General features: G+C 41.6%; 3 protein-coding genes across 7 annotated transcripts; all 3 read right to left on the reverse strand.

Moving 5' to 3' along the window:
• Nucleotides 1–3545: 3545 nt before the first annotated feature.
• Nucleotides 3546–23185, reverse strand: TVP23C (trans-golgi network vesicle protein 23 homolog C). Of its 4 annotated transcripts, none has more exons than XM_037070934.1 (7): nt 23078–23185; nt 19742–19824; nt 18439–18583; nt 13158–13247; nt 11885–12016; nt 5736–5864; nt 3546–4417 (listed from the first exon to the last, which is right to left on the reverse strand). In XM_037070934.1, exons 1-7 carry the CDS (start codon nt 23087–23089, stop codon nt 4391–4393), a joined length of 618 nt encoding a protein of 205 aa, XP_036926829.1. In that variant the 5' UTR covers nt 23090–23185; the 3' UTR covers nt 3546–4390. The 4 variants fall into 4 exon arrangements, with proteins under 4 accessions (XP_036926829.1, XP_036926830.1, XP_036926828.1 ...); XM_037070935.1 differs by lacking the exon at nt 23078–23185 and adding an exon at nt 22141–22349 and having other exon boundaries at nt 5736–5860; XM_037070933.1 differs by lacking the exon at nt 23078–23185 and adding an exon at nt 22141–22336.
• A 4016-nt stretch (nt 23186–27201) lies between these two features.
• Nucleotides 27202–66617, reverse strand: FBXW10B (F-box and WD repeat domain containing 10B). The gene is made up of 14 exons (XM_037070949.1): nt 65771–66617; nt 63793–63966; nt 62442–62642; nt 62224–62351; nt 61316–61438; nt 58305–58414; nt 56577–56777; nt 47512–47633; nt 40758–40906; nt 39649–39791; nt 33228–33386; nt 31292–31563; nt 30244–30399; nt 27202–28058 (listed from the first exon to the last, which is right to left on the reverse strand). The coding sequence occupies exons 1-14, from the start codon at nt 66273–66275 to the stop codon at nt 27238–27240; spliced, it is 3264 nt and encodes a 1087-aa protein (XP_036926844.1). The 5' UTR covers nt 66276–66617; the 3' UTR covers nt 27202–27237.
• An 8132-nt stretch (nt 66618–74749) lies between these two features.
• On the reverse strand, nt 74750–91897 carry TRIM16 (tripartite motif containing 16). 2 transcript variants are annotated; one of them, XM_037070938.1, is made up of 6 exons: nt 91291–91895; nt 85778–85873; nt 82234–82467; nt 80110–80275; nt 79537–79632; nt 74750–75705 (listed from the first exon to the last, which is right to left on the reverse strand). In XM_037070938.1, the coding sequence occupies exons 1-6, from the start codon at nt 91771–91773 to the stop codon at nt 75122–75124; spliced, it is 1659 nt and encodes a 552-aa protein (XP_036926833.1). In that variant the 5' UTR covers nt 91774–91895; the 3' UTR covers nt 74750–75121. The 2 variants fall into 2 exon arrangements, with proteins under 2 accessions (XP_036926833.1, XP_036926834.1); XM_037070939.1 differs by lacking the exon at nt 82234–82467 and having other exon boundaries at nt 91291–91897.
• Nucleotides 91898–144179: the final 52282 nt, after the last annotated feature.

A 144179-nucleotide genomic window follows, 5' to 3' on the forward strand; every position in this document is an offset into this window, starting at 1 on the left:
CTGTTGCCTTAACTAAAAGTGATTGCCCTAGATAAAGTGGGTGGGTCTAACACAATTTGTTAAAAGACCCAAGCAAAATAGATTGTTTCCTGCGGAAAAAGGTGGCCTGGAAATTGCAGGACACCCAAGTGCCTGCCCAAGAGTGCCAGCCTGCGGTTCTGCCCGACTAAACAGCACTTGCCAGCTCCCACAATTGTACAGGCCCATTCCTTGACATAAATCTCTTTGTGTTTGAGTACATGCTAGGTATATGTTTTTATAGAGATATATTTCAAGGAATATATCCTAATTATATATAGCTATGATATGTAAATACATCTCTCTCTCCTGCTGGTTCTTTTTCTCTCAAGAACCCCAAATGATACAAGGAGACTAACAGACATATGAGGAATTTCTAGATAGTGTGGGTGCTTGGCAATGTAAGCCCAAGTCAAAATCTTGGAGCTATCACATACTAGATACACCATGACCTCGGGTCAGTTCCCATACTCTCAAAGCCTCCGTTTCCCCAACTGTAAATGAAGATAAATGTCCCTCATAGGGCTATTGCAAAGGGTCAAAGGGATTAAGTATCTTGGCCAAGAACACACAGCCGGTGAGTAAGAAGCCATGATTTACACCTGGGTCTGCCTCCAGTGCAGGTACTCATCGCCCTCTGACCATCACCTTGCTCCTTGCACTTCAGCTGTTTGCTCTTTTAACAGGCACTTTTGCCACAGACAGCTCCACACATTGTTACTGTTTCAAATTTGCTCTACAGAAATGCCTGTCAAATATACACCTTTTCCCAATGCTAAAGTAGAATTCCAGGTTTCCATCCCACTCTGATACTTGGCTGTGACCATTGGCTTCAAACCCAACATATCTTAAATTCAAAGTCATCTTCTCCCTCCACCCACCCCCTCCCATTGATTGACAAGTCCTGGCTTCGCCTCTCTCTAGGGGTATGACCCTGGGAAAGCTACTGGCCTTTTAATCCTCAGCATTCTCATTTGCTCAAAGGGGTTGGTGTGTTTGGCGGTATGAGGAAGGCTGGCACATATATCAGATAGTTCCTGCATCTCTGTGTCTGTAGTACCTATCTCAGTGTCCCGTATATTGTGGGTACTAAAAATATTACTGTAGCTACTCATTCGGCATGTTTATTCATCAGCACTGATTTTAATTAACTGCACAACAGGAAACATGGATTTAGTCCTCACGCACTACTTGCAGGCTAACTTTCCAAGAAAACCATCATTCCCCATTAGATCAAGTAAATAAGGTGCAGCATTGTAGCTGTTTCATATAGTTTATGTTGATGTGCTGCCATCTAGTGGACGATGCACAAGTTACAAATATGAAGGTTCCATAGCACAGTTGAATTTCAACAATCTGAAACATGACAGTGTATCAAATATAAAATAAATTATAAATGAATGTTACAGCAAGTTACCACCTCATAATCTCAGGATCTAACTTATTCTAAGTGAAATAAAAAGGAATACACATTCTTTCCTGTAACTGTTTTGTTTTCTTTAAATTCTCCATGCCATAAATTGGAAGTGAATCTAAATTAAACAGAAGCCATCTAATGGCCCTACCTTTAATTAGCTAAGTAATTCTATTTTGCTTTCTGAATGAGTTACCACTACCAAGTGCTTGCCATGTGTTTGAGACTAAACTGAATATTTATGTGGCTTTGGTATCTCATTTAATCCTTAGGAACCTCTCTCTCCCCCCTCCCCCACACTAAAGGGTAGGTAATGTTACTTATGACACTCAGCTTACTACTGCCTCATCTGTAAAAGTGAAATGAGTATAGCTTGTTCAAAGTCAAAACCAGGATGCAGAACTGGATCCACAACCAGGGCTGGCGTGACTCAAACACAAGTTCTTCACGACCACATCTTCCTCCATGTAACACCTCCTGCTTTCTAAGAAGGTTGTGAGGTTAAAATGGGCCACATAATAAACTTTTGGAGAAAGCACAATGTTTGAATGCTTATAGGACAATGTTAACACCACAAAATAGGTATAAAATGCTTTATATTCTATTGGGACAACCATTCACTTCACAAAAGTATTCAGTTAGGATTGCTTTTTCTCAGTGGCGATGTCCCCTCTTTCATTGATTTTAGTCATTTTAGTCTTTTTTTCCTAGTCAGTTCCTTCCTTTTCTTTCCTATGGGTTTACTTTCTCTTCTTTTTTCTAGTTTCCTGAGGTGACAGATTAGACTATTGATCTGAAATCTCTTCTGATATTTTTTAAGACTACTTTTTAGACTACTTTTAGATTCACAACAAAATTGAGAAGGTGATACAAAGATTTCCCGTATACTCTCTACGCATCCACAGCTTTCCCTGTTAACAACATCCCTGACACTAGTTGCAATCAATGAACCTGCAGTGACACATCATAATCACACTAAGTCCATGCTGTACTTTAAGGTTCACACTTGGTATCGTACATTCTGTGAATTTGGACAAATGTATAATGACATAATCCCAGTATTATAACATCACACAGAATATCTTACTACCCCCCAAATCCTCTATGCTCCATTCTTCTCCCCACCCTAATTCTTAGCAACCAGTGATAATTTTACTGTCTCCATAGTTTTGCCTTTTCCTGAATGTCACACAGTTGAAATTGTACAACTGGCAGCCTTTTTAGATTGGCTTCTTTCACTTACTAATATACATTTAAGTTTCTTCCATATCTTTTCATGGCTTGATGGCTCATTTCTTTTTAGTGCTGAATAACATCCCACTGTCTGGACGGAATGAAGTTTCTTCATTCACCTACTGCAGGACATCTTGGTTGCTTCCAGTTTGGGGCAATTATGAAGAAAGCTGCTGTAAACATCCATGTACAGGTTTTTGTGTGGATATAAGTTTTATTTCATTGAAATAAATACCAAGGAGCCCTGACCAGTGTGGCTTAGTTGGCTGGGCATCATATAGCAAAGCAAATGACTAGTTCAATTCCTAGTCAGGGCACACACCCAGGTTTTGGGCCAGATTCCTGGTTGGGGTCCTGAGAGAGGCAACCAATCAATGTTTCTTTCACACATCTTAGGAAAGAATGAAAAGACATTAGAGACAAGTATTCCCTCTAAAAACAGTAATGTACCCTAATTAGTCTTCCTGTAACCCATGTGTCCTTGGGTAAGTCATCACTAACCTGAAGCTCCATTTCATCACCTGTACACAGGTCTCACACAAAACAGGTCTCTCATGAGGATCAGATGAGACTACACATGTCAAAGTGCTTTGTAAACAGTAGAGTTTTATACAAATATAAAGTTATGTACTTTCAAAGCTATCACTCCAATTAAATAAAACAGCTTTTACAAATTTTTAACAATGTATAAATACACTAACAAAATAATCTGTTGATTAAGACTCCAGCGAAGTTTAAGCATACCTACAAAAGAATTTACAGATTCTATAACAGTTTCTAGACTGTTACACATATTGTTTTTTAAGAAATATTAACACAAATCCATGATTTACAATATCCCCACTACAGCAAGGGAAAAAGATTAATAAAATAAAATGTCTTTTAGGCATTTATTATGCCAGGTATTTAAATGATTATTCTTACTATGACATAAGAATAATACCCTTTTGGCGGTAAAAGACAGATTTCATTAGGCCAAATACCACTGAAGCTCTTCCGGGAAGTTCCAAGTAAAGTCTGCCTACCCTTCCCCAAAAATAAACAGAACAGCCACAATCTCTAGGTATCCCTTACACATAAACTATGAAGATTCATTTATATGAATTGGGCCTATACTGAATGACTTGTTACAAATGAAAATAAATAAAATTTTACAAAGTAGTTCATAGCACTAACCCAAAATTGGTTTTAATCTGCCTATGAATGTCTACGATAAGAAATTTCATCATGAGTATACATTAAGTTGTAAAATTAATAATTATTTCTAACTTACACATAAGTCAAAGTGCTCATTCTTACCATGAAAACAAAACTTTCTTCTGAAGATAATCTACAGAAATAATATATAAATATATAAGAGTTTTGAAATGAGATTAAGAATATCCTTCTACATTCTACAGATCAAAATGCAAAGGTCTTCATTACATACGTACATGAAGATAAACACTTTCACCAAGTGCAATACATGGACATTACACGACTGTGTGCACAAACACACAATGAACCCAACTCTGACAATGCTCCTAGCAGCGTATTTCAAGCCCCAAATGCTAGAAATAAAAACCTAATATGAAAACCACGTTTTGTTTTTCTTAAAGTAAATTTTTAAATGAACAAACAAACCCAACACTCCTTTCTGCAACATGTACTGAGTTCTAAAATGTTCAGAGTCAAGAATCTCTTCAGTTTTCCCAATGTAACAGAATACATAGGCTTTCTCTTTCCTCAGGAGGGCTGATCATCTCCAGTATTCTGCAAAAGAGTAAGAACTCCTTAATAAAAAAAGCTATTTTACTTAACATACCAGACTTCAAAGCACTAGGAAAATATTCAGTACTTGTAAGCAGATCCAGCTATTATATTAACTTACATTCAATGGCCCAATTAGGTTAAAAATTACAAATATGTTAGAGAAGCAAATCAATGGATCCACCCAAATGTCCAGCAAGCCATTCTCATTTTAGCAAAGAATTACCAGGTGCCATGTAAGCCTACTAATCCTAGACATGTTGTGTCAGGCTCAACATCCAGTTTCACCTGTATGCAATGGGCACCCCACTTCAGAAACACTGGAAATCCCAAGGGAAAAAAACACTTAAGTACACACTTGACAACTAGCACAAGGTACACCACAGCAAAGGTATACTGGGGCCATGCAAAAACCCTCAGGAAGAGAATAATGTCCCTACAAGAATATTTTCCCCTACTCCTTTATAAAAGAAAAACTGTACAGTAGAATGAAAAGAACAATGGATTTCAAGAGAGGAAAGCCGAATCAAGCCCTAGTTTTATACTACTTATTAGCTGTATGTACTTGAGTAGGAACTTCATCTCTCAAGGCTTTAGTTCTCTAAACACAGTCCTTGGACCAGATGCATCAGCACCCACTGGGGGACATGCAAATTATAAGACCCACTCCCAGATTCACTGAATAAGGAAGCTGGGAGGTGTGACCCAACAGTCTGTGTTTTAGCCTCTAGATGATTCCGATGCACCCTCAGCTCTGAGTGTCACTGTCCAGCGCAACACTGCTTGCCCAACCTACCACACAAACCAAGATATCATCATTTTTCCCAAGAGATTTAACAAATACTGCTTATCCCACTGAAAACCCTGATTTAAATACTTGTATTAGGGAACGGTGATAAGACCTGTATGCTCTAAAAAAAAATCTGAGTACTTTAAAACAATCTTTAATCTTATGTTGTTTCTACTTGTTCTTACTATACAAACCCTAAAACCATACAATAGCATTCTTCAAAACTTTCAGAGCCACTACAATTAATGAAAAGCAACTGAACTTATGATACTTTAAAATAAAATAAGTTATTATCAATGACAGTTTATCTCTCTGGTTTTAAAATATTTTCAGGACACTGACAATACATTTCTGGAATGTTCTAAAGCCTCCCAAAAGTAATCGAAGTATCTTTATCATCATGATCTCATACTTAAATAGATGCATTAAAAACTTTAAGCATTTCATAAAAATGAAACTCTACACAAGTCAGAAATCACTGCATTAGTCACAACCACATTCAACTCACCCTCTCATCCAGAACACACTTACTTGTCTTAAGAACTGCTTTCCCAAATAGGATGTGGCCATGCTGGTCAGATTCTTCCTGCTGCCCACTTTGCACCTGATGTAGCCATACAGGTTGGCACCTTGTAAAACCACACCCATGGTAACCACTGCCTGGGGAAGAGAAAAATAATCAATCAATGGTTACTGGCCTAAATTTGATTAACCTTTCTCTATGCTATGAATGAGACAAGGCAGAGTGTTATAGGAAAAAGAAAAGGAAGCTCTACAATGGGGTTATTGCTCCAATAACACTGCTTCACTTGCCAGAACAGATTGACCCCAACATACGCTCTGCAAAAGGCATTACATCAGCCACCTAGCAGATACTTATTAAATACATATGCTGTATGAAGGCACCAGGCCAACTCCGGGAATGCAGTGGGGAGGACCATTCTGTCTCCATTGTTCAAGGGCCCACGTATAAAGATATAAAAGAGTAAGTGAGACTGAGAAGAGGCTCAAATGTCAATTACTTCTTAAAGAACTAATTACATAAGAATGGTCAAGAGATAGATCAAATTCAGTAAGCTAAGCACATGCACAGGTGAATCTCTGCTCTGTGCTAGCGTGTGTGTCTCAGCTGGCTCCCAAAAGAGCAAATCAGTGCCTCAGGGCGGCCATCAGCAGGTGTGTCTGTCTTCTGAGAGAGGGGCAGATAGGCTGGAGGGGCTGGAGCACTAGGAGGAAATGCACTTTGGCGCAGCATTGCTGCTTCCTGGTGGCTACATCAGGGATCCTACAGGTGACCCCATTAAGGTCATTCCAGACTGAGAATAAAAAACTCAAGCCTACTCTTAAATATTAAGAAAATAGAGTTAATTACGGCAATGTAAGATCACATGGTTAAATATTCTCCAATGGGCTGGCAAAGTTTTCATGTAAAGCAGGGGTGTCAAATTCATTTTCCCTGGGGGCCACATCAGCCTGGCAGTTGCCTTCAAAGGGCCCAATGTAATTTCATTTCCTTAACAGTTAAGGAGTAACTACATTTATCCAGTCCTAAAATTACATTAGGCCCTTTGGGCTGATGTGGCCCCACTAAAAATGAGTTTGACACCACTGTTGTAAAGGGCCAGACCATTAACATTTTGGGCTTTGTAGGTCATAAAGTCTCTGTTGCAACCACTCAGCTCTGCCATTCTAGCCCCAAGGCAGCCAGAGACAACATGAAAACAAACAGGCAAGGCTGTTCCAAAGTAAAGTTACAATAACCTGCATTGGGCTGAATCTGGCCTACAGGTCATAATTTGCCACTATGTTCTTGAAATCAACCAAGTCATCAATTTATCTGCTAGTGAAAGGATCACCTATGGAATGTTTATACCTTTAAAAAGTGAGATAGCTGAAGAGAATTTCTTTTTCCAATCCAGACTTACTGTCCTTAATAAGCTGTATAGGTGATTTTAAGCAGATGAGAGGGCTTAAATGTTTTAATTAAGGAATAGGTTCATATCTTTAGTAAAGAAAGTATGTAGAGTTGTCCTTTCTGTTTTAAATGTATGTTTCACAGAAAAAAGCACATTAGAATTATATAAGGTTGCTAGTTACCTAAATAAACTAAAACTATGTTTTTATCGAAATAAATTTCCTTCCACTTCCCATGGTTCCCAAATTGGGACACTCCTGGTAAGTGTCACCAACATGCTGGGACCCTTAAGTGCACAGACTAAAGCATGAGCACCACTGAGGCATCGATGTTATCCAATGACAATGGACCTGAAAATGCATTTATAAGTTAAAACAAGCAGACTTCTGGTTTATAATGGCGTAGTAAAGCCAGATACCAAGATCTCCCTGTCCCTAAGATATAAATAGCAAACAAACTTTTTTAAAGGCAAAAAAGCTGGTACCAATAAATATAAAAAAGGGCTGGCTGTCAGAGAAAAAGCCAGCTTCATGTCACTCTATATAGCTCCTAACTACTGTCCAAAGAAGCTTAAAGAAAAATTGTTACTAGTAATCACCACCCCTAACAACTTAGAGGCAAAAGGCCAGAAGATACAGATAACCCTACGAAGAAAATGCAGAAACAGATTATGAAAGCAGCAGTCCCTTCCAACCCGACTGAGGCAGGAAGATCCAAGCAGCTCGACATTTCATGCCCCCTTGTTTGGGGGGTAGGAGAGAGGAAGAGAAGGAGGAGAGGAAATACAGAAGGACCATCAATCATCAAGTAGAAGACCTAAGAGAACAGAAACTGGGAAAGACTCATGAAGAACCTGGGTGAGGCCACCTTCCCACCCCAAGGTCTTAACATGAGCCCAGACTCTTCTTTCCATCACCTTCGCTGACTTGGGTTTAGGGCAGTGGAACACTGCTAAAGAAGGACTAGGCTTTTTAGTCTGAGGTAGTCTCATCTTTTCATTTTTCCCTTTATTTTCATTGCCCTGGGAGACATATCGGCAAAAATAATGCTCCCACAAATGTCTGAGATTTTACTACCTATGTTTTCTTGTAGGATCTTTATAGCTTGGTAACTTACACTTAGGTCTCATATCCATTGAATTTATTTTTGTGTGTGTTATAAATTGGTGGTCTAGTTTCATTTTTCTGCATATTTTTGTCCAATTTTTCCAACACCATTTATTGAAGAGACACCAATTCGTAAAAATATACGCACTTTGTTCATAGCAGCATTATTTACGATAACTAAAATCAAAACAGCCCAAGTGCCCATCAGTAGATGAGTAAATAAAAAAGCCGTGGTGCATTTACACAACGGAATACTACACAGCCATAAAAAAGAAATCCTTATTTTTTGCCACAGCATGGATGGACTGGGAGAGTGTTATGCTGTGGAGTGTGTTCACTGGGAAGTGAAATAAGCCAGTCAGAGAAAGACAAAAAGCATATGATTTCACTTATATGTGGAATCTAATGAACAAAATTAAATGACAAACAAAACAGAAACATAGGTGTGATTACCCAGAACAGACTAACAGCTGTCAGAATCGAGGGGAGGGAGGGAGACTGGATAAAAGGAGGTGAAGGGATTAGAGAAAAAACATATATGAATGACACATAAGATGACGGTGTGGTGATGGCCAGAGGGAAAGGGGAGCTGGGGCTTGGAGAAGGAGGGCGAAGGGGAGGAAAACAGGGACATGAGCAAGAGAGTCAACAGTAAAAATAAAGGCGGAAAAAATGAAAGAAAGACTGGGTTGCCTCTCCCAGATGGATGCTAAGGCTCCAGGGCCTCATAAAGGGTCTGAAGCAGAAGAGACCCAGAACAGAACATGCACCCAACCAGGAAACAAGAGCTCCACTTCATAAATAGAGGCAAAACTCAAGCAAGCCAGCCAAGGCAGCCAGAGGCCTGGCTCTGTTCTCTTCCTCATTCCTGTGCCTCAGCCCCTGAAGTCTAGCTCACAGTGGAGCCCAGATATCTCAGATACAGGAGACAGCAGTCAAGGGAAGTCACCCACACTAAACCAGCATAAAGAGAAGGTCTGGGCAGAGCTGCCTGCAAGTAGCAGCAAAATAGAGAGGGACAAAGGGAAAGGCGTCTCTGCAATACTATAGCAATTAAGTGAAAATAAAAAACATAGTGTGCAAGAGATAGGTTAAGAATCTATTCTGAAAGAAATACAGTCCATCAAAATAAAAAGCATTCCTGGGAATACTTCGCCCTATGCAAGACCTGAAGGTAAGAACTCAGAGAGAACGAAGGTAAGATAACACAACAGGAGGAGAGGATAATGAAGCTGACAGAGCTAAGGACATACAGAAAGAAACCTTTGCGGACCAGAAGTAGCCCATTACTTTCTCCCTGGCACGCTCCACTCTTACCTTTTATCATTATCAAAGAGCCTCTGCTTCCTTACTCATTGTGTGTCCACAACACCCTCCCAGAAAACATAAGGCCTACCAGAGCAGTTACCTTGTTTATCCATCTGCTGACAGTATCTCCAGTGCCAAGAACAGGTCTGGCATATACAAGACTTGTAAAAATATTTGCTGAGTGAATGAAGAGAAGAAAACTGAGAGCTCAAAGCAATTAAAGATAGCATATGAGAACAGACAAAAATGACTGAATAGAGATAACCAGTAGCTCAGAATCAGAGAAACCAAAAAAGAGAACATAAATAAATGTAAAGACTTAACAGAAGACAATTTTCCTGATTCAAAGTAAAATCTGCACCTGCATATTAGAGGAGCACACAGTTTCCAGAAAAATCAATCTAGAAAGATAAACACAATGGCATTCTGGTTATGATATTTTAAAACTTTAAGAATAATAAAAAATTATTTGTCCAGGGAGAAAAATGATTTACTCACTTACACGGTGGTTAAGTAAGCCTGGCCTCAGATTTCCCTGCAAAATTTGATATAAGAAAATAATGAAATAGTATCTTCTAAATGATGCTGTGACCCAAGAATATTCACCTAGCCACATTGTCATTCAAAAATAAAGTCAATAGACTCATATTCTTAAACATGACAGAGCCAAAGGAAAATAACACTTATTGTAAGTTAAGTTTTTTGAAAAATATCACCCAGCAATGAAATGTAGCTAACCATCCAGGAGGTAAAAGGAAAAGCTCCAATAAAAAGATTTAATCAATGTATTTTAAAATATTATAATCAAAGACTGAACAAACAATCCAAAATACAGTTCAAAAGGCAATTGTTACAAATCTTGACAGCAAGAATAATACCGAAACAAACAAAACTCAGGCAATAGAAAGGGATGAAACAAAGAGAGAGCCTAAGAGTATTTCAGTTCCTTTCTAAACAGTCTGTTAAGTCAATAAGCAGGTTTAAGTGCACTGCTTAAAATAACTAAAATAAGACAACACAGTCAAGCTTTTGGGGAAGTCAAAAGTTTTATGCAGATTTTTGACTGCACGGGGGGTCAGTACCCCTAACTCCCATGTTGTTCGAGGGCCAACTGTATAATCAACAAAAATACAGAGGTGGACGCAGGGAGAAAAGGTGGGAGAAACCATGAGTGTTAACCTGACCATCTCCATACCACAGCCAGAAGTCAGATATGAAGCACACTTTCTAATTCGTGAAAGACTGTGTGATACAAACATGTAATTAAGATCAGTATTAGAAAAACTGAAAGTAGACAATAAACCTTCCAAATTGCAAAAATGATTTATGTATATGTACAAAGAAAAAGAGAACCTATATAGCAAAACAGAAACAAGAAAATAAGAAAAAAACATAAGTAAGACCAAAATATGTCTGCTATCAACAGTTAAGTGAGACAAACTTAACTATCAAAAGAACAAGACTCATAGTCTGGGGCAAGTAACAGATAACATTTCCCAAAGATGGCAGCAACAGTAACTCCTGGTCCACATGCTCTTCTAGAAGCTCTTTAACACCTACACTTCCCACCAATCAAGGTGCAAAGCCTAATTCCCATCCCCTTGAATATGATTAGGTGGCAAAGTGCTGCTGTGCCTACTTCTGAGGCTAGGTTGTTATTATGGGCTGAACCGTGTCTCCTAAAAGTGCATATGTTAAAGTACTAACTCTAGTATTCCCAAATGTGATTATATTTAAAGATGGGTCTTTAAAGAGGTAATTAAAATAAGATGAGGTCACCAGAGTGGGCCCTAATCCATATGCCTGATGTCCTTATAACTAGAGGAAAAGAAGACACAGACACACGTACAAAGGGAAGACCACGTGAGGATCCAGGGAGAAGATGACCATCCAGGCTCAAGAATCAGAGAAACTGTGAGAGACCATAAAATGACTGTTGATGTTTTAAGCCACTAAGTTTTGACAAGATGTACTATATAATAGCCAGAATAGGTTATCAAGCAATATTTTCAAAAAGACCACTCTGTTAGTTCCAAATTAAGCTAAACATGTTTGCTTGGAGTTTACCCAACATCTCATCTAACAAGATAATGTGATAAATACAGTCATCTCTCTACAAGGTGGGTTCAATTAAAATTATGCTAGCACCTGGAAAACTGGTGAAGTGAGGTCTTTTAACACAGCTCTGCTTAACAATACTTAAAAAGCAGACTGGGAAATCAAACTTGGGAAATACATGATCAAGTTGCTTATTCAACACAGGTCCCTAAAGTTGGCCTAGAGGGCTGCTTACTTTGATTAGCCCTTGGGCATCTTCATGGATTATTCCCTAGTTCTGCCCTGATACTCACCAACCACTTCACTCTGAAGGAGAAGAGAGCACTGAAGGCAAATATCACCCAAAGCACGGGGCAGGCAACAAGCCCTAACCAGAAGATTCTCGATTCAGCCTCTGAAACAGTTTTATTCTCTTGAGAGGATGCCTATAAAAGAACATGAATTTAATAACCAATGTTTTGTGGTATCGGTATAAAGTTTTACACTTTGATGAAAAACATCTTACCCTCAAACTCAAATTAACACAGACATCCCAGGTCCTAAATCAGGAACTCCCTTCTCCCCTCGAAAAAACAGCTAGTAGATCTACCACCACTAAAATTTTAGGAACTCATTGTAATATACTTTGTTTTAGATCAAGAATTTGTAGTTTCAGGGCAGAGCAGACAGTTTAAAGTGGTCTGATATGCTTCTATTCTATCCTTCTTGTGTTTATACTGCTCATTCATAGGGAAGCTTTAAATGATACATTCTGGGGGTAAAGTTAAGGAAATCAAGGCTACAGTCCTCCAAATAGGTCAAGTCAGGGTCCAGAAAAAAATGGAATTAAGCCATTCTGGACAATGACCAGAGTATCTTAGCAAAATCCAACATTTAAAAGAGTGGTGACTTGTTTATTAGGCAGATTTTACAGTACAAAGGACCATGGGTTCACTGAGCATATTGCTGCTTTGTGAGAAATGCCTGTCAAGGCACTTCCAAACAGAAGGCAAGCAATTTCCCTGTTATTACCTCCAAGAATTTTGTCCTCTGCCAACCACACTGATTTCCACAGGGAAACAAAGCTCAGTATCGACAAGCGGGCCAACCCAAAACAGACCAGAGCCCCCCTTGAGTCCCTGAAGGTCCAACTTAAAGAAGAGACTGCTCCAATCACTTCAGATTTTCTGTCCAGCTGCAGTCCTTCCATTTCTGTTTCCTGTCCACAATGGAAAAGGACCATGGAGCAAGGACAGAGCAAGCTATGAGAAGCAGTTATTCCAGGCCAGGTAACATAAAGCTGAGGGCATCAGAAAGAGACCCTTTATCAGAGAGCAGCCCCAAACAGGAAGCTCAGCATACAGTATAAGTCCACCCTTGGAGGATTCTTCCTATACACACACTGTTTCTGGTCTGACCTGGTCAAAAAAATATAATTAGATTTAGAGGGCCATCTGGTTTAGTGTGGACATGTCAAATGTTTGGGATAGTGCTTTTAATCTTAAATACTTCACCCATAAATATTCAAATGTAATCTACAACTAATTTACTGAATGGCACTCAAAGCAGGAGGTGGGAGGTGCCTACCTTCCTGGACTCGAACACCCAGTGACTTTTTCCATCTTCATCAATATGATTCCACCAACGCAGGCCAACCATTAGTCGACCTGTGACATTCTGGTAAAGATTAATATACACACGCTTTAAAAACATTATTTAAGGATCTACCATAAGGTCATACCTCAGTGTCACCTTTCATAAACAAAATAGCTCCTGCTTTACCTCCATAATATTCAGTTTTATACCATGACACACCAGGCCTGGACAAAAGATGAAACAAAATGGCAATGGCAGGAGAAGCGGGGTGGGGGTGAAGCTTCACAACCGGTGGGGGTTGAAGCTTCATCAACATGACCTTCCCCTTTCCCTTCTGAGCTCCTGCCCTTTCTCCCATTCTCTAATGTGTTCCTAAACCCCTTGCTCATTAGCCACTCTGACCTATTTTTCCTATATGTCCTGACCGTAGCTACAGGTATTTTGTAACTGTATATCTCTAAAAATGGTTGTTACAGGCTGAATGTTTATGTCCCCCCCCCCCAATTCTGTATGTTGAAACTCTACCTCCCAACATGTGGTATTAGGGGGTGATTAGGATTAGATGGGTTCATGAGGGTGGGGCCCTCATGAATAGGATTAGTGCCCTTATAGGAATCAAGAGAGAGTTTTGGACTGAGGAAGACAGTGGTTACAGGTACTGGCCTTCACTCAGCACCTCAAAGGTAACGAGTTCTTTTCCTTATTAACATAACAAATTACTCTGATAGTTTCCCTAATGCTTATTTACTCAACAAATATTTATTGAGCATGTAATAATATGGTGATAGCAGGTAAATCTCCTATCCTTGTGGAGATTAAGGACTGTGGGGAAGAGAGACAGTCAACCAATATGTGTATGTTCCATTACTGAACATGCTAAGTACTGTGCGGGAGAAGAGTGGGCTTCGCAAGTCTAACAGGGAAGAATGACCTAGACACTGTCTCTGAGGAATCAACACTGGGAATGAGATTTAAAGGATAAGTAGGAATCAATAATGCAAGAAATTTTTAATCAGTGGTGTCCACTAATAGAGTTCAGGGGTCCTGTGAACTTGGATGGAGAAAAACTGTATCTTTATTTTCACTAACTTCTGGCTAAAATATAGTTCATCTTTCAATTATAAATGTAGATAATTAACCATGATAGAATTAATAGTACCTGAGGTATTATCACAATAAAAACCATAGATATCTTTCAGATATTATACTACACTTGTTGCAGATATCACAAAATATTATTTATGTTCATCACTGCTTTCAAAGTAATTGGGCCTGATACCAGGTCTTACTATTTAGTACATAAAGTACATATCATTAAATTAGAAAATGTGCCTTTTTAATGTTTTCATTATATTTCAATATAAGTGACTTCCTTTGACTTCTGCAGTGATATTTAATCTTAATGTGTTTTCTTTTCTGTATTTAAAAACACCATTCATAGCTTCATAAGACTACCAAAGGAATCCATGGCACAGAAACAGATCAGGCATCACTGGGTTGAGGTAATGTGTGAATGAGAACAACCCACCAGGTAGACAAGCAGGCACGGAAGCCCTAAGGAAGAAAGTAAAATCTCCGGGTTCATGGGAATTGGTCATTACCTTGATATGGGGTATGAAAAGGTAATCTTTTGGTTTGCTCATGTTAAAAAAAAAAGGTGATTCAAGGCCCTGTGAAAGGGAACCCTAGTGGAAGAGCAGCATTTTGGGGGCTAGAAGATGAGAAGGATATTTCACACATGTTGAATTTGAAGTACCTCCAAGAAAGCCAAATAAATATGTCAAAAAGACAGATGGAGAGGTCTGGAACAGCAAAGACAAACCTGGGCTGGAGATATAGATCTGGGAGTCAACCTGACCTAGAGATAAGCATCTGAAATCAGAAGCATAGATGACAGTGCTTAGGAAAAAAATAGAGGAGAAAAGGAGGAGCCTCAAAGACTATAATTCATTTGGCAGAAGTGCTAACATTTACAGGCCAAGTAAAAGAGAAGAGCTGGCAAAGACCAAGACCAGCCAGAGGTCTATTTTATTGGCATTTTCAAATAACAGCTCTGGAATATTTCTTCCTCCACTTTCCCATTTTCCAACTCTTGACTTTCTACTTTTATCAATATTAATTTTCCTAATTTCTCTCAAGCTGATTGCTTTTGTTTTTAAAATTTCTGGACCTGCCCTGGCTGCTTGGCTTAGTTGGCTGGAGAGTCCACCCATACACAGAAAAGTTTCAGGTTCAATCTCTGGTCAGGGCACATGCCTAGGTTGTGGGTTCAATACTCCATCAGGGTTTGTATGGGAGGCAACCAATCAATGTCTCTCTCATTCCCCCTTCCTCTCTCTCTAAAATCAACAAATACATCCTCAAGTGAGAATTAAAAACAAAGTTTAATTAAAAAAATTCTGGACCTCTGTCTAATAATAAAAGCCTTTAATCTATTTTTTCCTTTGAATTCAGCTTCATACACATTCCCCAAGTTTATGTGTAGATGATCAATGTCATTAGGTAAAAATAATCTGTTATTTATAGTTTTAAAATGTCTTCAGGTATAATCTATTACTTATACTTTTTGTTTTCTTTTAAGGCCAAGATATTTAGCAAGTTGGCTCTTTTTAAAATTCTAGTTTTCGCCCTGGCTGGTGTAGCTCAGTGGATTGAGCACGGGCCTGCGAACCACATGATTGTGGTTCGATTCCCAGTCATGGCACATGCCTGGGTTGCAGGCCAGTTCCCGGCAGGGGACATACCAGAGGCAACCATACATTGATATTTCTCTCCCCCTCTCCTTCCCTTCCCCTCTAAAGATAAATAAATAAAAAATAAAAAAAATTCTAGTTTTCACGATCATTTTTAATGAATTTCTAGTTTTGTTGCACTGGGCTAGAAAATGTAGCTGCTTTGAGCAATATATTTCAATTTTCTTTATAGTAACACTTAATTAATTTGTATAAATGTTGCACGAGGACTGAACTCTTGCCATTAAATTATCCTTGTACATATAAAGTTTCAAATATTGCTATTAAATCAGCCTTGTTATTTCATTCAGATCCTTTAGACCTTATTTGTTTTTTGTTGCTTTGATCTATCAGAGACAGTGGCTTGTTAGACCCCTACCATAATGTTTCCTCCATCTTCTTCTAGGGTCCCTAAGTTTTTAAGTACACATAGTTTGACATAATGTGATTCTGGGAATGAGCCTCACTGTGATTCATAAAATAACCTTTTTTGTTCCACTGAATGCTGTCTTACTCCCATTTTTACTTTGTCTAATGGTAATACTCTAATGCCAAGTTTCTTTTTGTTTGAATTGGTCTGATGTTATCTTTGCCTTTTACACTTTTTATAATGTCATGAACTTTGTAGTTAGAACTTTTTGGTTGGACTTTGATTTTTGACCAAATCTTAAAATTCTTATCTTTAAGAAGAAAGTTTAATCAAATTACATCTACTGTTGTAACTAATTTGCTACCACTTCCATCAATCACCTTGTACTACACCTTATGATACTTAAGCTTCTTTGACACGTGCTTTCTTTCATTCTCTTGCTTTATAAAGTATCTTCTAGTTGCTCTTATCATCTCCAATAAAATACATAACTTAAAATTTAAATTTTATTAATAGCTATCATTAAAATTTTAAAACCATTATTTAACATTTTTTTACTCCATCAGAGTAAGGAATAGTAACATATGGGCATTAACATTTAAATTTAAAAATTTTTTAAGAATAATTTTATCTTTATATTTATCTATTTTATTTTTTAATGATTCTATTTCTTCTTTTGACAATTGTACTGAGATTTATAATAATTGTGACACATCTATGTTCTAACTAGGTTTGGAACCCTGCCTATCCCCTTCCCAAGTTCACTTTTAACAACTTCCCCACCTATGTGTTCCACATAGCATTGGTTTGGATACCTGTAAGTAATTTTGCCACAAATAAAAGGGTGACATTTTTTAAACCCTCATTAAAAAAAAACAGCTTATCAGAAAATATACTTTGGGCCACATCTTTTAAAACCCTAAACCCAGAAGTATTTAATTTTAAGAACTTGGAAATTACCAGGAAGAACTGAGTAAAGACCATGATCTATGTGGCTAAACAAAAATTACATGAATAACAAAAAAGAACATTCCTCAAAGACAAAATTGTGACCAGGATACAGTAAACACTTTAGAGCATAAAGCAACAGAAGAAATTCAAAGAAAAACAAGCCAAATCAGACTGTACAAAAGAAAAGCCTAAAAGAAACAAACTTCTGTAATTTTCTGGCCTATGGAAACCAGCTGCCAGCAAGCCAATCACTTCTGATATCTGTAAGAATCAAAATATCGGCTGGGTTGGTGGATGTGAACACACTTGTAACACCTTACTGGTCTTTGAATCAATATACATGTCTCTGAAATTAAAAAATCAGCTCTTGCTTTTTCTTTTCTTTGATTTTTCCCCTACCATTTTGCTATGAAAATTTCCAAACACATCGACAAGTCTAGTTTTACAGTGAAAACAGAGGGTCCACAGTTAATATTTTAAAAGTTACTACTCACATACCCACCCATCCATGTACCCATCCATCCCTTTACTTGTCACCTTTGAGTTTGAAACCACTTCTTACACTCCTCTCTATCCTCTACAACAAGGTTTCTTAACTTCAGCACTGCTGACACTGTGGGCTACAAAATGATTTGTTGTGGGGAGCTGTCCAATCTGTGCATCTTAAAATGTTTAGAAGCACCCCTGGCCTCTACCCACTAGATGTTTCAAATAGCATACTTCCCCCACCTCAGCTGTAATAACCAGAAATGTCTTCAGACATTGACATGTGTCCACGGTGCAAAACTGGCCCCAGTTAAAAAATAATGCCCTACAGCCTTCACAAATGATGGGTACTCCTGAAGTATTAGTGAACAAATCACCCTAGGGTCTTTCTAGAAATTATATATGGCACAGCTGGAAGTGATTGTGAAACAAAACCAGAGAACTGAATTAAACACTATATGTAGGGTCTGCGGCTGCAGTTCATATTTATTTGTTTAATTTTAAAGCTGATGTAGGCTGACATAAGGTGCACACAAGTGAGTAGAATAACCTACATGTGATCTGATATACCTGTGATCTGATATACCTGGCACTTTAACAAGAAGATAATTTAATGCAAATCCAAAATGCTAAGTTTTGGGGTTTGGGTTTTTTTTTTTTTTTTTTTTTACTCTTTACATGCCATTCAATCTCATCACATTAAATGGTTTCAAATAAAAATAGTCAAACCTACCTTGACTGCCCAAAAGTCACATGACAACAACAAGATAATTGTCACCATACAGGCAATAAAGCTGCTGCTCAACAATTCACAGAGAAGATAGACTACAATTGCACTGACTCGAAAGAATAAATGGAAAAATGATGCCACTGGATGTCTGAAAACCAAAACATAAAAAAAAAGAAATGCAATTACACTTAGGTACTGCGGATGTAGATGAAAAATGCTTCAGCCATAGCATAACCATGCAGTTTGGTCAAAATAAAAGAGATGCCTTAAGGAGGAAGCAAAGCACATACTTCTTTATTTTAGTCCCATTATTTGACCAACCCTTGCTGTCAGTCAATACACTATGTTAACATCTCATTGAATATAAACTTTCACAAAATATATAAGAAGAAACTTAACCAAACTTGGAGAAATATGGTAACCATACTCTCAGGATTGAATCCTGTTTTCCTATGTCCAAAAATCATGACAAAAGAATTTCTAGGTCCACAGAAACCACTTCAGGTCTTAAGATAAAGTAACCATCAGGAAGAGTTGTTTTTTTAACAGCTCTACTGAGATATAATGCATATACCATATAATTCACCTATTTAAGGTATATGATTCAATAGTGTTTTATATATTCACAGATTGTACAACCATCACCACAATTCACTTCAGAACTCTTTCATGACCCCAAAGGGAACCCGTACCTACTGGCAGTGCCTTCCCATATATCCCTACCCACCCTTCCTCCATCCCTAGGCAACCATAAATGTGCCTTTTGTCTCTATAGATTTGCCTATTCTGGACATTTCATATAAACGAAATTGTACAATATGTGGTCTTTTGTGACTGGCATCTCTCGTTTTCAAGGTTTAGGTAGAACTTGATTTCATTAAGTGAATTTCTTTAGAGAGAACTAAATTTGAAAGAGAAATGTTTGCCTTGATATTTTCATGTCAGTTTATACAAAAGATGCAATTTTAAAATCTGTACAATAAATCAAAATGTCATAATGCATCTATAGAAACCATCTAAAGAAATGGTGCATTCTTAGTGCACAATAGCTAGAATGAACACACTAGTGTTTACTTCATTGGATTTACAGATTTGAAAACTCGGTGTTGAGTAAAATTCTAAATGCCAGTCATTCCCAAAGAAAATCTGAAATGCCATTTTTGTCTCAGATCTAAGATCACACTAGTGATATACAACATTCACAAGTACAACACAACCACTCTTCCCTGAATCCCATCAGCTGGCACCAGTCTACAGGCATAACGGCACTGGACATAAACACCCGTCTTAGAAATTATCTTCATACCTGATTTCGGATTTTCTGGGTCTAGCAGCTGCTTCCTCTTCTGCATCAAACAGTGCAACATCTTCAGTGTCATCATTACTATCCTAATAAGAAAATGAAACAGCCATGAAGCAAAATGAATTCAGTATGCACATGCTGACTGCATGCAAGGCAGCACGCTAGTCAGAATGGAGAACAAGGTTAAGACATGGTCAAAGCCACCTGGAATTTACAACCTAGGAAAAGGGCATGCACAGTTCCTTAACCCCCATCCAAATCATCTGGCAAAACCCCCACGTGGTAATCCAAGTATCTGCTCTCTCCATCCCTCTACCCAAGCTGTTGAGCCCTATGAGAAAACCACCAGTGTGTAGAGGATGCTCCTCCAAAGTCAGAGACCACTGAGGCTCTAGGGGATAAACTCAGTATTTTTTGGCTCTTTCAGCGAATCAGCTGACTGCATTCTCCTTTCCCTGACCCATTCTCACAACTCTTTTCTGTTTTTCTCCAAAAGCAAAATCATCTATTTGTACTCAGAATCACTTCTTTTCCTGCATCCTTGGGGGCTTGTTCCATCAATTTCATTTACACTTTCCTATATCTTCAAAGGTTTCCACTGAATCTAATTAGCATATAAACTTCTTCAGGAGTCCTTGTAGCAGGGGTCCCCAACCACCAGACTTCAGACCAGTAACAGTCTGTTAGGAACAGGGCCTCAAGCAAAGCAAATCCTGCCCACCCCCTTCCCTGAAACCAGTCCCTGAAGGTTGGGGTCTGCTGCTTTATAGTATGAAAAAGACTTTAAGAAACCCTAACCTTGAATCTCTCCTTCAATCTTCTACTTTCTTTTTTTTTTAAAGATTTTATTTATTTGTTTTTAGACAGGGGGAGGAAGGGAGAGAGGGAGAGGAACATCAATGTGTGGTTGCCTCTAGAGTGCCCCCTACTGGGGACCTGGTCCACAACCCAGGCATGTGCCTTGACTGGGAATCCAAACAACAACCCTTTGGTTCACAGGCTGGCACTCAATCCACTGAGCCACACCAGCCAAGACTATCTTCTATTTTCCTTCCTATAGTATTCCTTCCTTTCACAACTTTAGGCTCCTAAGAATGGTTCACATTTCAACTCAATGCAATTGACTTTCAGTCTCAACCATGAGATATCTGCTGTTTATACTTTTACCGGTGCCAGCCAGCCACCAGCCTCCCTGCTTCTATTTCTAGTCACATGTTCAGCTCTACTCCAGCTTCTCATTATCCACTGGGTAAACCTCCTAACATGGAAATAATACGACATCACTCCCTGCCCCAATTCTTCTATGGTGTACCTACATGTACAGGATAAAACTTAACTCCTTCACACAGCACAGATCTCCTGATGTGATCCCCCTACTCAACTTCTGACACTCCCTCCTGCTGGAGAGTACAGCAATAGTTATTGCATGTTCTGAAAACTTGATGTTCACGCCTCCTCCTGTCTTTCATCTTTTCTCTACCCAGGAATCTCTTCCCTTCCCCACCCCCTACACAGATCACCTTTAGGCACACACCAAATAATCTTTTCAATTTCAACTCAAATACTGAATTACTAGAGAAAGTTCCCCTGAAATCCCCAGGCATACCATTTTCCATGCCCCACAGCACTTGAACAAATTGCCATTTGGACATCCTTCCTGCAAGCCTACTCCTACCTCCATCCAGACACTAAAGGAGTAGCCCTCACGTCTAGCAGAGCGCCAGGCCAGGCAGTGCAGTATTTGTTGAAGCATGAGGAACACAGAGGAGGTGATCCTCTGTAGTATGTGGCAGACTGGGAACAGTGCCAGGAGAAACATAAGTGCAAATGGGAGCACAGGAAAGAGGTTATGGAGAAGCTTCCTGCAGGACAGTTTATCAGCTGGGCCTCAAAAGAACAAGTCTCCTGCTCATTCTAGTCCCTTGACTAGGTACACTTTCAAAGGTACAGAAGTGAGAACACACACATATGTACAGGGAAAGACTAAGGAGCCCACAGAGTTAAGTGAACAGTGGAAAAAGTAAGGTAGAAACTAAAGCTAGAAAGGTAAAATGAATTCGGATCTATGAGATTAGTGGTTCTCAACCTCGGCTACAGGCTGTAATTACACAGGGTACATTAAAAATAAATAAGATTTTTTAAAAACTGATACCTGGGTCCCACCCCAAAGTTCAGATGGATGGTCTGGGCATCAGGATTTTTCAGAGCTCTCTAGATGATGATAATATGCAGCCAAGATCGAGATCTACTGTACACTACTCTTGCCTGAAAGAGTGCCATCTCCATCCTGCAGCCAAGGTGACCTTTTCAGAGTAAGCATGTCATTCCCATTTAAAACCCACAGCACTTTGGCTGAAAAACAGACTCCTGTCCATACATGTCCAGATCCGGCCCCTACCCACCTCTATGACCTTTCTCAGGCCACCCACTGCATTAGCTGTGGTAGGCCCAATCATGCATCTTCTCACTCCACCAAAGAAGCCCGAGTTCTAATCCCTGGATCTTGTGAATATATACATTGCTTGGCAGAACAAATTTCACAGAAGTGATTAAATTAAGGATATTGAGAGGGATCCAGGTGGCCCCAGTGATATAATTAGAATGGTCCTGATAACAGAAACATAGGAGGGTCAGAGTCAGGGAAGGTGGTGAACCATGAAAGCAGAGGCCACAAGAGGAAAACGGAAAAGTGGCTACTGTGTTTCTAACAGGGGACCTCAGTAACAGCAGTCTGGGCCATGGCAATCCGTCCACCAAGGGAAAAAACACCAATGATAATCTAAGTGAAAGTGCACTTTACAGTATTTCTTTAAATAGGAAGAGAGTATTTAATTATTCATACTAGTCTCTGGTTGTCAAGTTCTGGACTGTAATTAAATCCATTAACCGCCATCAATTCAAGATCAGTTTGGCAACGTAAACAAGAAAGCAAGGCTCGGGCGGAGCCTCCCATTACTACAGGATCGCAACGCACCCGGAATAATCAGGCTGCCACCCCACAGTTGCCCTTCCCCGGACAGTAACCTCCCGCGAGGGCGTCTCTGCGGGCGGGCACCAAAACGACCAGGGCTCCGCGCAGGTTGACCACGAGTTTTTCCACACCGGGATCTGGTATCCCTCAGCACAACCTGGGTCACGGTCCACCACAGGCTTCGGGGCGCCCAGCTAGGTCCCCGGAACAACGGCCCTCGGCTCTCCGCCCACACCGTTCCTCCTCCGACTCCCGCTGCAAGCCAGGACGCGGACACAACGTCCCTGGGACACTCCACTCGCACCCCATCATTTTCCAGGGCGAGCCCCCAGGCACCGCCACCCTCACGACGCGCCAAAGCCCCTCACCTGCGGCAACATCGCAGCCCTGCGCCAGTCCCACTTCCGGGCGCCACGTCAGGCCAAATGGAGCCAAAGTACACCCCAGCCCCACCCCACTTCCGCTTCTAGGAGCCTCGAGGGAAGAACGTACGTGGGGGCAGGGCGAGCGTGTGGGCGGGGCGGTTGGGGAAGTCCCTAAGTGTGGGCGGGGCGACTCTTGGATCCTGGGATCTCAGGGCGGGCGCTCCGTGAGGTTTGATCCCTGCGCAGTGGGTCTCGAAGTGCGGACTGAGACGCAGCGAGAAAGTGTGCGAGGCGACCAGAGATCTAGGCGAGCAGTGCAGTTCGGGGCGAGTGCTGATGGAAGACCGGGGGTAAATAAGTTGGGAAGGCTTGGCTTAAGAGTGAAAGCTTGGTGGTTGTCGCGTGTAGCTGTTGTTGCTTCCTAAGAGCTGTCATTCCTACCAGCAGTGAAGTCCCTGAAGGCGGGGTGGATAGCTTTATTATTCCATAGTTGCATTTTGTTTGAACGTATTACTGGACATGTTTTCCTGAACAGTGATCTATTTGTACCTTACATTTTAGAAGCAATTGAAAAATATTAATGTGCTCCTGAGAAGGGGGGGAAGTTATTAAGAGGTACAAAGCAGGAGGACTGAGTAAACAATGAAGGATTATATTACGGGAGGAAAATGGAGAACCCGGGGAACCCGGAAACAGTGAGAAACAAAGAGTTTGAGAACTAGCACTGGAGTTGAGCTTCTGGGTTTGAGCCCGCCCCACCCCCTTCTACATCCTCTCACCCCGACTTTCACCAATTATGTAACCTCCGTGTACATCTTTCCTCAGTTATAAAGTGGGTCTGATGATAGTATCCTACAAGGTAAGTACATAGTAAACTGAAGATGGTATTCTTACTGTTGTTTTAAGTTTAGCTGCTGATGGTGTGATCTTGTGAGAGGATAGAATAGTGAGAAACTAGGAAAATTCCTGGGCAAGTGGAACAGGGAAACAGACAAGAAAATGAAACAAGGCCAAACAGTTTGAGCAGCTTACAGTCACATGGTAAATTGCAAGACCTTATCTCCCCTAAGGACACTTGAGAGCTAATGGTTTATACCTCTCCTCCCTGACCAGAGAATACATAGTTTAAATCACAGTGGTCTGGGAAATTCCTCTGATACTTCTTGCAGTTGTAAGATACCACAGGTGTCCAGGGAAGAGAGGAATGTTAGGCAGGATAGATAGTAAACCAAGGCAGGAAGGGGAAAAAGAGACGTGTCTTACCCATTAATTCAGCAGTCCTGTTCTGAAAATCACAAGAGAAACACAAGATAAACAACTGTCCTTTATTGAGCTTACTCACAGGGCTTAAAGAAGGAGAAAAACAAGACCAGGGTGCACCTGAGCGGAGAAGATGACATTGGTCAGCACCCGGTAGCCATAGAATCTCACACCATTGCAAGAGCCTATGCTCTGACCCCAATAAAAAGCCTGAGCACTCACACACACAGGCAGGACTGTTTCTGATTCCCAGAGTTTCCTCGCTCTGCAGAGCTGAAATAAATCTTACTTTCATTATCAGTGTCCCTGAGTTAATTTTTTTTTATTTAGAGAGACAAGAAGCCAAACTGGTTCCGAGTTTGGTTCAGTAACAATCTTGCCCATATGAAGGACTTGAAATTCAGGGACTGTAAGTCATCTTTGACACTGATTGTAACAGCATCCTAACTGTATGGTTTACGGGTCAAAATGCTGTTGAAGTCTCCTAGAATAATATGTACTATCATAATTCCTTAAATGAGAGGATTATTTCTATTAATATCACCATTTTTACATTGCTGTTTGCTAATGCTACTTTCAACTTAATAATTTTTTTTTCAATTTGGCAAACAGTTGTATTCCCGCACTTGGAAATGAAAAGTGGAGGCTGTGAACAGGTTACCTGTACGTGTAGACTGCCCATTTCATGTTTGGAGGGGCCCATCTAAAGTATAGATTGTGGGGTTTTGTCAAGTTGGGATTTTTGTTGTTTTTGTTTTGCATTCTATTTGAGTTCATTACCATCTGTAAAGAAAAAAAAAGACAATTCTTCCCTATTGTGTTTCTCTCCTGTGTGTCTTTACTAAATTTCACTAAATTCTGACACTGCACCTGGAGATAGCATCAGATCACACAGTAAGTTAAGGGCTCAATCCTACAAGACTCAGTGTCACTGTCTCTCTCTCCCTCTCTCTCGCTCTTTCTCTCTCTCTCACACACACATTCAGATACTCATCATAAGCCCATGTTATCACCTCTGCTTCTGACCAACCAGCTGTGGTTCAGAGATTCCGAGGACCCCTCCCCAGATGAGATTAATTTGCAAGAGCAGCTCACAGAACTCAGGAACACATTTACTACATTTACCAGTTTGTTAAAGGCTATGATAAAGGACACAGGTGAACAGGTAGATGAAGAGGTACGCAGGGTGAGGTCTGAAAGAGTCCTGAGCTCAGGAGCTCCTGTGGAGTTGGGGTATGTCACTCTCCCAGGATGGGGATGTGTTCACCAACTTGGAAGCTCTCCAGACCCCTTACTGTTAGGATTTTATGGAGCTTCCACATGCAGACATGTTCAGTCATTAACTCCATTTCCAGCCACTCTTTCCTCTCTAAAGAATGGAAAGGTGGGCTGAAAATGCCAAGCTTCTAATCATCACTTGGTCTTCGTGGTGACCAGATCCCATCCAGGAACCTGCCCAGAGTCACCTAATTAGAACAAAAGTTACTCCTATTGCTCTTACCACTTAGGAATTTATAAGGAGTTTGGGAACTCTGGGCCAGGTGCCAGGGGCAGAGGCCAATATATATTTTCTATTACAGCATCCTGTGGCCATGCTGAGCCACTGAGTAGGAGCTATCCCCTTTGGTTGGGACTTGAGGTCCCCAATGGGCTATGCCCTTGTGGTGGAATGCCCTGTTCTAGATTACCTGCCTGAACCCTGACAAGTAGAAACCTCAACACATTTGATATTAGTGACCTCTCTTTGCAGAAAGGGTAAATCTGCTTAATTTTCTTTCTGCTAAGAGTTAGCCCTAATAAGGAAAACACATAATGTTCTCAGTTGGAATAGGTCAGTGCCATAGAGGGCTTCTATTGGATTCTTTTTAAAAAAGACTTCAATAAAAAGGAGCTATGAGTTTAATATGCCAGATGGAAATATTTGCAAGTTGATACACTTGTTGAAAATTCTGAAATCTGTGTGCAAATGTAGGCAGGGTTTTGTCACCTAAATTCTTTGTGTGTGTGTGTGTGTGTGTGTGTGTGTATAATTCTTTTTTTCCAAGAAAGTTTTTATTGTTGTTCGAGTGCAGTTGTCTTCATTTTCCCACCACCACTTTCCCCCAACCCATCCACCCCCACCTCCCACCCTCAATCCTACTCCCCTCAACATAATAAAGGCTATATACAAAAACCTACAGGCAACATCACACTCAACAGGCAAAAACTAAAAGCTTTCCCACTAGGTTCAGGAACAGGTAAGGGTGTCTGCTTGCACCTCTGCTATTAGATTCTTAACTGAACTCACTAAGCTTCATCAGGCTTCCATGGAAAAATACCAAGAAACTCCAGTGTGTTATTCTGATACAATCTCATCAGTTAATTTGCTATAAAAATGATAGTACACCTGGCTGGTGTAGCTCAGTGGATTGAGCATGGGCCTGTGAAGCAAAGGGTCGCTGGTTCGATTACCAGTCAGGGCACATGCCTGGGTTGCAGGCCAGGTCCCCAGTAGAGGACACATGGGAGGCAACCTCACATTGATGTTTCTCTCCCACTCTTTTTCCTTCCCTTCCCCTCTCTCTAAAAATAAATCAATAAAAAATGATAGTACAAAATTGATAGTGTTAAGTGGTATTTAATCTCCAACGATCACTTCCCCATCCCCCATCTATAAAATTGGGCTTCCAAAGCCTCAGTGAATGGTTTTCAGTGGGAATACAAGTGCCAATCTGTCCTAGCCTCCCTCTGTTTTCCTACTTTGATAATATCAATTCTTTGGTTTATAGGAAGATAATTAGGAGTCCCCATGTTAATTGCCAGGGAATAGTAAAAAAAACAACAACAACAAAACAAGAAGTCAAACACCAACATCCAGTCAGTTTCCTTTTTATTGCAAGACATTATAATTTCCCATTGGCTGTTCAGATAAATACATTTGGACCAAGTTCAGGGGCTGCTGTTTTTCCTTGCTTCATGTAGTTATCTATAGGCAGGCCTTTGATCTTCCTGATCCAAGCAGCTTTGCTGGCTTTTTCGGGATTGACCACTCCAGTGGGCTTTCTGGACTGATATTCTTTCATCTTCGCTTCCTCATACTTTTTCTCCTCCCTCACAGTCAACAGCATGAATTCAGTGTTCACTCTAAAGGGATTGAGGGTAGTGTAGAAATGAGGCCGTTCTTTCTTGACAGACTGGGTTGTTGTGCTTACTGGTGGAGGCAGCATGCGGTTTGGCTTAATGACCTGCAGGCTGGTTAAGGGGCCAACAGTATGCACTATCCTGTCAGTTGAACTGGTTGCTCGACTTTCACCCCTTAAGCTGCCAGCAAGCCTGGTGTGGATAAGCATGGGCTGGGGTATTGTAGACTGGGCTTGGGGACTGTGCAAAGACTTCTTCAGGTTAGGCTGCAGTTTCTGGATTTCAAGGGGAATACTGTTTTTTTTCACATCTATGGGAGGATGGTTGGCTCTCAACCTATCAACTTCATGTTGGACTGATTTTCCCTTGAAACTAAGGACCTTCCTTGGGTGTGAAATTGAAGGTACCCAGGTATCAATGACTTGGGTGTGAGGCCTACGGGGGTAGGCAAACTCCCCTGAATTATGGGCTTGCTGCAGGGCATTAATGGTCAGGAGGAACCTGTCTGGCAACATAGAGATTTGCCAGGACTTTTTCTTTAAGTGACTGGTCAGGTCTCCAGGAGTTTCCAGTAGTTCTTGTTTTGGTACTTTCTCTACATCATCTGGTTTAAAAAAAAAAAAAAGGAAAACAAATCAGTGTATCATCAAAACATTAAATACTATTCATGAAAATTAAATTAAGTCTAACTCCTAGACAAACTGAGATCTTTGTTGCCTGATGGATATGCCATCATGTTGGCAAAAATCCTCTATGATACCAGCAATTATGACATATTCAATACAAGTCTTCAAGAAATATGCTAGTGTGCAAATGTGTGTTAAGCTCTAGATGTGCATATTTTGGAGGGAACATATGTGATCCCAGTGCTGCACATTTTTGAAACTTCATACCTCTTTTATGATTCACACAAAACAGGCCTTATAAATGTACAGTAACTTCTGTTTTTTTAAAAAAAGTAAATCACAAAATTTTATTCCAAATGATCTTTGGACATTTTCCCAATTCAAAACTACCTTAGAAAATGTCATCCCTGGGAAATGCTAAATATGACAGCATGACCAGAGGCAATTCCTGAACATTTCCCAAATGTTTGAACAATATGAGCAGGTCCAAAAGCTGCTGACAAGAACCAGAGATTCATTTGTTCATACTACATCATGGTCAAGACCTCCAAAGTGCCTTAGACCTTGAGTTTACAAGGATGTCTTCCCAGGTGAATGAATCTATTATATCAAACCTATTATGTCTTATTTGGCCCTTTCAGTCCCTTACCATACTTTACAGATACATTGAAAGCATTATCCCTATTTTACAAAAGGAATAACTGAGTCACGAAGAGTAGAAGTCATTTGTCTAGTCAGACCTAGAAAGAAAAAGTCTGTGCCCCAAGCTATACCAATCTATAACTAGCAAATAAAATGCAACCATGCGTTAGGATATAATTTTCCCTGATCATATAGTTTTATCTCAAGATGTCTTTGTATGAACATACTAGGATGGGATAAGATTTCAAACTTCTCCCTGACTATTACTTTGTGAATTAAATAATTTTATTAAAATAAATAAAACTAAATAAAATTAAGATGTCAAATCTTCCTCCCACCCTTTTCAAATGCAGGAAAAACTGCTCCACACGTGTGTACATGTGTAACAAGACACACAGTTCTTTCTCCTTTTATGGAAAGGAATTGTAATGACTCATTGTTCATTAACTTGTCTTTTTTGTACAATGTATTGTGTATCTCTTTCCACAGTCAATACATGTAGGTCCACATGATAACAATTTTAGCTGTTGTATAATATGGCATTATATGGGTTTTTTCATTATTTACTTAGTCATTGCCACCAATGGACATTTAGCTTGTTAGTGATCATCCTTAAAGAAATGCAAATACTGTTTTTACTTAGCAAACAAACAGGTACAAAATAATGGATAGCATCCAGTGCTGGCGTGGATGCAATGGGGCTCTCATTTGTTCTTGGTGGAATGGTAAATTGATCTATCATTTTCAAAGGACAACCACGGCAATGTCTAGTTATTAAACAAAATCATCCTTTGGCTCAGCAATGCCACCCTAAGATTTTACACTACCAGTATGCCCACACAGGTACACAGACATAGGTACATACAAAGATGCTCACTGTTAGTAGAGCCCTCCTAAAATGTAATTGTTTCATCCTTACCTTGAAACTAGTCTCTGCAGGCAGTTTGATTCAAAGAAACACTATTATGCTAACCAAAACTATTTGAAAGGCATTTTAAATCTTTACCAAAGTTTCTCAAAAATAACAAAGGGGCATCCTATTTGTGATGTCCAGTAACTCTTCTTAAAAGCCCCTTCCCCATCTCTCTCTCTCATTTCTGTATCTCACATACATAGCACCTATCCCCAAATCTATCTCTTCCTCATGAAATCCCCTAAAATGCCCTCTGAAATCAGCTGCAACTGCCTCTTCTTCTATGTTCCCTTCTTCAGACCCATGACACACCATCCAAAAAGTGAGGAGCGTGCATGGCAGGGAAATGTGGCAGGCTGTGAGCCCCAAATTGGAAATTTGGCTCTTACAAAGGTGCTTGCTATGTGGCCTCAAGTCACTAAAGAGACAAGTAAAATCAATCACTCTTAGGAAAAACTGGGCATTTTATTCATTCAAAATTCTAAAAGATAAGCAAAGTATCAATCTGCTAAAAAAACTACACTGAACAAAGTGAGCAATAGAGTAGGAAGGGGGTGGAAGAGAGAGTGAGAGTTGGATCTTGATACTGTTTCAGACTAAAGCATCACCTTTCATCTTATCTCCTTCGAGGGATTTTGCTTCCAAACTCTCCTGTCCACCATCCAAGCCATTTGCTTCCTTAGAAACAGGACTCTCTCCCTTCTTGATGTCTCTTCGAGGTGATGTTGGCTTTCCTTGACCCTGAAGTGCTTCTGTGGACACTGCTAAATAAAGATTGAAGTGGAAACTATAGCAATTATACATAACCCAATTAGGTGTGAAGAGTGGGAACATAGCTGATTATTTGACTGGTTTTCACCCAAACCAACATTTATTGATTGTCATATGAAACTAGGTAGTCACCTGGAGCCTAAGGATTTGATCACCTGACTTCCCTCCTACCCACTTTTCCTCCTGAGCATTAAGCTGTACCCATTATCTAAAACTTTAAACTCTCTCCTAGCTGATCAGCCACTTATAGTGTAATATGCTGGGACATGATCTATTGACCCATGGGCCCATTTCACATGCCAAATACAGGGCAGGTAAAATAAAGGAGTCTGCCTACTTGAGCCCCCCACAATTTATTCTTTGGATGTCTTATAAATGGTGTGAGCCATGCCACTCCGCCCACACCTATACATGCCCCCCCACACACACACACAGGTACCTACTTTATAACTAATATTTTCCAGGTATGCGTATTATCAATCAGTGTTCTAGAGATAACACACTCTGCATTGAACACTTTTATGCAGTATAATATGTTGTCTGTCCTGAGAAATAATTATGTACTATATGTTTGGCTTGGGGGTGTGGGGAGAGGATGTTGTTTGTTTGTTTTTTGTTTTAATGGCAAGTATTAAGGGCTAATGTTAGCTACTGTACAAAGATTCCAATAAGTCTGAAAACTTAGGCCTTGAAAATCAGGGAGTTCCCTTGAGCTGGCTAACAGATTGGCAAATCAAAGAGAATTGCTCCCAATTTCTTAAAGGTACGGAATTTATACCATCAAGAAATCACTGGCCAAAATATCTCACAAAGAAACTAGGCCTGGAATCCTATCACCCGCCCCACTGGCTACCAGTGAGGGGACCCAGGAGTCAGTCCTCTTACCTGTTGGTAACTTGACTGTCCTCAGCTGAATTCGAGACCTGTGAGGTTTACTAAGCAGGGACTCCTGGGCCACCACCTGTTTACTGGATGTGGAGCCCCTCAGGCTGTACACCTGAGTGCTAGCCTTGGAGAGGACTTCTGTGAGGCTGTTTTCTTCCTTGTTCTCTTCTCTGTCCTTGTTCTTCTTTTGTTTGGTCCGTTCCTGGGAGTACTGCCACTTTATATTTTCAAACTGGAACATCAGAATGTTGCTCTCTGTGTTGACCAACATCCTGGAACCACAACAAGATTGTCCACAAAAGGAGCCTGGAGGTCACCACTGTCTGCCCCCCGCCCCACCCCCATCTGCATGTCAGCTACTCTCCTGTGCAGCCCTCAGGCCCAGGGAAAATGCCGTGGGAAATGACCATACCAATAGGGTATGCCGATTGTTGCAGGCCACGGAGCAGAGTGCTGTTTTGTTGTTGTTGTTAATTAAAGTGAGCAGGGCACATATGTTCTGATTACTTTGCTTTTGGAGTTAAAATATTTTTAAAAGGATTTCCAGCTTGGAGTGAGTGCCAAGTACCTAGGATGCCCAAGGCAGAGGTTTAGGTACTCAGCCCACAGATGTCTTTAAATTCACTCCTTTTTAAAGCAGAGCATCCAAATGTCATGTTTCTAGTGCTGTGATGGGGATGTGGAAAACTGTAATGGAGGGAGTTCCCTCTCTTCAGGACCCTCCAGCCCACTCCTGCACTTCTACACTCCAGAGGCTCTGTGCTTGCTCTAGATTTGGACAGAACATTTCTTCTTTATAAAGCAGAATGATTTCCATTTCCCTAATCCCCATTTCAATGACCTGGTAAGAAAGGAGTTCCAAGCCTAGGCCCCCCAAGAATTGCCTCACACCTCAGCATTGGTTTCTATTGTTCCCAGTGTCCATAGATCAAGTTGCTTTCCCAGCTCATGGCCTGTAGACTTCCTGCCACCAGAGACAAGAAATGGAAACACCTACACAGTCCTCTCAGCTCCAAGAGGCTGTGATTTCAAGATCTTAACTGTCTATATTAACTCTCTAAAACACTGACTCGATTTGGTGGAAAACACTGGACTAAAACTTGGGGAATCATTCTAATTAGAAGTCTCTTTCAGATTTATTTTAATTCGAGCCAAAAGGAAGTAGTTTCTCTTCAAATGTCCTGAATGAGAACAAGGCAGAGGTAATTTTTTTAAACATTATTACCTCGTGACTGAGAAGTGTTTATTTATTGGGACTTATTACTAGCCCTCTCCTTTTAAGATGAGAAATAGTATTCATAACATTTCATTAAAGAGAAGGTGATATGATTCATGGAGATTAACTGATGTCTGAAGTAAGCCTCCGGTAGAATTTAAAGTTAATTCTATTTTGAAATTTTCGTGTAATATTACACTGAATGTGTCATATAACAAACACAGTTCTACACAGAGTTAGTTTAGTCACAGTTCTGGTTTCCATAAACTCATCTGCTCAGCACTGTCCCACTGGACACTGGGCCTCCTGCCACCACCACTGTCCCCCCGCTGCCCCAGCCTCCGTACATGTCCACATCAGAAGTGAGGTGTCAAAAGGAGCTCTCCTGGAGCTCTCTGGCAGCAGAACACATGCTCAGGGAGCAGGAGGGTAGAGGTGGGTGCTTCAGTTGGCAGGCTGCAGGTCCCCCCACCACAGCCATATTGCACTCACTGGGTAATTTGCCCAGACATCCAGAACAAATTAAGAGTGATGTGAACCCTGATTGCTAATCTGGTGCAAAGCGCACTTAGTCTCCTATTATTCTCCTCCAGCAAAAATTGGAGGAGAGTCTAATTTTACCTACTCTCCCACTGCCAGAAAATACGAGGCTGGTGTCCCAGAGAAGAAAAAGATCAAACAGAATTATTCACCACTCCGACCTCCACACCTATTACCCACCTGTTGCCCTGAATAAAGAAGGACAGCACAGGGTCACCTCTGCCATTGGCTTTCATCACCTTCAGACAGTTCCCATTTAAGAAATTGTAGATGCGGATCTTGCCATCTGCACAGGCACTGATGACCCGGAGGAAGAGAAGGGCCACATGCAACACCTCCCTGGAAGGGAGCAGAGCCATAGGCAGTAAGCTGCTTTGGTTTTTTGTTGTGGGTTTTTTTGTTTTTGTTTTTTTTTTGCTTTTTGTAGTCCAGGGTACTTTGCATGTGGTTGGGAGGCAGTGGTTTTAAGCACTTTAGTCCCTGAAGTGATATCGGCCACCATTTTAGAATTCTGTATGTAAACTATTAACTCTCAAGATAGGGCTGTACTCCCTCCTCCCATACAGTTCTTCTTCCTGCAATTTGGTCACAGTTCCATAGGTGGCCAAGGCCAAGTACACTTGTACGAGGTCTGTTTAATAGATATCCTGCTTTTTTATTTGATTCCTAGCTATTAACTTCTACAAAAGTCATTCTGAAAATTATTTAATGTTTTGATTCCTTTTCAAATAGTATTATTAAATAAAGAAAGAAAAATAACAAGTAAAAATGATCATCTTTATCTGAAGCAAAACCTGGTATTTGAGCAGTTTCATCTGGGTCTTAAATTGGTGGCTTTCATTCTTTCCATTAAACATCCTGAAGGAAAACTATACCCAGGCAGGAGATACGTGAGTTCCTCTCTATGACAACCAGCAAGATAGAGAAAGAAGCAGAGGAAGACTTAGATAGATGCCTCCAACAAAATGCTCCTCACAGCAGCTGGGTCTCAGTCGAACTCCAGATATGTGGAGTGTTCAGTTCTGAGAGGTGCAGTTAACCCACTTCTACTGATGATGCTGAAAAGTTGAGTCGGATGCCACCAGTTTGTTTGACTGATTTTATACATAAAGCAAGTCCACCCACCCCTGCCATCTCTACTCATCTAAGTCCATCCATGGCCCATAGGACCATCTCTTATCTCCATCTCCCCCTCGCCACACACATGCACACACACACACAAACTTTAAGTACACTGATAGATTCCTTAGGGTACAACCTAGGTAATGTTCATCTTTGCATGCCCAGCACAGGGCCTAGCCCAAAGCAGACCCTCAATAAATCTTTTTTGAAAAGTAAGTGTCAGCTTATGTTTCAGAGTATGATCATTGCTACAATGTGTTGAAAAAAACAACATCCACTTCATATCACTTGGTGCAAGCCTTGATCAGATCTAAGGGTCAGACTAAGACTTTTCAAGGCCCCTGCCATTAGCAAAACAGAAGTAACAAAGAACTTTGAAAGACAGGAGCATGTTTAGCCTATTCAAAGAACAGCAAAGAGGCCAATGTGGCTTGAATCCCTCTTCATGTGATAGATGGGTGATAGATAGGATAAATTAAATATAAGAAAGTTCTAGGTTTTTCCAACATGGAAATACAGTAACTTTATTGGTGGCTTTATTGATTCCTGTAGGGGCATCAGCACTAGGAAAGATGCCTGGTGGTAAAAGAGTTTGCCTCTTTCTATACCTCCTTTGATCTTGCTGAGCTGTGCCTGCACTTCTCATGTCAGGTTCCTGTGATATTTAGTAGTGCAGCCTATGCCATTATAGCCTACTGATATAAAGCATAGGCTTTGGGATCAGAAACCCGGGATCAAAACCTCATTCTACCACTAACTGGTGGTATAACCCTGAGAAAGTAACTTGACTTCTCAGTCTTCAGTTTTCTCATCTGTGAAGGGTGGACAGTGATTTCTGCCTCAGAGAACTGCTGTTGGGATTAAACTAGTGAAAGTATTTCAAAAACAGCTCAGTACCCAACTTAATTGTGGTTACTACAATTCTAGCATAGACCAGTCTCCTTTCAGGTTTTATCTCTGTCCTAAAATAGGTTATTTGTCTTCTCCTTTGTTCTTTGTTTACCAAAAGACACTACAAAGAGTGATGTCAATGAAAATGGAGGAGGCAAGAACTCAAAAAAATCTGTCCTTCCATTAAAGCAATAAAAAAATGGGAAACCCCCTGTCTGAATCAACTATTTAGAAACTCTGGAAAATAATCAAAGGCTTACAACAAGCCAGGGAACATTTAGATAAGAAAGATGGCTTAGCCCCAAGTCCTGTTCCTAACTCCCCAGTCCAGGGGTAGCCATGAAAATTGCCCACATTCCTGGTATTGAAGGAAACAGAACTGACCTCATTCATTATGAATTATTTGACCTGTCTAATGGTTTCCTGAAAACTAACATAAAAGTTTTATTTATTTCTCCTTACTAAGAAGTCAACCAGTACTAAAGCTGCTGCCTGAGGGAATTTACTGAAAACATTTATAGGCTAATATTTTTTTATCACTGCTGCTTAAGGCAATACATATCTTTTGGGTCAAACAGTTGACTAACCAAAAAGCTTGGGAGAAAAATATGAGGAATAAGATGTCCATAGGGCTATAAAAAGCTAATACCTATTCTTGGGGCTGTGCACATACCTGGGAAAGACCTGAAAAAGCCCTAAGCTCTCACTATTGGCTGACTGTGATGTTCTACACAAATGGGAAGTGAGAACTAAGGCAGAGATTTAACCAGCCTGGCTGAGTGTTGAAGGCTTCCATCAATAACACAGAGCACCTTGGCAAAGAATTGGAGATATTTTATTTCCAAGTGTTTAAGTAAATTTCTTTCCAGTCACTAGTATACCACCAAGGCAATAAAACAGAGACTTCAGTGACCAAACAAGATGAAGAATATAGACACACTAAACAAACAAAAACTACAATAATCAACAACAAAAACAAACCCTGAGGGCAGGAAAGATTTGATTTCTAGAGTTTTCATATTAAAATAATCAAACTGGAAGAAGAGGGAATAGTCCCTAATTCATATTATGAGGCAAACATTACCCTAATACCAAAACCAGGTGAGGAGAACACAGGCCAATTTCTCTGATTAACATATTAGAAAATAACAATTTAAGACCAAAGAATGCCATGATAGAAGAATGGAGGAACAAAAAAATACATAAAACTATAGAAAACAAATAGCAAAATGGTAAAATAAGTTATTCTTTACAGTAAATGTTAGTGGATTAAACTCTTCAAATAAAAGGCAGAGGTTGAAAGAAAAGATTAAAAACAACATGACTCAACTATATGCTGTCTACAAAAGACCCACTTTAGAATCAAAATAAAAAAAAGTTAAAAGAATGAAAAAATACTCCATACCAAATAAGAGCTAGAGTGGCTATACTCATATCACACAAAATAGACCTGCAGACAAAATTGTCAATAGAGACTAAAAAGGACATTATACAGTGACAAGAACATATATAAAGGACATTAAATAAAGACAAGGACTTATATAATTGGTGAATTCATCAAAAAGATATAACAATTATAAATGCATACTTACCTCACTCCAGTACCCCAGAATACATGAGGCAAAACACCTAACTATAGGGAGAAAGAGACAACTCAACAATCATAGATGAAGATTTTAATGTCACGCTTTAAGTAATGGATAGATCAACTAGACAGAAGATAAGCAAGGAAACAGAAGATGTGACAATCATTAGTAACCAACCAGACCTAACAGACATATACAAAACATTCCACCACATACCAAGAGAATACAAATTACTCTCAAAAGCACATGGAACATTCTCCAGGATAGGCCTTATATTAGGCTATTCAAAAAGTCTCAATAAATTTTGAAAGATTAAAATCATACAAAGTTCTCTAACTACAATAAATTAACTTAAAAACAAATAACAGAAAAAATATGAAAAATTTGCTCATAGCAAAATTTATAGCAGAATATGCCTACATTTCTTCAAGCAATAACCTAAGGTTTTCCCCTAAAAAATTTGAAAAAGAAGGTTAAACTAAACTCAAACCAAGAAGAAGGAAGGAAGACAAAGCTTGGAACAGAAATCAATGAATTTGAGAATTGAAAAACAAAAGGGAAAAATCAATGTAACCAAAAGCTGGCTCTTTGAACAAGCCTTTAGCTAGATAATTGACAATTATTTACTTACATTGACCAAAAAAATAAGAGAGAAAATTGAAATTACTAAAATCAGAAGTGAAATAGAGCATTACTAATGAATGATGGAAACGTTCTCTAATTAGTGGTGATGGTTGTACAACATTAAGAGTATACTAAAAACCATTAATTGTGCACAATGAAATAGTGACTTCTATGTTATATAAATGATATCAATTTAAAAGTTTTATAAATAAATGTCTAAACAATTTCTTTTCAATTTAAAAATTGAAAGAAAAAATATTACTATAATATTAGCTGCAGAAAAAAACATTAAGGAATCAAGGAGGTTCTTTTAAAAGATGCAACAGACTACATAAACTTCTCTACAGATCATCATTGCTGTCAGCCCTACTTTGTATCCTCTGGTTGTATTTCTCACATCCACTCTCTCCCACACTGTATGCATAGTCTTCATTTTGGATGAAAAGTTAGATCAAGAAGATAGACAGCAACTGTATCTGTTTTGTCATCTATGTCATATTCAAAAGATGGGTATCAGCCCAATCACTGTAACAACTCTCCAGAAAGGCAATCTGTCAAATTAGTCCTCACAAATCAGTTAGAAACATTTACTGAGTATTTACACATGTACAGGACTAAAAATAATGAGTAGGAGGGGAGGCCATATAAACAAGAATATTGACCGTGTTCTCCAGATGTCTGTGGATTTGCAAGGTATCAAGACCAATGTGAGTGGTATGTTGGAGCTGTCATTCAGTGGAAGTGAGGATGATTTAAGAAGATCTTATAGCTAAAATGGAGTGGGAAGCTCATGGATCCGTGGAATAGTGATCAAATCATTGGGTTATCTGGGAACAAATTACTTTCCAATACTTAAACTAAAGCCTACTGAATTGTACTTGGAACATTTTAAAAGCATTTAATTATAATTTTCAGATGAAATCATAAGGTTTGACACCTTTCTTAGGGTCAAGGTTTGGTAATCCAGATGACACACTAAGAGAGTTACTGATAATCACCTAGGGGTTGGATAAATCACTGAACACAGGCCCTTCCTAACACCCACCCATCAAGAAAGCAGCTACATGCCACAGACAGAGAACATACACATGGATACCCAAATCCCCTTCCATCTCCCACAAAGCCAATGTATCTGTTGAAGAGGTTCTTTTGAGAGTATAAAGAAATTTAAGGATGTATTTTACTAAATAACTATCCCTGATAGATCACCCTGGAAGATGCATTTACTGTTTTAATCAATCAGGACAGCATTTTACCTCCTGGAATTGTTTATATTGCACTCAGAGGAAGAAGACTCATTCATGTAGCACAGGAATGGCACAGAGAAGCCTGGAAAACCTACGGCCACAGCAAAATTATTAACCGACCACAATACCCTTTCCAGATATGCCCAGGTGTGACCTCAGACTACTTCTCAAATGGCTGTAAGCTGCCACCATCACTAAATTGGGATAGGAATTATAAAATAAAATCCACTTGCTATCCTGGAATAGGATCTAGCCCACAGACTTTACGTAAGCTCCTTTAAGCCTTCAGGTTTTTTTATTCAATTACAGTTGACATTCAATGTTATTTTATATTAGTTTCAGGCATATAACATTGTGTTTAGACATTTATAAAACTTATAAAGTGATCCCCATGGTAAGTCTAGTGCCCACCTGGCCCCATACATAGTTATTACAATATTATTGACTATATTCCCTATGTGTACTTTATATCTTCATGACTATTCTGTAACTACCAATTTATACTTCTCACTCCCTTCCTCTTTTTTACCCAGCCCCTGAACCCCTCTCCCACCTGGTAATCAACAACTTGCTCTCTGGACCTATGAGTCTGGTTTTTGTTTATTTGTTTGTTTTATTTCATTTATATTGTTCTTTAGATTCCACATATAAATAAAATAGGTCAGAGAGAGAAAGCCCTCAGTCATTTTTAAACCTTTGTCACTTGGATCATTTTAAGCTTTTATAACACAAGCTTCCTGAGGAAAAGGCCAATTCCAAGAATTTTGGGTTTACTGGAATTGGCATTATTTGGAACAGTGCTACAAATATTCACACACTTAGTAGGTAATAGATATATCACCTGTGTCATAAGTATAATCTTCTAAACATTTCTCAAAATCCACATCTAGTATTATTATTTCTTAAGGAAAACAAGTGTGGGGGAGGGGTGAGAGGGACTGGTCAAACAGAGCGGGGTGCAGGGGACTGGTAACAGGCAAGGGAGAAGGAAAAACAAATGGGTGAGGAGCAAAGGGGACAACAGGTCAGTAGACAGCCGGAGGGACTGATCTACCAAGAATCAAGGCCTTGGCTATGATGGAGAAAGTAGACAGCACTACATTGTTCAGACAGGGCATTGCAGGCACGTACTTGGGGTGCTTATAGGCCATGAGGCATCGCTCGTACTTGCCCACCATGCTCCAGGCCATGACCAGTCCATCAGCACTTCCTGAGAGGAGGTGCCACTCGTCAAAGCACAGGCACTTCACTGCTCCCTCGTGGCCGCTGAGAGTCTGCAAGGAAAGCTGTCTCTGTTTTTAGCCCGTCTTCAACTAGACTGTGACTCCTCCAAGGGCCAAAACTGGAAGCTTCTTCAGATAAATTTCAAAGCCACAGTGCACTTATCCACAACTCCCACTCACTGGGTATTTAAGTAGCCAACTCTGCTTTGGCTCTAAGAAAGCTGTTGGAGTCCATGCCTCTGCCACTCCAGAGTTCTCTCCCCCACGAAAGAAGAATGTGATCAGGGAGAAACTTGGCTTCTGGTGGGTCTGCAGCTGAGGCAGGCTCCCTCTTCCTAGAGCACCAAAGAGGCCCAGGATTCACCATCCTCTGCTGCAACAGAGTGTTCCATCCCAGCTCCTTACAAGGGCCCAGAAGGCACCTGGGCATCCTTGTGCCTGCAAACTCTGACTAGACCACAGTGACAACAAGGTTGGTGGGAAAAAACCTACCCACTTTGCCAGTGGTTTCTCACTGTGATCTTGCATTCCTGGCATAAATGACACCTCACTAGCATCCACTAGAGCCAAGGGATTTCAAGACCAGTGAGAACATTTTGTGCATATGAATATTCAAACACTTGCAAAACAGCCAATATTCTTTTCATCAGTGTAAGGGGAAAAACAATTGTGACTTTGTTCATTTCTTTACCCATGCCAGAATCAGGGTAGAATATTGTGGAAAAAGAAAAGGTACTTTTTTTTGCTGTTAAAATATCCCGAGCCCATTCATAATGCCAAGTCAGAATGTAGCCTTCTACTACCACCCCAGCAATCATGTGGGCCCTGATATTCCACCAACACACAATGGCTCAGTATTGGAGGTGGCCTTTCCTTTCAACTCTTTTGGACCACCCTTGTGGTGACTGTAACTTGATTTTCCAGGGTGGCCTATGGAGCAACATGGTGTGAGACCATCAGTCTCCTCCAACCCATCACCACCAGTGCCCCATTCCCTCCTCAGCCCACTGTCCGCACCTTTACCAGCTGAGCCATGGCAATGTGCCACACTTTGACTATCCCTCGCTCACAACTGCTCACAATGTAGGTGTCATTGATCCTGGTGGCCAAGATAGGGTCTTTGTGTTTAAACGTCTTCAGGCACTTCCCTGTCTCTATATCCCACTCTGAAAGGGAGGAGAGAGAAAGGTGGTGGGTGGGGCGAGAGGATGAGAAGGGGATGAAGGCAGGTTACAGTGAAGTTCTACACCCCATCAGAGAAGCTAAGACTATTGGAGCCCATCAAGTCAGACCTCAGACAACCTTTGTCTGGGCTGGCACCCCCACAGGCTCTCCAACAGCTCCAGCCACATGCAACACAGAGCTTCCTGCTCATGGGAGAGCCAGCAATGTCTAAACCTTAGCTTTAAACAAAGGAGTTAGCCTTAGGGTCCAAGTGCTAGACAGCTCATTGCCTATGAGACTCCTCCTCAAGCCTGGAAAAAGCTTGCTAGGATGATGTCAGGAGAATCACGGCTCATTTTGCATGGTGCCATTCTTTCCAGATGATATGCTTCTGACTCACACTTCTACTCTAAAGAAAAGAAAACTATCTGTTTTCATTCACATTTTAAAATATTTTTGAATCTGACTTGGATTTTACTAATTGAGAGATTGTCACAGCTGGGAGCAGGTTTAATGCTGCTTCTACATAGATGGTGATAGGGCAACAGCCTAGGTCAGTGGCCCCCAACATTTCTGACACCCAGGACTGCTTTCATGGAAGATAGTTTTTCCGTGGACCAGGGTGATGGGGTGTGGGGAGACAGGAGGCAAAGGTCAGGCAGTAATTCGAGCAAAGCTTTGCTTGCTTGCCCTACATTCACTCAGTTCCTTTTGTGTGGACTGGTTCCTAACAAGATGTTTGGGACCTCTGGCCTAGGGCACTGCAAGTTGGATGAATATGAGAGTAAATGGGTGAGTGGGAGAACAGAGCTTCAAGGCAAATATTGAAAGTAGTCACCAAGAATTCAGGGATGAGAACATTAAAGTCAGTTTTATCAGCCCCCAAAATACCTCCCAGGAAACAGAATGTTTTAACTAAGACAAAATAATCACAGCTGATACTTGTATAGCACTAACAATGGGCCAGGCATCATTCAAAGTGCTGGACATGTATTAAGTCATCTTCACAAAACAAACACTATTATTCTTCCCCACTACACAGGTGAGGAAATTGAGGCATAGAAAAGTTCTACAACCTGCTCAAGATCACACAGGTGATTGGCAGATTAAAGTGGCATTTGAGCCCAGGAAATCTGGATGCAAGGCCATGCCCTTGACCTTGACATGCTAAAGTTAATCAGGTAGATTAACTACCTGAGAATGTTTTTTTTCTTTTATATATATATATATATATATATATGGGCCCTTTTATCAAATTAGGTATGTGAAAATTGAAAGAGGAATTAAAATACATGTTGACAAGGTGCCCTGGTTTAAAGAATTTAAGAAGTGAGGAATTACCTTTCAGATCTCCAGTGGTCACTTTTTCTTTCTATTTTGGTAACCCAGGAAGGTAGGAAAAGCCCAGGGGAAGCAGGTGGGCTGGTGGCCAGGGTCAGAGTTAAGGTAAGAGAGATCTTTTGATATTTTTTCATCATGTGCATTAGTTTTGACTTTTTAAATACTGCATTAAAATATGTACCTTGATTACTAAGAGGCTTTTTTTTGGTGCCCCCTGAAGTTTCACACCTGAGGCCAGGGCCTAACTTCCCTTGCCCCATTATGGCCCTGCCTGGGGTCCCACAAAACTCTCTCAAGCTTGAGTCCTTGCCTGCCCTTCCACCATCATACCCTCCCTCTTTCATCCTTTCTTCTTTCCTTCTCAAAGCAATGACAGCAATGAGACTTTCATTCAGGCTGAGGAGGGCAAAGAGGTAGGGAGTATCTTAAGCAGATGTGAGTATCTGCAAACATAACACCACCACATTCTCCCTTTCCCACATTTTTCCTCCGTCTACCCCTAACATGCTGTGGTTTCCTGGGTCCCTTGCTTTTTTTCCCCTTCAGTCTTTCCTCCTGATTTGCACAGAACATCTCACCCATAACTAAGGCTTCCATCTTCATTACAACTGAAAACCACCAAATCGACTGATCTAGAGCTCCAAACTGGTATAGCCACCCCTGCATCTCCCCACTGCAACTGTCACCTGGATATCCTCGGGAATCCCATACTCAATTTGTAGGTTTCTGTTGCCTCTGTAACAAATTCTCACAAGCTTAGATGCTGAAAACAACACAAATTTACTATTTTACAGAAATCTGACCTGACCACAAAAGTCTAAAATCAAGGTGTCGGCAGGGCCATGTTCAGGCTATGTTCATTTATGGAGACTCTGGGGCTTGATTTCCTTGCCTTTTCCACCCTTAGGGGTCACCCACATCCCTTGGCTCATGAACCTTTCTCTTCATCTTCAAACCAGCAGCGTTGCATCTCTCTGACCATTCTTCAATAGTCACATCTCCTTTTTTTCAAGATTTTATTTATTTTTTTTAGAGAGGGGAAAAGAGGGAGAAAGATAGGGAGAAAAATACAGATGTGTGAGAGAAGCATCGATCAATTGCCTCTCACATGCCCACAACCTGGCCTGCAACCAAGCATAAGCCCTGACTTGGATTTGAACCCGTGATCTTTCGGTTTACAGCACAATGCTCAACCCACTGGGCCACATCAGTCATAGCAGTCACATGTCCTTTTGATCACAGACAAGAAAGTTTGTTTTTAAGGATCCATGTGACTACCCATGGGTCCACACTGAAAACCCAGGATAATTTCTCCATTTAAAATTTCTTAACTTGAGACTTCTGGCCAAGATGGAGGCATAGGTAGACATACTGTGCCTTCTCACAGAACCAACAGAAGGACAACAACAAATTTAAAAACAAAAACTAACCAGAACTGCCAGAAAATTGAACTGTATAGAAGTCAGACAACCAAGGAGTTAAAGAAGAAACATTCATCCAGCCCAGGAGGAAAGATGGAGATGGGCAGCTGGGGTGAAGAGGCTTCAAGGCAAGGCAGCAGCTTGTAGACCGGTCGAGGCGGTAGCTGGCACCGTGGGTGGTCCCACATTAGTGTGTGAATAAACTGGGAGAAACAACTGGGGAGCAAGACAGACCACACAACCTAAGGTTCCAGTGTAGAGAAATAAAGCCTCAAAAACCTCTGACTGAAAAACCTGTGGGGGTTAAGGTGGCAGGAAAAACTCCCAGACTCATAGGAGAGTTCGTTGGACCCAGCCACAGGGTCCAACAATGTACACAAAACCACCCACCTGGGAATCAGCACCAGAAGGTCCCAATTTGCTTGTGGGTAGCAGAGGAAATGACTGAAAACCACTGAAAGCTGAGCAAGTGGCATTGTTCCCTCTCGGACCCTTCCCCCACATACAGTGCCACAACACAGCATCATTGGTTGTACCACCCAGTGTGGTGATACCTAAGACTCCACCCCCTTACTATGAAACAGGCTTGCCAAAACAAACAAACAAAAAAAGCCCAAATGAAACAACAGATCAAAGCTCTTGTAGGGTAAGTGGAGGCAATCTGGTTTCCTCACCGCAGTCTGGGTAACTAAGGGAAGCAGTGTTTCCACAGCCTTGAATGGACCTGATAAATAGTGTTCTAATAGTGCACAGAATTATGTTATGTTATGTTATGTTATGTTATGTTATGTTATGTTTGTTATGTTATGTTATTATGGTATGTTATGTTAGTTTTCCAGCTTTGTTCCCTACTAGTACTTGAACAGGTAGGGACTTCTTGCTGGGGATGATGATGAGAGACAAATAACAAGGCAGGTGCCACAATGGGTGCCATGATGGGGAGCAAGGGCCATGACATGTGCTATGCTGAGACATGCACATGGACATGCAGCTTTGAATGTGTGGCTTACTTACCCATGAAAAAAGGCATGCCAGATATCCCAATGGCTCCATGAATATTTTCCATCTGCACAAATACCATGAACCTGTCCAGCCTTGAAGGGTTGCAACACAGCTCCAGAAAAAATACAACTAAGTAATGAAGAGATAGCCAACTTATCAGATGCAGAGTTGAAAACACTGGTAATCAGAATTCTCACATAAATAACTGTGTATGATCACAAAATAGAAGAAAAAGTGAAGGCTATGAAAAGTGAAATAAAGGAAAATGCACAGGAAACCAACAGAGAAGGGAAGGAAACCAGGACTCAAATCAACAGTTTGGAGAAGGAAGAAATAAACATTTGACCAGAACAGAATGAAGAAACAAGAATTCACAAAAATGAGGAGATTCGTAGGAACCTTTGGGACAACTTTCAATGCTCCAACATCTGAACCATAGGGATACCAGAAGGAGAAGAGGAAGAGTAACAAATTGAAAACTTATTTGAAAAAGAAATGGAGAACTTCCCCAATCCGGCAAAGGAAATAGACTTCCAGGAAGTCCAGGAAGCTCAGAGAGTCCCAAAGAAGTTGGATCCAAGGAAGCACCATGAAGGCACATCATAATTACATTATCCAAGATTAAAGAGAAGTAGAGAATCTTAAAAGCAGCAAGAGAAAAGGAGACAGTTACCTACAAAGGAGTTCCCATAAGACTACTAGCTGATTTCTCAAAAGAAACCTTGCAGGCAAGAAGGGGCTGGAAAGAAGTATTCCAAGTCATGAAAGGCAAGGACCTACATCCAAAATGACTCTGTCCAGCAAAGCTATCATTTAGAATGGGAGGCAAGATAAAGTGTTTCCCAGATAAGGTCAAATTAAAGGAATTCATCATCCCCCAGTCCTTATTATATGAAATGTTAAAGGGACTTACCTAAGAAAAAGAAGATAAAAATTCAAACAGTAAAATGACAACAAACTCACAATTATCAACAACCCAACCAAGAAAAAAAAAACAAAAACCAACTAAGCAAGTTGAGAACAGAAACAGATTTACAGAAGTAGTGATCACATGGAGGGTTATCAATGGGGAGGTGGAAGGGGGAAAATGGGGGTAAGGTACAGAGAATAAGAAGCATAAATGGTAGCTACAAATAGACAGGGGGAGGTTACAAATAGTATGGGAAGTGGAGAAGCCAAAGAACTTACATGTATGACCCATAGACATGAACTAAAGTGGGGGAATGCTGGTGAGAGGGTGGGTACAGGGCTGAGGAAAATAAGAGGAGAAAAAATTGGACAACTGTAATAGCATAATCAATAAAATATATTAAAAATAAAATAGAATTCCTTAACTTAGTCACATCTGCAAAGTCCCTCTCACCATGCAAGGTAACATAGTCATAGGTTCCAGGGGTTAAGATGTGCAGATCTCTGGTGAGCCATTGTACTGCCTTCTACACTCATCATGTTCTAAACTGAAGCCATTACCTTCTCCTCCATTCCTCACCTTACCCTTCTAATCCACCCTTTTTCCTATTTCCAGATCCCCACTGGCCTGAGTTTGAAAGTCCAGCCTCATCATTTGTCTTCCATCTTTCTCACTTTTCATATCATATTGGTGGTGAAGTCCTGTCAATTCTCCCTCTAGAACTCTCTCTTCAGGGAGACTATGCCATCTGATATAAACATGCATCCATCTGCATTTTTTCTCACTTGCCTGGTCTCCAATAGCATCAATATAAAAAACATCACAGTTTTCTAGGCTGAGTAGTGTCTTAACTTGTCCTCAGACTCCACATAGTCACTGCTCTCCAAATCCTTCTTCCACACTATCATTCCAGTTATCTTTCTCAAACACACATTTGATTATGTCAACCCTCAGCTTAAAATGGATGTAAGAGCTTCCCATGTCCTATAAAATTCAATTTTCTACCATGATGCAGAAGGCCCTTAATAACCTGGCTACAGGCAACTTAATAGCCTGATCTTCAACACCACACTCACCATACCAAGCAAAGGGAACACACTGTTATATTCAATCATCTGTGAGTTTGTCTGTGCTGTTCCTTTGTCTTGGAATGTCTTCCACTCTTCCTCTGCCTGTAGATCTCCTTATCCTCAAGATCACACTCAAATAGCTTCCTGTCTGTGGTGGCTGTACCTCTTGCTCTTACTTCTGTGGTCCCTTAACTTCTGCATGTTCATTAGGAGCCAATTAAAATTTAGAGTCAGATAGCCCTGGGTTCAAATCCCCACTCTACCACTTAGCAGATTCAATTTAGGGCAAGTTATTTTTCTCTTTGAGTTTTGATCCCTCTTCTGTACTACCCCATAGTGTTCTTGTGAGGGTTAAATAAGACCAGGAACCGAACCTGCAACCCAGGCATGTACCCTGACTGGTCATTGAACCAGCTATCTTTCTTTTCATGTGGGACGATGCCCAACCAACTGAGCCACATCAGTCAGGGCATGAGGGTTAAATAAGATAATACACATGAAGCCCCTACCGCAGTCACAAAATTAGTACTCAATAAATGGCAGTTGTTATTATTCACATATTTATTATATCCCCCATTATATACATATATGTATTTTCATTATGAGATGATGAGCTTCTTGAGGAAATAAAAAGCCATATTGCAAGAGCAATATTATACTCATTTTTCCCTTAACACTTAGCACAGTGTCTAGCATATTGTAGGTAGTCAACCAATAGTTGTCAAAGGAATGGATCAATAGATAAATGGATGGACAGATGGATGAATAAGAGTAAATATATTTCATGTATTTTGTCAAAATGTATTTTGACAACCAATGGATTGGGGAAACTTCTTTGAAAATTTAGGGCATTTATTTCTCACCTTTCACCTGGCAATCTCTTGCTCCAGATACAAGCCTGTTCTTATATAAATCCATGCACGTGACTGTCCCCTGGTGGCCATTGAAGATTCGTACACAAGCCCCACTTTTTAGATCCCAGTATCTGCAGGAATTAAGCAAAAAAATATTTTTGAGATTTTCTGAGCATCCAACTTGTCTGAGCAACCAACTCGTCTGAGGTCTCAGCTCTCATTATGACAGATTTCCACCTCAGGCAGATCGCTTCTGTGACAGAGCGAAGTGTAATGTTTAGGTAGCAGACCCTGAAGCCGGGATGCTAAGATCCAACCCCAGGCCCAGCACTGCCTAGTTGTATGATCTTGGATAAGTTATTGAACCACTCTGTTCTTCAGGTTTCTCAGCTGAAACTGGAAGCAATAAATGTTACTTACTTTTTTTTTTACATTTTATTTATTTATTTTTAGAGAAAGGGTACGGGAAGGAGAAAGAGTGGGAGGGAAACATCAATGTGTGGTTGCCTCTCATGTGTCCCCTTCTGGGGACCTGGCCTGCAACCCAGGCATGTGCCCTGACTGGGAATCAAACCTTGCGACTCTTTGTTTCACAGGCCCGTGCTCAATCCACTGAGCTACGCCAGTCAGGGCTATAATGTTACTTACTTCATTGACTTATTATTAGATTTGGCAAATAATAAATGATTAATAATAAAAAATAACAATTAATAATAACATATTCTTTGAATGTGTTAAGTTTTCCCTTCTAATGTTATCAAATGTGCTATGGCCTTACCTGTTTGTCAGAGCCTACTACGTGTTCACAATGTGTTTAACCATGTCCCTGTAGTCTGAACAAAAGCATGTTTTGAGTTATTGTTTCTAGCAACATGGCCAACCATGAGGCCCCCTTTTTTCTTAATTTATGCATAAAATATACTTGATAACACTTGTAGAGTAACAGGAATAGAAGCAAATTCCTTGATTTAGATTCACTGATTTAGTAAACTTATAAACCAAGTCATAACTGCAAGCATAAGCTTAATAGAGAAACTTTAGTTTTCTCTAGTAGAGAAATTTAATGAGAAACAAACTCATTTTCACCAGGGACCACATCAGCCTCACAGTTGCCTTCAAAGGGCTGAAATAATTTTAGGACTGTATAAACTACTCCTTAACTATTAAGGAGTTGAAATTGACACCCCTGTTTTAGATGTATGCCCTTCAAACAGGAGAACAAAACTCAGGGGGCTGCACTCACTGCTGCTGCTTTCCTGTGAAGCTTAGAAAAGTTAGAATGAAAGAAAAAAGAAAAAATAGTATAATTATTAAAAAGAACATAATATATTGTCAGTATTTCCAGTTGATAAGATCATATACATAAACAAACCAACTCAACACACATACTTTTAGAGTTAATAAGGAGCATTATCAAGGTTGCTAAGATACAAAATCAAACTATGGAAATTGATATCATTTCTCCACACCAGCAATATCCAAATGAAAAAAAGATACCATCCACAATAGCAATAAAAGTGTAAAGCTTTAGGTATTAAGTAAGAATACAAAAGCTTTTTTTTTAATTTTCAGTTTTAAGAAAGAACAAGCAGTCTATAAATTCAATGCAAAGCAACCCCAATCAAGACTAGTTAGGTTTTCTTGAGTCAATAAACTTACACTAATAATTCAAAAACTATATACCATAGCTAAGCATATTGCCAGAAGCATGATATAAAAATATTCTCCAAATGAATAACTATAAACAAATAAAAATTTGAAAATCAAGGTGGGCCAAATCAAAATCCCAGCAAGTTATTCTCTGGATATAGACAAATTTTGCTAAAGTTTATATGGAAAGACATCAGACTCAGAGTGGCCAGCACAATACCAAAGCAGGAAACAAAGTTGGAGAACTGACACTATCCAATTTAAAGACTTACTATAAAGCAGGGCTCCTGGTCAAGATAGCAGGGTCACTCCCACAACCACATTAAAATCAAAATTAAACTACAGAACAACCATCACTCAAAACTGCTTGAAATCCAGCTAAATGGAAGTCCTATAACTTAGAATATAAAGAAAAAGCCATTCCCGTTCCCAAGGAGGGTTCTCAGGTCCACACCAGGTCCCCAAGGCCATTGTTTCAGTGACCAAAAGACAGGTCCCTATAACTTCTGGTGGTAAAAACCAGTGTGGATTGTGACTGAGTGAGATGGAGGGCTTCCAGAGTCTCAGGCATTCCTCTTAAAGGTTTCATGCATGGACATACTTGGTCTCACTCACTCTGAGCTCCAGCACTGGGGAAAAAGCTCAGATGGGGCCTAGGACAGATCAAGAAGAACTACATTGTCTGCCATTAGGGTGAGGGATAGAGGGACAGCTTTCTTCCAGACAGAAGTGCTGGCAGAGGCCATTATTCCTTTGCTGAGTCTTCACCCCCACACAGCTGGTAGGAAGCACCATATCTGAATCTCCATCAACCTGGCAAATACTGCTCACCCTTCCCTAGTGATTCCCTAGAACCATGCCCCACCTGTATTGCAGAACCACCCAAGCCATTTCCAGGGGCTTTTCCATACAAATGGCCTGTGTTAGCCAATTCTGTGGACTTTCCTAAAATCTCTCAAAAAAGAAACATGTAAACTCAGGGTACCCCATACCTTTTTTAAAATGGCACCTGATTGTCACTAGCAGTAGGAGGCCTTGGTTCACAGCTTTTCCTCTCCCAGGCACCTCTAAGACTAGCACAAGTACCAGCCAAGTGCATATTGCTTTGTGACTCAGGCAGGGTGGTCTTGGTCTGGGCACAGCCATTGGCTGACCTTAGCCTGAACCCCCTAGGAGGCTTCAGAGACAGTGAACATGGTAGACAGCTTCAGACCATGCCTTAACAACAACCAACTTCTGCTAGTGGCACACTTAAGACATACTCATGAATCTTGCTCCATGGAGTTAGCCTCTGCACAGCAGATCCTCCACAGTCACAGCCAGCCCTCACAGGAGATTGGCCTGAGGTTAATTTCCTGTTGACATGCCAACAGCAATCAAAACTTAACTACAACAGGAGGGTGTACACGGCCCATATAGAGGGCGCACCTGGAGTACCCATCTCAGGTCACCAAGGGGGCTGTACCACTAAGCCCTGCAGAACACCTACTACATTAGGCCACTCTACCAAGACCGGGAGACATAGCAGCTCTACCTAAAACATGGAAACAAATACAAGGAATCAATCAAAGTGAGGAGACAAAGAAAAGTGTCCTAAATGAAAGAACAGGACAAAACTCCAGAAAAAGAGCTAAACAAAATAAAGATAAGCAATCTATCAGATGCAGAGTCCAAAACACTGGTTATAAGAATGTTCAATGAACTTATGGGTGGAGTAGATGATCTTAATGAGTACTTAACGAGTCCAAAAACACATAGCAAACTTAAAAATGGAGATAGAAAGCATGAAAAGGACCAGTTATAAATGAAGAGTACAATAAAGGAAATGAAGAATACATTATAGGGGGATCAACAGTAGAATAGATGAAGCAGAGAATCAAATCAGTGATTTGGAAGTTAAGGAAACAGAAAACATCCAATGAAAACAACAAAAAGGAACAAGAATCCAAAAAAAATGAAGATAGTTTAAGGAGCCTCTGAGACAACTTGAAGTGAACCAACATTCACATCATGGGAGAGCTGGAAGGAGAAGAGAGAGAGCAAGAAATTGAAAGTCTATTTGAAAAAATGATAAAAAAATTCAAGTCCGGGAAGTGCAGAGAATCCCAAACAAGATGAACCCACATAGGCCATCACCAAGACACATCATAATTAAAATGTATAAGGTTAAAGACAAAAGAGAGAATCTGAAAAGCAGTTAGTTAACTACTGTCAGCTGATTTCTCAATAGAAACTTTGCAGGCCATATTGGCAGAAAATATTCAAAGTGATGAAAAGCAAGGACCTTCAACCTAGATTACTGTACCCAGCAAAGCTATTATTTAGAATTAAAGGGCAGATAAAGAGTTTCCCAGATAAGAAAAAGCTAAAAGAGCTAATCATCACCAAACCAGCACTACAAGAAATTTTAAAGAATCTTCTTAGGAAAAAAGTAGGAGGAGAAAAAAATAAGAAGTTAAAAGTATGAATAATAAAATGGCAATAAATACATATCTATCAACAATTACTTTAAATGAATTAAATGCTTCAGTCAAAAGATACCTGGTGGCTGAATGAATAACAAAACAAGACCCTTTCATATGCTGTCTACAAAAAACTTACTTCAGATTAAAGAAAAACACAGACTGAAAGTAAAGGGATAGAAAAAGATATTTTATGAAAATGGAAACAAACACACACACACACACAAAGCTGGGGGTAGCAATACTTACACCAGACAAAATAGACTTTAAAAAAGGCTATAATTGAAGGAGAGACAAAGAAGAACCCAGCAATTTCACTTCTGGGTATTTATCTGAAAAAATTCAAAAGACTAAATCAAAAAGGCATATACATGCATATATTCACGGCAGTGTTATTTACAGCAGCCAAGATAAACTAAGTGTTCATCAATAGACAAATGGACATAGAAGAAGTGGTGCACATATACAGTGGAATATAACTCAACCATAAAAAAGAAATGAAATGTTGCCATCTGAAACAACATGAATGGACCTAGGGGGTATTGTGCTAGGTGAAATAAGTCAGACAGAGGAAGAAAAATGCCAGATGATTCACATATATGTGGAATTTAAAAAACAAAATAAACAGAACAGAAACAGACTCATAGATACAGCGAATATTTCAGTGGTAGCCAGATGGAAGGTGGTTGGGGGATGGGTGAGAAAAGATAAAGAAATTAAGAAGTACAAACTGATAGTTACAGAATAGTCATGAGGATGTAAAATACAGCATAGGGAATATAGTCAATAATATTATAATAACTATGTATGGTGTCACATGGGTACTAGATTTATTAGGGTGATCTCTTTATAAGTTATGTAAATGTTTAGTCACTAGGTTAAATACCTGAAACTAATACAATAGGGTACATCAACCATAATTGGAAAATTAAAAATTATTTTTAAAAGAGACTTAGTATAAAGCTACCATAATTTAAGACACTGTGGTATTGGTGAAAAAAATAAGTACATCAATGGAAAAGAAGAGAGCTCAGAAAGAGATCCCCATAAATATAATCAACTGATTGCAAAGCCTATTCAGTGGAATTACAAGAGTCTTTTCAATAAAGATGCTGGAACAACTGGACATCCACATGCTAAAAACTGAATTTAGACACAGACCTTACACACTTCATCTTACAGCAGAATTAACTCAAAATGATCATAAATTTAAATGTGAAACCCCAAACTATAATACTTCTAAAAGATAGCTTAGGAGAACACTAGATGATGTTGTGTATGGCAATGACTTTTTTAGGTACACCAACAAAGATATGACCAATGAAAGAATCATTTGATAGTACGTACTCTATTAAAATTAAAAATGTCTGCTCTGCATAAGATAATATCAAGAAAATGAGAAGACAAGCCATAAATGGAAAGAAAATATTTGCAAAAAACACATTTGATCAAGGAGTATTATCCAAAATATATAAAACCCCTTTTAAGAGTTTTTATAATGGGATGGGAGTAATGGACAGAAAACTGTACTTGAAAAATAATTAAATGAATTTAAAAATTTTTTAAAGAATAAAAGAAACAAGTAATTCAAACAATAAAGAAATGAGTAATTCAAATAATGAATCAAAGATCTTAACAGACACCTCATCAGAGAAAATATATGAATGGCAAATGAACACATGAAATGATGTTCCACATCATAGGCAATCAGGGAAATACAAATTAAAACAACAATGAGATACCACTACAAGCCTGTTAAGAATAGCCCAAATGTTGTCCAGAATACTGACAACACCAAATGCCAGTGAGGATGTGAAGCAATAGGAATTCTCATTTGTCACTGATGGAGCTGCAGAATGAGACAGCCACCTTGGAAGACACTTGGTGGTTTCTTATGAAACTAAACATGCTTTTACCACATGATCCAGCAGTCATGCTGCTTAGTATTTACTCAAAGGAGTTTACAACTTATATCCATACAGACACCTACGCAGAGATATGTATAGCAGTGTTATTCATAATTGCCCAAACTCAAATGCAATCAAGATGTCCTGCAGTAGAAGAATGAATAAACAAACTGTGGTATGTCCAGACAATGGGATATTATTCAGTGTGAAAGGGGTATTATATGTCAAGCCATGAAAAGACATTGAGGAACCTTAAATGCATATTATTAGGTGAAAGAGACAAATCTGGAAAGGCTACATACTATATGGTTCCAACTATTGAATAATCTGGAATAGGAAAGCTATGGAGATTAAAAATGTCAGTTGTTTCCAGGTATTGGGGAAAGAAGGAAGGATAAATAGGTAGATCATAAGGATTTTTAGGGTAGTAAAAATATCCTGTATGATACTATAATGATGGATACAAGTCATTATATATTCATCAAAATTCATGGAATGTACCACACCAACAGTAAACCCTAAGGTAAACTATGAACTTTGGGTGATTACAATGCGTCAGTGTAGGTTCATCAAATGCACAACTCTGCTGGAGGCTGTTGATAACAGGGAAGCCCATTCCTGCATGAGGGTGAGGAACATACAGGGAATCTTAGTACCTTCCCCTCAAATCTGCTGTGAACCTAAAACTGCTCTATAGAAATTATCTTTAAAATGTAAAAAAAAATTAGTTACAAAAAAAGAGAGAAAACAAACCAATGGTCTAGAATAGAGAGCTCACCGAGACATTCTTAAATGTCTAAATAAATACCTACATATAGGAAATCAGCATGTGAAAAAAATGACACCATAAATCAATGGAGGGAATTTCAGGTTATTTAATAGTTGCTGTGGGGGAAACTGCTCAATTTGTTTAAAAATAAATAAATAAAATAGAAATTCTACCTGAAATTTTGAATACTACATATAAAATCTGACTGAGAATAGAGTGAAGAACTTAAATATAAAGTTAATAGAAAAATGTTTAACAATAACTTTGTCTCCTAGAGTTGGGAAGAATCACAGACACAAGACTGAAAAAAGAAAAACTGAATAAACTGATATTTTTTACATTGATGTTGAGAATTTTTAGGAGATCCAAGATAGTGGGAAGTAGGTGGAAGTTACACTCACCTCCTCCCAAGACCAAACTGGAAGAAGGCACATGGAGACTGGCAGGAAAGGCATAAATGAAAAAAGGGCTAACACTGCACCCACGTTTGGCAGCTGAGAATCGGGAAGAATATCTCAGTTGCAAAAGTCCCACCTTAGGAACATGGTGTCTCAATCCCATGCTAGGCTCTTTGGCCCACAGCACCAGTGCCAGGAAGAGGAGCCCACATGATATCTGGCTGTGAAAATCAGCAGGGATTCTGTCTGCCAGGAAAAAACAAGACATGCTCTCAAAGGGCCAACACACAAAATCTTGTTCACAGCCACTAACCCCAGGCTCCAGCAGAGGGGGCATGCCTCACAGTGGGTGAGAGAGTCCTTCAAGAGATTAGGACCTAATCTCTTGGCTCTATGGCTTTAGGGGGAGAACTGAAAGGGCAGCTGGCAGGGTTCCTCTCCCATACTACCCACAGATGCTATTTTTTCAGAACTCCATAATCTCATGATCTACTCCACTGTAATTTATATATGTGTGTATATATATGTATTACCCTGATTAATACACATATGACAAAGGGTTAAACCTCATTAGTAATCAAGAAAGTGAAAATTGAAAATACAATGAAGATTTATGGAATACCCATCACATCTGCAAAAATGTTTAACACTGCCAATACTGTTGAGGATTTATAAGAAGGGGTTCTCACACCCTGCCCATGGAATTGTAAGTAAATACAAGCATTTTGGTAAATAATTTAATACTCCTACTTAGAAATTTCACTACTAAGAATATACCTTTAAAAAATCCACACTACAATTAACAAGACTGTGTCATATATGTGAAAGTTGCTAAGAGAGATCTTGAAAGTTCTCATCACAACAAAAAAAAAGTATAACTGTGTGGTAATAGATATAACTACACTTATTGTGGTAATCATTTGCAATATATACATATGTCAAATCACTCTGCTGTACATCTAAAACTAAAATGTTATATGTCAATGTTTTTCTGAAAACTTATATACACAGGCACCCAGAGACAAATCCAAGAACATCTATAGCAGCACTCCCTGAAATAATAAAAAAGACTAGAAATAATGCACATATCCATTAACAAAAGAATAAACAAATGAGTTAAGATACATTAATCCGATAAAATGCTGTATCTCAGTGAAAATAAATAAAGTACTGCTACCTACATCATATGGATGAATCTCAACATCATAGTTTAGTGCAAGAATCAAGTCCACATGAATATTTAAAACACGGTTCCATTTATGTTGAGTCCAAAAATGGACAAACATAATAAATAAATTTGGAGATACATAAAAAGAAAAATTATAAAGAAATCTATAAAAATACAAAGGAATAATTAGTATAAAATTTAGGGTAACATTACCTCTAGTTGAGAGAAGAAAGAAGCAGTAAGGGAAAGGCACATAGTAAGACTTGGAGAATGATAATGTGTTATTTTTTTTGCCTGAGTAATAAGTACATGGTTGTTTATTATATTCTTTAAAAATAAAGGTATATGTACACTTCAAACATTATTTTGCTTCTACTTTGTATTTCATACCTACAAGAACTACTTTCCCATGAAGGAATCTATGAAAACAAATATAAATTTTGCCTTCATCTATAGAATGCTAAAAAGATACCTTTTGACTCAGTCTTCAACTAGAAAACAGATTCAATAATTGTTATAAATCTATCTCATTCAAACTTTAAATGATATACAAATTTTTGGTTTTTACCTTGCCAAAAAAGAAAAATGTTGTGGGTTATCCTAGAAGTTAGTATCACGTAGGATAGCTTGCCAATAAATCTGAAAAGGAAAAAGTGTGCGTGCTTCTTCCACCAGGTGCTGGGCAGGGTGAGGAAACCACAGACTCCTTGGACCACTCACCTGATACTCAGGTCGTAACTGCCGCTCAGGAGGAAGTTCTCCTGCTCACACAAGAACAGAGCACGGACGCTGCCAGCGTGGCCCCGGAACGCGATGGGTGCCTCCTTCACTTGTAGGATGTCCAGGAGCTGGATCTTCCGATTGGATGACACAGCTACCAAATCTCCCCCAGAATAGTGGATGATTCTGTTTCTGTCCCACCTGAGTTGCCAGGGGAAAAGGGTGGTCTGTGAAAAAAAAAAGTTAGTGCCCTGCATGGAACTCACTTAGCGTGGTGGCTTTCACAGCAGACGAAACAGAAAACTCAAGGCCTTCCAACGCAGAAACTAGTAGAAGACAAGGCCTAGTATTAACAGAGCCCAATAGAGCCCTGTCTCATACCATAATAAAAAATCAATTTTGAGTAAATTTAAAACCTAAAGACAAAAGGCAACCCACTCAAAAACTTCTGCTAATTAATATACGATAGATCCCCAAGATAGAACAGAGAGAACAACATTTCCCAAACTTATTTGACCACAGAAAACTTTTTTCATGGGAAACCTCAGAGGAACACAGCTGGAAAGCCCTATACCCATGGTACATACCACTGGTTTTTTCTTTCTTTTTTTTTTTAAACCAGTATCCAATGACCACATATTAAGTTCAAAGTCCTGTGCTTATAGGAACCAAGGGAAATACCAAGGTAAGTAGTATGTGGACCTTGCCCTCAATGAGCTTGCAGTCCAATAAAGCAAGGTGAGTTGCATTAATTTTCCAGTAATTATATCATTAGCAAATAGATAAAATATGAGCAGGATGACCAAATGATTTATTGTTCAAACATTTTTACTGTGAAAGGGGACACATCAATTACTCCCAGATCACCAAGTAAAGCAGTAATGTTTCAGTAAAATGTGATGTATTGTCACTCTAAATATGAGCAATTTTGTCCTCATTGCATTTGTCCCATCCTGAGTTCAACAAGTCATCCTCTTTTCTAAAGAATACTTATCACCATACTATTCATAATACCTCAAATTTAATTTTCCCCACTCTTCTGTCTTTCCCTGAAGAACTGGTCAAGATGCAATTTGTTAGTACCATTCAAAAAAAAAATAAAATAGGGGTGGTCTTCACAAACCTTATGAATGGAGAGTGAAGTCCTGGGCCTAAAGTATGGCAGAAAGTTAATTATTAAAGGGTCTTCTTATGACATATCCAAATGATGTCACATTATGCAGTTATCATAAACACTATTTTCATATTTAACATGGAAAGATATCTACAGTATTTTGCTGGAGTGGATTACAGAAATATTTAAAGGGTAACTTCATTTCTATTTAAAATATATGTTTATGCATGCAAAAAAATCTAGAATAGACACCAATATTAATGGTGGTTATCTCTAGATGACAAGATTATAGATCTTTGCTTTTCTCTATACATTTTCCAGTATTTGGTGGATTTTTTCCCACTAAGAATATATTACTTCTAAAATTCTAATAAAACAATAAAGATATTTCAAAAATATTTTATGCACATAAATTTTGCAAAAGTTTGTTGGCTAGTATACCTGAAATTTATAAGAGGAAGTGTCTACTGTACACTGTTGATAATCAAGCATCTACTCTCATGTTAGTTTGGAGCTAGACCCTTTCCAAGTGAACGAGGGTCATGGGAATTTTAAGATGCCAGTGGGAGTAATTCAGGGTCTCTGAAGATCTGGATTCAGACCTTAGTACCTACGTGTCAGAAAGAATACGGATATTGTAAGTCCCACAGAAGACATTTCTCTCCTCCATCTGGACCTGCTGTGTTTCCTGGTTCTGGTATGCTGTCCACAGGTTGTAGTCATTCTAATAAAGAGATGCTTGGAGTCAGAGTATGGCAGCCACTTTACCCACACACACCCTAGAGTCTCCCCTGGTCAGGACACAAGGGCCCATGGATTCTTCCTCATTAGGCTGTGGCTGTTGCCATGGTGCTGATGCAGAGGGGCCAGTGAGCCGGTACTAAAGTAATCTATGAGTTAAAAAATGTTGAGTCCAGAGTCCTAATTCTTCTTCCACCTCTTTCTGTTTCCTGTGTGTCCTGATTCCATGAACTTTCAATGTCCCTGATAGCACAACTTTTCTAAAAATGAGCTCACAAACGTTGTGCTCACAACTAAAGTTACAGGTGCCCTTTGACCAACTACTTCACAGAAGAGGGGCTTTTACATTTACATTGAGGAATCTGACAGTACAAGTATACTCTGGCCATATGTGAAATTACTGCTACACACTATATGCACTTGCACTTAAAAGTTTTCACGCATCTGCAACCTTAATATCTCCTTACTGCAGCCTCACTAAGTACATCATTTACCCACAAAGTAGTCTCATCATTTTATGGATGAGGTATCTGAGCCTCAAAAAGGAGAAATCAATATATCAAATCTCAACAGAAGTGCTTGCTTTCCCTTTTCAATTCTTCCTTCCTCCCTTCCTTCTTTCCACCCTTCCTTCATCCTCCTTCCCTTCCTCTTTCCCTCTCTCTAGCCTTTAATCCCACACTTTCTGAGCAGCTATGGCATGCCAGGCATGCTAAATTCTGCCATAGATGACCCGACTGGACTCCTAGTTTCACTTTTCTTCCCAGCCATACTCTTCACCCTCCAACAGCAGAAAATAATAATCATACTACCAAGAAACAAACAAACAAAAACCAGAATAAGTTTATCATGAAAGCAAAGAAGTCCACACCCTCATGTTTGCATCTGGGAGTCTTCCTGGACATATCTCTTCCTAAGTCTCCTTCCAAACCTTAACTACCACCATGCCTCTAGACCCTTCTTCAGCATACCTGCTTTCCTCAGCTCACTCTCCATCTTAATCTCCTACAAAGTGGTGATATCCACCTAGAAGTCTCTCCACTCCAGAGTGCAAGTAGCTCTGATATTCTGCCTTGAATTTAAAGAGGCTTCCCTGGCTTCCCACAGCCCAGGCTGGAATTCTTGGCTCTTGCTCATCAATTCAGTTTAAAGAGTCTAGAAGCATCATGGTAGAGTCATTGAGAAGAACAAGATCTAAGTTCAAATTCCAACTGTGCCACTGACCTACTACAAGAATTTGGGCAAGTTTTCTAACATCATGGCTTTCATTTCCACATTAATAAACTGGGAGTGATGCTCTCTACCCAACCTATGGTGGGGATAAAGTATGGAATGTATACAAACCCTTGGCACCATGCCTGGCACACTGAGCTCAGTACCCATTACAATCAGCATTACTCAGAAGTACTGACCTCCACCTTTTCCTAGCAGACCCCTTAACTTCTTAGTCTTGCTGCTTCATGTGTTCTCTTCTGGTTTCCATCCCATGTTACCTGTTTCTCTCTCTGTTCTTAAGTTATACATTTCTAAAATATTAAAAACTGCCTGGTAGTCCTCTTTTGTCAGATGATTGTAGCCACATCACCAAAGGAAGAAATGTGCTTGTTTCACTATACTTAACAGAGCAACAGGTTTGAAATGAGCAGGTCAGCATTTAACTTGTTCTCTATCACTTTACTGACTACAAATCTGAAACTCTCTGTGCCTCAGTTTCTTTTTCTGAGTAAATAGGCCAACTCAAAGATGAAAAAAATTCTGGTTCCATGAGGTAAACAAATGTTTTCCTTGGTCCTGCATAGTTTTTTTAAGTGTTTTTTTCCACTGGTTGCCAGCATTTAAGAAAAGCAAAGAGTGTTGCACAATAATTCAGATTTCTAACCTCTTTTGAAAGCTCAGATGGTCTGAGAGGTTGAGCTCCAGATGGGAAGTGAGCCCTTTAATTCACCACAGTCCCATCGTTCTTTACCATTCACACCACCAACCTCCCTCATTCATGGGATCTGTCTGGCCTCTACAGACGTATGAACTAAATGGTTTCTCTGGATGCCTCTATTTCTCCAATTATAACTTATATTGCACAGTTTTGTTATCAGAAGCCACAGTCAGTACTTAATGGCCACCTTTCATTAAGCATTCCTTGGGGGCCCATTGAATAGCCTCAAAATAGAACGTTCTTGAGCAAAGAGTAGGAAGCAGGAATCTAATGGTTTTAGAAATGAACTATGCCTAGACAGGCAGATCGTAGAGTTCAGAGCCTTCCACCTACTCTTCAATATTGCTCAAGATCTGGTGGCAAGGCCTGTGGTTGAGTAACTATCCCCTTCCATCCCAGAGTCAGAATGAACCTGGAAGTGAAAAGTGAGAAAGCTTAATTCATCCTGGACCCTGGACATTCTGGACTGGCCCTGCCCTCCTCTCATGGCCTCTTATCCAAAGGCCATGGCTCTAGCAGCCTCTAGATGCATGGACTGTTGGGTGTGGAGGAAAAGCTCATTTATTACTGACATGATCCTGGTTCTGAGTGCCCCACCAGGTGACTTGGTGCCACGGATGTAGGACATGGCCATGGGATTTGAAGTAAGGGCAAACAGTAAGAAGACAACAAAATCAATCCACCTGTTTAACAGGTGAAGCATTTAAGGCTTAACAAAAGAAAGTGATATACTTAAGAACATGTAGCACAGAACTCTGGTCTCCCTTAAGGAATGTCACCTCCTCTTAGTAACTTTATATCCGTAACAGAGTATCCTACATCCATATGCTATATCTTATGTCCTCCCATGTCCTACACTCTTATGTGAGGAATGAGCCTGAACTTCAGCCTCCAATGGCCAATAACAGTGTAACACTCACAGTGACTTGCCCTGATGTCAGCAGAACCCACCTTTGTTCTCAGTTTCCATTTCTGATTTTTCACACGCATGCGCTTTCCATCATCTGTTATTTTAGGAACTGGGATATGAAGCTTGCTGGCATAATTAGGATCTATTCCCCTTGTGTAGGACCCCTGGGAGGTGAAAAACAGAAAATGGCTACTCTTGGCTTCTATTCTCCAACTTGAGGGGAAACTAGTGCTCAGCAAATATGAAATATGGGCAAGCTCTGGCTATGGAAGGCCTGGGCCTGGCCAGGTAGGCCAGTAGGTACATAGACTGGCATTAGGGAATAACAATGCCAGAAATCTGGACCAAGACCAGAAAGACATGGCCAGTCATTTCTAGCTTTTCAGACTGCAGCCAGCCTCACCATGCTTGCCTCTTGCCCTCTTCTCTCACTGATCTCTACTGGGAAAGTCCCAGCTACCAAGAATCCATGACTCAAGTTAGGATTCAGGCAAGAAGTACACATAAAAATGCCAGAAATGGGCTACTACCATGGAAAATTGTGTTTTAACCTAAAAATAGACTTTGTAGCCTTTTAAACATCTGTGTACTATGTCAGGCTGACCTAGAAACATACTAATGGCTTTCTGGTTCCATAAACCACAATGCAGCTCTTGGTGTGGGAATGGGGAAGGGTTCCCTGCTTTGTGAATTTTCACCAGACTCTGCCTTTCTCTTCCTAAAAGGTTTCTGTACACGTTGTCCCTGCTGGGTGCACTGACAATGGCATAGTAAATGGTGACTAATGGAGAGTCCACCCAAAAAGGAGATGGCTGCTAAAACCTATGAAGCAGCAAACGAGGAGCAGGAGGCCCACTAAAGGTCTTCCAAGTGGACTGGAAGGCTCACAGCCAGGCTAGCCTCAGTGAGGAAACAGGTCTCCAGGCCACCCCTCCCAGGCAGGAAGTACCTGCAGTAAGATAATCTGGTTCTGGATGAACGTGTGCATGGACAGGTCCATCTTGACTTGCTGCACCAATGAAGCCCAGTGCTGGCTCACAGAGGTGCATCTGTTCAGGCTGCTTTTATCGAGCATACCTGAGGGAATAAAAAGATAAACATTGGAACCTTCAAACTGGGTTGCAATGGGCGGGCTCTTGAGAAGTCCTCCAGTACAGCCCAGCATACTTAGAATATACTTGGAGAGGTGGATGGGCAGGTGACGGATGAAGTCCTGGTATTTGCTGACTCCAGAAGACAGGTCTCTGACAGCATCCAGGTCAACCAACAGATCAGAGGGGGTGCACCCTGTCTTGTGCATGTCTGCTTTTTTGGGAAATAGCCTATTCATCTCAGAAATACACTGGAGCGAACATTTCCATTGTCCCTCTAGAATGAAGCCAGAGAAAGGTGCATGGTTGATTTGTCTCTGTGGAAACTCCAAGCCAGTAGAGCTCATCAGAGCCTGCTCTCAGGCTACTGAATTTTGTCACTTATTTCCTGCCAAAATGAAAATAGAAACGCCATAGCCAAACATATGAGCACTTTTCAGCCTTCTTAACTCAAGGATATGTCTGTAGCCTCAAAGCCTGCCCTGTGCAGGTGAAATGCCATGGTGTCCAGAATTTCCTTTAAAATGCCCTGACAGGAAAGTACTTTAAACAATTTTAAAAGAGAGGCATGGGTGAAATAAGAATAGGGCGGTGGGTGGTGCAAACAGTAAGGAACAATGGGACATGATAAAGGGTTCACTTCCCACCTGAAGAGGCCAGTTGTCACTCAGCTGCTGCTAATTATTGCCATGGGAGCTTGTAGAGCTCAACCTTGCAGACCATCTGAGTTTTCAAGAGAGGTTAGAAATCCAACTATCATGCAATGCTTTTTGTTTTTCTGTTAATTATTGAAGTGAGGTGATGGTTATTTGAATGGTTATTATACTGTCCTACTTTTTGAATTTGACATTTTCTATAGAGAAAATGTTTTAGAACCTGGGTGTTGTGTTTCCTCTCACTGTTTCATGTATACATCTTGCTTTTGAAAACCAATTTAGGATGGCCTTGAGGTCAGGGTCCAAATTCTCCACTATTCATTTCCTCTTCAAGGAATCCAATGCTGCAAAAATAGCCCCTGAGTTTTTAAAAAAGAGTGGATTCAATTCTAGGGGTGCCCGCTGTGCCACAGGTCAGGGGCTAGACAAGAGACTGTGGCCTGGGACAGAGGGAGACTTCCAAAGAAGCCCTCGACAACAGCTTCCTTTCTGATTTCTGTTTTCAGGTGTCCCTCAACAGCACAACACTGGAAAGGTGAAAGCACAGCCGTTGGGTCATCCTGAGTGATTTTGTCCTTGCTTCTTCCCTTTCCAGATGTGCAATTAAATGAGAGAACAAATATCAGTGAGTCCAACACACCACAGGTGAAACATGAATGCTAATTCCCCAAAGCTGTCATCTCCAGATGCTATTGCTGTCTCAGCCCTTCCACCTCCATTGAGACTTCCCAGTCTCATATCTGTTGACTTTCTCACTGCAAGCTGACTTACCAGTATTCAATGCTCCCCTCCCAACCTTCTCAAATGTACTTTCTTTTCCTGAAATTTTGAACAGAGGGAAGGATGTGTTCTTGTTTCTGGCTGCCCAGTAGACATGTGAAGTATCAAACTGATGGTTGTAGTCTTTTTCAGGGAAGAAAATGTGGTTGAAATCTTGATCAAGCCCTGAAAAACAAAAGATCGAGACAAGGTTGTTCTTTAAGCAGGTGTGTGGAAAAGAAAGAGACACAGGTAAATGGTTTAATTTCTACTTGCATCTTTTAATTCTGAACAAAATGGGCCAGACCAGTTATGTCTGTTTTCCTTTGGGGCTTCTGAATTTCTACACAAAAAATCACAGAAACTCCCTAAATAGATTTCGCCAGCTCACCTACAATGCAAAGTTGATCAGATCTCTCCATACAGGAGAGAGCATGGGAGAGTTGCGGACGAGAGCTGGAAGATGGAAGGCTCTTCTGAAGCTATGGCTTAATTTTATTCAATGATATGCATAACTACTCTTTGGTCAAAACAGAAAATTCAGCGTTTTAAGAGAGAAGCTTCCTTAGAAGGAAGAAAGCTGCATAACCTATAAATGGACCCAACTCTAATGTAAGTAGCTTATTCCTGTGGAGAATGAGGAAAGCTTTTGAGAGAGACCCATGGAACAATGAGTATGTGTGAGAAAGCCAAGCCTGCTACAGCCTGGCCCCACCAGCACTGCACTGTGGGAGGTGTTCAGGAGGGTAGTCCTGGTTCTCAACCCCCTTGCTGGATGGCCTTGTTCAAGTCATTCAGATTCCCTGAACATTGAGTTCCTTATCTATAACATTAAAGAGCTGGCCTGGCTGACCTCTAACATATTTGTAGGAGAATCTAATTTTTTTCACCATCCCTTCATTCCAGATTATTGGCTTTTTACCTCTATAATGCACCAAATAAGTCAAGTGCCATATATTGGGATCCAATTGGCCCATAGGTCATCTAGCTTTAAAGTTGTTTGGGATTCCATTAGTCTACAACTATACCCACAGATCAGGTCTCATGGGCATTAAGAATACTCAGCCTTCAGGACCTCAGACTCTGAAACTCCTCCATCTGACACTCCCCCCTTAGCCTTCTCCTACCTGCTCCCCCCAAACCTGCACCTCCCCACAATGGGCCTTCCATTCCTAGATCCTTGTGGAATCCTCTATCTCTTGCCTCCTGTCTGCTTTTTTGTTTTTTGCTTCCCTGATTGAGCAGGCTAAACATTTCCAAGATCTTTTCACCAACACCCTAGATCCATGGCTCTCAAAGTGAAGTGCCAACCAGCAACCTCAAAATCAGCTGGGAGCTTGTTAGAGACACCACTTGTTAGGCCTGCTGAGTCAGGAGGCCTGAGCAAGCCCAGCCATCTGGGATTTCATAAGCCCTCTTGGGGATTCACATACAAGCTAAAATGTGAGAACTACAGTGCTTGTCTGACTTGGCCCTTTTGTTTTCTCCAGCTTTGGATAAACTCCACTTCAAGGCTGGTCTTTATATGCAAGCAAGGAATATGGTGGAATGAATTGGGGAAAAAGCCCTAAATTTTTACCTGTTTGGCCTGGTTTCTGTGCAGTGTAAGGTGAAGGCCAAGACAATTCAATAGCTTTCCCCTTACCACACTCCCAAGGCCAGTCCAATCTCTAGTCCACTGATCTTGCACCACACCAGCCTTAATAGGGACATAGACATTTCTGAGTCAAAGGAATAAAGAAATACATTTTAAATGCTTGACAGTTAAAAGTTCTATACATCCTTCTGCATTTGTCATTTGACAATTTTTAAGAAGGAAGTCACATTCAGCAATTTCTCCTTTGGTAAACAGGATCAGGTGTCATGGCAAAGAACTCTTTCCTGCCTTCTGGGAAGTCCCTATCTACCTCAGTTTGTCCACACCTCCGGTCTCTGGGGCCTGGCTTCCTGGTCTCTGGGACCCTTCAGTCTCCCCGCATGGCCTGTGTACCTGAAATATTGTTCTGCTGTCTCTGAAACAGGACCCTGGTGACAGCAGCAGCCGTGAGCAGTAACTTGGGGTCGCACATCTGCAGCAGCAAGAGTGTATATTTTGCCTTAGTCTTGTGGGTGGCGGTCCCAAACCAGCACAATAACTCTCTCATCTTCTGTTCTACTGTTTTATCCAACATCTGGTTCAAGGAGGACTTCACGATTTTCCCCTCCTTCTTGCTGAGGTTGATCCTGGACCTGTTATAAATGAAATCCTTCCCCTGTGTGGTCTGAAGGATAGTTTGGAAATAGTGTAACAAATATAAATTATCTAAGTGTTCCAGGATGCTAACTAGAAACCTTCTCTGAGATATCTCCCCAATCCTTCGGAACCACTCTTTGGTAAAGAAGATCTTCTGAGCCAAGACGCGTGTGTCACACCGCTGGCACACGGGGACAGAATCATTTCCCTTCTCACAACAAAAATAGGGTGCATTCTTGAGCCTTGATTCCAGGTTTGCCATGATCCCGAGTTGACCAGCTCATTTTATCCTTGTCTATAGTCAATTCTACCAAACAGTAGAGGGACAGCAGAAGCTGATAAATATCCCAAGTGAGCCTTTTCTATTATAAACATCTCCTAGAGAAAAAGTTAACCTCTACCATGGATGGAAAGCTTATCTCTCCCAGAAACTGCCGGTAGAAGTCTGGCTTTTTGTACTGACCTCCTAGGAAACATGGCTCTACCGTAAATCTCCTAAACCTGGCACTCCTTATGTGAAGGCAGTTGCTGTATATTCTGAAAGAGGTGGTCACTTCATTTCTAGAACAACAAGAATAGTGTGAATCAAATTTAAGTAATATGTAGACCACTTTTAAAGGAAAAAAATATGTGGAGCCTAGTATTGAGCTTCTGTTATTGTTATTAATGAGTTTAAAATATTTCTGAATATAAAATTAGACATAACTTCTTATGTTTATAGCTGTTTGATTGTAAGGTAGTTATCCTAATGATCCAGAATATATTTAGATTCATTTTCTTAACTCATCATTGAAGTAAAAATGCAAATGTTTAATGTGAATTTGTTATTTAACTGCTTCAGAATGCTAACCAGAAGCCTCTTTAGGAAAACACTCCTTAGTAGAAGGGTTTTCACTGTGTCTAAGAGAGTATGGGGGGACGTCCAGCCTCAATCACATGCCCACCTGAGTGTCTGGGAGGCAATACAGCTACAGCTTGGGAGTGAGGAATACGAGGTCTGGGCCAGACTCCTGGGTTGGACCCTAGCCCACCTGCTTACTTATGGGGGTAGCTCTATGAACACAGGTACACTACTTAATCTTCTCTGCTTCAGTTTTTCCCTCTGTGAAATTGAGACCACAATAGTGCCTACTTTATAAAGTCAGTGAGGATTAGATGAGCCACCACATGTGAAGCACTTAGAAGATTGCCTAGTATGTATTTAGCCCTCAGTAAATGCTAACTATGGGCCTGTCATCGTCATCATCATCATCATCATCGTCATTGGGATATTTCTTCTGGGCAGCTAGACAATGTCCACTATGAAGCTGATATGTGTGTATGTTCATACATTGGGATGCATGTAAAGAAGTAATTAGTGTGTGTGTGTGTGTGTGTGTGTGTGTGTGGTTTGAAAAGAAAAATGACTTACCAGCTTCCTGAAATGTTTACCTTTTAGCCCTGGCTTATGATCCATCCAGAGACAACTTAGGCCATTAGAGCCAACACATGGGTGCACATGGCCAACAGGGGTTCCCCCAGGGGCTTGTATTGTCAGGTGTGACCCAGAAAGAGACCAAGAACTCACTGGGTTTTCCAACAGTTTTTAAGAGAAAAATCCTATTTGCAAATCATATCTTTTGTCAAGACTCAATATATAACATAGAAAAATGTAGCACTCTATTAATACCAAATCATATCATTAATTCAAAAGTTCACTTGTTAGCTAGGTAAGTATTAAGAACAATGAAGCTATTCTGATGAAAATAAAACCTTTAAACCTGACATTGGAGATGACAGATACTGTCTTACATCAGCTTCAAAATCTACAAAATTTAAATTAATTATTTCCAAAATGTTTTCTGTGGACTCTAGGTTTCACTTCTGGCAAACCCGAATCAAGGCTCAAGAATGCCCTTATTTTCATTGTGTGGAGGGAAACAATTATGTCCCCATGTGCCAGAAGTGCACAGAAAACAATTCAAAATCACTCTTAAGTGCTGACATATCTAGGATGAGTGTCTGCAAATAATTCTCAAAAGGTTCCACTAAAAAAATTACATACATTAACACGTACACTGAGAGAAAGTGCAAATGTAACAAAATGCTGATAATTGGTGAATGTGGGCAAAGAGTATATAAGTGTTTATTGTTACATTCTTCTGGGGCTTTATAAGTTTGAAATTTTTCAAAATAACTAATAAAGATACACTACTAAATTGGAAAAAAATTACTATAATAATCTACTACCTACCATAGCTACCCAGCTCATCACCACAGCCAAAATTCCCTCGCAAGTGCTGGCAGCCCTGCAAATAAATCAAAGGCACACCAAGACTATTCCACTTCAGACAAGGCTAAGTTCAAACACCAATTCTGTTACTTAGGAACTCTACAATCTTGAGTAAGTAATCTGGCCTCTCTAAGCCTCAGTTTCTTCACCCTACTTATGAGGATGGCAGAGGTGAAGGTGGATAATAAAAATTATAGATACCTGCCCTGGCTGTTGTAGCTCAGTGGATTGAGTGCGGGCCTGTGAACCAAACAACTGCAATTCAATTCCCAGTCAGGGCACATGCCTGGGTTGCAGGCTGGTTCCCAGCAGGGGACGCACAAGGAGCAACCATACATTGATATTTCTCTCCCTTGCTCCTTTCCTTCCCCTCTAAAGATAAATAAGTAAAATCTTTAAAAAATTACAGATACCTTCTAGGATTATATCAAATGCATGAGACCAATGTCACTGCTACTGTTGTTGTTACTATTGTTATTACTCCAGATTAAACCAAAAGGTTTAAATGCCGCGAGCATTTCTAGTGCCCACATCTGGAGGTCTGGCCCAGTTAAAGAAAGGCATTGGAAATCATTACCAGAGTCAGTTTGCAATGGCAGGCTCATCCACAGGTACGTTTGCTTGCATGCACAGGAGCGTGTATGCACTGCCTCTCATCTCGCTCCACCAGGGAAGTTGAAGCCACTTGGGATCTGGCAGTAGAGTTTACAAAGTGGCCTTGGTGAAGGGCAGAATGAGATGACCAGATGGGATACGCCAGGGTTGAAGAGTGGCATTGATGATCCTCGAAGAGGCAGGCAGGCAGGCAAAGAGGTCTCATCAGACAGAAAAACATTTTTCTTTTTTTAAAAAGATTTTATTTATTTATCTTTAGAGGGGAAAGGAAGGAGAGAAGGAGAGAATAAGAGGAATATTAATGTATGGTTGACTCTCATGGGTCCCCAGCTGGGAACTGGCCTGCAACCCAGGCATGTGCCCTGACTGGGAATCGAACCATGATCCTTTGATTCACAGGCCCGTGCTCAATCCACTGAGCTACACCAGCCAGGGCAGAAAAACATTTTTCTAAGAGGAAGGCTTTGGGGCTGAGAAGTAGATATTCCTCAAATATCCAGGCTACCAGCAGCCAGAAGACCAGTCCCCTACCTTTCCTTTCCGCCTTCTGTTATTCCTTGTTCATGATTTTGATTGAATCTTCTTGCCTTATGGCCACAAATCTCCACTTTCTTTTCCTACCTTCCTAAGTGGTTTAGAGAAACCTGCAAGTGCAGCTGCTCCCCTCCCCATCCCCTGCTGTGCTGTCCTGCCTCACACTGCAGGGAGGTTCTTCTGGCTCTCCCCCAAAGCTACCTGCCCTGGGTCAGCCAGTGGGAGGTCAGGAAGGGCTCAGGGTCCAGAAGAAGAGCTTGTGGAATGAAATCAGGCTGCACTGCAGAGCAGGATAACTCACTTTCTGTTCTCAGCCTGCTCCCCTTAGGTAACATGGAAATTATAATTCAACCCAGGTCACAGGCAGGTGTCAGAGTCAAATGAATGGATGTTTTAGAAAAAGCATTTTATAATGTGTGAAGACTTATGCGAGAAAAATAGTCTCCCCTTATCTGTGGGAGGTACAGTTCCAAGACCCCAAGTGAATACCTAAAATCTTGAATAGTACTGAACCTTGTATTAACATGTATTTCCCTATACACATATACCTGTGATAAACTTTAATTTGTAAGTTAGGCACAGTAATGATTCACAACAATAAATAGTAAAATAGAACAATTATAACAATTACTGAAAAAAAGTTATGTGATCACTGTCTCTCAAAACAGCTGATAACTGATCCAATAACCAAGATGGCTACTAATTGACTAGGTTACTAACAGGCAGGGAGTGGGTACCTTGTGGAGATTCTGGGTAAAAGATTTATGTCCCAGGCAGGAAGCAGCAGGACAGCATGAAATTTCATCATTTTACTCAAACTGATGCCCAATTTATAACTTATGAATTGCTCATTTCTGGAAATTTCCATTTAATGTTTTTGGATTGTGGATGACTGCAGGTAACAAGCTTCAAAAAGCAAAACCATAGATCATGTGATATCACACTGGATGAGCAAGTTAAGTGAGAAAAGTCTGTGTCCGTGAGCAATCAGAGAATTTCCAGGTTGCCAGTTTGTCCTTTGTCCACAGAAAGAAGCATGTGGGAGCCCTGGCTGGTGTGGCTCAGTGGATTGAGCTCCAGCCCTCTCATTAAAGGGTCGACTTCTTCATTCTCAGTCAGGGCACATGTCTGGGTTGTGGGCCAGGTCCCCAGTGGGAGATGCTGGAGAGGCAACCACACATTGATGCTTCCCTACCTCTCTCCCTTCCTTCCCTTCCTCTCTTTCTAAAAATAAATAAATACATAATCTTTTATAAAAAATAAGAAAAAGAAGCATGTAGGAAAGAGGGCACTGGCTGGAAATGAACAAGGAGAACCAAGACAACACAGAAAAGTTCTCAGCCTAGCTGAAAAAAGGTTGAAAAATCCAAGAAGACTGTGTATCCCTGGGGCAGTTGAATACCTCCTCTTGTTTGTGCTAAAACTCTCAGGCGCCTGCTATTGGCAGTTGACAAGCAGAACAGGAGACAGAGACAAAATGTAACCAGTAACTCTCAAACCTAGGTGGGCCACAGATTCGTGGGAGGCCTTATGAAAAGAGGGTACTGGGCCCCACCTGAGTCTGTACATCTTATATAAGGCCCAAGAATCTGCCTTTCAGTAACTTCTCTGGTGGCGCTGATGCCACTGGTCAGGAAACCACACTTCAAGAACCACTGAGAGAGGTTATGCTTGTGTTTCAGTATCTGTAAATATGACTTCACTTCAGAAATAAATATAAGGCCCAATTCTTTCAAAACTTATTATTGAGTGTCCTTGACTGAGATATTTAACCTTGCTGAGTCACCATTCCATGCTGCATTCCATGAAATAGAGAAAATATTATCTATCTCACAGGGCTGCAAAGATTAAATGAGATAAAAGTGGGAAATAGTTATTTCCCAAACATGTTATTCCAAATTCTAAAGCCCTTTCTACTTCTCATTAAAACAAATAAAATCTTGCTGTCTGCAACAACATGGATGGACCTAGAAAGTATTGTGCTCAGGGACATAATTCAGACAGAGAAAGACAAATGCCAGGTGAATTCACTTCTATGTGGAATCTAAAAAACAAAATAAACAACTAAGCAGAACATTTTGATGGTTGCTAGATGAGAGGGGGTTAAGGGATGAGTGAAAAAAAGTATAGAAATTAAGTACAAAGTGTTAGTTAAAGAATACTCATGGGGATGCAAAATGCAGCATAGGGAATATAATCAAAAGTATTGTAATAACTATGTATGGTTCCAGATGGGTTCTAGATTTAGCAAAGTGATCCCTTTGTAAGTTATATAAATGTCACTTGACATTTATATTACTGTGTTATATACCTGAAATGAATGTAATATTGTATATCAACTGTAATTGAAATTTTTTTTTAATTTTTAAAAGATTTTTTTACATTTTATTTATCATTAGAGGGGAAGAAGAGAGGGAGAGAAATATCAATGTATGGTTGCCTCTCGTGCATCCCCTGCTGGGAACTGGCCTGCAACCCAGCATGTGCCCTGACTGGGAATCGAACTCTGGTTGTTTGCTTCACAGGCCTGCTCTCAATCCACTGAGGTACACTAGCCAGGGAAATTTTAAATGTTTTTTAAAAGAAAAAAGTTCAAAAGAATAAATTTATGTAGTGGCTAAAATTGCATTCTGCCTCTCCAATCACAAATAATAATCTGGCAATGGAACAAAATAATCTGGCACCGAAAGGAGCTCTTGATGACTTCAGACGATTTTTTTCCAAAATGATTCCACATAACGAAAGAGGAAAAAGATGTGGGTCAATACAGAAAACTGACACACATAGCAGGGAGAAGTGACAGAGAATATAAAATAGGCCTCTGTTCTCATTAAACATTTGTATTTGTTTCAGGCAATTTTCAGCTAGTGGGCCAAGAAAAAGAAAAAAAAAACTATGCCTATCTGTTGAGGCAATGACAGAAAGAAAGTAAATACTCTTAACTCTCAATTTTGCTTTGATCTTTTATATCAAGAGGAAAAGTCTTCAAACTAAAAAGAGGCAAAAGAACTGACAGAGAAACAAAGCTCACAACAGGTAAGAAGACACCCAAAGCATTCCTTTTATATGAGTCAAATATTCTGGTCTAAGAAATGACATCTCATGACCGAAACAATTTACTGACACAATTTCCCAGTGTGACAAAACACCAGGCATTCCTTTTTGAAAAACTGAGGAGAATGGTAGATGGGGACAGGAAAATTGTTTTGATTTTTAAAAAGAGAAAGAAGGTAGATTCTGGAAAAAACAGACTAGTAAACTTGATGTTAACCCACAGCACAATTCTAAAACAGTTTATCAAATATTTTGTGAGTATTTAGAAAAGAAAGTGACAAACATTGACAACCCACAGGGGTTCAATAAAAACAAAGCAGGCCACGCTGATCTCATTTTCTCTTTGGGGAGCACTGTCAGACAGGGCAGCAAGGGAGCACTCACATAGCTGATCTTCATCTTTGCCATTGTAAAGGCCCTCTTCTGGTCCAGTGGATGAGGGGCAAAGGGGGGGCCACCTCCTTATCTGGTTCTAATGATGCAGAACTTACTGAGTAAGTTCTTTAAACCCACACCCAGCTGACTGAGTGCTGCAAGATTCCATATTTGGCCCTCTCCTAAACTATATATATATATCAACAAAATCAAGACTTAAACAGAAAAGTTTAACAATTCTGGAGGTGACTCTAGGCCAAGAAGGACAGCTAATACATTGAAAATAGAATCATGAAAAAAACTATCTCAGCCAACAGCAATAATGTAATGAAATTTAAAATTCAAGCAAAAAATAAATTCAATAAAATTTAAATTTTAAAAAATTCAGTAAGAAGTTCAAATCCTACACCACATATTATCCTCACATACAAATAATAGCATGGGCCTCTGACAACAAGTCAAGTGGTGCCTGTCAGGTCGGAGTCACTCAAGAAACCAGACAGACGCAGCAAGCTAAGAAGAACAGGGTTTATTAGTGGGGAATAAGAGGGAGGGAAAGTGGAGGCAACCAAGGGAGGTTGGGGAGCCAACCAAGGGAAGTAGGCACTCACTCAGTCGTTCTTAGGTCAGGGTTTTTAAATGCAAAAACCTGCAGTTGGGGTATTAGAGTCTGATTGGCTAGAGCTGGTTGCTGGGTGAAAGCTACATCCTGTTAAGTCCACCCAGACCCTAATCTCCCTGGGTAGGGTCTGTAGGCAGCTTTCCATGGTGCCATTTTCTCACCTGGTGATTTTCATTCCTCCTAGGCCTGCCTAGATCTAACAGTGCTGAAGTAATGTACTCTGGAGATAGAAACATCTGACTGGTCAAAGGCAAGAAAAATGTTAGAACAAAAGATGCCCCTAGTGCTCTTACTACTTAGGAAATTTCAAGGGTTTCAGGAGCTCTGTCCCAGGAAACTGGGGGGGGCAGGAACCAACAATGTGTTCCTTATTATAAATCATGGTATCACAGCTATGCTTTCTGGGTCTCATTCTCCCCTTTTCCAGGGGAACAGTGGCCTAAGTAAACAGATTTGCCTTGACACAGAACCACAAGCTGTATTTCCTAAGGGGGTTCCAGGCTATGTTCTCAGAAACTAATTTAAAAACACTTTGTCATTTGCCTAAAGGCTCACAGAATGCTCACCATGGAGAGCATTCCACGGTTTGCTACATAGCAAACCCTATGGAGCACATCTGTGGAAAGGAGGATGAAATGACCAGGAGAGTGAAAGATCTGGAAAGTGGGAGATAACGTGTAAAAACAAGAAAAGCAGGAAATGTGAGAACCACTCTTCAATACTCAAAGAACTGGCCTTTGAAGGAGAAATCAGACAAGCTCATCTACTCCAGGTGACCTCTGAAGAGAGGAATGAGACCCTCTCAGAGGTCATGAGGACTAAGACTTGGATGTCACTAGCATATTTCTTATAATCCTTGCTGTTCCCAAAATGGAGGTGTGAGCTCTCTGCTGCTGCATTGCCCCCATGAGATGTGGGGGCTGCAGAGAGATTGGCAAACTCTGCAGGACAATTTAGGAGGCTCTGCTTCCATGAGAATAGTACAACATGTAGTTTATTCCCTTACACACAACACCCACAATCTAATGAGGAATGCAGCATGGTACAGTGATGAAAAGTCCAATATCAGACCTCCAAGTTCAAAAGTTCAGGCCTTCACGTTTGAACCCCAGCTCCATCACTTAGTCACCATGTGACTCCAGTGACCTTGAGCAAGTTAACTTTCCCCTAGGCCACAGTTTCCTCATCTGCAAATTGGGGATGATACGAACAACAGCTCATGGGACTGTATGAGGGAGATTAACAGGAAGCACTCAAAACAGTGTCTGGGACATAGGAAATGCATAAAGTTAGTGATTTATTATGATTTCTTTGTGATCTTTTTAATCTCTCTGAAGATTACTGGTTAGCAATTCTGAGCCCAATGTGCTGCTGTTCACTGGAGCAGACAGGAGAATATCAAAGATGGGAGACTCAAGCATCACTCAAGGTGGCCTTTACTTAAAGATGACTATAAACATGGGGAACAGCACAGCATGGAGCGAAAGGGAGAAGCCAGAGGCTCATCTCTTTATTCATGAACCCCCAGGATTTCTAAAGTCAGTGAACCCTGGTAGAGAGTTCTGCCCCCAGGTTGCCCTCAGAAGGCAACTCACTACCTTGTGGTTTGCAAAGTCTAGAATGTGGATCCCATAGTCTAGGGAGCAGCCTCCTCTGAGGTCAATGCTGGCTTCTCAAGCTCCTCTCCCAGATCCACAATCCGCACCATGTCTTCCTTCTTGGAAAGCCAAAAGGCAGGGTAAACCGGCTCTGAAAACTTGCAGTCAAATGTGTGAATCAGAGTCATGGCATCAGGCTCCATGCCGTAGAAAGAAAGGATCCCTCCCTGGAAGTTGACATAGATCCCCAGCCTCCAGAAGGAGCTGGCTTTGAGTGGGGTCTCCGTGTCACTGTGCCAGGCCGCGAACTCCTTCCCATTCCAGTGGAGGCTCCAGGAGAAGTTGTTTCCAGAAATGCAGCTGTTGCGCTCCTTACCTTTCCGGTCAATGCCTTTGCAGGTCAGGCCAATGTAGGTGCCTGCCCCAGAGATCTCGACCTCAAAGTAATACCTGTGCAGGTACAGGCTCTGTTGGGACAGCACCTGCCGCCAGTGCACAAACCTGCTGGGGAGGTCTGGGTAGGGATGCTCCCAGGGCGTTGTGTTGGTGACTTTGCGATTGTCCTCCTGCAGCCGGAGGTACCTGTGTGCTGTGTCAGGGTCAAAAGCGATGTCACATGCATCTGAGGAGATACAAAAGTCAGAGAGAGTAGGTCAAACCTGACCATCCTCCAAAGTATGAGAAAATATCTATCTCCCTGTTCTCTGTTTTCCCAGGTGGGTGAAAACCAGAAGACAGGGAACACAAATGTGATATTGTGAGTTATAATGAAAAATACATACTTGGTCCCTAACCCCCTCCCCTTCCTGCCACAGAGCTCCTAAAACCTTTGTAATTTTCTTTGTGATAGAAAGGTCTTTTGTTCTAATGAGCAGATTCTGGATGGGCTTCTGGATAGGCTGGTCACCAGGAAGACCAAACCCTGATTAGAAACTTGGGATTTTCAGTGCCTCCCCAACCCCTTCCCACTTCTCCAGAGAGTGGAGAGGGAAATGTAGTTAACTGATCATGCCTGCATGAAGAAGCTCCATTTAAAAATCCCATTTGTAAGGGGTTCTAAGAGCTTCCAAGTGAGTAAACATATCCACCTTGGGAAATGATGTACCCTAACTCCATGAGGACAGAAGTTCCTGAGTTCAAGACCCTCTCAGACCTAACCCTATGTATCCTTACATCCTTACATCCTTACACCTGTGTCCTTTATCATAACCTTTAATGAACCAATAAACATAAGTAAGTATATCCATGAGTTCTGCGAGCTGCTCTAAAAAATTATTGCAGCCGAGGAGGGGGTCATGAGAACCTCCAATTTGTAGCTGAGTTAGACAGAAGTTGTGATGAACCTACTCCTTGTGACTGGCATCTGAAGTGTGGCGTAGTCTCCTGAGACCAAGGCCTTAACCTGTAGACAGTGGCAGAATTGAGTTAAACTGTGGGACACTCAGCTGGTGCTGTGGAGGACTACTTATTGGGGAGACCTCCCACACATGCTGTCAGTAGTCCGAGATCATTTTTTAAAATTAAATATTATATTGTTATTCTATTACAGTTGTCCCAATCACCTCCTCCCTCTTAAATGAGTCATTTCACTTCCTTTCTTTCTGAAGATCAAATTGTTTGGCATTTCCTGTATTATTTTCTGAACTGAATCAAGGAATAAAATCTATTGACTCACTGTTTCATTCACTCAACAAGTACATGCTGAAAACCAGGCACTGTTCTACCCAGTGTTGGCAAGTGTTTGGGGGAATAGGCCTTCATGTGCTCATGTTTGATCCTTTTTAAAAACTGACCAATATTTAGCCAGGTAAACTCTGAAGTCATCCCCACACATTTTTCTCTTCCCTGTCCTGGAAAATGGTAGCACCACCATGCACCCAGCTCCTCAAATCTCACTAAAGATACTTTGACATTTCTTTTTCCCTCAACCTCACCCCTGTCTTGTCCCTCCTCACACACACAGGAAGCAGCAAGCCTTGTAGGTACCAATGATTTCTCTCCAGGGCACTGCTTCATCTCCCACTGAAAGCACCTCCAATCTCACCCAGACTAGGGCAATAGGCTCCATGATGGTTATGTTGATCTCCCATACTTCCCTTTTGCATCTTCCGCACAAAAGCATCATGTTGCTTGTTTCAGGTTGTAGGTGAAGGTGAATCATATCACTCAGCGTACAGCTCTTTGATGGTGCCCCTTGCTCTTAGGATGAAGCAAGGGGCACCCCTCGCCCTGGCCTACATGGCCTGTGTCACTGGCCTTGTCTCCTGCCCTCTACCCTTTGATCACCACACTCCAACACCCTGACTTCAGACCCACCCAACACTGAACCCACTTCAAGACTTTGGCACAGACCATTCCCTCCACAATGTCATTGTTGCTCCAGCCTGAGCCTGGCTGGTTCTTACTGGCCCTTTGAGGCTGCAGCTGGGAGCCCATGTTTTCAGAGCATCTCCTTGATGTGAGTTACTCCCATCTGTGACTCTCAGAGCACCCTGGCTTTTTAAAGCATCGTAATGAGCTACTCATGTGTTTGTCTCATGCTTGTCCTCCTTCTTATTTGAAAGAGGAACACTTTATGTGGGACTCTATCCTGGGGTTCCAGCCCAGAGAAGATGCACAAAATATCCTTGCCAAATGAATTAACATATTAAAGGCTATTTTAAAATCCATTAATTAAAAAAAATAACTTAGTTCACCCGGGAGCTTTCCAAATTCTTTTGGTGAGAGAAATTCTTAGCAGTCAATGAGACCATGTCCTGGAAGAAAACAAGGACACAGCAGTCCAAGAAGTTAAAAGGAGAAGTGAGTATAAATGGAGGACCACCTGCAGCTGCCACTAAAAGTGGCCCCAACAGTGCCCACCAGTGCCCACCACCAGCTCCTGTGGCAATCCTTAGCATCAGATATTGAGCAATAACATTCCTCTCAACTCAGGAGACCCAGGACTCCCAGGAGGGCAGGTGATTCCACGTTTTCAAACAAGAAAACCAGAATGCATCTGGAACATTTGGTTTGTTCCAGCAAGCAATGATAATTTTAGAGATGTCATAGGCAGAATGTCAATGTTTAAAGGAGAAAGAGGCCAGTGTATAAGAAGCTCAGCTAGTCAAGTTGGCAATTTGAGCCCCAGACCTTTGAAAAGGGGAAAAATCTGAGTCTATAAAAGGTTAAATATTCAGAACAATGCTCAAGTAGAAAAAGTCAGTACTAAGATATTTGTTGCCCTGGCTGGTGTAGCTCAGCAGATTGAGCAAACCAAAGGATCGTGGTTCGATTCCCAGTCAAGGCACATGCCTGGGTTGCAGGCTATTTCCCAGCAGGGGACACACGAGGCAACTGTACATTGATATTTCTCTCCCTCTCTCCTTCCCTTCCCCTCTAAAGATAAATAAATAAATAATTTAAAAAATATATTTGTCATTCAAAAGAGAATAGATTATAATAGAATATCATGTCATTTTTATTTGGTGTTAAGAATAAAGTGTGTTTGACTTCTTGTACTAATTATACCTGTTTGTGATACATAGATGATCTTCTGTCAGGAAGAGGGGAAGAATAAATAATGGAAACTGTGGGAACCAAGAGGTCCTAGGAAATTCAGAGCTGTGGCAGGAAGAGCAGGTTGGCATCAGAACCTAAGGCTGCATGGAATAACTTCAGGAAGGGGGGCCTCAGAGTTCATCATTCACTGGTCACCTCCAGAAACAATTAGAAGTATTATTCAATGTGCATCCCAGAAAGATGAACTAGCCAAATGCTGTAAAAAATTAGCCTTAAATGTACAGGTGCAGTCCTTCCTCTACTAGCAGATGAAATCTCCCTGGCTTGTTAACCATAGTGAAATACCAATTGGAAATACAGTGTTTTAAATAATGCTAACAGACCAGCTCAATGCCACATAATGACAGAATGATGGGCTATGCAATTCTGGCCAAGCCAGACTTAACAGGGAACTATTTGGTAACTGGCCAGGCTCTACAAACATGCCAAGGTCACAGAAGACAAAGAAGGACTCAGGGACTATGCCCAGATTGGGGGACAATAAGGAGGCATAGGAATATCTGTGACCCTGGAATGGACTTTAGGCCAAAAAAAGGACATTGGCTGGAACACTGGGTGAAATTTTGTAGATTAGCTAATAGCACCGTAGCAACAACATGCATTTCTTGGTTTTGGTCAATGTAGTGTAATTATGTAAAGTGTTAACATTTAGAGAAGTTGGATAAAAAGTACGTAGAAATTCCTTGTCCTATTTTTGCAATGTTTTTGTAAGTTTGAAATGTTTCAAGTGAAAAGTTAAAAATTTTTGCAATTAAATTTTAAAAAATGTACTATGTAGGGATAGACCAAGATTGCAAGAACCTGAACCCTATATGCAATATAGTATTCTTGCTTCAGCAAAGCATTACACTGACACCAATAACTAAGGAAAAGAGAGCAGTTCACAACTTACATTGGAGGAACTGTTGCCTGGTGCTGGGCTCAGGTTTTGAGGTCCAATACTTGTGCTCAACAACAGCTGACACTTGAGTGCTGATGTCATACTCTTCTAGAAAATCAGAGAGGTGTGAATGAGTACCTGCCCAGGTAGTCAGGAGAATGTAAGAAGCAGGTCTTCACAGCCACTCTTGACCCTAGGTCTCCTGGAGGCAGGTGAGGCTGGAACCTAGTCACCTCTCAGGGAACCATGCTCACTGGGCTGCATTTCTCTCATAGATAAAACAAAATAGGCTGAAAAAGATCCCAGACTGACTTGCATTTCACTTAAAAGTATGTGCATTAGCAATCTGAGAAGCCAAACATAGAAATGCCAGCCAATTGCAAGATGTGACTAACTCACCCTACCTGGGTCTCAATTATAAAATGAAATCAAGATGTGTCCATTAGTAACATAGTCTAGCCATAGGATGGCTTTGAAAATGAGATGTGCCCCTGATTTCACCCTCCTCCCCTCGCTCTTTTTCTCACCTTCCTTGTGGACCACTTGGAGAGGCACACATAGCACAGCCCACAGGAGACTTCTCACCTTCTCTTGCAAACTCCTCCAGCTTGTTCCTGTAGTTGTGCAGCAACTGCACCAAGTGCACAGTGGAGTCCATGATGACCTTGTGAATACCAGAGAGCTTATCCTTGAGTCCAATGTAAACACTAGGGAAGGCACTGTCCTCGGTGTTCTTAAACTTGCAGTACTCCTGCAGGGAAGGGAACATGGTAGCATCCACCCTGGTTTCTGTATCTCCTAAACTGGGCTGTCTTTTTCACTCACTCTCTGCAACTGTAAAATGGGTTGATGGTGATGTGTACTTCCCAAAGAAAGTATGTCATGTGTCCAGCTCTGGGTCTAACATCACAGAAAACATTTATTTTTCAAAATGGGAAAGTGGGTTTTTAAAAATCAAGAGACACCAGACATCCATGAACAGCTCCAATACACAGCCCAGACTGGACCAAAACCCAAAAACATTCTGTGCCAATCACCCAAATGGAGGTAACATTCCTGCTATGCATACCCTCAGGACTTTAAAAAAAAAAATTTAAACACAAGTCCTTAGACAGAAGCATTTGCTGCCTTTTCCTTGTCAATTACTGCTCTCTCCAATTCTTCTACTGTGACTTAGAGTTTGAAATGTGTTTCCAAATAGATAATCACAGTAAGCCAATTGTGCTTCAAAGCAATGTGATGACCAGAAAAGGTTGCTCTCAGATGTAACACATTATTATGAAAACTCAAATGCAACTGAAACACTGAAGAGCGGACTGGATACACATAAAACTCAGTGATGAAAACAGTGGTAACAAGATGGTGAAACAGATAAGGAGAGGGGAGAAAAAAGTCCAAACCAGATTGTTGGAAGAGCCAATGAGAGAGGAGAGAGAAACATTTTAAAATTCTATATAGAGTTTGTACTATACATGATAAAGGCATTTTAAATCAGTGGGAGAAAGGATAAGTTATCCAATAGGTGTCATTTCAAGTGGCTAACAATTCAGGGGAAGGAAGTTATCTTTAACCAAAATAAATAAGTTAACTTATACTAAAATAGATTTGGTACATATTAAAGTTTTCATATTAAAGTTATAAAAGGAAAACAAAAACAAAGAAAAAATTATTTATATACTCTTGGGGAACGCATGACATGGAAAGCCAATTTTTATTCATATTTTCTTCACATTTTGATACTGACAAGCAAGGAACTGGTAGAAAGCCATCCCATAGGTATTTTGTCTCTGCTTCTCTCTCCCTCATTACAACTGTGGTGGGAAGCTGCATGATTGTTTTCCTTCATACCCTTCTGGTTTTTCCACAATAAACATTTATGTCTGTTGTAACTAGAAGAAAATTTTTTAAAAAAATGTAATCAAGAAAATTACCCGTATTTAGGAATATTAGCCCTGAAGGAACTAATTACTTACTCTAACCTGACTGTTTGATAAATGAGGAATTTGAGACCCAGAGAAGTTTAGTGACTTGCTAAAAACTACAGAGCTATTTAGAGACAGATCCAAAATGGCAGGATTAATGCCCAAGTCAGTGTCCTTCCCTACAAGTTACATGTGCTCTAGTCCATCCCTAGTAGTACCTGCCTTAGTGCATCTCAGTACCTTGCAATGAGAAGTCCCCTCTCCTCTGCCAGGCCTTGCTCACTCAGCCCCTCACATGGGACAGGTGTCCAGTTTCACCCTGCCAGGTTTGCCTCCTTCCTGCTGTCAAAGTGGTTTCCAAACCACACTGATCTGAGCTTATCCTTCTCCCATAAGAAGTCCTCCCTTGGCTTCTGTGACTTCCTGATGAAAAGCAAACTAATCTCACAGTCAGAAGGCAGCCTGTCCTGGCCAGCCCCATCTTCCATCACTTAGGAAAGCACCCAGTCCCTCCAATCAGTTGTGCTCTCTCAAACCTCTCCTGGAGCACACTTCTCTTTGAGTATTACTCACCTGTCCTGAGCTGGTTCCAGCTTGCTGCTCTGGGAGGGCTTCCTTACCCTTCCAGTACTCTTGCCTTTGCTGAATCAACACCTGCCCCCTCTATCTAGAAGGCCCCCTGTGCACCCCATCTATCAGAGAGCAGTTCCAGTCTAGCATCTCATCTGCCAGTTAGTTCCCTGTTCTTAGTTTTATGGGCACCTCCACCCAGCCCTGAAACCTGTACCTCCAGGAACAGAACAGTGTTGCTGATGGCCACAATCCTCCCCAGCTCTTGGTGGCTCTTCTCCATCTCTGCACTCCTGTGCTCCAGGTGTGCCTTGATGCCACTGGCCTGGCTCAGGGCGGCTTGTTCCTTCTCCTCCAAAAAGAGCATCACATCAGCCTGGGCCTTCCTCATGGCAGCAAGGAGTTCCCCAAACTGCTCCTCAGCTACCATCTTCACCTCTGACACTGACACCTGGTGGGCCAGGTGGGTGGGGGCGAGGAGGACACAGGAAGAACCTGTTAGCAAGGTGTCCAACTTTATCACAGCTCAACACACAGAAATGTAAACTCAATAAACCTGTAAATTAAGGAGCAATTTTCTACTGCAAAAGGAAGCTTTTATTCTCATCTGAATCCTGGGTTCTTGGGGAAAAAATATTGACTCCCCAGCATGCAAATGTTTATTTAGCCATCTTTTAAAAAAGATTTTTATTTATTTATTTTTAGAGAGATAAGAAAGAGGGGAGAAAGAGGGAGAGAAACATCAATGACAAGAAACATGGATCGATTGCTTCTCCCACACCCTCAACTGAGAACCTGGATCACAACCCAGGCATGTGCCCTGACTGGGAATCAAACCAGCAACTTTTCAGTTTGCAGGCTGACACTCAATCCACTGAGCCACACCAGCCAGGGCTACTTACCCATCTTTAACTTAGTCTCCCATCCACTGGATGAGTGAATGCATTGTATGTGTCTGAGACCCCTTCCAGATCTGACATCTGGGCTGCTTGCTATTCATGGTTCTCAAACCAAGTTCAAATATTCAGTGTATTTGATACTTATATTTACTGTGGTCAATTAATAATTTGGCTTCCTTATACAATTCATAGCATGAATTACCTTTCTTAGCATGTCATTATGTCTGGTTAAACTGCCTATTGAGGCCATCAGAGGCAAAAGCACATGTAAGTTAATGGAGTCCTACCAGGCACGAAATGCTCAGGGTGTGTGTGAGTGACCACAGTACCCACACATTGCAGGATGAGCACACCTAGCAGACTGAAATGTTCCATTCAAATAAAATACAAAACAACTCAGTGTGAAAAACATTAAGGATTTACATGATGGCACTCATTGCACGTGGGGCCCTGTCCTCTCATGTGGTGAATGTCCTTTGTAAATGCGTTCAATACGTTGTAGAGCATATTTACAGTATCAATCCAAGTTTTAAATGACTTCCTCTTCTCTTTGATAGTTCTTAAGTACTGATGCTGACAGTTCTTAGAGTAAAAATTTCTTTTTTCTGTAGTTAAGAGTTCTTGAAATACAGGAAAAACATTGCATTCTTGCAAACAATTAGTGGTGTGCTCTCAGCTCTACAATAGGTCCAGAAAGGTTGTCAGTCAGAAATTAGTTAGTCTGGATGGTGAATGCCAGGTGGTCTAGAGGGTGAATCCTGAGAAGTCTGGGACATTCAGTGGTCTGGATAACAGATGTTCACGTGGATGCTAGGTGGCCTGGACATACAAGTTCTTTAAGGGGTGGTCAGAGGTTTATGTGGAGGTCTGATATGTGTCCAGATGTGTGCCCAGGCATTGACACAGGACTGGAAAGTTTTAAAAATTTTAAGTTTCCAGGATATTTAAGATAAGAATAGAGTATTTCCTCATGCCTCAGCTTTTGAAATGTTAATAATTTTAGCAGCTTGTTGAAAGTGACTTCATTTTATATATTTCCCTATCTTTAACAAACATTTATTTGGAATCAAAAAGAACTGCAGCTCAGAGAGAAACCCAAATAGTTTCCCAAGTACAGGATGAGGGCAAGGGGTCTGTATGAGGAAAGGAAGGGAATAATTACATAAATAAAGGAAAAACAAATTCTACTGGCACTAACAAGCTGAGTTACTCCTTAGCTGTACAAGGCTGGCTTCTTAATCAGTCTTCAGAAAGAGAGTCCATAACCATCAGTCCTTGTGTTAGGAGGTTTGCTGTCCTGGTGGCTTTGCAAACACTGGTTTGTAAGGCAATGTTGGTTTGGCCAGGGGTGTTGTGGGAAAGGAGCAGGATCCACTTACTCCCTATACTGATGACATGTAGGTTCCTCAGAGAATCACGATGCCATGAGAATCACGAAGCTCAGAGACTAAAGACAAACCTTGGGGTCCCAATACCTCCTCTCCCCCTGCCCCGACTGAGGCCCTACTGAGGGAGAGGGGTAGACAGGCAGCCTTCTGCTGCTGTGTGCAGCTGCTCAATCCTTAGCCTTCTCAGGGAGAAACACTTCTTCCTTGCATGTAAATGGGGTTCATGAAGAGTATAATTTACTGCCTAAATGATGACAAATAGATACTAAGGGAAAGAGGGGCCACAAACATACCCAAGTACCAACCATAATGATTTAAAGAGGATGGTACATATGTCTGTCAATACACCAACTCACTCTCAGGTCGAGGGCACAACAATCCCAGCCTCACAGACAAGTCTCATTACCTCTCTCTGTCGTCATGTCCCTTGTACACATGTCCTTTGACTGCAGGTGGCACTGTGATAACTACCTCCCACAGTCACCATGCAATTATGAACAGAGCTGCATAAGGATCAAAGTGTCTAAAAAGGAAAGAATAGCAAGGTGCTCTGTGTGATTCACCAGATTATGTTGAGCCTGGAAGTCAACAATCTCTGAAGGTTTTTCAAATGGGTAATTGTTTTTCCTATTTTCATAAGATTATGTGAATAAGGAAGAGGTATTTACCCTTCGGTAGCTAGTTAGCAATAAACACTAAGAAAGAGAAAATTTTTAAGTTGAAATGAATACATGCATTACATATGGATAGATGGGCAGATGGATGGATGAACGGATGGATGGATGGGACAGAAACATTCCTGATATGCAAAGAATGATGCCACTGATTGATTGATTCACTGCCATGGGGTAGGTATATGGCATTCTCTGCTGAGTGGTGGCTATTGGTTTGCCACTAATGAAAAGCATTTGTGGGACTATTGGGGTCTACTTAGAGTTTATGTGGAAAGTGGTAATAAAATCAGAGAGACTAAAACTAGGTAGCCAGGCACACCATTGACCTCAACAGCATCATTATCAAATCCAACAGTCCTCAACTTTCTCTCCTGGATGCCAAGACATATGACTGGTGACATCCACATGCAGATAGACAACCCAAGACTGTGTATAATTCTGGGAGCTCTATATTAACCCCCCTCATACACTTTCTCCTGGTCAAGAAAGCACACACAAATGTAAAAATAAGAATGCTGTTATTATATGACTAGTTTGCTTCTATTCTATAGTATGAAAAAGTAACTTACCAATTTTGAACCTTAACCTAATTTCATAGCAAATCCCATCAGGAAGTTTAGGCCACACAGCGGTGTAGCCAACTCTATCTGTGCCTGTAATTCTCATTTGCTGAGGGACCCCAAGTAGCCCATTGACATAGAGGCTGCAGCCTTATGTCTTAAAACCTTGCTGGGCCATGCTGAGCCTGCAGCAGCGCCCAGGTACACTGAAGCCTGACAGGTGACCCAGACCAGTCTTACCAAAACGGATTTATGGTTAGCTTGGAGCCTAGCAATGGCATTTTCATTCAACTTGAGTTTGTGCTCCAGGTCCAACTGGGTGCCCCGAAGCTCAGCCTAAGAAAATAAAAGGATGGTGTTAAGAGGAGGAGTCCAGTGCTCACAAGAGCAACATCACACTCTACTTACTTCCATGGGAAGGAGAGTTTGACCTCAGAAGCTGTTCTCAGAAGCAGCCAAGAGTACCCTAAAGGGAGGCATAAAGGGTCACCCTTGTGCCTGCACCTCCTGGAGCTGAACTCAGCATGAATTGGCTAAAATACGGGGAGCACATACACTGTGCTGTACTTGTCCTCATTTTTAGCATTCATATGGACTACCTTCTATCACCCTGACCACACCATGTTAGGTAAAGGTCATTACCTCCATTTTATAGATGATACAATAAAGTCACCTAATCCAAGGTCACACACATTCAACAGTGTAATTGAGCCCAGACTGTCTGACCCAGAATCAGCAAAGAAGGAGCGTGGGCTTGGAGCTGATGGTGGGCATCCCAGGTTTTCTACTTAGCTGCTGAGATTTTGGAAAAATCTACATCCCAGCCTCCTCCACCCAGACCTCCCTTTCTTCACCTATGGAATGGGGACAACCAAAGTGCCTCATTTGCAGGATAACTGTGTTAATGGGAACTTCACTGCTGCACTGGAAGTACTTCATCAATGCCTTCATCACCATCATGTGTCCTTGTCCTTACTCTTACTGCTGCATGGCTGCTTTCTGTCACACATTCCTGTCCACCCTGGGGGCAGCAGAGCAAACCAGCCAAGGTGGGCACCCACTCTGACCCTATGGCTCTGCTTCACTCTTGCCTCCTGGGACTCCCTAAGCACTTTCTGCCAAAAAGTGTCCTGAGACATGAAACTTAAGCCTTTGAAAACTTCAGAGGCCATGTCACTTTCCTCCTTCCACAAAGGAATGAGACAGCAAAAAGGAAAAAAGAATGGCTCTAATGGCTTTTAATAGGTTATGTCTGTATTCATAGCTGTGAGTCATTATGCCCTAATAGAACTCAGAGGCTATAAATGAATGTCCCTCCTTTCTCCCACTGAAACTGAAATCCAGGGAATTCCAGGCCTCCCAGGAAGGGCAGCCTTGGCAGGCAGGGGACTCACCTCACAAGGACACTCTCAGAATGCAGGTCATGTTGGCACAGGCTCTGGGGCACTGACTAGAGCTGATGGAACTCCAGTGGCCTCCCAGTCCTGACACTTGAGACCTGCTGCTCAGAGTGAAGAGGGGGAGTGGGAGGGGAGGGGGTTGGCCCCATTTGAGGATAACCATGGACTCCTAATCTAAAAGGCTTACACAGTGACCTGCCCCAGAGGAGGCGGAAAGAAACACAAACTGCTGGTTTAAAGGTGGAGGCAGCTCCAGCAGCACATCCCAGCCACGGGCACAGATGTGACAATGTGGTGATGCAGTCAATCCCCGTAGGACCCTGAGCCACAGGGGGACATCCAGAGTCTCCAGTGAGGGACTTCTCTCCAAGCTCTGCAAACCACCATAAAAGGAGAAGGTGGCTCCTAAGTGTCTAGTGGAGACTTCTCTGAGGGAGTCATTCCAGAGGAAGTTACTCCTGCTTCCCACAAAAGGCGGGGCCACTTTGGGAAACCAGTATCTCCAGTTATTCCTCCTCTTAAGAAATGATAGGGTGGTTCCAGGTCTGGCTTCAGGCTTTCCAAAGATGCCATCTATATACATCTCAGGCCAAGGGCAAGCAGGACAGTGGCATCAAAGAGCACAGACAACCCGATGTCTATGGTCACAGGGAGTCCTGCTGACTTCAATGGGGAGTGCCGAACATGCAAAAGGCTCCCTATTTGGGGCCTGAAGACCTGCCATCACTGGCTGTACAATCTTTATCAAAATTTTATCAAGACGCCCATCATTCAGTGTCTCCTCTGGAGTAGGGCTATAAGAATTATCGATAGAATTGTCCTTGCTTCTATCTATAGGGCAAAGGTGGCAACCCAGAGTGTGGTGGCCAGAAACCAGGTTAGAGACGCACATAGAAAGAGCATAGGGCATGAGATAAGAGAAGAAAACTCCACATGGTATTAGTTCCTTTATATTTCCAACCAGGAGATGTTGGTGTTTGCCTTTGGTCTACCTCTGACTTCTTTGCTCAGTCAGGTGGTCAGAACCTACTACTACCAGTCCATGATCTTGAAGACATACAGCCTGGCAGAATGTTTTAAAAAAAACAAATTACATAACACTGAGTTCAAGGCCATTCTCAAAATTTCTAGAACTTCTTTTCCTGAGTGGCCTTGAATCACCTACCTATTGGATACCGGCAAACAGGCTGTGACCAATGCTGGCTGACCACTCCCCTAAAATACAAAAATACCTGTGGCTCCCAGGAACTTGGCTCCTGTTCTATATGGGGACTCAGCTGGTGGGCAGTACTCAGCTCTGAAACCTCTGGAGCCAATGCTGATGTTGACTGCAACGACCTATCACTAATGAACTTCAGGATCAGAGACAGGGCCCGGATCAGTCTCCCTCCTCCACAAATCCTGCCCTGACCTAATCCCTCACCACAACTGTTCCCACCTTTGACCTGTGGCAGTGTGTTACTCCAGCCCTTTGTGGTTCCAGGAGTCATGGAATGTGCCTTGACTTCCTCACTGGAGCTCACACTCTCTGAAAATAGACACTGTAGCCTCACACTTAGCCCATAGGAAATACTCCACAATGTTTGATAAACTTGAGGAAAAACAAGAGCCATATGCATTTCGCAGGTCAGAACAGAGGGGAAGGCAGTCCAAAGGAGCACCAGTTTTATAACACACCCATGCACATGGGCACATTTGTATGGCAGCAGCCAGCCTAAGATTCAGAGGAGGAGAGAGGAGTCAAGACCAGCTGCTCTTAGAAGTGAGGGGGGCTTGGGAGGCGGGCTTGGAGCAAAGGGACATGCTGAGTTCCCCACTGGGAAGGGTTCAACAGAATAGAAAAAAATAATCAAAGAACACCCAGAACTGCCAAAACTCAGAGTTTTTGCCCCCCGCATAGCTAGAGACTGTGGGAGTTCCAGAAAAGGCTCACTTGGCTAACTGAGAAATAAGTTGCTCTGTGGACCCAATGCAGGATCTCAGCCACTTGGTGTCCTTGTGGCTGACCCTGCCACTTGCAGTTTTCCAGGCACAACATGTCTGCCTGAGTAATTAGCCCTTAACATGATCCAAAGTGACCATCAAGCAACGCCAGCAGGCCTGGGCCAGCTGAAGGGAATGCTGTACTTCTAGAGCCTTCATTATGTCTAATGGAACTTTCAAAATGATGCTGGTAGCAGCTGTAGCCTTGTCAGGGCATTGAGTCTGCTGGGCTATTCCTCTTGGGCTCCTGGAAAGAAATATTTTGGCTCCTAAGGTTTGGTAGAGCCACCTACAGTGTGGCTACCACTCAAAGGGTAAACTTAACATCTGAGCTGAAAACAAAAAACCCAGGGTGGAAAGGGCAAGAATGCTCTTAGGCAGACCAGAAAGCAGAGGTTGTGAACTAGGGTCATCTCCAAAACTCTGGGGTCTGGGGCTATCACACTACATTTATAACCATGATCACTTTTCAGCACTAAAAACTACCCTAGAACCCTTACCCAGATGTCCTGATTTTACCTTATCAGTTCTCTCATAGGATGTCTGAATTTGGGGTTCCACACATGCTGCACACAAGTCTTCTTGCTCAGAATCACAATAACCCTAAGTTTCTGTAATGCATCCATTTATGCTGTGTTTGAAATTTGTATTGTGTCTATGCTGCTACAGGCATAGAACATTTCTTAAAGAAAACAGGAGACAGTGTAGAAGACGGTGATTGCCTCCAAGGAGGGAGGATGAGAGATACAGGATGGGAGGGAGAACTTTTTCTGGTATAATCTATTGCAATGTTTGGTGTAGATTGTTTTCTAGTAACTGGATGCATCCCTTTTCCAGTTAAGTATAATGAAATTCAGATATTATAAAGGGCAAAGCAGTACACTTTGCCTTAATATTTCTACTATATGTTTAGTAGGTTTTTAGCGCCAAAATAAAAAAGGTGAAGTTCTAACACTGTGATCTTGGGGTCCTTCCCTTGTGTCCCTCCAGCAGGTGGCTTCCCTGAAGCCTTCATTCCTCTCTGCATGACTCCTGTGTATGAATTTGGACAAACATGGTGGAGATAAAAGATCATAACCTCATGAGTTATCTAGGGACTGGATGAGAAAAGCCATGGGAAGCATTTAACACATAGCAATGCTCAATGAAGACTAATTTTCTCAATCATGCAGAACTTTTTCCTTTGATCTGCCTACTTGTTAATGCAGAGCTCCTTCACGGTTACAGAAGTAGGGAAAGGAGGGGTATTCCCTGACACTGGAAACACTAGAAACAGTTAGCAAGTGGCTTCCAGAGTTGGAAACAATGACTCACTGGCATCTGGACTACACAGCTTTCCAAAATAATTCCCACTAGCATGGGGTAAAATCTGTGCCTATGGAGGAACATGGGAGTGGGGCCCTGGCAAGACAACTACCCTTCCTGGAAGCCTCTTTCCTTTGCTGCCCAGGAAGCCTGGGCCAAGGGTGGAACTGCCCCATGTACAATGCAAAAGGAGACCTGCCAGGAGTGTGACTTCAAGGAATCTGGGACAAAAGTCACCTGCACTTTCCCACTAAGAATAAAACAAGTGCTCTAGGGAAGTTAAAGTATGAGAAACAAAGCAGACAGAGCTGCTAAATTCATTCCCAAGAACTCTGGGTTCTCAACTGTAGGGCTAGTTGTTCTAGAAACAGCTTCCCTATCTGATGGGAATAATATTACAGGCTACGCACATGGTGGGTGTTTTTTTTTTTCAGTCTCTCCTGATACCACTGTCTGATATAGAACTTTTCCCCCGAGTTTGTTGTCCTTGACATTGTACCTGGAGGTAGGATTCCAACTCTATGTAATCTTAGTCCTTTCAAGCTCTTGGATTTCACCCCTAAATCCAGGGGGGCACGTCTAGTGATCTCTCTTGTTTGGGGTAGAGGGAAGAAAAATGAATAAAGGGAAGGTCTGATTATTTTCCCTTGAATTTCTGCTAAGGTTCACACTTCATTAATTGCCACGCAGATCCAGTCGGAGGGAAGTATCACGGGGCTCTCAGCCCCTTCCCGGATTCTGCACCGCAGGCCTGACCTCCAAACAACCACGGAAAGCTGCAGGAGAAATAGCAGGAAACCACCCGAAGGAGGAGAGACAGACACGACAGGAGATGGCCCAGGGGCAGCAGCCGAGATGCGGCAGAGCGACCTATTTCGGGTTTCTGAGCCAAGTGAACTGGATATTTACGCTGGAAAAAGAGCCGGATACCAGGGTAAAGTTCTCCTCAAGGGAACTCGGAGCACAGGAGACCAGGCAGGAGTCCCGGGGCTGCGGCAGCCATGCCGCCTCTCCCTGGGCACACCGCCTCCCCACCTCCCTCTCCCAGAGGGGCCCAGCACTCGCCTCCTTGTCCCTACGGGCGACATCCAGGGAGACTGAGGCGTGGCCTTTGTGCTCGCCCTGGCCACACTCCTGGCAGATACACTGGCGGTCGTCGCAGCAGAAGGCGACTAACGGGCTGTGGTGGGCCAGGCAGGTGCGCAGGTCCCGGTCCTTCACCGGCTCTGCCAGCTGGTGGCTGTGCAGTTTGCTGTTCTCCTGGTGTGGCCTCAGGTGCTCCTCACAGTAATTCACCATGCAGGTCAGGCAGGACTTCACCGCCCTCACCCTGCTGGCCCCGAGGCAGAAGTCACAGAGGATCTCCTGCTCCCCCTCGCTGCCAGAGCCAGCGCCCTGACCCTCGGGTTCCCCCAGAGGGCTTTCCAGGGAGCCCTGATCCTCGGCCTCTGCTGGGCTGTCTGACCCAGAGTCTGGGCTGAGAGTGACCAGAGAGTGAGCGGGGACCCCGGATAGTAGCCCTGGAGCCATTAGGTCCAGCTCGGCCATCTGGAAGGCTCTGCCGGCTCTGCCGTCCTTCCTCTGCTCCTTGGCCAGGCGGGGACAAGCACAGCCCTAGCCGGCTGGGAGAACCACGCCCAGACGACTCTAGTGGCCCCTGGACTTCACTGCTTCCTCCCTCCCGGAGGCAGCTCTCTTAGTCACCACTCCGCCCAGCGCTTGGACAGGGGCCAGCTGTGGTGACGACAGGCCGCGAGATTACTTCTGCTCTGGGCGAGGCTTGAGACGTGTCCGCGCAGGCTCAGGCCTCTCTTCCGGTGGAGTCTGAAACTACACTCCTACGTGTGTCATTCGTCCCTCCATAGGCTTAGCAGAAGACCATGTGTGTCTGTGGCTGGCCGGTCTGGGAAGGACTCGAGATCCCTGAGCTCTGCTGTAAAAAGCCTTCACATGGTTTGACAGGCTAAATTTCTTGTTTTCCTGTTTTTTAAAAAATACAAATATAAGGATTTTAGTCATAGGGCAACCATTCATGCATTCCCCTCTGGTAGAACTGGACTCGAGGCAGCTAGGAGCAATACTCATGTTTCTGAATCTGACTTTTTCATATCATCTTCTTGCACATCCCAGGAGACAGGCTTCAAGTGGGCACTTAGTGTGGATTAGGAGGGTTGGTGAAGATCTTGTCTCCTTCCTGAGGCACCTCCACTGAGACAACCCTCCCAGGTTACACGTCCTGCTCTAGGTTCCTAAAGAGGGGTATATGCCAGGAAACAGACTGTTTACCCACTTAATAAGATGTTTATAGACATGGTGTTTGAGTTTGCTTGAGCATCCAGAACAAAATACACTGATTGGTTCGTTTTGTTAATCTAAAAACAAAGGGCCATTCTCAGAAAACTAAAATTGGACTTGCCTTTTGACCCAGCAATTCCACTGCTAGGATTGTATCCTAAGAACCCTAAAACACCAATCCCAAAGAACCTATGCACCCCAATGTTCATAGCAGCACAATTTACAATAGCCAAGAGTTGGAAGCAACCTAGGTGCCCGTCAGTAAATGAATGGATCAAAAAACTATGGTACATATACACAATGCAATTTTATGCTGCAGAAAGAAAGAAGGAGCTCCTACCTTTTGCAACATCATGGATGGAACTGGAAAGCATTATGCTGAGTGAAATAAGCCAGGTGTTGAAGGACAAATGCCATATGATCTCACCTTTAACAGGAAGCTAAACAACCAAAAAAACAAGCAAGCAAAATATAACCAAAGACACTGAAATAGAGAACAGGCTGACAGTGACCAGGGGGGAGAGGGGAGGGAATTTCAGGGGAAATAGGGGAGGGATTTAGAGGAACATATATAAAGGATACATGGACAACAACTGAGAAGGGTGGAAATGGGAGGGAGGGGGAGCACGGGGGTGGGATGGGATGGGAGTAATAGACAGAAAACTGTACTTGAAAAATAATTAAATAAAAAATTTGGAAAAGTAAATAAATAAATAAAAAGGGCCAAATGGATAGACAACAAGTGTTTGTGTGAGATCTAGAAGAATAGCTAGTTGGGAAACACTGACTCAGGTGGAAACTTGTGGGTAAGGAAGAAAAGTTTCTCTACCATTCTAGGTTCTTCCAGCTGGTCTAATATCCAAAGAGACATGAGATGAGCAAGAGAAAATAACCAAATTTAATTATATACATATATATGGGAACCCTGCCTCTATGGGGAGAGCATGACACCTCACATACATGAAAAGTTCAGAGACAGAATATCTGTGGCACTCTGAGCTAAGGATGGGGCAAAGTACCTTGGGGGTTCAGGGGGAAAAGATCATTCACACGGGAAAAATAAGAGCATATGTTCAGCATCAGATGTTTGCCCTGTCTTATAGATAAATCATAAAGTTGCCTGGTGGGGACTTTAAGTATGGGCAAGGACACACATTTAAATTCTTTAAGGAAGAGGTAAGAGTTTCTCATGAGACCACAGGGTCTCCACCTCCATTGCCTTTAGCTCAAAGTAATTTACATGCAAAAGTGGCACATCTTAGGGAGGCCTATTCGGAACCCCATCAAGCCCAAATCATTTTTTGATTAAGGGCTGTAGGCAAGGGGTTTTATGAAAAAAGGGAAGGGGGATAATTACATGAATGAAAGAAGTAATTTCTGAAGGCACAAATAAGCCAAATTGCCCTTCAGCTATACATGGTGGTGCTAATTCTAAAGAATGTCTTTAATTCTCAGTTCACTATCAGGATACCTGCCTTCCTATTAGCTTACACAGAGCTGTTTGAAGCATAATGTTGGCTTGGCTCTGTACAAAAATTATTTTTCCCAGTTCAAACATTCCAAAATATGGAAGTGTAAAGGCATGAGGGGTTTTCCTAGTTTTATTTTTAAATGGCCTCAATTTATGTCAACCTCTCACAGTTTAAACAATAAGAATTTATTTTCTCACAGTTATGGAGGGTGGAAGTCCAAGATCAAGGTATCAGTAGGGTTGAGCTCCTCTGTGGCCTCTTTCCTTGGCTTGCAGATAGCCTCTTCTTCCTGTGTCTTCACATGGTCTTCCCTCTGTATATGCCTTTGCCCTATTCTCCCCTTCTTATTAGAACATTAATCACATTGGATGAGGAACCACCCTAATGACCTCATTTTACCTAATTACCTCTTTAAAGACCCTGTTTCCAAATATAGTCATATTCTGAGATAAGGGTTAGGACTTTAACTTATGAGTTGGGGTGTTGGAAGAGAAACAACTCAACTCACAACATGTGACAGGGGATGAGACAGGGCATATCTAATACCTTGGAAGGAAGGCGTCACCACTGGATGGAGAGTACCCAGTGTATTTAGTATTTGCCAAATGAGCACCAAAAAAATCCAGGGCACCTAAACCCCAACTTTGTATCCTGAAGAGACTTTACAGCTTTCCCTCAGATTTCTTCAGATTACTCATACATAATTAGAAAACAAATGGAATAAAGACAGAGAATGGGAGAAGATGGTCCAGCTCACCCCTGAGATCAGGGGTTGGGGTGTCTCCCCGTGGCTCTCCACCTTTGGGGTGAGTTCTGTAGGACCTGGATTAAACTACAGAAACCAAGGACTGTTTCTTACCAGTGACCATGACATTTCATAAATCCAAGTAATCTAGAAGCTGCTTAGAGTTGGAAGGCATAAAAGACTATAAAAATCTATCTCAAATACAGCCCTGTTTATTTTCAACCATGCATAGGATATGCATATCATGATTGCCTAAAACAGTCTGTTTCTTTAGCAATATATATAGTTTCCCAAGTATCCCTGTCCTAACTACTCTCTTCCACTCCTGAAGATACCCCTATAAAGGTTCCTTATATTTCACTTCATGGGTTTTTTTTCTTTTCTTTTTTAATTGTTATTCTACTACAGTTGTCCCAATTTTTCCCCTTTTCTCTCCTCTTCCCAGCCCATCCCCTGCTCCCACAGTCAGTCCCCACACCATTGTCCATGTCCATGGGTCGTTTATGCATGTTCTTTGACTAGTCCCCTTCCCCTTCTTTCCACCATTATCCTCCTTTCCCCTCCCCTCTGGCAACTGTCAGTTTGTCGCATGTCTCCACATCCCTGGTTCTGTTTGCTTGTTAGTTTATTTTGTTCATTTTCTTATAAATAAGTTTTATTTATAAATAACTCTTATAAATAAGAGTTTTCTTATAAATAAGATCATATGGTATTTGTCTTTCACTGACTGACTTATTTCACTTAGCTTAATATTCTCCAGTTATTTCCATGCTGTCGCAAAAAGTAGGATTTCTTTCTGCTGCATAGTAGTTTATTGCGTGTGGGGGCAACTTCCCTCAAAAGTCCCCCTGAGTGCCACTTATGGAGAGTAATCATGACCGAAATATGATGTGATCTGCTTAGGGAGGAGAAGTGGCCATTTTTCCAGAGGGAAAAAGCTGTGGGCTGGTGGCCATTTTCTCAGGGGAGACAAAGGCCAGCAGCAGCCAGTTTCTCCAAGGAGAAAAAGGCCTTGAGCCCCCACCTCCAGGGATTTTTATTGGGTTGTAATACTGAGGAATATAGGGGAGCAAGGGTAAAACAGTAGATAACATTTCAAAGAAATCTGAGGGCTTACTATGAGTCCAAGTCTGTCAGGAACAGAGTTTTAGGGTTTCCTGCTCAAACCCTTCACATATGAATGAAAGCACTCTTAGCAGAGCAGATTTCACAGGTTTATCAGAAAGTCTTTATGATGCCAGATTTTTCCCCAGGACAGGCTCTGGCAAGGCAAGGAGCTGCACCTCTTCCCAACAGGTATTCAGGCTTAAGGGGATTAGAGCCAGGAAGTGCTTCTCCCAGAGAACATGGGGACTTGGAGTATGTCAAGGCCAGGGGGTGCAGAATCCATTGGTCCCTCTTTGTTGCAGCTCCCAGAGTCCTTCCATGAAGGCTCCCAAGTGATCGAGTCTAACTTAGGTTGCCCCCTGCTGTGAGGAGTCTTACCCATCATTGACTTCCGACCAAGCTTTGGGGGCAGAGATAGGAAACTGAGGCAGTGTTTGCTACCAGAGACAGGCTTTGTCTTCTGTGACTCAGCTGGGATTCCAAAGGTTGTCCCTCACCCTTAGCCACAAGGGGTCAAGATACAATTCCTAGAACCATGGCAGAGCAGTCTACAACAACTGTGTAGATGTACCACCATTTTTTTGATCCACTCATCTACTGATGAGCCCTTAGGCTGTTTCCAGCACTTGGCGATTGTAAATAGCACTGCTATGCATATAGCAGCACATAAGTTCTTTGGAATTGATGTTTCTGGATTCTTACCAGGAGGGAAAGGAGCTGGCCCTTGCTGGTTGGCCTTGGGGCTTTCTGCAGTAGTAACAGGAGAGGGTTGCTTTACTCTCGGAGAGCCCTGGTACTGAAAACAGAACAGACCTTTTGACCTGTTCCACAGCCTCAAGTGACAATTAGAGACCACTGATCTAGCCTGGGATTCCCTGGGCCTCTCACTCATCTCCCATTCTTCAACTCCCCAGTTCATTCTCACCCTTTCCCCTTTCATGAATTGTTTCCCTGCTGCACCTTCTTTACTACCAACCCTGTAGGACAGCTCTCGGTGTGCTCAGCCCTTCTCCTCAGAGCCTTTGAGATCACTGATGTTCCACAGCCTAGTGGAAGACAGGAAATCTGAATTTTCAGTCCTGGACTGATGGTCTGAGAAAATCATCTGTCCTCTCTTAACCTCATTTTTCTTGTTCATAAAATGAGCAGGTTGGTCTAAGTCAGGGCTGGTAAATAGATTCTTAGTTAGGCTCCTTAGGAATCTGTATTGTGTCCAAGTTTGTATCTGAGCCAAGTAGCGAAGGGCACATACCCTACTTACAGGTCTTCATCATGCTGCAAAACCTCTATTCCATGCTTCAGCCCTAGGAGGTGAGGACTAATGCCCTGTGTGTCTCCTAAACTGGAACCCCTTATTGAAGTGATTGTTCTGCAACCCCCACCACCCCTTTTTTCCAATGCACCCTGAAATGTCCCCATAGTCCCAGTCTCCTCTTAGCCCCCTCAGCCTCCTGAACTGCAACTTGGCTTTTCCCAAGACTTTCTCCCACTGCCTCTCAACTGGTGCTATTCCTTTTCTCACCAGCTATGCATCTCAGAGCCAAGGTGGGTGGGAGTCCTCCTCACCCCCAACCTCAACGTCCTGTCCAGACCACCAGCCACCCCAGCCATCCAACTAGATCTGCTGGCCTGATGCCCACCCCAGCTGACAATAAATACCACTCCCTCCTTCCTGGCTGTTTATACCAGCCTCCCAATCATACCCCTTACTCATGGCCTGAAGCCTCCCCAACTCTCCACCCCAGCTCTCCCCTTATTCTCAGAACCCCCACCTCTGAATTTTTCCTTCACTACCTCATAGTTAAGGTCCTTTTCCTCAGCCACCCATCCTGAGGTCACACCTGAGGTTTTTAATGGGGTAAAATGCACATATAAACTTTACCATTTTAACCATTTTAAGTGTGCCCAGTTCTGTGGTATTAGGCACATTCACATTGTTGTACAGCCCTCCCCTTGGATCACCCCCCATACCTTCACTACCCCCAAACTGAAACTCAGTCCCACAAAGCACTTCCTCCCCCGCCCACCCCCAGGCCCTGGCAACCAGCCTTCTACTATCTGTATCTGTGAACTTGGCTATTCTAAGTACTTCATATAGGAGGAATCATACAGTAGTCATCCTTTTGTGTCTAGTGTATTTCAGTCAGCATGATGTCCTTAAGGGTCATTCATGTAGCCTGTATCAGAATCTCCTTCCTCACACACGGATTTTGAATTCACCAGAAACCTGTGTCCAAAATCAAGAACTGAGAATCCTACTCTGACTATAGTTCTAGCTCCCTTGCTTAGATGCTTTTTGGGGAAAAAAGGCCTCAGGTCCCTCAGCCTCTCATCCACAGCTCTCCATTTCCTCTTTGCCATCTTCCCCTCCTGTCTTCATTTTCTTCTTTCCTGTTTTCAGACTCCATGGCCCACCATAAATATCCTTCTCTTGTCACTGCCCTTGGCCCCCTCACTTCTAGCCTCTATTGCATTCCCCCTACAACCCTAGAACTCTAAATGTTCCCCATTCTTCACCTTCCCTGAACCTGCATCTAAAAGCAAGGATTATTGGAGCAAATTAGCCAGTCACCCTGGAGAGAGCCACTGTAAGTTCAAGATCCTCACCCTCCAGTGGGACCCTGGCCGTCATGCTGCATTTTTCTCTTCCTTCCCCAAGGGCTGGGTTCCTCACTCCTCAACCCTCTTACTTCTTACTGCTTCCACTCTGTGCAGAGTACTTTGACTCATGCTTCACTATGAAAAAGAAGCCACTAATTAGGAGCTCCCTAATGTTCCCACGACAGGATCTACAAAGGTGCCGGCCTCTGCAGCCTCTCCCCCTCCTTTCCTCCTGCTGCAATGGAAGCAGCAACCCCAGATCTATTTTGTCCAGTCCCCTCTCCTGTGAGCTGGACCCCACACCCCATCACCGCCTTACCTTCTCAGGGTCTCTGCTCCTTCAGGGATGCTCCTGACCACACATGTACTCTGCCCCTCTCCACTAGATAGCTCCCATGAACATGAAAATACATACTAGAACTTTACATCTTTAAAACAATTTTCTCCTGACCCCACATGCTGGTCCAACTCAGATATACAAGTATCAGCCTCACTGTCCCTCCCCAGGGAGGCCTGCCCCCTTACTTCCCACTGTTTATCCAGCACCTGTCATCTGAGCTATAGATTTGCTAAGTGAATGAGTGAATGACTACATATGGTTCACCTGCTCCTATAGGCTCTTCTGATCTGTATCTGGCCCCTTATAACTGTAAGGCTGACAGTTTTTGACATAAGTCCACTTTGCGTTCCATGCTCCTATGACACCATGAGAATCTGAAGCTCTTCTGGACAATCATCTGCCTTCCACAGTCACTCAGATAGAATCTTGCTCAGCCACTTTGTCAACAAAAAGTGACACTCCTGGTCCAGCTGCCATTTCTTCTCATCCCCAGCTCTGCCCAATTCAGCTCTAACTATCAAGCCATGGGCCATTCTATTGTATAATCTGCCTCTGGGTCTCCACACAGTGAATTATTATATACCAACAATTCACTGAGGTCAATTTAGTCCCAGGATGGTCCTGACAGCATGAAGGCTTAACTAGTGTTAATCAGACACCACTGACTATCACAACCACACTAAATACTCAGCCTTGTACAAAATGAACTGTCTCTCACTTCTGCACCAGACAAATGTAATTTCACCTAGATATTCTTTTCTTAATCAAAGTTGCCACCAGGAATATTAGAGTCAAGTTGTGGTTTGGTCTTTCTTTCCAGAATTGAGGGAGACTTTTCTACCCAGATCTTTGAGGACTCAAATTCTATCAAGCCATGTAGTAGGTAATTGGTAGGTAGGCAGCTAATTATTAATCTTTCATCCAGTTGACCCTTGTGACAGATAATCGCACAAACTAACGAAGTTGCTTAGAGGTACATAAACAATTAATGCCACCAGATCCCATCTCATTTGTGAGTGTAAGGCAGAATATCACCATGAGGAATCCAAAGAGTTTAAGAAAAGCTTTCCTAACCCAAAGATTCTATTTAGCTGTTTCTGGCTAAGGATGTTCTTCAAACTTGTTTTCTAAGCAAATAGCTTTGAGTTTGTCTCTTCACAATTCTCATTGGATTTTTTTTTCACTTGTGTCTCTGCTGAGTGTATAATAAACTAGACATAAAGCTGAATTTAATCCATTTTAAGGGATAATATTATATCGAGGCTGGGATATTAATCCTCTTTTCTGGGATTAAAAGTCTAAGCTTTTATGAAACCATGGGGTTAATTGTGAGGAAGAGTTATCTGGAAGAGTTACATCTTAGTGCTCCAAATTCACTGTGCAATTTTTCTGGTAAAATCCATAAGTCTGAGAACCACAAAGCTGGAAGTTGCATCACTCTTCCACAAACCAGCCCAGAATTTTCCTGGGTTTACCTGGAGCCTGGTCCCAGTGGATTTTCAGGTCTGCAGTTGCTATCAGCAAATTGGAGCCAGCCCTGCTTTTCTCATGGAGTTTTCTGGTCATTAATTTTTGCTAACAAAACAAGACAATTAACCACTGGAGAGGAGAGCAGAGGTTACAGATTTACAGGACCATTGCTCCTAGTCTCACAACACGAAGGCTGTACCTACCCCACACCTATCTCTGTGTGGGGTAGTGACTGGCCTCCTCAAGAAGGCAAGGTCTTCCTTGGATACTGCACATGCCTTCTGTTCATAAAGACTGGGGTCACAAATGTTGTTCAGGAGATGAGTTTACAAGTTTTGATGGGGCCCAGCTGCCTGGTCCCTACCACAATACCTGAAGGACTCCTGCTGGCGGGTAGAGAACACTGGCCAGAATCAGCTTCAACATCCTTTAGCTATAAACATCCTCCAACTAGGGAAGTGTGCTGGGGTCATTTCCTCTGGAAAGCCATGAGGTCAAGAACTGAGCTGTTCCCAATTCCCTTCCATTTGCCAATGAGGATTGGCTGCAGAGCACTGGTGATCACCTCTTTTCTCTAACAACCCAGGCTCACAGGCCCAGCATTAGCCGTTGGCCTGCCTGGGGATCTACAGGAGGGGTGGGCAAGCCTTCAGTGCCCTGGAAATGGGGAGTGCAGGGATGTGACTACACTCTCCAACAGTTCTGAATGAATTCCAGACCCAAAGGTGTGACCTTTGTGTGTGGCACATAGTTCCCACATTCATTGGTCTGTGCTCTGTTGAATCTCCCTGTTGACCTCCATAACAACCCTAAGAACTATGGTATAATAAAACCCAGTCATTTCACATATTAAACTCCAGCTCTTTGTATGGGTTAGGCCCAATTGGCAAAATAACCTATTCATAACAAATGAAATAAATATTTAAAAATATGTAACAAATACTATTTCCGGCCCTGGAGGCAAAAGATGGTCTCTGCATTCAACTCACCCCAGGAGCCCCAAGCCAGCTGCTGCTCTGGTACTGCTACTTTTCTGAAAGTCAGACAGGGGCCAGCTCCCCTGTCAATATGGGCAGAGCTCAGTGCTGAGACACCACACATTCCATAGAGCTTACACACCTTGATAAAATTACCTTCCACAAACCTGGGCCAGCAGCCAGCCAGGGTGTGGTCCCAGTGTACTGAGAGCACCAGCAACTCAGCAGCTCAAGAGTGGGTGGCCAGGGAGGGCAGCTTAAGGGCAGGGAGTAGCCAGGTAGACAGATGGGTTACAGGGCCAGGGAGGCACAAAGTGGAGGAAGCCTTAGCAAGAGAAGAGGAGAGCAAATGTGGGCCACTGGGCTGCAGAGAGACAACTTGTGTGGGATGCCTGGGGAAGCAGAGCTGGGCACCACACAGACAGGGGAGGGTTTCCCCAAGGAAAGGTGAGAAATGGGGCCTCTGCAAGAAGTTGCCAAGAGCTCCAGAACCTTCTTTCATCAGCTCAAGATGAGGATGGTAAAATAGGACCATGAACTGGCATGAGCAGCACAAATATGAAATTAAAAGCAATTCAGAAAATGTAGAGCCCTAAGCTGGCTGATGTGTCTCTATATGTCAAGTTTGATGAAGCTTAAAAGTGTACAGTGTTCATAAGACTAGTATCAATATCAATATGAAGACTTTACATATATCATACAGGTGAATCTACACAACCACCCAAAGAGAAAGGTGCTATTCCTATTCCTATTACTCAGATGAGGAAACTGAGGCCTATCAAGTTTAAATAACTTGTTCAAAGATGCTGGGTTCTGAGCCATCTCAGATTGGAACCAGGAGGCTGACTCAGAGCCCAAAATGCTAACCACCCAGGACCAGTCCACAGTTTTTACAATGTGAATTACTACACTGTGTTGTGAAACCCTCCTCCAGCAATCTTAGAAGCTGGCCCTCTTTTTTATTTACTTATTATTATTTTTAATAAGTAAGGACTACTGACCTAGTTTGCTGAACAAAGGGAGGAAAAACATTTTTCATTCTAGGTACAAAACCTGCCCTTCCTCCAGGGATTGTTTGTGGCAGGGGTCAGGGGACAATGGGTCATTTCCTCTGTAAGCAATAGATTCTGCCTCACCAAAGTGCCCTCCCTGAAGGGAACCACTTGTGTCTCAGGAACCACTGAAGCTCCTGTCTTAGTTTCCCATCTACTGGGTCACACCTTGGCTAGAGTGGTTTCAATTTTGAACTAGCACATTGTTGCAAACCAAATGGTTGACGAATGTTCTTTCTTTCTGCACACTGACTGGATGGAGGAAGCACAGCATCTGCATATGGATTTCCTGGGATGAAGGAGCAGCCCTCCTCCAGAGAATGATAGGTAGACTCAGGAACTAAATAAAACACAACAGTGCACCAAAGAAGAGGAGCTGTTACCTCCAAGAGAGGGAAACCATTGCTATCCTGCTAAGATCATGTTAGTAGAAATACTTATTACACAGGACACTTGAGTGGTTCATTGTAGGAGGGCCCCAGATATACTCAGACAGAAAATCTGGCAGATTCTGATGTTAAAGGCATCAAATGGGAGAGGCGCAGGAAGATGGTGGCAGAGTAGGACAAAGAATTTTGCTTCCCTCCATCCACCGGAGAAAGACTAGGCTGATCTGCGGAGGAGTGCAGCAGATGTCCAACAGGGACCCAGCATATAAGAAGGCAGGACTCCAGAGAGTGTAGCAGACACTGGATGACCAGAGGTTGAGGAGAGGAGATGACCGTGGATCAACAAGGTACGAGAGAGCAGCGCAGAGGCGGCGGCAGGCCCTCCACCAGGCCGAGCCAGGGTCCTGGCCAGTCGCCCTGGTCTCTGAGAGCCGAGGTTGGGCAACACCGTCTCTGGGAGAGAACTGGTCACCGGCACCACCCCCATCTGGCAGGGCACAGATTGGAAAACACCATAAGAGATCGGTCTGCCAGTAGTGGCAGAGAGAGGTGTGGACATTCAGAAGCAAACCAGAGAGCTCTGATAACCCATGGAGTCAGGTTGCAGGCTTGGGAGAACTGAGAGTTGCCCGAGTCTCGGGGCCTGTGACAGCTCTCGAAAAGTATCAGGGAGTCTCGGGCTGCTAGCAGGACCTCTAGAAGTGAGTCAGTCACCAGCTCCATCACTACTCAGCCACTGGGAAGCACCAGGAGTAAAACCGTGGCTGTTGGCTTGGGGCTTGGGTAACTGCGAGTCGCCCATGCTTTCCCAGCCCCTCAGGGCCTGCGCCAGCCCTCGGCTTGAGGAACTGCAAGTCGCCCGTGCCCTCCCAGGGGCGCAGGGCCTGCGCCAGCCCTCGGTTTGGGGAACTTTGAGTTGCCTGTGCTTTCCTGGTGGCGTGGGACAAACCTCGGCTCTTGGCTTGGGGAATTGAGAGTCGCCTGTGCATTCCCTGTGGCGGGGGACCTGCTTAAGCTCTTGAACAGTCTCGGGGAGTCTAGGACTGCTGGCAGGGCCCCTGGAAGAGAGCCAGTCGCCAGCTCCATCCCTACTCAGCCTGCACAGACTGGGAATCACCGGGAGTCAGGCTGTGGCTATTGGCTTGGGAGAATTGTGATTTGCCCTGTGTGTTCAGCCACAGCACAGGGAAAGGTCTGCACCCAAGCCTCTGAGACCAGGAAAGCCTGGCTGGGAGCATTGGCCCTCACACCAGACCAGGGCTGGAAAGCCTGGGGAAAAATCCGCTCTCAGTGGGGTGCGGGAGAGCCACACCAGTCTGGATATTGGGAGGGCACTGGCGAAACCAGTTGAGCTCACCGAGGCCTGACAAATGCCACACTAACAGCCTCTCAGGCTGCTGCAGCTAGTGAGACAAGAAGAAAAGGTTTGACGAGCTGGGAACCAACCAGAGGAGTAGTAGAAGCAGAGAAAACCAAGATACCTGCAGGAGACTGCACCACTGAATTTCACAGGTATCCTACCACAGAAGTTCACACCATTAACCCAGGGAACCAGAACAGATCAATTTAAGAAGCTGAGGCCAACAATAAGAGCATCATAAACAATGGGAAGACAAAGAAAAAATCCCCAAATAAAAGAAAAGCAGGAAGTCTCAGAAAGAATGTTAAATGAAATAGAGGCAAGTAAACTATCAGATATTGAATTCAAAGCACTGGTTATCAGGAAATTCAAAGAGCTTACAACGAGCTACCAGAAACTACAGGGGAGCTACAATGAACTCTCCGCAAACTATACCAACATGAAAAAGGATATACAAACCATCAGCAAAGGCCAAGAGGAAATGACGAACAATTTCGGAACTGAAGAACACAGTAGAAGGTATGAAGAGTAGGATTGATGAGGTGGAAGACCACATAAGTGAGCTTGAAGACAGGGTAGAAAGAATCTCCCAGACGGATCAAGTAATGGAAAAAAGAATCAGAAAAAATGAGGAGAGTTTAAAAGAAATGCAAAACAATATGAAATGTAATAATATCTGAATAATAGGAAAACCAGAAGGAAAAGAATAAGAACAAGGGACAGACAACCTACTTCAAAGAGTAATAACGGAAAATTTTCCTAAGTTGAGGAGAGAGAAAGTCACACGAATCCAGGAATCACAGAGAGGGCCATTCAAGAGAAACCCTAAGAGGCCTACTGCAAGACACATCATCATTAAAATGGCAAAACTCCAAGAGAAGAGAGAATCCTAAAGGCAGAAAGGGAGAAAAAGGAAGTAACATTCAAGGGGGTCCCAATAAGGTTGGCTAATGACTTCTCAATGGAAACACTCCAAGCGAGAAGAAAATGGCAGGAAATATTTCAAGTAATGAGAACCAGAGGCCCACAACCAAGGCTATTTTACCTAGAAAGGCTCTCAATCAAGATAGAAGGCCAAATAAAGAGCTTCCAAGACTAAAGAAATAAAAAAGAATACACCTCCACCAAAACCAGCTCTACAAGAATTACTAAAAGGGCTGCTTTAAAGAAAGGAAGGAAAAGAGAGAGACGGAGAGGAATGCAGGTACACAAATGGCAATGAATAAGTACCTTTCAATAATAACCTTAAACGTAAATGGATAAAATGCACCAATTAAGAGACATAGAATAGCTGAATGGTTAAGAAAGCACGACCCACACATATACTGTCTACAAGAGACACACCTCAGGTCAAAAGACCATGACAGACTATAATTGAAAGGATGCAAACAAATTTTCTAAGCAAATGGTCAAGAAAAAAAAGCCGGGGTAGCAATTCTCATATCAGACAAAATAGACTTCAAAAAAAGGGCCATAAAGAGAGACCCAAAAGGTCATTTCATAATACTCAAGGGAAGAATCCACCAAGACGACATTAACATCATAAATATATGTGCATCCAACATAGGAGCACCCAAATATATAAAGAAAATTCTAGAGGACCTCAAGAAAGATATTGACAGCAACACAATTATAGTAGGGGATTTGAACACCCCACTGTCAAAAATGGACAGACAGATCTTCCAAACAAAATATCAACAAAAATATTGCAGCATTAAATGACACTGTAGATGAAATGGACCTAATTGATATATATAGAGCCGTCCATTCCAAAGAAGCTAAATACACATTCTTTTCAAATGCACATGGAACATTTTCAAAGACAGACCACATGATAGGACACAAAACGACTCTCAACAATTTCAGGAAAATAGAAATTATACCAAGCATTTTCTCTGACAACAAGGGACTGAAATTAGAAACCAACCCCACAAGAAAAAACCCCAAACACCCAAAATCATGGAGACTGAATGGTATGCTATTAAACAACGAATGAGTCAAGATAGAAATTAGGGAAGAAATCAAAAAGTTTCTGGAAACAAATGAAAATGAACTCACAATAACCCAAACCTTATGGGATATGGCCAAGGCAGTCCTCAGAGGGAAGATCATAGCAATACAGGCTTACCTAAAGAAAATAGAAGCATCTCAAACAAACAACCTAACCCGATGCCTGCAAGAACTCCAAGAAAAAAAAAAAAAACAAGGACAGCCCAGAGCAAGTAGAAGGAAGGAAATAACCAAGAGCANCATAGCAATACAGGCTTACCTAAAGAAAATAGAAGCATCTCAAACAAACAACCTAACCCGATGCCTGCAAGAACTCCAAGAAAAAAAAAAAAAAAAAAGGACAGCCCAGAGCAAGTAGAAGGAAGGAAATAACCAAGAGCAGAGAAGAACTAAATGACATGAGACTAAAAGCACAATTTAAGGATCAATGAATCAAAGAGTTGGTTTTTTGAAAAGATAAACAAAATAGACAAGCCTTTAAGTAGGCTCATTAAGAAAAGAAGAGAGAGAACACAAATAAACACAATCAGAAATGAAAGAGGAGAGATTACAACTGATACCACAGAAATAGAAGGGATTGTAAGGAATTACTAAGCAGAGCTGTAGGCCAAGAAATTTGAAAACCTAGGTGAAATGGACAAATTTCTAGAAAAATATAATCTTCCAAAACTCAATGAAAAAGAAGCAGAAAACGTGAGCAGGCCAATAACAGAAAATGAAAGTGAAGAAGTAATCAAAAAGCTCCCCTTACACAAAAGCTCTGACCAGATGGTTTCACAGGAGAATTCTACAAAGCGTTTAAGGAAGAGCTAACCCCTATTCTTCACAGACTATTCCAAAAAATTCAAAATGAGGGAAAACTCCCCAACTCTTTTTATGAAGCCAGCATCACCCTAATTCCAAACCAGATAGAGACACAACAAAGAAAGAAAACTTCAGGCCAATATCACTGATGAAAATAGATGCTAAAATCATCAACAAAATATTGGAAAATCACATCCAACAATACATCAAAAAGATCATACACCATGACCAAGTGGGATTCATCCCAGGAATGCAAGGATGGTTCAATACATGCAAATCAATAAATGTAATACACCACATAAACAAAAGCAAAGACAAAAACCACATGGTCATATCAATAGATGCAGAAAAAGCTTTTGATAAGGTTCAACACCCATTTATGATAAAGGTACTCAGAAAAATGGGAATAGAGGGAGCATTCCTCAACATAATAAAGGCCAGATATGAAAGACCTACAGCCAACATCATACTCAATGGGCAAAAACTAAAAGCTTTTCCACTAAGATAAGGAACAAGACAAGGTTGCCCACTTTCACCACTTCTATACAATATAGTATTAGAAGTTCTAGCTACAGCGATCAGACAAGAAAAGGAAATAAAAGGCATCCAAATTGGAACAAAACTGGCATTGTTTGCAGATGACATGATAGTATACATGGAAAACCCTATAGCCTCTACCAAAAAACTGCTGGAACTAATAAGTGAATTTGGCATAACAGCAGCATACAAAGTCAATATCTAGAAATCAAAGGCATTTCTGTATACCAACAATGAAGCAGCAGAAGCAGAAATCAGGAAAATAATCCCATTCCATATAGCAAAAACAAAAATAAAATATCTGGGAATAAACCTAACCAAGGAGGTAAAAGACCTGTATGCAGAAAACTACACAACACTGAAGTAAGAAATCAAGGAAGACACAAACAAATGGAAACATATACCATGTTCATGGATTGGAAGAATTAACATCATCAAAAAGTCCATACTACCCAAAGAAATTTACAGATTCAAAGCAATACCTATTAAAGTACCAATGGCATATCTCACAGACATAGAACAAACACTTCAAAAATTTATATGGAACCATAAAAGACCCCGAATAGCTGCCGCAATTTTGAGAAAGAAGAACAAAGTAGGAGGGATCACAATACCTGATATCAAACTGTATTACAGGGCCACTGTAATCAAAACAGCCTAGTACTGGCATAAAAACAGGCACATAGACCAATGGAATAGAACAGAGAGCCCAGAAATAAACCCAACTCTCTGCAGTCAATTAATATTCGACAAAGGGGGCAGTAACATAAAATGGAGTAAAGACAGCCTTTTCAACAAATGGTGTTGGGAGAACTGGACAGCTACATGCAAGAAAAATGAAACTTGAGCACCAACTTACATGATACACCAAAATAAATTCAAGGTGGATGAAAGACTTAAATATAAGCTGGGAAACCTTTAAAGCCCTAGAGGAGAGCATTGGCAAGAAAATCTCAGATATTCCAAGCAGCAATATTTTTACTGATACATCCCCTAGAGCAAAGGATACAAAGGAAAGAATAAACAAATGGGATCTCATCAAAATTAATAGCTTCTGCATGGCTAAGGAAAACAGTATACAGATAAAAAGAGAAGCAACAGCTTAGGAAAACATATTTGCCAATGATACCTCAGACAAAGATTTAATCTCCAAAATATACAAAGAACTCACTCAACTCCACTCAAAGAAGACAAGCAACCCGATCAAAAAATGGGCAGAGGACTTGAACAGACATTTCTCCAAGGAGGACATACAGAAGATCCAGAGACACATGAAAAGATGCTCGATATCGCTAGCTATCAGAGAGATGCAAATTAAAACCACAATGACATACCACTTTACACCAGTCAGAATGGCCATCATAAACAAAGCAACAAACAACAAGTGCTGGAGAGGTTGTGGGGAAAAGGGGACCCTAGTTCACTGTTGGTGGGATTGCAGACTGGTACAACCACTATGGAAAACAGTATGGAATTTTCTAAGGAAACTAAAAATGGACCTGCCTTTTGACCCAGCAATTCCACTGTTGGGAGTATATCCTAAGAACACTGAAACACCAATCCAAAAGAACCTATGCACCTCGATGTTCATAGCAGCACAATTTACAATAGCCAAGAGTTGGAAGTAACCTAGATGCCCATCAGTAAATGACTGGATCAAAAAAACTATGGTACATTTACAGAGTGGAATTCTATGTAGCATAAAGAAAGAAGGAGCTCCTACCCTTTCCAACATCATGGATGAAACTGGAAAACATTATGCTGAGCGAAATAAGCCAGGTGGTGAAAAACAAATACCATATGATCTCACTTTTAACAGGAATCTAAACAACAAAACAAACAAGCCAGCAAAATATGACCAAAGACACTGAAATACAGAACAGGCTGACAAGGACCAGAGGGAGAGTGGAGAGAATCACAGAGGAAAAGAGGAAGGATTCACATGAACAAGTATAAAGGACACATGGACAATAACTAAGGTGGGGGGTGGAAATGGGAGGGAGGTGGAGAGCACTGGGGAGGTGGGCAGGGCTGGGAATATAAAACAGAATCCTGTACTTGAACAAGAATTAAATTAAAAAATTATATTAAAAATAAATAAATCTAACTCTTTATTGTATATAGTATGAGTTAGGATTTTTAATTTAAGCTTCAAAAAGATTTATGTAAAATATTAGGTGTCAATGTAAATGAATATCAATCAATAGAAACTGAGCTGCTTTAATTAGAGATGGGGCCAGAAAATAACTTATTACTTGCTGAGGTCTTTGGAGTGGTCACCATAAGGAACAATTTGAAAATAATTTAGCAAGACATTATATGTGGAGAGACTTCTGGCCAAGATGGAGGTGTAGGAGGACACACAGTGCCTCCTTGCACAACCAAAAGAAGGACAACAACAACCAGAACTGACAGAAAATTGAACTGTATGGAAGTCTGACAACCAAGTAGTTAAAGAAAACATTCATCCAGATTGGTAGGGGTGGGCAGAGACAGGCAGTCTGGTGAAAAGGACTCACAGCAAGGTGGCAGCTGCAGGACACAGACAGGCAAGGTGGTGGCTGGAAGGCAGGGTGGTCCCACATTCACGTGCAGATAAACTGGTAGGAACATCTGGGGAGTGAGATAGACCACACAACCCAGGGTCCAGCATAAAGAAATAAAGCCTCAAACCCTCTGACTGAAAACATTTATGGGAATTGTGTAAGCAGGATAAACTCCCAGACTCACAGGAGAGTTCATTTGAGAGACCTACAGGGTTCTAGAATATACACAAACCCACCCACCCAGGAATAAGCCTCAGAAGGACCCAATTGTGGGTAGTGAGGAAAGTGACCAAAAACTATCAGAGAGCAGAATGGCATTTTTCACTCTTGGGCCCTTCCCCCACATATAGCATCACAATGCAGTGACTTTGGTTGCCCACCCTGGTGAACAATCAAGGCTCCACCCCTTACTACATAACAAGCCCACCAAGACAAAAACAAAAGTGGCCCAAGTAAAAGAGCAAATCAAAGCTCAAGAAAAAACACAGTTGAGCAACAAAGAGATAGCCAATCTATCAGATGCACAGTTCAAAACACTGGGAATAAGGATGCTCACAAAATTGGTTGAATACGGTCATAAATTAGAGGGAAAAATGAAGGCTATGCTAAATTAAATAAAGGAAAATGAACAGGGAACTAACAGTGATGGGAAGGAAACCACGACTCAAATCAACAGTTTGAAGTAGAAGGAAGAATTAAACATTCAACCAGAACAGAATGAAGAAACAAAATTTCAAAAAAAAAATGAGGAGAGGCTTAGGAACCTCCAGGACATCTTTAAACTTTCCAACACCTGAATCACAGTGGTTTTAGGAGGAGAAGAGGAAGAGCAAGAAATTGAAAACATAATGAAGGAGAACTTCCCTAATCTGGCAAAGGAAGTAGACTTCCTTGAAGTCCAGGAAACTCAGAGAGTCCCAAAGAAGTTGGACCCAAGGAAGCACATCCCAAGACACACCATAATTACATTCCCCAAGATTAAAGACAAGGAGAGAACCTTAAAAGCAGCAAGAGAAAAGGAGACAGCTACCTACAAAGGAGTTCCCATAAGACTTTCAGCTGATTTCTCAAAAGAAAGCTTACAGGCAAGAAAGGGATGGAAAGAAGTATTCAAAGTCATGAAAGGCAAGGACCTACATCCAAGATTACTCTATCCAGCAAAGCTATAATTTAGAATGGAAGGAAGGGCAGATAAAGTGCTTCTCAGGTAAGGTCAAGTTAAAGGAGTTCATTATCACCCAGTCCTTATTATATGAAATGTTAAAGGGACTTATCTAAGAAAAAGAAGATAAAAAATATTAACAGTAAAATGATGACAAACTCACAGCTATTAACAACCAAACCTAAAAACAAAAGCAAACTAAGCAAACAACTAGAACATGAAAAGAATCACCAAAATGGAGATTGTGTGGAGAGTTATCAACAGGGGAGTGGGAAGGGGAGAGAGGCGGAAAAGGTACACAGAATAAGAAGCATAAATTGTAAGTAGAAAAAGAAAGGGGGAGGTTAAGAATAGTATAGGAGTCCTGGCTGGTGTAGCTCAGTGGATTGAGTTCAGGCCTGTGAACCAAAGGACCACGGTTCGATTCCCAGTCAGGGCACATGCCTGGGTTTCAGGCCCCTGAGTTCCCAGCAGGGGATGCACAAAAGGCAACCATCCATTGATATTTCTCTCCCTCTCTCCTTCCCTTCCCCTCTAAAGATAAATAAATAAAATCTTAAAAAAAGAATAGTATAGGAAATGTAGATACTAAAGAACTTATATGTATGACCCATGGACATGAACTAAAGGGCAGAGATGTGACTGGGAGGGGGTATGCAGAGCAAAGGGGAGTAAAAGGAGGGGGGAATGGGACAACTGTAATAGCATAATAAAATATTTCTTTTTAAAAAAATTATTTTATCCATTTATCTTTAGAGGAGAAGGGAAGGAGAGAAGGAGAGAAACATCAATGCATGGTTGCCTCTTGTGGGTCCCCTGCTGGGGACTGGCCTGCAACCCAGACATGTACCCTGTCTGGGAATCAAACTGCGATCCCTCAGTTCACAGGCCTGCGCTCAATCCACTGAACTACACCAGCCAGGGCAGCATAATAAAATATTTCTTTAAAATATTTTAATTTCAACTATTTAATAGAGTCAGTGACATTATATTTCAACTATTTAATAGAGCCAGTGACTGTTTGAAAACTCCTAAATAGTCTCATTCTAGCAACTCTCTGTATTTCATTTTCTCTTTCAGTATTACCAAACTACTTGTAGCTCCTGAAAGGTAGCATGGCTTTCAGAGGTTTGTATCTCTGCTTTTGCTGTATTGATTTGTCCCTTGGATAATTTTTCTCCTCTTCACAGTAGTTTCTGTTTGCCTTTTAAAATCAACTTTAAGTGTACTTTCCTAATAATCTTTCCCTAACCCTAGATAAAATACCTATATGTTTTTTCTTTGCTAAATCTGAGCCACATCTCTATCACACATTTTTTACTAATATATTGCATACATGTACATAAAATATGGACATATATTTGAGATATCTAATGTCATATTTGAGATATCTATACACCTTTGAGACTCCAACTTTGAATTACAGCAGGGCAAACCTCATAAGAAAACGAAGTGATCTAAGAAGTTTGGGGAATAAAATTACATCATGAAATATTTTCTTTCTCTGCTTCAACTAGCCAGCCATTGTAAAGTGTATTCTAGTACATGTCACCCTAGGTAAACATGGTATTTCCCTCCTCGCACATCCACATCAAAATTACAACTAAACTGCAGAGCAACCATTATTGAGAACTGCCAGAAATCTAGCTGAATGAAAGTCCTACAATGACAGAAGTAAAGAAATCACAAGGAAACTGGTAGGACTGGTGGAGATAGAGAATGGGCTGGCCAATGGCCATATGTGGCAGATAAAAATTGGGGAGGATATCTTTAGAGCAAGGGGTACTAGCCCCACACCAGGAACCCCTGCTGAGGGTTCCTGCGCCAAGAAGAAAAGGTATCATAACATCTGGCTTTAAAAATCAGCAGGGATCGAGGTAAGGAAGAGGGAAACAAAATCCTAAGCACTTCCTCTCAAAGAGCCCATGCACAAACTTACACTCACTGCCTCTGAGCACCAGCATGGGGGCAGCAAACAAAAGCATGAGAAATATCTGGGGAGGGTGAAATGGACACATTTCTAGAAAAATATAATCTTCCAAAACTCAATGAAGAAGACACAGAAAGCTGGAACAGACCAATAAGAGATGATGAAATCAAAGCAGTAATCAAAAAACTCCTGGCACACGAAAGCCCTGGGCTGGATGGTTTCAGAGTAGAACTTTACAAAATATTTAAGGAAGAGCAAACCCCTATCCTTCAGACTGTTCCAAAAAATCCAAGAAGAGGAAAGACTCCTAAACTCTTTTTATGAAACCAGCATCATCCTAATTCCAAAACCACATAAAGACACAACAAAGAAAGAAAACTATTGGACAATATCATTGATGAACATAGACACTAAAATCATCAACAAAATATTGGCACACTGCATCCAGCAAAACATTAAAAAGATGATACACGGTGATGAAGTGGGATTTGTCCCAAGAATGCAAGGATGGTACAACATTTGCAAATCAATATACATAATACATCTCATAAACAAAAAGAAAAACAAAAATCACATGATCATATCAATAGATACAGATAAATCATTTGATAAAATACAGCACCCATTTATGATAAAAGCACTCCTCAAAGTGGGAGTAGAGGGAGGATTCCTCAACATGATAAAGGCCGTGTACAAGGAACCTACAACCAATATAATACTCAATGAACAAAAACTAAAAGCTTTCCCACTAAGATCAGGAGCAAGACAAGGATGTCCACTTTCACCACTTCTACCCAATACAGTATTGGAAGTTCTAGCCACAGTGATCAGACAATAAAAAGAAATGAAAAGCATCCAAACTGGAAAGGAAGAAGTAAAACTGTCACTATTTGCAGGTGATATGATAGTGTACATAGAAAACCTTACAGACTCCACCAAAGAACTACTTGACCTAATAAGCAAATCCGGAAAAACAGCAGGGTTCAAAATCAATATTCAGAAATTGAAGACATTTTTATAAACCAACAACAAAAGATCAGAATCAGAAATAAAGAAAAAATCCCATTTCTATAGCAACAAGAAAAACAAAGTACCTAGAAATAATCTGTACCAAGGGCTGAAAGAACTGTACTCAGAAAACTATACAACACTGAAGAAAGCAATAAAAAAAAGACACAAATAAATGGAAGCTATATGCTGAGTTCACGAATTGGAAGAATCAACATCATCAAAATGTTCATATTGCCCAAAGCAATTTATAGATTCAATGGAATCCCTATTAAAACACCAATGACATATTTCACAGATATAGAACAAACATTTCAGTAATTTATATGGAAGCATAAATGACCCCAAATAGCTGCAGCAAGTTTGAGAAAGAAGAACAAAGTAGGAGGGATAAAAATACCTGTCATCAAACAATATTGCAAGGCCACCATAATCAATACAGTATGATACTGTCTTGATAAGAACAGACACATAGACCAATGGAATAGAATAGAGAGCCCAGAAATAAACCCAAGTCTTTATGGTCAATTAATATTTGACAAAGAGGGCAGCAGGATAAAATGAAGCAAAAATAACCTCTTCAACAAATGTGTTAGGAGATCTACACAGCTACCTGCCAAAACACTGAAATTTGACCATACAAAAAAAAATACCATACACCTTACACCATACAAAAAATTAAGTTCAAGGTTGATAAAAGACTTAAGTATAAGTTGTGACACCATAAAAGTCCTACAGGAGAACATTGGCAGAAAAATCTCAGATATTCCATGCAGGAATATGTTCACTGAAATGTCCCCTAGAGCAAGGGACATAAAGGAAGAAATAAACAAAAATATCTCATCAAAATAAAAAGCTTCTGCACGGCTAAAGAAAGCAGCATTAAAATCAGAAGAAAACAAATTGTATTGGAAAACACATTTGCAGATGATACCTTTGAGAAGATTCTGACCTCCAAAACATATCAAAAAACTCCTATGACTCCACTTCAGGAAGATAAGCAACCCAATTAAAAAATGGGCAAAGCACCTGAACAGAATCTTTTCCAAGGAGAACATACAGAGGGCCCAGAGACATATGAAAAGATGCTCTACATCACTAGCCATAAGAGAGATGCAGATTAAATCACAATGAGATACCATTTTACACCAGTGAGAATGGCTATCATAAACAAATCAAATGAGTGTTAGAGAGCATGTGGAGAAAAGGGAACCCTAGTGCATTGCTAGTGGAAATGTAGACTGATGAAGCCACTGTGGAAAACATTATGGAATTCCCTCAGAGACTAAAAATGGAACTGCCTTTTGACCCAGTTCCCACTTTTGGAATTTTACACTGAGGAGCTTGAAACATCGATTCAAAAGAACCTATGCACCCTAATGTTCATAGTAGCACAATTCACAATAGCCAAGTGCTGGAAGCAACCTAAGTGCCCATCAGTAAATGAATGGTATAGGGGGCGACTTTCCTCGCAAGTCCCCCTAGCTGCCATGGATGAGAGTAATCATGACTGAGACATCATGTGATCTGCTTGGGGAGGAGAGGTGGCCAGTTTCCCAGAGAAAAGAGGCCTTGAGCAGTGGCCAGTTTCTCAGGGGAAAAAGGTGTTGAGCTCCTTCCTCCAAGGGATTTTATTGGGTTGTAATACACAAAAATACAGGGCAGCAAGGATCAAACAGTAGATAACATTTCAAAGAAATCTGAGGGCTTAGTTTGAGTCAGAGTCTGTCAGGAACAGAGTTTTAGAGTTTCCTGCTCAAACCCTTGACATATGAATGAAAGCACTCTTATAGCAGAGCAGATTTCACAGGTTTATCAGGAAGTCTTTATGATGCCAGGTTCCCCCCACCCCCCCGGACACAGACATGCTCTAGCAAGGCAAGGAGCTGCACCCTTCCCCATTAGGTATCCAGGCTTAAGGGTATTAAAGCCAGGAAGCACTTCTCCCAGAGGTCATGGGGATTCCAGCTTTGTCAAAGCCCAGGGTGGGGGTACATTGCTCCCTCTTTGTTGCAGCCCCCAAGTCTTTCCATGAAGGCCTCCCACATGATTGAGTCTGGCTTAGGTTGCCCCCTGCTGTGAGGGGTCTTAACCTTCATTGACTTCCGACCAAGCTTTGGGATCTGGGCGAGGAAACTGAGGCAACATTTGCTACCAGAGACAAGATTTGTCTCCTGCATTCTAAAGGTCGTCCCTTGCCCTTAGCCACAAGGGGTCCAGATACAATTCCTAGAACCAGGCTGAGCGGTCTACAACAGAATGGAACAAAAAACTATGTTACAAGGAAAATGGCGGTGGAGTAGGACAGACCGACTCCAGTTCTTCTACACCTGGGAGAAAATCCTGGCAGATTTACTGAAGAACAGCACAATCAATTCCCCAGCCAAAAACTCCCCAGCATTTATGAAAATAAGAGACAAGAGATACTAACAAACTAGACAGCTACAGATCGTTGATGTCTCAGGGACGCGAGTAAGGACGGAGGTGGCCAGGCCACCATTGGCAGGCATGAAAAGACCTCGGAGCCGCGGCTGCCGCAGCGGTCAGAGCCCAGAAGCTTCCTTCCATCTGTGCCCAGTGACAGGGTCGTCTGCCACAGAGAACTCATCGGGAGCCCAGCAACCCTGAGTAAAGTCAAGGGCAGTGGCGGAGGTGGCAGCGGCATCGACAGGACAGCAGCCATTGGGTGGTGCATAAAGACCTTGGAGCCGCGGCTGCCTCAGTGGTCGGGGACTAGAGGCTTCGGCCTGCGCCCAGCAACAGGGGCGTCTGCCACAGAGGACTCATTGGGAGCCCTGCACCTGTGAGTAAAGACAAAAGCGGCAGTGGCTGGGCTGGCGGCCCTCGGCCAGCCCAAAATGCCTCGGAGCTGCCGCTGCCACTGTGTTAGGGGTGTAGAGGCTTCTGTCTGTGGCCAGTGCCACGGAGGACTCATAGGGAGCCCAGCACCCAGTGGAGCATTGGGCCAGCTGCGGGGTCCTTGGAAGAGCTGGCTCCCTCCCTCACCATCTAGGCGGGGCTGGGTGGCAGAGACCTGTCTGCCTAGGTGTGCAGGGAGGGTGGCAAGGACAGGGGGCCATGTTCAGTTGCAATCTCTGTGGTCACCAGCCAACCAGCCTGCCAGCCCAGGAAATTTGAGAGGAGCATTGTCCTACCCAGTCAGGTTGGGGATTGGGCTGGGCTGAGAGGCACGCTTTCTGGAGAAGTTATTACTGCAAAGTGGACTGAGGTGTTCTCCTGTGAAGGCAGCTTGATTTGCTTCTCACCCAGCCACAGGAATGGGAAGGACCAGTACCAGATCCCATGGGACCCAGGCAGCTTGTCGGGTGGGCATGCGCCCGCACCCCAGTCTGGTAGCCTGGCTGGCGGGTGGGTGTGCACCTGGGCCTACAATCCAGCCCACAGAGGGTTCCTGCTGAAACCAGAAAAACCAGTTTGGAGAGTTTGAAACCAACAAGGAAGGAGGGTTTTGTTTTTTAACTTTTTCTTAAACTTTTTTTAGTAATCATATATATTTTTTAATTTTATTGTTGCTGTATCTTTCAGTACTCTGTTCCTCTCCTTTCTTTTTTCCTGTTTTAGTCCTTCTTCCTTTCACCCCAAACTTATTGCTTTTTCCTCACTTCCCATGCCCTTTTTTTGTGTGTTTGTTTGTTTGTTTGTTGGTTTGCATACCACTGTAAATACTTCATAACACATCTCCCGGGTCTTAGCCCACTTTACAGGTTCCTGAGTTCTATTACTGTAGTGACTCTACTTGCTCACACTCTACGTCCATTTACTATTCTTTACTCTTACCTTACCTCAAAATCTGACCACCCGCAACCTCACAAGGCTTCTACATACAACTCACAAGCCTTCCCTCCCCAACAAGAGACTTATCTTTGGTCTATCCTTTCCTAGAGGTGGCAAATTGGGTTGAAGATTACAGTTAACACTATATAGAGCCTAAAGATCTTCTATCTCCTATCTACCAGCCGGGACTGTAAATATCATAAAGTACTCTCCTGCTGTTATAAACCATTTTGCCTCCCCCTCCACCTGATCTCTCACACACACACACACACACACACACACAAAGAAAGGAGTAGGTGCAAGTGAAGAACATCAAGATACCTGCAGAAGACTGCACCACTGAATTTCACAGGTATTCTACAACAGAAGTTCACACCATAAACAAAGGGAGTCAGAACAGATCAATTTAAGAAGCTGAAGCTAACAAGAAGAGTCTCATAAGCAATGGGAAGACAAAGAAACAATGCCCAAATGAAAGAAAAGGTGGAAGTCTCAGAAATAATGTCAGATGAAAGAGAGGCAAGTCAGCTATCAGATATTGAATTCAAAGCACTAGTTATCAGGAAATTCAAAGAGCTCACAATGAGCTACCAGAAACTAGAGGGGAGCTAAAATGAGCTCTCCAAAAACAATATCAACATGAAAAAGGAAATAGAAACTATCAGAAAAGGACAAAAGGAAATGAAGAATACAATTTTGGAACTGAAGAACACAGTAGAAGGAATGAAAAGCAGGATCGATGAGGCAGAAGATCGGATCAGTGAGTTGGAGGACACAGTAGAAATAATCTCCCAGAAAGAGCAAGAAAGGGAAAAGAGGCTCAGAAAAAATGAGGAGAGATTAAGAGAAATGCAAGATAATAGAAGCGTAATAATATCCGAATAATAGGAATACCATAAGGAGAAGAAGAAGAACAAGGGATAGAAAACCTATTTGAAAGAGTAATGATGGAAAGTTTTCCTAATTTGATAAGAGAAAAAGTAACACGAATCCAGGAATCACAGAGAGTCCCATTCAAGAGGAATCCAAAGAGGCCCACTTCAAGACACATCATCGTTAAAATGGCAAAACTCCAAGACAAAGAGAATCTTAAAGGCAGCAAGGGAGAAAAAGGAAGTACCATACAAGGGACCCCCCAATAAGGTTGGCTACTGACTTCTCAATGGAAACACTCCAAGCAAAAAGAGAATGGCAAGAAATATTCCAAGTAATGAGATTCAGAGGCCTACAACCAAGGCTACTTTACCCAGCAACGCTCTCAATCAAGATAGAAGGCCAAATAAAGAGCTTCCAAGACAAAAGAAGTCTAAAAGAATATGCCTCCACCAAACCAGCTCTACAAGCACTACGAAAGGGCTGCTTTAAGGAAAGGAAGGAAAAGAGAGAGACGGAGAGGAACACAGGTACAAAAATGGCAATGAATAAGTACCTTTCAATAATAACCTTAAACATAAATGGATTAAATGCTCCAATCAAAAGACATAGAATAGCTGAATGGATAAGAAAGCATGACACACACATATGCTGCCTACAGGAGACCCATCTCAGGACAAAAGACCATCACAGAATAAATGTGAAAGGCTAGAAACAAATTTTCCAAGCAAATGGAGAATAAAAAAAGCCGGGGCAGTAATTCTCATATCAGACAAAATAGACTTCAAGAAAAGGGCCATAAACAGAGACCCAGAGGGTCACTTCATAATACTCAAGGGAAGAATCCACCAAGAAGACATTAACATCGTAAATATATATTCACCTAACATAGGAGCACCCAAATATATAAAAAAAAATCCTAGAGGACCTCAAGAAAGATATTGACAGCAACACAATTATAGTAGGGGATTTGAACACCCCACTGTCAAAAATGGACAGATCTTCCAAACAAAATATCAACAAAGATATTGCGGCATTAAACAACACCCTAGATGAAATGGACCTAACTGATATATACAGAGCCCTTCACCCCAAAGAATCTAAATACACATTCTTTTCAAATGCACATGGAACATTTTCAAAGATAGACCACATGATAGGACACAAAACGAGTCTCAACAATTCAGAAAAATTGAAATTATACCAACCATTTTCTCCGGTCACAAGGGACTGAAATTGGAAACTAACACCAAAGGAAAAAAAAACCCAAACACCCAAAATCATGGAGACTGAATGCTATGCTACTAAACAATGAGTGGGTCAAGACTGAAAGTAGGGAAGAAATCAAAAAGCTTCTGGAAACAAATGAAAATGAGCCCACAACAACCCAAAACTTATGGGACACAGTGAAGGCAGTCCTGAGAGGGAAGTTCATAGCAATACAGGCTTACCTAAAGAAGAGAGAAAAATTTCAAACAAACTAACTAACTCTATGCCTGCAAGAACTCAAGGAACAACAACAAAGACAGCCCAGAGCAAGTACAAGGAAGGAAATAACCAAGATCAGAGCAGAATTAAATGACATAGAGACTAAAAGCACAATTCTAAGAATCAATGAATCCAGGAGTTGGTTTCTTGAAATGATAAACAAAATAGAGAAGCTGTTAAGTAGGCTCATTAAGAAAAGAAGAGAGAGGACACAAATAAACACAATCAGAAATGAAAGAGGAGACATTACAACTGATACCACAGAAACAGAAGTGATTGTAAGGAATTACTATGAAGAACTATATGCTGATAAATTTGAAAATCTAGGTGAAGTGGACAAATTTCTAGAACAATATATAGTTTCAAAACGCAAAGAAGAAGTAGAAACCATGAAGAGACCAATAGCAGCAAATGAAATTGAAGCAGTAATCAAAAAACTCCCATCACACAAAAGCCCTGGACCAGACGGTTTCCCAGGAGAATTCTACAAAGCATTTAAGGAAGAGCTAACCCGTATTCTTCACATACTATTCCAAATAATCCAAAATGATGGGGAACTGCTAAACTCTTTTTATTAAGCCAGCATCATCCTAATTCCAAAACCAGATAGAGACACAACAAAGAAAGAAAACTTCAGGCCAATATCGCCTATGAACAAATATGCTAAAATCCTCAATAAACTATTGGCAAATCACATCCAACAATACATCAAAAAGATCATACACCACGATCAAGTGGGATGCATCCCAGGGATGCAAGGATGGTTCAATATCCGCAAATCAGTAAATGTAATACATCACATAAAGAAAAGTAAATGCAAAAACCACATGATCATATTGATACATGCAGAAAAAGCTTTTGATAAGGTACAACACCCATTTATGATAAAGGCACTCAGAAAAATGGGTATAGAGGGAACATTCTTCAATATAATAAAGGCCATATATGAAAGACCTACAGCCAAAATCATACTCAATGGACAAAAACTAAAAGCTTTTCCACTAAGATCAGGAACAAGACAAGGCTGTCCACTTTCACCACTTCTTCTCAATATGGTATTGGAAGTTTTAGCCACAGTGATCAGACAAGAAAAGGAAATAAAAGGCATCCACATCAGAAAGGAGGAAACAAAACTCGCATTGTTCGCAGATCCCATGATTGTGTACCTGGAAAATTTTATAGCCTCTACCAAAAAAACTGCTCGAATGAATAAGTGAATTTGGCAAAACAGCGGGTTACAAAGTCAATATCTAGAAATCAAAGGCATTTTTTTATACAACAATGAAATGGCAGAAGCAGAAATCAAGAAAAAAATCCCATTCCATATAGCAAAAAGTAAAATAAAATATCTGGGAATAAACCTAACCAAGGAGGTAAAAGACCTGTATGCAGAAAACTACACACACTGAAGAAAGAAATCAAGGAAGACACAAACAAATGGAAACATATACCATGTTCATGGATTGGAAGAATTAACATCATCAAAATGTCCATGCTACCCAAAGCAATTTGCAGATTCAATGCAATACCTATTAAAGTACCAATGGCATATCTCACAGACATATAACAAACACTTCAAAAATTTATATGGAACCATAAAAGACCCCGAATAGCTGCCGCAATTTTGAGAAAGAAGAACAAAGTAGGAGGGATCACAATACCTGATATCAAACTGTATTACAAGGTCACTGTAATCAAAACAGCCTAGTACTGGCATAAAAACAGGCACATAGACCAATGGAATAGAACAGAGAGCCCAGAGATAAACCCAAATCTCTACAGTCAATTAATATTCAACAAATGGTGCAGTAACATAAAATGGAGTAAAGATAGCCTCTTCAACAAATGGTGTTGGGAGAACTGGACAGCTACGTGCAAAAAAAAAATGAAACGCGAGCACCAACTTACATGATACACCAAAATAAATTCAAGGTGGATAAAAGACTTAAATATAAGCTGTGACACCATTAAAGTCCCAGAGGAGAACATTGGCAGGAAAATCTCAGATATTCCACGCAGCAACATTTTTACTGACATGTCCCCTAGAGCAAGGAATATAAAATAAAGAATAAACAAGTGGGATCTCATCAAAATTAAAAGCTTCTGCTTGGCTAAGGAAAACAGTATCAAGGTAAAAAAAGAAGTAACTGTTTGGGAAAACATATTTGCCAATGATACCTCAGACAAAGATTTAATCTCCAAAATATACAAAGAACTCACTCGACTCCACTCAAAGAAGATGAGCAACCAGATTAAAAAATGGGGAAAGGACTTGAGCAGACACTTCTCCAAGGAGGACATACAGAAGATCCAGAGACACATGAAAAGATGCTCAATATCGCTAGCTATCAGAGAGATGCAAATTAAAACCACAATGACATACCACTTTACACCAGTCAGAATGGCCATCATAAACAAAGCAACAAACAACAAGTGCTGGAGAGGTTGTGGGGAAAAGGGGACCCTAGTTCACTGTTGGTGGGATTGCAGACTGGTACAACCACTATGGAAAACAGTATGGAATTTTCTAAGGAAACTAAAAATGGACCTGCCTTTTGACCCAGCAATTCCACTGTTGGGAGTATATCCTAAGAACACTGAAACACCAATCCAAAAGAACCTATGCACCTCGATGTTCATAGCAGCACAATTTACAACAGCCAAGAGTTGGAAGTAACCTAGATGCCCATCAGTAAATGACTGGATCAAAAAAACTATGGTACATTTACAGAGTGGAATTCTATGTAGCATAAAGAAAGAAGGAGCTCCTACCCTTTCCAACATCATGGATGAAACTGGAAAACATTATGCTGAGCGAAATAAGCCAGGTGGTGAAAAACAAATACCATATGATCTCACTTTTAACAGGAATCTAAACAACAAAACAAACAAGCCAGCAAAATATGACCAAAGACACTGAAATACAGAACAGGCTGACAAGGACCAGAGGGAGAGTGGAGAGAATCACAGAGGAAAAGAGGAAGGATTCACATGAACAAGTATAAAGGACACATGGACAATAACTAAGGTGGGGGGTGGAAATGGGAGGGAGGTGGAGAGCACTGGGGAGGTGGGAAGGGCTGGGAATATAAGACAGAAAATTGTAGTTGAACAAGAATTTAATTTAAAAAATAATAATTTTAACAGCGAATCGTATAAAAGGGTTTTTCTTATTAAATTAATTCAGTATTACATTTTGATAAATATAAAATGAAACAATTGCAAGTTTGTCTTTCATGAGATTTCTTGGTTTGCAGGTAAATAGTGTATTTTAAGGCCAGCATTTTTAAATTAGAAATTTACGTATTTAAAGCAGTTTTGGATTCATAGAAAAATTGAGCTGAAGCTGTAGAGATTTCCCATTACCCTCTTGCACCCACACAGGCACAGCCTCCCTCTTTATCAGCATGCTCCACCAGATGGTACTTTTGTTATGATTAACGCCCATAGTTTACATGACAGCATATTCTTGGTGTCGCACATTCTGTGAGTTTGTAAATGCATAATGACATGTCTCCATCCTCACAGTCTCATGCAGAGAGTTGCGACTGCCACCTGTCCATTCCTCCCTCACCTCAATACCTTGCAACTGCTGACCCTGTCACTGTGTCCATGGCTCTTCCTTCTTCAGACTGTCACAGAGCTGGAATCAGACAGTGTGCGGTCTCTGAAGACTGACTTCTTTCACTCAGTATTACAGATCCTTTTTGATTTGTGATGGGCATATAGCCTGATAAACCCATGTCTATTGAAAGTATTCTAAGATGAAAATGCATTTCATTGCCCTGGCTGGTGTAACTCAGTGGATTGAGCTCAGGCCTGTGAACAAAAGAATCACTTCTGCCATCCATGGTAGGGGCACATGCCTGGGTTGTGGGCCAGGTCCCCAGTATGGGGTGCACGAGAGGCAACCACACATTGATGTTTCTTTCCCTCTCTTTCTCCCTCCCTTCTCCTCTCTCTAAAAATAAATAAATGAAATCTTTTAAAAAAATGTATCTTATTACCTCTAACCTTAGTCTAATCCACCTTAATTGGGTTCAGAACGCTTACATCAGCCTACACTTGGAAAAACTCATCTAACCCAAAGCCTATTTGACAGTGAAGTGTTGATTACGTCACATCATTTGTTGACTACAGGTGTCCAGAAACACCAGCACACAGTGCACTGCTGAGCATCTCTTTTGACCTGGAGCATGTGTGGTGAGAAAGAGAGCAGGCTTATAAAATGGAGCAGGGGACAGTGGGGCAGGTTGGGGACTGACAAATGATGAATGGATAAGCAGGGGCCACTGGTTGGTGGGATTTTAGGGCATGTTAAGGGATTTGTGCTAAAGTCAGTATTTTAAGGGATTCTCCTCTCCCAGGGAACAAAACAACTTACATTATGAGAAGACCTCAAAATAGTATTCTGTCTGCAGAGGAAAGGACCAAAAATGGAAGTTGAGAGAGTGACTGGGAGGGTTTCCCCTAAAAGTTCAGGAGAGAAGAACGGGTGTTTAGGGAGAAGAGAAGAAGTGGAGAGAACTAGATCAACATGGGAGTGGTCAGGCTGCCTCCTATGGAGGCCCTAACTAGACCAAGGGATGCTCGAGGGAGACACATAGTGATGGGCTGAATGTTTGTGTCCCCAGAAGTTCTATGAGCAAGCTATACCCTCAATGTGATGTCATCAGAAAATGGGGCCTTGGGAGATGCTTAGAGTTAGATAAGGTCAGGAGGGTGGAGACCTTGTAACTGGGATCCGGACCCTTCCAAGAGTCAGGAAAGAGCTGCTGAGTCCTGCGCTCCTCTGGGCAAGGATCTCAGAAGAAGCCCACAGGCTGCAATGAGGAAGAGGGCTCTGCTGGGGGCTCGATCCATCATGCTGGAAACCAAATCCCAAACTCCAAGCCCCTTGGAGTGCGGGAAGTAATGTCTGTTGTTCATAAGCCACTCAGTCTATGATGCTTGCTTATAGCAGCCCAAACCCACCAATTCACACCTCTGCGGTACTTAGAATTGTGCTAGGAAGTACTTATCAAATGTTAGAGAGAGGACTACTGAATTATGAAACTTGGAAGACTAGGGAGGAAAGAAGAAAAAAGTGGAAAGGAGCAAATAAAGGTAAGAGGAATAGGGAGGGAGAAATGGAGGAATAGAGGGAAGTTCAAGACCCTGGAATATCTTTGAGGTATTCCAGCAAAAAGAAGAGGTGGAGGAAAGAAAACTCCAAAATTCAAAACCATGTGAAAGGTTTCCAGATAGAGACTGAAACAGTAGAATAAATTTTACTCGCGAGTCAAAATACACTCTTCACACTGCTGAGCAAAGGCTATGGTCAGTTTAGCCCAGTTACATGGCTATAAGCTCTGGAAGCATTGGCAGAGACACTGAATGGAATGTGATCATCTGGATTGTAAGCCTCCCTAGTTCAATGGACAATCAGGAACAGTATATTTTAATTGGTTCCTTGTTATTTTTAAAAGTATATTGAATTTGAGATTATGCTTTTCTTACTTTGGCAACTGCTATAATTATTTTGTGTTCCTGGTACATACTCCTGGAGTACGCAGACTCCCAAACTCAGGTCAAGAGGAAAACTCATGTGTTAAAATAAAACCAAAGATAACCCAAAGTAAATGAGACACGTGTTAAAAATTTAATTGACATATTATAAAGCATATGAGAGCAGTCATTTGATTCATAACAAGAGCCATGCAGTTTCTTTTTGTTTTGCTTAAGAACAATTGTTCCCATCACTGGAACAATGTCACTGTAGGCAGAAATCACTGTGATTTCAGGGATGATGGAAAAGTCAGTGCGAGTCCCCCTTCTGCAATCTATTCACTTCTGTCACATTAAAAAAGACACCTCTGCCCATTTTAGCTTATTTGTACCCCTTTCAGTTTGATCAAGAGAATAAAGTAACAAAAGTAAAAGTTTTTAAAGATTTGAAATGTTACATGTAAGTGTTATTCAGAATATTGTCCTATTTTTCTAGAAATGACATTGTTTTTTAAAAATATATATATTTTATTGATTATACCATTAGAGTTGTTCTATTCCCTCCCTTCATTCCCTTCCACCCTGCACACCCCTCCCCCACCATTCTCCTCCCCTTAGTTTATAACCACGTGTCTCAAGTTCTTTAGATTCTATATTTCCCCTACTATTCTTGCCCTCCCCCCTATCTATTTTCTACCTACTTTCTGCTATTTTCTGTACCTTCTCCCCCTTCTCCTCCTCCCACTCTCCTGTTGCTAACCTTCCATGTGTTCTTCATTTCTATGGTTCCACTCCTGATCTAGCTGTCCTCTTGGTTTGCTTTTGTTTTAGGTGTGGTTGTTAATAACTGTGTGTTTGCTGTCCTTTCACTGTTCATATTTTTCATCTTCTTTTTCTTATATAAGTCCCTTTAGCATTTCATATAATAAGGGCTTGGTGATGATGAACTCCTTGAATTTGACCTTATCTGAGAAGCACTTTATCTGTCCTTCCATTCTAAATAAAAGTTTTGCTGGATAAAACAATCTTGGCTGTAGGTCTTTGGATTTCATGACTTGGAATACTTCTTTCCAGACCCTTCTTGCCTGCAAGATCTCTTTTGAGAAATCCGCTGAGAGTCTGATGGGTACTCCTTTGTAGGTGACTGTCCCCTTATCTCTTGCTCCTTCTAGGATTCTCTCCTTCATTTTCATCTTGGCTAATGTAATGATGATGTGCCTTGGTGTGTTCCTTCTTGGGTCCAACTTCTTTGGGACTGTCTGAGCTTCCTGGATTTCCTGGAAGTCTATTTCTTTTGCCAGACTGGGGAAGTTTTCCTTTATTATTTGTTCAGATAAGTTTTCCACTCGTGGCTGTTTCTTTCCCCCTTCTGGTACCCCTATAATCCGGATGTTGGAACGTTTAAAGATGTCCTGGAGGTTCCTAAGCCTCTCCTCATTTTTTTGAATTCTCATTTCTTCATACTTTTCTGGTTGGATGTTTTGTTCTTCCTTCTGGTCCACTCCCTTGTTTTGAGTCCCAGTTTCCTTTCTATCACTATTGGTTCCCTGTGCATTCCCCTTCATTTCAATTAGTTTAGCCTTCATATGTTCCTCTAATTTGTGACTATAATCAACTAGTTCTGTGAGCATCCTGATGACCAGTGTTTTGAACTGTGCATCTGAGAGGCTGGCTATTTCTTTGTCACTTAGAGTTGTGGGCTCTGGGGCTTTGAGTTCCTCTTGAGCCATCTTTTGGACTGTCCATGCCTGTTACATATCAGGATCGGAGCCCTAGGTGTTCACCAGAGCAGGGCAACTCAGTCACTGGGTTGTGACACTGTACATGGGGGTGGGGTCAAAGAGGAGCAATGCCGGTCCCGTCTGCCGCCTCCCGCCGCGGAGGCTGCAGCTGCCACAGTCACTGGGGCCCGCTCATTTCATACCACTGCACGCGAATGTGCCACCCCTGTCAGCCCTCCACCACTGGGCTCGTCTGTTGGGGCCTGCATGGTCTGTCTCACTGTGCGCGAATGTGCGACTGCGGTCAGTGTGCCCTGCACCCCGACTGGGTCTGTGCCTGGGTCGAGGGATCTTTCCTGCCAGACCCTGCTCCGCTGCTGGCTCCGCCCCTTACTGGTTCTAGTTGAAAGGTTCGTTGTTGTCAGGCTTCCGTTTAATTTAATTTTCTGTTCTTTGGCTGTGTCTTTGTTCTCCAAACCTTTGTTGTATTCAACCTTGGTTTTGTGAGAAGGCACAGTGTTTCCACCTATGCCTCCATCTTGGCGGAAGTCTGAAATGACATTGTTTTAACTTCCAAGTTAAAGTTAGTTTTCTTGCTTTTGTCTGTCTGAGTTTATCTGTTCCCAATGTCAATTTTAGATATTTTCAGTGCATATAGAATTCCACTTTGATAGTTTTTTGTTTCTTTCAGTGCCTTAAATAAGTCTTTCTGCTTCCATGGCTCCTTTTCAGCACCATAATCAATCTTCTCCTTCTGGAGGCTCCGATGCAGCTGGAGGTGATCATGGTGACCCTGCACAGGGTCTCCTGCCTTCCAGCTTCTGTCCAAATAGAGATGACTCCCTGCTCTCTCCTTCCCCCTTCCTGGGGGAAATCTGCTACCATCCATTTACCCAAGCAAACCTCTTAAAGTATTTACTCCTTTTTCAGACATTTGAGTTTCCTTCAGAAATAGGAAAAAAGAAAGCATTAGGTGTCCCATCCCAGCTCCCCCACCAGCCCCTGCATCCAGGGCATTTCTGTTTCCTCTGAAATCTTGAAATAAATATCAGAAGAAACATCATCAAGGGTTCATGTGGAGCCACAGCACAGAGCAGTCCCAGAACCTGCCAGGTGAGCAGCGCTGGCTGTGGACAGTGTTGAGGTGTTGGAGAATCAGCCCTGGTGGTGGTCCCTGGAAACTGAGCAGCTGTGGGGGTGACCCCTGGGTGGCAGGCTGCAGGGGGACAACCTGCTATTTGTTTGGGAGGACGTCCAGGGCCCAGGTACCTTCCTTAGGCTTTCACGCTGGAGAGTCCGGCCATGCCCTGCTGGGGTGGCTGGTGTGGTTGAAGGTGTCTGTATGTGGGCAGGACCTGCAGGTGCTTAAACTGACCCTGCGGCAAGTCTTGAGTGCCCCACTGGGCCCCAGGTCAGCACTGAAGACAAGAGACTCAACAACTAGGCAGGCCTTTACCCCAAACATGGGGGTACCAGCCAGCCACCGTGTCTCTCTGTGGCCCTGCTTTTTGTTCCTCACCCGCAAGACACCATCCAGCACTTGCTCTGGTCACTGGATTTCCATGGGGTGGATGGGCTCCATGAGGAGAGCTGGGCAGTCAGTACCCAGGGGTACAGGTGGTGAGGGCATGAGGACAGTCTGGCTGTTATATTGGGGCCATTGAAGGTACAGCCTGCATGTCTCCTGGCACAGGGTCCCCTCATTTGGGGCCCACTGGAAGCTGCATTCATTCACGTTGTTCCTTCAAAGGTGATATTTCTATTTTTGTCAGGCTGGTTTTAACATTTTTCTCTTGGTCTTTGGTTTTCAGCAATTTGACTCCTGTGAACCCAGGAGTCAAACCAGGAGAGTTCTTTGCTCCTGGTTTCTGGAACTTCTTGAATTTCTCGGTTGAAATCTTCCATCAGCTACGGAAAGTTCTCAAGCATAATTTCTTCATTTGTTGCTTCTGACCTTTTCTTCTCCTAGATATTTTCTATTGATTTATATTGATACCATCAACCCTATCTACTGTCGTGAGAACTGGTTTTAAATCCATTTAATTAGTTCTTCGTTTAGCTGCTTAAAAGCTCAGTTAGCTTTTTACAGAATCTGATAATCTGCTGAAATGCTCTATCTTTCCATTTATTTTCCTTATTACGAGGATAGTTTATTTACTTCATTAACTATTAATTATGACCATTTATAAGTCTTTGGCTACTAATTCCAAAATCTGGATCATTTCTTGGACTCTATCTTGACTGTATTATCTTTTTTTATCGCAATCACTGTTTTTTTCTTCTTCTTTGCTCACCTGGCAAGTTTTCATTTCACACTGCATCCATAGATGTTCTTCCTCCAGTGAGCTTTAAGTGGTGCTCTAGCAGGCGTTTAGGTGGGTGATGGATGACCTTCAGCCTCCAAGGGCCTGGTTTTGGTTTCATTAAGCAAATTTCTTTTGGTTTTATTTTTTCTCCTGGGGCATCCTTTTTACCTCTAGAAATCATCCTCAGGGGTTGTCACCTAAGTATCCAAGATATTTACCAAGGTCTTTCCACGCTGTCTGGGCCCAAACTTCAGTATCTTCCCACAACTATGTGATTTCTACTTGAATTTCCACCTGTGGCCACTGCACTTGATCAGGCTTCCAAGAATTGTTCCCTTGGGCCATGCAGCCTAGGAATTAACCAAGGAACTCAGGAGATTTTCACACAGACTTCTGGGGCTTCCTTTCTGTGCACCCTGGATCCCTTCCAACCCTGTACAGGATGTGTCCACTGCCTGGACACACTGTAGCTCCCTGCTTGATCTCAGATTCCCATGTATCCTGCTGGAAAAAAGGAAAGGCCAGTAAGAAAAGAGATCATGGGAATGGACTCTTTATGGGCCTCCCCTGTGTTGATTGCTGTCCATAACTGACACTATTTTCCATGTTTTTGTCCACGGTTTGTAGTTATCTTAGGATAGAGAGGTCAATGTGCTGTTACCTGTCATGTTCATAACCAACGTCTCACTTAATGATTGGATAGGTGAGTAAATCCTATGCTTACTCCTTAAAAACCCTAAAATACAGGATCTCACAATGAGTTATAGCTCAAGTTTATCTCCTTTGTCACAGATCAGCATCTTAAGTAAAGGATTATTTGGGTTTTAAGTTTTGCCCCTAATTGGGTTCATTTTCATATCTAGGAAGTACCTCTTTCCTTTTTGCCTCTTAAATATAATTTAATAAATTGGCTGAACACTATGGCAACAAGCTCAGAATCAAATATCTTACTCTATTCCAGCATGAATCCACTTACCAACAAACCTGAGGCAACTTGTCCACAGTGCTAGGTTTTAGTTTCTACATATTATTACACGGTTTACATGTATCTTATCCATAAAGGTAATGGGGGAAGCTTACTTGTGATCTGGAAATACCATATGTATGACTTTGATGGCTACTTCTCTCTAGAAGTGAAGTTGGCCTGGTAAGATACACACACACACACACACACACTATAGCTGTTTCCTTTTCTGGCAACTGGCACGTGATTTATTTCATGATCTTCTGTAGATTACTGTTAGAGAGTGATCTCAAACTTAGTCACTGTATAGATACCAGAATCTATGTTTATTGTAGAAAATTAGAATATTTCTATATGCGCATTCTCCTGGTCCCTTGCTTGTAATTGAGGGATATATCAAACAGTATTATTAAAGGTACTTCCCTTCCCCAGGAAACGTAGCAATTCTATGTAAAGGGAAACATGTTTCAATTTAAAGTCATGATCCTCTTCCTGGCTGTGTAGTGGTCAATTTACTTAATCCTTTAAATTTCTGTCTTTCTCCTTTACTAAATGTGGGTAAAATACTTGTTGAAATTCTTATCTTGAAGATTAGGGAAATGTATGAAGGCAGTGACTGCATTCCATCAGAGCAGTTTCCAAATGACATTCCAGGTCTCTGCATGGAGTCACCTGAGCGTGGATGTTTGAATTAATTTAAGTAGTCACAGGCCTTCTCATTAGTTTCTTCCCTGTTATGACCATAATTGTCTCTAAGTAATGTTTAGTCTCTTCTCTTCTCAAGATTGTTCTACCTAGAACAGTATATAGACTCAGAGAAGAAATTGTATACTTATATTTCTTCTCTTAACATTACTTATCTTCTCAACAAAGAATTGTCTTTTCTTGTTTATTTCTACTTCCAAATAGAATGAATAGAGCCATGTTCTTTAAATATTTTAAAATTATTCATTTTTGCCCTGGAAGGTGTAGCTCAGTGGATTGAGCACAGGTGTGAGAAGCAAATGGTTGTTGGTTCGATTCCCTGTTAGGGCACATAGGTAGGTTGTGGGCCAGGACCCCAGTAGGGGGGCGTGTGAGAGGAACCACACATTGATGTTTCCCTCTTTTTCCCCTTCCCCCTCTCTAAAAATAAATAAATAAATAAAATCTTTAAAAAAATAAAGTAAAATAATTCATTACTACTCTGCCTTTTTTTCTGCATTGATTTTTAGAGAGAACGACACACACACATTGAGTAGTTTTTCTATTCATTGATGTATTCATTGGTAGATTGTTGTATGTGCCCTAACTAGGGATAGATCCCACTACTTTGGGATGTCACTCCATCCAACTGAGCAACCAGTCCAGGGCTGTCTGTGGTCTTTCCTTATGAGATACTCCTGTAGTCATTCCTCACACTCTTAAAAACCTTTAGAGGCTGTGGGGTAGCCTCCTTGGTAACTCTGCAACTTTGAGATCTTTCACTTTTTCCTTAGTTAGTTCATTGAAAACAGTAAAGAAACTTATTTTTGCTTTCTTCCCTCTTTCTGCCTCCACACTGCTTCTCACTCTTGAGTTATAGGTGAAATATAAATATGCGGTTAGCAAGATCCTTACTTTTATTTTCTTGTCCCCAAATTGTGTGTGTGTGTGTGTGTGTGTGTGTGTGTGTTGTGTGTAGGCATGTGTGCCTCTATTTTCTACACATGCTTGTCTCATTTACTCCTGAGGTGTAAACTTCCAGAAGAGAAAACACCAAGACTTCTCTCTTGGCTACATTGTTCTGCATGGAGACTCACCAGAGGTCAAGAAATAAATGCATCAAGCTGCAGTCTAGTGGAAAGTTTTCCACTGACCTGTGCACTTTAGCTGAGCTGGGGTGCTTCCATCAATAGGTTGTAAACAAGAATAGACTTCCTCCAATCCTTATAAGCAGTACAAGCAAATCAATGTAGAAGAGAAGAAATAAATGAGGAGCTGGGAAGACAAAGAAACAGAAGTGAGGGGGAGACAGTAATAAAGGACTTGGACTGCCAGGGTCAGAACTGCAGGGAGTTTGAGGTACAGAGCGCACTCCTGAGTGGAAGGTGCCATACGCACATTGCCCTAGAAGCCCAGGAATGCACCGAGGACCCTAAGCTCACAGGAAGGTGGGTTGGTGCCACCCAGGGGCCCCACCTCATGGTGAGTGCTCCAAGCAAGGCCTCTGGAATCACGGGTGATGTACCAAAGGGCAGGACAGGGTGCGGGTATGCATTCTGAGGACACTAGCTCCCTGATCTCTAGAGGCCTTCAGGGGCCACTGCCCAGCGGCTCACTCCCCGCTTCCCCCGGGAATGAAAGTGGGAAGCACAGTGCAGGAGGGTACCTAGGATGCATTAGTCAAGAGAGGATGCTCTCACTGGCAGTCCTGTCTCCTACGGTATTGTGCTGCAGAGGGAGGAGAGTTTTCAGCTGGTAAGAAATGGTTTTACTTTGGGGGTTTAAATGGAGTTCTGGAGAGCAAGGAGGAAGCTGGTCTATCAATGGAGTGGGGGTGGCAGGGGTATGAACCTGGAGAGAGCAGGGTCAAGTGTGGGGGTGAACCCTGGGAATGAGCTTAGGTGTCCAGAGTGACACCAACTGTCAGAAAAGTCCTGGAAATGGTGCCAGCAGTAGCCAGCTGAGGACCCTGGCATGTATCCCAGCTCCTGATTTCAGATTCCTTCTCCTCCACACCTGATCCCAGTCACAAAGTGTGTGGATGGGGAGAAGTAGCAGCTGGATTTGGTGTGTGTGGTACTGCTGTGTGCTTTCCTGAGCTTTGAGAAGCAAAAGTGAACATGGATTTTGCAGTGGGTGGTGGTTTTCAGTGAATTTCAGGGTGAAGAAGAAAATCTAGAGTTTAGCATAGCACCTGGGAAGGTACTAGGGCAGGTTTGCATAGTTACTGACCCAGAAAGCCCACACTTGCAGAGTTGAGGTGGTGGATCATCTGGGGTCTGCTCTCTGTAACTCCCCACTGCTCAGCTGTCTCACAGCTGCTATGGTTTCCACATGTTTTCAAGTTTGGTGGAGTAGGGGACAGGTAAGACACATGGGATTCACTTGTCTGCCTTGTGCTGTTGGATTGTAACTCTTTGGGCAGCAAGCAGATGGGAAGGGACAAGGAGTTAGGAATCTATGATTTGCATCCATGTGGACAGATTTCAGGAATTCAAAACACTCACTTGTCTGTAAGTGTATTTGAAGCTGTCCAGTGTCCATGTTTGCAAAGCCAGAGGACAGCTCTCCTTAGTAGGTACACTTGTTTATATAGGACCCTTTATGTTAGTGAGGTCACTGGATATTTCGCTGAAGGCTTTGCGCAGACCATTCATCCCCGCCCCCCCCTGCTCCCCCCCCGGCCCCGTCATCCTCTGAGTAACAACAGAGCAGATAGCCTGATGCCCCATTTCAGGTCTTTATGGTGAGGACACTCACCATGGTGAGGATGCTCACCTGTCCCCATATGCAGGACATCCATGACAACCCTCTTACCTTCAGAGATATCCCTCCCTTACTTTGATATCCTTCTTGCTTTGGACTTTGATAGAACAAGTGTAGGTGTAGTTTGCTTTTGTCTTTACCAACTCAAGTGCCAACAGATATGGAAAATTTATTATCAATGCTTTGAGTTTTGTGTGAAATTATTATGAAATTTCTATCCTACAAAATTTATAAATTCAAATAATAAATAGCACCAAGAGAAAGTTAACTGCTTTCATTTCTTTAAAGTGGTGATCCACATTTCTTGTTATTTATGGCAATTTATTCAGCAAAGAGAGAAAGGGTGAAGAAAACAGGGACTTTTCCAGGGCCATGTGCAATTTATCAATGTACCACTGTACTTAGCAAACTAACGAAAACAGTAGTAATGATATTGTGTATGGGCATACTCATATAGTCATGCCACCTAAGCACTATGTATTATTCCAGTATAAGATTTTTCAAAATTTATTTATCAGTGAATTAAATATCAGTGTTCTGTTCGAAGCCCATTGGATAAATTGGGAAAAAATGTGCAAAGTATATATATATATATATATATATATATATATATATTTATATGGAGAGAGAGAGAGAGAGATTACAAGTAACATTCTGATATTGAGAGGAGAGATAAAGACATCAAGTTTTTTCACTGTGCTGCCTCATGTTTAGGAGATAATATAACTATTTGGAAAGGAAAGATAAATGCTTGAAAGTAGATTGTGGTAGAGTGGAATTCAGAGCATTAAAAAATGGGAAACATGCTGCTGAATGAAATACAATTAGAGTGAATGGGAAGCATAAGGGTAAACATATAAGCAATGTATTGAATAAAAGAATAATTATAATACTTTTATACCTTTTTCTTTTATTTTGACAGAATTGAATTTCTCTGAAAACTAAAATGCTAAGGGAGAAAGTATCTGTACACAGAAACAAAACATTTAGAAATATGGCAAAAAAAATGTGTAGGTGGTCACCAACTCTATTATAGTGGTTGTACATTATTTTCTTCTATTCCTGAGAGTGGAAAGTAAAAACTTAACTGAAACAGACCTATTCCAAGTACAATTCTGTTGTCTTCATGAAAGATGTGTGGGAAAAAATGTATTTGTAATAAAAGGTAACATTGAGATAGAGGATGACATCTATCTCAGTGATATTGACCATTTTGTCTGTTTTACTAAAATTTTCTTCTGTTCTTTCATTTGTTCTTTCTAGAAATTTGTCCATTTCTCCTAGGTTTTCAAATTTCTTGGCATACAGTTCTTCATAGTAATTTCTTACAATCTTTTCTATTTTTGTGGTGTCAGTTGTGATCTCTCCTCTTTCATTTCTGATTGTGTCTATTTTGGTCCTCTCTCTTTTTTTCTTGATGAGTCTGCTTAAAGGCTTTTCAATTTTCTTTGTCTTTTCCAAGAACCAGCTCCTGGATTTATTGATCCTTAGAATTATGCTTTTAGTCTCTATGTCATTTAATTCTGTTCTGGTCTTGGTTATTTCCTTCCTTCTACTTCCTCTGGGCTGTCTTTGTTGTTGTTCTTTGAGTTCTTGTAGGTATAGGATTAGGTTGTTTATTTGAAATGTTTCTACCTTTTTTAGGGAGGCCTGTATCGCTATGAACTTCCCTCTCAGGACTGCCTGCGTTGTGTCCCATAAGTTGTGGATTATTGTGAGTTCATTTCCATTTGTTTCCAGAAATGTTTGATTTCTTCCTTGATCTCATTCTTGACCAACTCATTGTTTAATATCATGCTATTTAATCTCCATGAGTTTGAGTGTTTGGGATTTTTTTCCTTGAGGCTTGTTTCTAGTTTCAGCCTCTTATGGTCACAAAAAATGCTTGATATGATTTCAATTTTCTTGAATTTGTTGAGGCTTGTTTTGTGTCCTATTATGTGGTCTATCTTTGAAAAATTTTCATGCATATTTGAAAAGAATATGTATTTTGCTTCTTGGAATGAAAGGATACATACATACATATATACAAAATCAGTTAAGTCCTTTTGATCTAAGGCATTGTTCAATGCCACAATGTCTTTGTTGATTTTTTGTTTGGAGGATCTATCCATTTTTGACATTGGGGTATTAAAATCTCCTAGTATAATTGTGTTGCTGTTAATATCTTTCTTGAAGTCCTACAAGATTTTATTTATGTATTTGAATGCTCCTACATTGGATGCATATATATTAACAATGTTTATGTCTTTTTGATGGATTTTCCCCTTGATATCATGAAGTGAACTTCTGGGTCTCTTTCTATGGCTCTTTATTTGAATTCTATTTTGTCTGATATGAGAATTGCTACCCCAGCTTTTTTTCACCTGTCCATTCACTTGGAATATTTTTCAGCTCTTTGCTTTCAGTCTGTGTAGGTCTTTTGTTTTGAGGTGGGTCTCTTGTAGGCAGCAGGCATGGATCATGGTTTCTTATCCATTCCGGTGTTCTATGTATTTTGATTGGGGCATTTAATCTATCTACATTTAAGGTTATTATTGATAGGTACTTACTTACACATTGCCATTTTTCACAGCTGTTTTCCTCTCTCTCTCACTGTTTTTTTTTTTCCACTTCTTAAAGCAGACCCTTTAGCATCTGTTGCAGAAATGATTTGGAGGAACTATATTCTTCAATGCTTCTTTTGTCTGGGAAACTCCTTATGTGGCCCTCCACTTTAATTGAGAGCCCTGCTGGGTAGAGCAGTCTCAGTTGTAGACCCTTGGTTTTCATTATTTGGAACATTCCTTGCCGTACCTTCTGGCTTGAAGCATTCCCACTGAGAAGACAGCTGCTAGTTTTTCCATGACTCCCTTATATATTGTTTTTTTGTTTTTCCCTTGCTGCCTTTAAGATTTTCTCTTTGTTTTGGAATTTTGACATTTCTATATGATGTGCCTTGAAGTGGGCCTCTTTGGGTTCCTCTTGATTGGGACTCTCTGTGTTTCCAAGATTTGTGTGACTTTTCCTTTGATCCAATTAAAGAAGTTTTCCATCATTACTTTTTCAAAGAGAATTTCTGTCCTTTGTTCTCCTTCTTCTCCTTCTTGTATCCCTGTTATATAGATATTATTACATTTCATGTTGTCCTGCACTTCCCTCAACCCCTCTTTATTCTTTCTGAGACTCTTCCTTTTCTTACCCTTTCTGAGTGTTTTTTCCTACCTTGTCTGCCATCTCACTGATCTGATCCTCTGCTTCATCTAGCCTGCTTTTGATTCCTTCTACTGTGTTCTTCAATTCAGAGATTGTATTTTTCATTTCCTCTTGGCCCTTGTTGATAGTTTCTATTTCCTTTTTCATGTCAATATAGTTTGCAGTGAGTTCATTGTAATTTCCCTGTAGTTTCTGGTAATTATCTGTGAGCTCTTTGAGCTTCCTGATAACCATTGCTTTGAACTCAATATGTGATCATTGACTTGACTCTATTTCATTTAGCATTATTTCTGAGGCTTCCTCCTTTCTTTTCATTTGGGGATTGTTTCTTTGTCTTCCCATTATTTGTGACACTCTTCTTGTTAGCCTCAGCTTCTTAAATTGATCTGTTCTGACTCCCTGGGTTTATGGTGTGAACTTCTATGGTAGAAGACCTGTGAGATTCAGTGGTGCAGTCTTGTTGATCTCCTGAGCTTGCTGATCTTGGGCTATCATTTATATTGGCTCTCTGTATGTCTTTGGGTTTTGTTTGTTGTTGGGTCTTTCTTTGGTGGGCCCTTCCCTTCAGCCGGTTAACTGAGGGTCACTCCATCCACTACATTTTGTATTCTGTTGCGCAGTTGTGGGCAGGTTGTGTTGAAGCTGGTTCTTGTGTCTGTCTAGGGGGTTGAGGCTTCTTTCTCACTATTGTTCAGTTGTTTGTTCTGTGTAATTTTTCCACTGTTTAGTTGTATTTCCAGATCTGTCCTGGGAGGAGGTTAGTGTGGCTTCTACTCCCTCCTTCACCTTCTTCCACTGTTATCTGTTGGTAGTCCCTTTATTGTTGGGTTTCCTCTTCCAGTGGGTAACCTGGTGTTCACAGCTCCCACCTACTCTTTTTTTGTGTGTGTATGTGATCTGTTGGGGTGGAAGGCAAAATGGCTTAAGGCAGCAGGAGTGTTTTCTATGGGATTTAATGTACCAACCCATAGAGAAGAGGTAGAAGATCCTTTGGATACATATAGTGTTAACCATGATATTTCACCCAACTAACCGCTTTTTTGAAAGGGTAGAAAAAAGATACGACTCTTCTTGGTGGGGGAATGATTGTGAGTTGGATCAAGAAAGCAATGAGATTCTGGGAGGTCAGATTATGAGGTAAAGTGAGATAAAGAATAGAAAATAGGTGTAGTGTGTGAGAGAATAGAGTTAACCACAACAGTAATAAAGTTCTGGAAACAGTGAAGTGAGCTAAGATCCAGGAGGGGTGCTGTGTAGTATTTACAATTGTATGGTACAGCAATTATTTACAATAGTAATGGAGCAACAATGATATAACAGAATTTATGTGATCTGAATAACAAGAATAGGAAGTACAAGACCTAGAATAGTGTGCTATTGGAACACGAGTGAAGTGAAAGACAGAAAATTAAAAATACACTACAAAAGAGAGAACAAGGGAAACCAGTCAAACTGTAATTTAACAAATCAAGCAAAGAAAACTAAACAGAAAGAAGAGAAATAAAAAATACTAAGGAAATATGTAAAAATAATGAAAAAGTAATAGTAATACAAATATATAATAACTTGTAAGTTCTCTGGAGTAGCAAGGTAAAATTTGTCTCACTTTGTCAGTTGTTGGGATGACCCCTCTTTGGGTCTAACTATGGTCCTTTCACAGATCCAGGTTTTATTGTCTCACTTGTGGGAACTAAAAAAAAAAAAGAAAGAAGGTAGGGAAAATGAATTAAAAAAGAAGGAAGGGAAGAAGGATTTTTTTTTAAATGCCTTCTGCTGTCCTTAAACAAACCAGGCCAGTTCTGCTGGTTTTCCTGGTTGCAGCAGGCTGAGGGAGGATTGGTAGGGAAAGGAGGAAGGTAGGGAAAATGAATAAAAAAAGAAAGAAGGGAAGAAGGAATTTTTTTTAAGTGCGTTCTGCTGTCCTTAAACAACCCAGGCCAGTTCTGCTGGTTTTCCTGGTTGCAGCAGGCTGAGGGAGGATTGGTTTTGCTTTTCTCCCTTCCTGTGTTTTTGCACAAATGGGGCCAGGTCTGAGCCCACACTCTTCAAAGTTGCCTATCCTCCATCCCAGTTCCTCAGTTTGCTGCCAGGCCCCAATGCCCTTCTGTGCCCAGCCTACACCTTCAGTCCACCAGTTGTGCTGTTCTTGAGGTGCACTAATTAGGGGCAACTCACAAACCACCTTCTCACTCTTTGCTGTCCTAGATACTAGGGACTCTTGGAGCATCTTCAGGCTAGTTCGCCACCCTGACTGAGGTAAGTCTTTCTGGGGATTGCTGACTCCCTGAACCCTGCTACTGTGCTCTGTGAGGATGTCTCCACCTTCCTCTTGGAGAACCAGTTTGCTCTGCAGGGGAGGGGTCTGCTTTGGCTGCCAAGGTGGACACAGCCACAGGCCTCCTCTGCTGCTGTGCCTGGGGCAGTGGAGTTGAGTACAGAGTACCTCTGGGTGGCGGGATCAGGTGTACTCTGTCCTTGGGGCTTTGGGTTTGAGCACTCAACCTCCAATGCTGGGACTAAATGGGAAGCTGATTGGCCAAGAGTTCAGGTGTACACTGTCCCCGGGCCTTATGTGTGAGCACGTGGCCTCCTCTGCTGCTGCTGACTTGGCTGGGGTGGCGGTGTTAGGTGCACAGTGGCCTCTGCTGTTGTGGCAGCAGCCGAGACGGAGTGGGGGTGAGGCTGGGTCAGGAGCACACCACTGGGGTCATGGGCATAGGTGAGCACCCTGCACCCACTGCAACTGGGGGTAGGGGCACAGGAGGCTGGGGCAGCTGCTGTGGGAGAATTCCCTAAACAGCCACGGAGTGCCTTTTTTTTTTTTCCTTCTGAAAAAATTCCTCCTCTTCAAGCCTGTTGCTCCAAACAAGTACCTGGCCTCTCACACTGCCCATCTCTTTAACGAGACCAGGGACTATCCAGGTTAGGGTCCGTCATGGCCCAACTCTTCTCAGCCGGCATCCACAGTCTCAGTGGGTGCACACTGCCCCTGTGTGTTTACCACTTCGTCTGATTTCCCCCTGCAACTTCAAGCATCCACATCCTGACTGGTGCTGCTCAAACCCTGTTTGGCAGGGGAGGGAGCCATTGACCCAGTTCTCTCCTAGGAATCCTGCAGCAGACCCAGTGGGCCCCAGGCCTGGGGCTGCAGACATCCTGGTCCCCACGCTGGTCCCAGGAACCTTATTGTCCTGAAGCACTCTCCTTACCACCTAGTTTTTCAATGGCCTCTTCAGTCTTGGCCTCCAGCTTTCATATATGCAGGGATACCACTGGCTATTCACTCTGTTTCTCAGAAGATCAGCTAGGTGTTTCACCCATGAGCAGAAGGAAGTGGACTCCATTCCTATCTCACCGCCATCTTCTAAGTCTCAGGCTTATACATTTTTGACTGAGCACTGTCCCATGTGTTTCAAATATTTCCTTATTTTGCAGTTGCTCAACCTTTAATGGATTTGCCTAATTGATTGATCATGTAGTCAAATCTATCAATTTCCTTACACTCTTCCTGGCCTTGGCACTGACGTGAGAAGGCCATCCTAATCCATTAGACACAGACCATTTGTCCACGTGATTTATCCTATTATAGTCACAACTGCAATGAGCCTGGAACTAATTTTTTTTTTAAAGAGAGGAGCTGATTTGACTTAATCTTTTCCAAATGTTTAATCAATATATCAACACAATTCCTTGAATAGATATTCCTGCACAGACCTGAAATGACAGATTCATTTTTACTCAATGCTATTTGAATCTTTCTGGATTTTCTATTTGCATTCATTGATCTTTTCTTTTCCCCATGCACATGAATGTTTTCCAATGAGTATAGATTTATAGTATGGATTTTGTCTCATCAGGCTAACTTTTTATGATTTTTAAGTTTAGAAATAACTATTCCTTGTTCTAAAAAATAGTCACTATTTGTATAAGAAAGATAATACTTAAAATTTCTTGCCTTCCAGAAGTTACCAGTTCTTAACTTTGCATGTCTACCTTGTAATATTTTCCTATCTTGTATAACATATATTTTTAATATTTCTAAAAGTGTGATTCTAATATACATATTACAGTGCAACTTACTTTCTTCACTGTACCATATATAATGGATATACTTATGTATAGATACAATTTTTATCAGTTACTGTAGGCATGATTATGCTTCAGTAATGTGTAATAAACCATTCCCATACTTCAGTGTTTTAAAACAATAAACATTCGTATTTGGTTCAAATACATAATTGTTGAAGTTGCATGGGTCTCTGCTCTATACTATTCAGTCAGTTTACTACAGCAAGTTGTATCTATGCTACAGGAAGAAAGCATGAAGCCTTCACAGGCTTTAGCCCTTCAGAGAAGCTCTCATTTCTTTGGGCAAACTGAGATTCCCAACCATGGGTAACTTTAACAGGAGGAGAAAGTGTGAAGTGTGTACATACCCAGAAAGGTGCAAAATGGTGTGTTTCTAAGCCATTCTAATAACCACCAGAGAATGTAGTGTAATCTAGATACAAATAGAACATAATTTCCCCAGACGTTCCTCACTGATAAACATTCAGATATTTTTGTTTTTCCTTCTGACATGCAACAATGTGAGAAATACATTTTACTGCCAGTGTCTTTGTGTAAACCATAGTTCTGGGTTCATATTTTGTGTTGAAGCTGAACTTTCATAAGTGATATTTCTCTATTAAATTATAGTTGCCAAGTGACTTTCCAGAAAGTTCAGGCATGTAGCCCTCCAGTTCACAGGCACATCCTCCTTTCCCTGCACCCATGAAAACGTCAGGTGCTATCAGTCTGTTGTACGAATGCTTAATTTTGTGCTACTGAATCTCATGTTTAGTAAGGTAGGAAATCATTCACAGTTTTTTTAAAACGTTTATATTTCCTATTATGTGAATCACCTAATGACATAAGTACCTAATTCAAAATTACTTTTTAAACATTAATGTATACTGAAGTCTAAATCCTAAATTCCTAAACCGTCATATTTATCAAAAACTGCTGTGTATTCAATCTTCCAGATACACCTTGACTTTGGCATTAATCTCCATCTCCAATGACACCATTTCACCCGCACCCAACTTCAGTGACCATGTCTGACCACACTTCCCTGCTCCGGTTTTTCCTTGCCATCAATCCAGTTTCCTCTCAGGAACCCAGGGGAAAACAAATCATATAAAATCCCTGCTATGCCTAAAATATGTAAGTAGTTCCTAAGGAAGCTGGAATAAAATCCAAACACTTTGACTATGTCCTAAATGGGAATTTGGACTTCTCTCTCTCTGACTCACTCCACCAACTTGGGTTTTTTGGAATTCTTCAAATACTACAAAAGGCAAGTTTCCTCAGTTGCCTGCACTGTTCCAGTTTGCTAGGCAGCTGGCTCACAGCACCTCTTGTCCCCAGCTGAGTCCTCACAGCTGCAGTGGGGCCTCGCAGATCACCCTGGGCAGTTGGCGCCTCTGGGTTTCCCTCCTTGGGCTCCATGTGGGGATTTGCACCACAATCTCCAGCCCACAAATCATGCATTCCTTTGCTGATTTATTGTTTTTAGAGTAAAAGTGTTTTTTCTACTGAAACCTGGGTTTTATAAGGGCAAAGACCATGTCCACCTTCTTCACAGGTGCATTTCCAGAGTCTGTGCTTGGCACAAAGTAAATTTTCATTAAGTACTTGTTCACTAAACGAATCAATGCCTAAGAAAAAACTTCATAAACCCCAGGGATGTCAGCTCCCTCAAAGTTCCCCATGTGTCTCAGTTTGTTCTGCTTCCTCTATCATGGTATTTTTTTGTTATTTTATTTCGCTAAACAGATTTATGTTGTGAACTTTGTGAATGCTCCCTTCAGGCACTTGTCAGTGATAGTTTCAGCTTCCTCAGGAGCCACCAGTGTGGGTGCTCTGTGTGGATGCCCAGGACAGGGTCGCATTGGCTTCTGCAGAGTCCCTGTGGTCTTTGTCTGCACATTAGTTTACTTTTATATTTTTAAATATATATTTTTTAGTTAGAGAGGCTGGTCTGGAAGATGACGACAGAGTAGGATGGAGCAGATTCCACTTTCCCCTACACATGGGAGAAAAACCTGGCCGACCTACAGAGGAACAGAACAAACAGCCAACAGTACCCCAGCATATAGGAAAAGAAGAGACCAAAAATTGTAGTGGACACTGAAAAAAACAGAGGGTGAGAGGAAGGCTACAGGACAATAAGGTCCCAGGGACCACGCAGGGCCTACCACAGACTCTTTGGGAGCATCGGTCCTGCCACAGAGTCCTTGGAAGAGAGTTGGGTCAAATGCTCCCTTCCTTCTCAGCCAAGCAGGGTTTGAACAGCACAAGGAGAGACCTGGTTGCTTGAATTTGCAGAGAGGAAAATAAGGACAAAGAGGCAAACACACAAGGGCTGTGATCACCAGCAGAGTCTGTGGTCCCTGGCTTGGGAGAAGTGAGATTCCCAGTGTCAGGCTCTGACCCCATAGTCACCAGTCTGGGTGGAGAACTGAGCAGCAGGCTTGACTAGGAGGAATTTCTCAAAAAGTAAAACTGTTTGAGGGATTCTCCTGCAACAGCTGCTGGGCTTACACCCCACACAGCCAGTTAAAAAGCCCTGTGTTCCCCCATAGCACTGGGAAGGGTTCGCACCCAAACCCACAGGACTGATGGAGCCTGGCTGCAGGGACGGGCACCCACACCCCAGCCCACAGCAATAACCCCCTAAGAAACAGCGCTCTGAAGAAGACCTGGACCCCCCACCTATACTGCACAGGAGAGATGCTAAACTAGCTCTTGGGAGAGTGCTTGAAAGACTGGCTGAGTACACATCAGGAAGGGAGAAAGGCCACACCAATCTCCCTTCAGCCTGCTGCA

The sequence above is a fragment of the Sturnira hondurensis genome, unplaced genomic scaffold (genome assembly GCF_014824575.4).
Source record: "Sturnira hondurensis isolate 20B ecotype Veracruz unplaced genomic scaffold, ASM1482457v3 Scaffold0019186, whole genome shotgun sequence".
NCBI classification, from domain to species: Eukaryota; Metazoa; Chordata; class Mammalia; order Chiroptera; family Phyllostomidae; genus Sturnira; species Sturnira hondurensis.

Coding starts and splice junctions, on each gene's coding strand:
- TVP23C (XM_037070933.1), bottom strand. CDS start 22,194: ATGATTGGGCCTACCACAGCTAATGCAGTGGGTGGCCTGAGAAAGGTC. Junction 19,825..22,140: donor GCCTGAGAAAGGTCATAGAG/GTGGGTAGGGGC, acceptor TTTTCTTATTAG/GATAGTAATGATGACACTGA. Junction 18,584..19,741: donor CCCAGAAAATCCGAAATCAG/GTATGAAGATAA, acceptor TTTGGTTTTCAG/ACATCCAGTGGCATCATTTT.
- FBXW10B (XM_037070949.1), bottom strand. CDS start 66,275: ATGGCAAACCTGGAATCAAGGCTCAAGAATGCACCCTATTTTTGTTGT. Junction 58,415..61,315: donor AATGGAAACTGAGAACAAAG/GTGGGTTCTGCT, acceptor TCTCTTTATTAG/AATGACTACAACCTGTGGAC. Junction 39,792..40,757: donor CCATGGCTCAGCTGGTAAAG/GTGCGGACAGTG, acceptor CTTTCCTTGCAG/ACTCTCAGCGGCCACGAGGG.
- TRIM16 (XM_037070938.1), bottom strand. CDS start 91,773: ATGGCCGAGCTGGACCTAATGGCTCCAGGGCTACTATCCGGGGTCCCC. Junction 82,468..85,777: donor CTAACCATAAATCCGTTTTG/GTAAGACTGGTC, acceptor CTGGCCCACCAG/GTGTCAGTGTCAGAGGTGAA. Junction 75,706..79,536: donor CAGGCAACAGTTCCTCCAAT/GTAAGTTGTGAA, acceptor GTATCTCCTCAG/ATGCATGTGACATCGCTTTT.